Source organism: Amblyomma mixtum, chromosome 7 (assembly GCF_055824585.1).
Source record: "Amblyomma mixtum isolate Tamu chromosome 7, ASM5582458v1, whole genome shotgun sequence".
Taxonomy (NCBI): Eukaryota; Metazoa; Arthropoda; class Arachnida; order Ixodida; family Ixodidae; genus Amblyomma; species Amblyomma mixtum.
In genome coordinates this window covers 23,738,705-23,859,478 of record NC_143018.1, presented here as the reverse complement: position 1 = coordinate 23,859,478, position 120,774 = coordinate 23,738,705, and the positions used below count along the sequence as shown (strand labels likewise).

The 120,774-nt window shown below is 47.4% G+C and overlaps 8 protein-coding genes and 1 pseudogene across 12 annotated transcripts; 5 read left to right on the top strand and 4 right to left on the bottom strand.

Annotated features, from left to right (window-relative positions):
* Positions 1–2,167: 2,167 nt before the first annotated feature.
* On the bottom strand, positions 2,168–8,149 carry LOC149335297 (uncharacterized). Its single transcript, XM_089551975.1, has 2 exons — positions 8,057–8,149; positions 2,168–4,033 (listed from the first exon to the last, which is right to left on the bottom strand). The coding sequence occupies exons 1-2, from the start codon at positions 8,112–8,114 to the stop codon at positions 2,748–2,750; spliced, it is 1,344 nt and encodes a 447-aa protein (XP_089408101.1). The 5' UTR covers positions 8,115–8,149; the 3' UTR covers positions 2,168–2,747.
* A 2,021-nt stretch (positions 8,150–10,170) lies between these two features.
* On the top strand, positions 10,171–11,745 carry LOC149335296 (lupus La protein homolog). The gene has a single exon (XM_089551976.1). The coding sequence runs from the start codon at positions 10,376–10,378 to the stop codon at positions 11,570–11,572; it is 1,197 nt and encodes a 398-aa protein (XP_089408102.1). The 5' UTR covers positions 10,171–10,375; the 3' UTR covers positions 11,573–11,745.
* A 1,268-nt stretch (positions 11,746–13,013) lies between these two features.
* On the bottom strand, positions 13,014–47,937 carry LOC149335294 (uncharacterized). 2 transcript variants are annotated; one of them, XM_089551965.1, is made up of 6 exons: positions 47,034–47,937; positions 21,733–23,115; positions 20,956–21,074; positions 18,959–19,073; positions 16,986–17,140; positions 13,014–13,914 (listed from the first exon to the last, which is right to left on the bottom strand). In XM_089551965.1, the coding sequence occupies exons 1-6, from the start codon at positions 47,055–47,057 to the stop codon at positions 13,788–13,790; spliced, it is 1,923 nt and encodes a 640-aa protein (XP_089408091.1). In that variant the 5' UTR covers positions 47,058–47,937; the 3' UTR covers positions 13,014–13,787. The 2 variants fall into 2 exon arrangements, with proteins under 2 accessions (XP_089408091.1, XP_089408092.1); XM_089551966.1 differs by lacking the exon at positions 47,034–47,937 and adding an exon at positions 23,428–23,560.
* LOC149335295 (uncharacterized) lies at positions 23,810–45,222 on the top strand. Of its 2 annotated transcripts, none has more exons than XM_089551963.1 (3): positions 23,810–24,424; positions 24,515–24,760; positions 37,662–41,690. In XM_089551963.1, the coding sequence occupies exons 1-3, from the start codon at positions 24,391–24,393 to the stop codon at positions 39,761–39,763; spliced, it is 2,382 nt and encodes a 793-aa protein (XP_089408089.1). In that variant the 5' UTR covers positions 23,810–24,390; the 3' UTR covers positions 39,764–41,690. The 2 variants fall into 2 exon arrangements, with proteins under 2 accessions (XP_089408089.1, XP_089408090.1); XM_089551964.1 differs by adding an exon at positions 44,737–45,222 and having other exon boundaries at positions 23,912–24,760; positions 37,662–37,891.
* Positions 47,938–48,077: 140 nt separating the features above from the next.
* Positions 48,078–68,578, bottom strand: LOC149335293 (uncharacterized). Its single transcript, XM_089551967.1, has 3 exons — positions 68,262–68,578; positions 68,016–68,183; positions 48,078–62,471 (listed from the first exon to the last, which is right to left on the bottom strand). Exons 1-3 carry the CDS (start codon positions 68,502–68,504, stop codon positions 62,223–62,225), a joined length of 660 nt encoding a protein of 219 aa, XP_089408093.1. The 5' UTR covers positions 68,505–68,578; the 3' UTR covers positions 48,078–62,222.
* A 138-nt stretch (positions 68,579–68,716) lies between these two features.
* Positions 68,717–75,203, top strand: LOC149335292 (coiled-coil domain-containing protein 25). The gene is made up of 8 exons (XM_089551968.1): positions 68,717–68,850; positions 69,106–69,153; positions 69,265–69,356; positions 70,766–70,841; positions 72,033–72,136; positions 73,159–73,361; positions 74,408–74,453; positions 75,114–75,203. Exons 1-8 carry the CDS (start codon positions 68,826–68,828, stop codon positions 75,144–75,146), a joined length of 627 nt encoding a protein of 208 aa, XP_089408094.1. The 5' UTR covers positions 68,717–68,825; the 3' UTR covers positions 75,147–75,203.
* Positions 75,204–76,046: 843 nt separating this feature from the next.
* On the top strand, positions 76,047–105,974 carry HBS1 (translation elongation factor EF-1alpha (GTPase) HBS1). 3 transcript variants are annotated; one of them, XM_089551960.1, is made up of 18 exons: positions 76,047–76,290; positions 76,959–77,027; positions 78,350–78,505; positions 80,909–81,037; positions 81,506–81,547; positions 86,638–88,065; positions 91,656–91,800; positions 92,571–92,723; positions 94,367–94,501; positions 94,670–94,780; positions 95,381–95,493; positions 96,977–97,093; positions 99,929–100,165; positions 100,553–100,726; positions 101,116–101,201; positions 102,427–102,641; positions 105,203–105,347; positions 105,749–105,974. In XM_089551960.1, exons 1-18 carry the CDS (start codon positions 76,248–76,250, stop codon positions 105,755–105,757), a joined length of 3,507 nt encoding a protein of 1,168 aa, XP_089408086.1. In that variant the 5' UTR covers positions 76,047–76,247; the 3' UTR covers positions 105,758–105,974. The 3 variants fall into 3 exon arrangements, with proteins under 3 accessions (XP_089408086.1, XP_089408088.1, XP_089408087.1); XM_089551962.1 differs by lacking the exon at positions 86,638–88,065; XM_089551961.1 differs by lacking the exon at positions 102,427–102,641.
* A 4,165-nt stretch (positions 105,975–110,139) lies between these two features.
* Positions 110,140–112,029, bottom strand: LOC149335290 (ATP synthase F(1) complex subunit alpha, mitochondrial pseudogene; annotated as a pseudogene).
* Positions 112,030–112,401: 372 nt separating this feature from the next.
* On the top strand, positions 112,402–118,974 carry LOC149335289 (E3 ubiquitin-protein ligase rnf146-like). Its single transcript, XM_089551959.1, has 4 exons — positions 112,402–112,636; positions 114,140–114,309; positions 115,658–115,833; positions 117,501–118,974. The coding sequence occupies exons 1-4, from the start codon at positions 112,597–112,599 to the stop codon at positions 118,039–118,041; spliced, it is 927 nt and encodes a 308-aa protein (XP_089408085.1). The 5' UTR covers positions 112,402–112,596; the 3' UTR covers positions 118,042–118,974.
* Positions 118,975–120,774: the final 1,800 nt, after the last annotated feature.

Below are 120,774 nucleotides of genomic sequence, written 5' to 3'. Positions count from 1 at the left end.
TCCTGGTAGTTCCAGGTGACCGGGGAACCAGATGACTGAGGCTTGGCTGGGTGGATGCTTAGTCAGCAATGCCAACCCTGACCTGTGAATTAATTCATAATTGAAGTTGCGACCGGCGTTCAGGGAATCAGTAAGCACAACGGCGTTGGGGTTAGATGCTACAGCTAATGCAATAGCTGCCTCCTCTGTGTGAGTGGGGTTAGATGTTTTCACCGAGGCGCAGTTCACCATCGACCCTGAAGGCGTTGAGACTACAATAGTCATGACTCCATTCTTTGGTCCTGCTGCGTCCACGTAAAGGGTGTTAGTTTGCTTGTCCCATTTCTGCTGCAGGGCTTCCCCTCTTGCTTTCCTTCTCTCGATGTTATATGCGGGATGCATATTCCGCGGAATGGGGTGCACATTGATGCGTCTTCTCACATCGCGTGGGACCTCTTCCCTTTGGTCAATTGTATAGGGCTGATTAACACGGATCTTCTCGAGCAGTTCTCTGCCGAGTGTTGTAAGTGCGAGCCTATTGAGTTGTGAGAGCCATTGTGCTTCCCACATCTCTTTGAGGGTATTATGTACTCCTAGAGCCATGAGCTTGGCCGTTGGTGTGGAGTTCGGTTGTCCCAGTGCCGTCTTGTAGGCTTTCCTGATGAGTATCTCCAACTTTTCAATTTCCGACCTGGAGAGGTTAAGGAATTCCGTCCCGTACATTATTCGCGAGATCACGAAAGCTTGCACTAAGCGAATGGTGTCCTTTTCCATCATGCCATGGTGTTTATTTCGGATACGATGTACTATCATCCTGAGGATTTGCTCGGTGGATGTTGTAAGCTTCTTCACAGTGGTGGCGTTCTGTCACCCCTGCGGGATATACTGCCCTAGGATCTTGATCTCCGTGGGTTTCTGTACTGGGCGGTTCTCTATATACACCAAGATGTTCTGCGCTAGGGGTGTTCAGGATTAGCAACTCGGACTTTTCCGGCGCACACTGGAGGCCTCTCTCCCTGGCGTACCGGTCCACCGTGTCCGCTGCTGCTTAAAAACGCTCCTTGATCTCGGCGTCACTCCCAGAGTTGCACCAGACAGTGATATCATCCGCATACAATGTGTGTTTGATGCCGGGGATTTCGGAAAGAAGGCCTGGTAGATCTTTCATAGCTAAATTGAACAGGAGGGGTGACAGTACCGCCCCTTGAGGAGTTCCCCTCGGGCTTAGAGTGATCAGATCTGATTTTATTCCACCGAAGTTTATAGTGGCTTGCCTGGCTGATAAGAAGTTTTTGATATAGTTGTAGGTTCTTGCGCCAGGATGGCCCTTGTCTGTGACTTGGGAGGTGTCTCAAGGAGGTCTTTGTACAAGTACAAGAGGGCGTCCTGTGTCGATAGGTGAGGGCGGAAGCCTAATTGAGTGTTGGGTAGGAGGTTGTTATCTTCTAAGTATCTACTCGGTCTCGTGTTGATGACCCTCTCTATGAGCTTCCCCAAACACGAGGTCAGCGATATCGGTCTTAGATTATCCAGTTTAAGGGGTTTGTTCGGCTTCGGAATGAACCGAACCTCGGCTGTCTTCCAGGATATTGGTAACGTTCCTGTAGCCCAATGCTGCTCGTTGAAGCATTCCACCAGCGAGGTGATGGTGTCATCGCTGAGGTTAAATAAGAGCTTCGCTGTTATTTGATCTGGACCTGGAGCTGAATTTTTTGTCATGGTCGCGATTTCTGCTTTGATTTCTTCTGCTAGAAGCTCGCACAAGCCAGTGCTCCTTACAGATAGCTCCACATTGTGACAAGTAAGCGCACACCACGCAGTTACTAATAACCATGTGCATATTACTATAGCTGCCAGACAACAGAACTGGCCACGCTAAAACCAACAGTGGGACTGTAGGATTTCACCTGCAACTTGGAACTTTTTTCATCTGCACTAAGAAGATTAATACTGAAGCTCACTTGGAACCTGGTACAAAATGAAATGACAGAGTAGCTGCTGCAATGACCATAATGAGAAAATGTTTCCACAAAACTGCATCTGTATTTTGACCAGAAAAGAACAAGCAGCACATACAGAAACATATATTAGTTGAATTTGTACAGGAAAACCCCCAGTGTGCAGGCGATTACTCATTAGCACCTACCCATTTGCAGCCATATGGGCACAAAGTAAAGGCATTCACAGCTTTCGCAAAACCTCCACAGTTGAATAAAAATTTATTCTGGTCTTCAGCAGAACCCATGGCCACCACCTGTCCCGGGCAGTCACTCTACCAACTCAGCTAACTAAGATGGTTAGCAGTCCGATGTAGTTAACGTACTACCCACCCTCGTGGCTCAGGCCACAGAGCCAAATCCTAACCATAGGGGCTACATTTCCACTGGAACAAAACAATAAAACGCCATGTGCTATGCAGTGCTAATGCATGTTAAAGAACTGAGAGTCAAAAATCAACCAGGAGCGCCTCCACACCACTGCAGGAGCAGCCTTGGGACTTCAAACCACACATGCCACGCCATACCTTCTTTTAAGTGCTGCACAGCATAAGACACAGCTGTTGAGTTTTTTTTTAACAAAGACCTAGCAGCCAAACTGTTAATGGCTGCATGCAAGCGCACCACTGTACGCTAGCAGAACACACACACCACATCATTATGGAACAGTGGAAATATTCAGTTCGCCACATTTGAGCTGCAGCTCGCACAAAAACTCTACTGAGAAAAAGTCACTTGGAGTTTTTCACTCTTGTGCCTTGCACATGGTGATCAAAGGTGACTTTCTGTTTGAAGGCCATGCGGCACTGACGGCACCAATATGGCTTCTTGCCCACGTAGATGGGAGGGTTCTCTATTAGGCCCTCGATGCAAACCTCTCGCTTCAGTGAATGCACTGGTGTGGCTACTTGCCTGAATGGCTGCAAGATGCCTAATCAAGGTGCTCCTCTTCGTGAAGCTTTTGCTGCAGTGAGTGCACTGGTGAGGCTTCTCACCCCTGTGGATGCGAAGGTGCTCCGTCAGACTTTCACCTGTTGGGAAGCACTTGTTGCAGTGAATGCACTGGCATAGCTTCTTGTCCATGTGGATGCGAAGATGCCTTGTCAGCATGTTCCTCGTTGTGAAGCTTCTGGCACAATGAATGCACTGGTATGGCTTCTCGCCTGTGTGGATGCGAAGATGCTTCTTCAGGCTGTCACTTGTTATGAAGCCCTTGTTGCAATAGCTGCACTGGTACGGCTTCTCGCCCGTGTGGATGCGAAGGTGCCTCGTCAGGATGTTCCTGGTTGTGAACGTTTTGTTGCAATGAATGCACTGGTATGGCTTCTCGCCTGTGTGGATGCGAAGGTGCTTCATCAGGCTGTCGCTTGTTATGAAGCCTTTGCTGCAGTAGGTACATTGGTGCGGCTTGTCGCCTGTGTGAATGCGAAGGTGCTCCGACAGGTTCCCACTCGTTGTGAAGCTCTTGTTGCAGTGAATGCATTGGTAGAGCTTCTCGCCCGTGTGGATGCGAAGGTGCCTAGTCAGGGTGTTCTTTGTTCTGAAGCTTTTGTTGCAATGAATGCACTGGTATGGCTTCTCGCCTGTGTGGATGCGAACATGTTTTGTCAGGCCGTCGCTTGTTATGAAACTCTTGCTGCAATGAATGCACCGATGGGGCTTCTCGCCCGTGTGAACACGAAGGTGTCTTATCAGAATGCTACTGGTTGTGAAGCTCTTGCTACAGTGAATGCACTTGTGCAGCTTCCTGCCCAAGTGAATGGGAGGATGACCTTTTAGGATGTCCCCTTCTGTGAACTCCTTGATGCAATAACTACAATTGGAAGGCCTTTCATCTGTGTGGCCACTGTGATGCTTCGCCAAGATGCTCTTCACTGCAAAGCCTTGGCTATGAAGAATGCTGTGGTACATTTTGCCAGGATGGATGCACAGGTGGTCCTTGTAGTCAGTGTGAATAGCTGCGCCACAGTCACACTCGGCGCACAAGAGCTGTTGCTTTCCTGCTTGAGACTTCGGTTGAGATGCTGAGCAGCACCTCATTAAAGTGGAGACTGAACCTGCACAACAGAAGAAAGTACATGTTTCCAAATATGAGGGATGTGACTCTGTGAAGACAGAAGAGTGGGCCAGCCTATCAATAAATTTAAAGGACTATAGACACCAAATTTGTCTGTATGTTTTTTCTTTCAAATGGTGTCTTAGACATTAATATACATGGAGCACCGCGTGATATTTGCCTATGGGCGCTAAATAATTTATTTAATTTTTTCTTGACGCTGTTTCAGTTTCATCAACTAAACGATGGCTGTAATTAGTTGACCTCTCAAGTTCACGTGAGGCACGAAACAGCAACAATATAATTTGTGTTATTTGTGTACTTCAGCGCTTGAAGCAGTCTAACTTAAGTGTTGCAGTGAATTAGAATTACGTATCAGCATTTACACTGAAGGTATTTTTGTGCCTCACATGACCTAAAGGTCAACTACACATCACAGCCATTGTTCGGTTCAAGAAACCGAAACAGCATGACAGAAGAAATTCGTTTATAAATTGTTCACCAGTCGTAGGCAGATCCCATGCATTCTAATGTCTTAACGAATCATTTGAAGGAAGAAAACACGCAACTAATATCGGGTGAATATAATCCTTTAATGCATAGTGAGGATACTCTTACCGAGGTCTTCTGTTGCTGGTACGTGTGATTCGTGTGTCAGTAGTGTAATGTACTGCCACCAGACTGTACCGCGTATCTTACCTCAAAAGGCATACTGAAGCACCAGCTACCTATTCACAGCACACCAGAAAGAAATGGAGTTGCTGAAAGGTTGAATCAAACACTGCTTGCCATAACGAGGTGCCTACTCATTGAATCGAATGTCACTGGAGTACCCAGGCTGACACCTTTACCACTGTGAGTCGGGCAAGGAACAAGTGCCCATTAGAGGCATGCGGAGGAGAATTGTATGGGGGGCAGTGAAGGCGGACCATCTGAGAGTGTTTGGGTGCAGAGCATAGGGTTCCGATGGAGATGGCACAAGTGAAGAAGACTACCTAAAGGCAAAACAGTGCACACTAGTCCGCTACCCAGAGGGGTTGAAGGGCTACAAACAAAGGTGGTCAATTCTTTACTGGCAGGAAAGTCACATTTGACAAGCCGCACTTCCCGTGCAAGACTACCCAGGTTGCAGGTGCCATTTGTGATCAGTGGCAAATGCTGGAAAAATCATTTTTGATGTTAAGACAGCTCAGATCAGTCTGTCTGTTTGGGCCACCTTGCCCTGTAGCTGGCAAATCACAACAGTAAGCAAAATCAGCTTTTTAATGTCCGACTACATAAAACAAGCCAGGTATGAAAATTCTAGAGCTTATAATTTTTTTAGTGTGCTAACACTTATAGTGGCCATTCCCTGCATTTAGCCGCTGTCTGTTTGTCTGAAGCCAGTTTTGTGGCAGGCTCCTCACAAGTCCACTGGGTGGCGGGCAACCTGGCCAGGTATATATAGTATATATCTATATATATATACCAAGCAACCTGTCTATTGGTAAGAGGCTGGTCGGGAAGAGAAAACTGGGTTGCACCCTAACCCAAGCAACCGAAGTCCCATCTATGGCAGCACCTGGCTTAGAAGGGCAGTGGCACAACTTAACTGCACCAGGAGTGGTAGGAAGACTCCCAGGGATCTTTGAATGGGGAGAACGACCAATTCCACATATATGGGCATTAACCCATTATCGCTATGAACAACTGCCATCCGGGAACACTGGATCTGAAAAACAGCAGAACTGAAGGGAAAACCGAACTGCATTTGGCCTAACTACCCAAATCGACCATCAATCATTATTTTTTTCTAGTGATAAGCTTCTTGTTTAAGTAAAAAGAAAAGTTTTAACAATGGACTACTTTTTTTTTTGTGGAGGAATTCTGTGCAGTGGTCCTGATTGTGGGTGCAGCTTCACTGCAGACTTAAGTCGTATCCAACTATAGCTTTCAGTGTTATTTCCTGGAGCAAAAAAGTAAGCAACGAGGCACCTCACTGACAACTACTGAAGCAGAGAAAGTGGCTACGTGTCAATGGGAAACTTCGTATACTGGAATCCCCACTAGAACCACAGGCTTTGTTGGTTGATAAATTAAGTGCAGTTGTTCTGGCAAAGAAGCAAGTCACCTCCAAAAGAAACAAGTGCATTGATATCAAGCACATTAGAGAAAAAGTTCAAAGATGATGCCACACAATATATTTCAGGAGGCACTTGGCTGTGTTCTGTTCAGTGAGACCTTGTACTCTTGGACACTACAAAATGGCAGCCCGAACAGGTGCGTAGCATTTTTTTTTTTTGGCTACATGACAACAACGTGCAATCCACCTTTCATAGCAGGGTCATGCTGTACTTAGATGTGAAAATCAACTGGATCAAAACTCTGGCAGTCAAAGTTGAAAAATAAACTCAGTCCTGGAAAACAACAAAAAAAATGTTTCAAAGTGAGCACGCCTACTATTAAGAAAGATGGTTGAAATTGAAACTGAGTAAAAAGCTATAAATATAATAAGGTGGAATGCATTTGGCAGGTTCTCTCAGATCATGAATGGCAGTTCACTAATATCCCTCAAGATAAAAGTTTACAACAGCTGTATCTTACTGGCGCTTACCTATGGGGCAGAAAGGTGGAGGCTGACAAAAAGGTTTGGTCTATAGCTTATGGGGGTTTAACGTCCCAAAGCGACTTGGGCTATGAGGGTATGTGGGACGCCTTAGTGAAGGGCTCTGTAAATTTCGACTACCTGTGGTTCTTTAACGCGCGCTGGTATCACACAGTACACGGGCCTCTAGCATTTCGCCTCCATCGAAATGCGACGTCCGCAACCGAGATCAAACCCGTGTCTTTTGGGTCAGCAGTCGAGCGCCATAATTACTGAGCTACCACAGCAGCTTAGCAAAAAGGGTTCAGCTTACATTAAGGACAGCACAGCAGGCTATGGAAAGAAAAATTTTAGGTGTAACATTAAGAGATAGGAAGAAGGCAGTGTGGGTGAGGGAATAAACGCAGGTTAATGACGTCCTAGTCGAAATCAAGAGGAAGAAATTGGCTTGGGCAGGGCAGGTAATGCGGAGGCAAGATAACCGATGATCCTTAAAGGTAACGTAGTGGATTTCAAGAGAAGGCAAGCGTAGCAGGGGGCGGCAGAAAGTTAGTTGGGCAAACAAGATTGGGGATTGGGTGGCTGCAGCTAGCACAGGACAGGATTAACTGGAGAGATGTGGGAGAGGCCTTTGCCCTGCAGTCAGAATAGTCAGGCTCATAATGATGATGATGATGATCATGAAATATTGAGTGCCACAGTGTGACTTCTGCTAAGTGCTGTGCACAAATATGCAGTACACACACTGCCTCACATCTACACTTTGTCGCCAGCTTCATCTGACAAAACCTATCCCAAAACAAGGAAAAACATTTGAGAGAATCAAATTTCCATGTTAGATGCTTACTGCAATTCAACCACTAAGTGCTCCAAAGACATCTATTTTACTTAGACACTATTTCAGACAAGTATGTATAAAGACATTGTTCCACCTAACAAATTACGGGGCTGCAAACATACCAAGAAACACCTACGGCGATTTGGCTAGCGACAGCATTATTATTGCAAATGTTTTTTGATCTGCACGGACACTGGGAATGTGTGATGAATCAAATGTGGTTTTATGTAATATGCATGTAATTTTGTAAACCCAAGCTTGCACAGTAATAAACACGCTAGTTGCCACAAATGTGCTAACAGTAACTGGCAGCAACACAGTAAAAATTGTGTGTGTGTGGGGGGGGGGGGATATGACGGACGCACAAATGCTCACAACTGGTCATTCACAAAGCTTGACGTGACGCTAGGGGTTATTCTTCACACGTCAAACCATGTGCAGATGCTTGCCTTAGCGTACAACTCAAAAGGAGAAGACACATGAAAGCCCATCGGCGATGAAATAAACGCGTTTAGTTATATTCCAATCAGCATCCTTAAAGAGAAAGATAAATTTAACAAGCGTTAATCGTCGATGCATTAACTCATGGAAGCGTGGTATACCTTTGCATTCTTCCTCAGTGCTTGAACCAACACTTCCTCTTGCACTCACAGTTGTCATCAAGGGCGTCCGCAGAATTTTTTGCAGGGGGGGGCCCCGTTGGTGCCCCGGGGGGGGGGGGGGGGGGGGTATGTTCGTAGCAAAAAGGCGCTATTTGCGGAGTAAGTTTATTTATTTATATATAAATAAAAATTAAACAAAATGCACACATGAAAGAAAAATTACAAACAGCAAATTAAAGCGCGGCTAGGAGAGGTACATTGGAGTTTATCAACGAAGAAACAACTAAAATTAATAAAAAATGCAAAAAGATGCTATATCACTTCGTGGAGAAGAGTGCTCAGTCTTCCTGCATACGGGTTCTCGACTCACCCGGATTTATGACCAGCACACAGCACAATATGTTCGCAAACACGCAACTACAGTCACTCAGTCAGTCTTCCTTGAACAGCAACTGTAGGCGCCTCGGATTTTTCTGGGCGAATTGCGTAATTACACGTGTGATAAATTCACTTCTGTGCTTCATTACACGCTCTCGGTGCACACTCATCATACACATTGATTGGAAAAACTGTTGAACGCGTACGTTGAAAACAAAAGATGACTATATATACAACGAAAACTTATTTACAAGATAAATGCACGCTCGCAGCTTCATACACCTCGCTCCATCTTGCTTGCGCGTCCGCACAGTCGAGCAACCCCACACACACTGCTCGCCGCTCGTCGTTTTCTCGTCCGCTGTCTTGGTTGTTCTCAGCTTCGCTGACAACCGGCCACTAAAAACACCCAAGCACAAACACAGAGGCGCGCACACGTGCGAGGGCTTACTTGCCGCAATATCCCCGAATGCGCACTTTGGGGGTGAAAGGAACGCCGCGCAACTTCCGAGGGGAAGGGACACTCGCCACTCCGGTCGGAAAATTTGTTTTTGTGTTTTTATGGGGTTCAGAGCCCCAAAACGACTCAGGCTATGAGGGATGGAGTAGTACAGAGTTCCGGGTAATGTCGACCACCTGGGTCTCTTTACCATGCACTGACACGCACAGTACATGGGCGCTGTTGTGATTTGAGGCCCAGCCAGAGGTGACAGGCGAGCCAGGCAGGCGCCATCGGGCTGCGTTGACCAAAGGCGCTGGTTTTCGCAGAAGACGCAAAGAACGCTGGTGTGGGGGCGCCTCGGGAGACTGCGTCGCCGTGAACAAAAGCAGCTAATCCCCTTTGCCGGAGATTCTGAAAGCGGCGCTTCTACCGAACTGCGCTACCCGTGGATCGGAGGAGACAGCGAGCGGCGGCGGCGCCAACTCATCGCCCGCTTGCCCCTGAGCAGCCCGACAAAGCGGGGGTGGACACGGCTGATTTGTCCTTCCCTCCTTAAGAATTCATCGGTGACCGGCGTAACGATAGGCGAAAACAAGATGCCCCGTGCACTGTCTGCCTCCGTGTCGCTATCTCTCTAGAGATCAAAGAAACAGACACCCATCTCAAGGCGGCTCGAAACACATGCTCGCCGGTGCCGCTGTATGTCTGGAACAGGTCGCCCTTCAGTAGAGCTAACGATGGCGTGGTTTGAAAACGGCGGAACGACGCACGCCCGGACGCGGCATTTCGCAGATGTGACCATGCGGGGCTGCTTTTACCCTTTTGACTGAGCGCACCACCGCCCCTGGCGTGCGGCCATCACTCACGGTTCGAGTGAGTGATTTTCCAGGGGGGTGCAACCGCCCCCCCTTGCCCCCCCCTCCGGACGCCCATGGTTGTCATCGTTGCACTGGCCCCGTGCCGGAGTGGACAACTGGACGCGATGTATGCTTTATTAGAGGTTATTAATAGTCAGAGGAAGCGATGGTACCAATGATACAGTGAAATAAATTATGCCGCCACTGACAAAGTACCATAACACCACGGAAATCAAAAGTGCAACAAAGTCCGCCACTACCATCATCATCATTAACAAAATCCCAATTACATGTACTTTATGTTTCTGTCTGCGTAAATTGGTCATGTATTACTTGCAATCCGTGTTCTTAAAAATTATCACGTAATAATTATTACTTTTTTTTAAATATGTTGATCCATATGGTTCATGCAGATTGAATCGGCTCCAGACGACTGTAGACGACCATATGGTTGGGCCAGCCAGCTAGAACCGGCATAACTGCGACAGCGTGCACGTGCGGCGTTGTTAGCTGTGGCGGTGTCTGACATCGCTTGTTGTTCGTGAGAATTAGCTTGGATAGTGTTACACAGCTTGCAGTTGCCTTGCAGTTCTCTGCATCTGAGCGTTGTTCGTGCCACTGTCTACATTGCGGCATTCAGCGATGACAAATGCGGGCACCGAGAACGCGCCGGCCGACGTGTCGGCGCTGGACGCCAAAATCATCAAGCAAGTCGAGTACTACTTCGGCGACTTCAACTTGCCTCGCGACAAGTTCCTGCAGGGTAAGGTGAAAGAGGATGACGGCTGGGTAACTATCGAGACGCTGCTAACCTTCAACAGGCTCAAGAGTCTTACCACGGAGGAAAACGTGGTCGCCGAGGCACTGAAGAAGTCTGCCAACCAACTGCTGGAGGTCAGTTCCGACGGAAAGAAAATACGCCGCAATCCCTCGAAGCCATTGCCTGATGGCGACAAAGAGCGTCAGAAGTTGGACGAGCTAACCGTGTACGCGAAGGGCTTTCCTCCCACCACCACTATCGACGAGCTGCTCGAATTCTTCGGACAGTTTGGACAGTGCATCAACGTGTTCATGAGGCGCTTTCCCGGCAACCGAAAGTTCAAGGGTTCTGTGTTCGCGACGTTCTCCACCAAGGAAGAAGCCGAGGCCTTCATGGCCAAGGAGGGGCTCAAGTTCAACGAGCTGGAGCTGAAGCGTTCGATGAAGGTGGACTACGTGGCCAGGAAGAAAGAGGAACGTCAGGCAAGACTGGAAGAGAAAGCCAAGAAGAAGGCGGCAAACCAGGGAGGAGGCGGCGACGCTGCCGAAGAAGCGGAAGCGGAGGACGTGGTGCTCGGCTGTCTTCTGCGAGTGACGGGACTGAGTGACAAGACGACCCGCGAGAGCCTCAAACAGGCGGTGGAGCCGCACGCCGCGTTGGCATTCGTCGATTACTCGCGGGGCGATCCGAACGCCATTCTGCGCTTCGTGGAGGAAGGCTCCGCGCAGGCAGTCCTGGCTAAGCTCGAAGCGCAGGGCGAAGGCTTGAAGGTGGACGGTTGTGACGTCACCGCAACGGTGGTGGAAGGGGACGAAGAGCTCGAGTACTGGAAGAAGTTGGCGGCGGCCAAGCGAGACAAAAAGAATCGCTTCAAGCGGGGGCAGCGAGGGAACAGGGGTAATCAGGAGAGGGGTCGGGGCCATGGGGGCAAGCATGGCGGCAAGAAAAGGGATCAGGATGGGCACAACAAAGGACAGAAGCGCCCAGCGGAGGGGGGTGACGCAGCCGGCGGCGACGGTGCAGCTACTGACGAGGCCAAGCGGCCAAAAACGGAGGACAGTGGTGAAGCTGCTGAATGACAAGCACAGCTTGCATGCAGCTCGCGTATGTGTGTGTGGGTGTCCAGACTGCACTCGTTACGGGCAGTACGTTAATGTTCATTTTCGTCGCATGCACCTCAGTGTGAAAACACTGCGATTGTATATGTTGCAGTACATCTTGCATTGCATTAAACTTGCATTATATCGTCTTACTGCGCCTGTAAAAGGTCTCCTTGGTTTGATTGGTATGCAGCTATGAGTTGACCAAGTGCGTGAAATTGGATGTGGACAAAGGGAGACAAATGTGGAGGTGCGCATCTTTTCTTTTGGCTGCATTCCATTTCATTCAACTACTAGCTGTGCTGCTGCTTCAGGAGTTGTTGTCTACCCGAAGTATGATGCTTTCAGCACTGCCATTTCTGCAGTTAAAACACTTGGGTGTATTTAAGAGCCATTGTCACCAAATACATTAGTTTTGGAATCTTTGTGATGTGAGTGCACGTCAAAGAATCCCAGGTGGTAGAAATTTCCAGAGCCCTTCACTACAGCGTCTCTCATAGCCTGGGTCGCTTTGGTACGTTAAACCCCATAAACCAAACCACATATTTCACTCTACTTGCAAAAAACCTTCGCGTTGCCGTGTGTATGGCGAAGACACCTTATGAATACTTATTATGTGTTAATTGTCTTCAAAGCAGTCAGTACCAGCAATACTACAACATTAGAAATACATTTATGAAGGAACCACCTCGTAAATGTAAGCAAAGAACATTTTAGTAGCGAGGGTTTACACAAAGGTGAGCAAAGTAGCAACGAAAAAAGGTCTTATGTTAGCTTCCTCAAAGAGTTTTGCACGCGACGTTGGGGGTACCACATAACACCTGCTCAATATGGCTGCACTCGCCGGACCAGATCCAAGAGAGAGTGGCATGGTCGTCAGCACCATGGCATCGCCACCAAATTGCAGCCAGTTGTGTCAGTGGTTGTCAACAGCCCAAATTGTGTCAAGAAATTTCGTGCAGCAAATTGCAGCACCAGCCCCCGAAACTTGCTTCCTGAACAAAGTTGCAGCTATTGCATGCATCATTTATGATTATACACCGAAATATTGCCTGCAGGGCTGGACTGCTCGTGGTCCACTTCAATCCCACCATCCGTCACAAAACTGCCACCGTTTAATTTTGGCAGCAGTCGTATCTTGGATGCTGCCATCTTGATACCCTTCAGCTGGACTAGACATGCACTTTTGCAAGACAAACTCAGAAGTGCTGACCTCCTTGAATTGGTGCGGCAAGTGTGGCCAAATTGAACGTACTTACACCTTCCAGAACGAAGGCACCTTTGTATGTTATGCCCATCATAAGCCAGCATGACAGCTCCAGTGATACAAGTGTAAGCCATGTACTAAGCACCTTTGTTAAGTGCAACAAAACTGTCAAGCCATCTCCAACAAAATTTTTTATTTGTTCATAGTTTGGGCATCACCCTACAAGTATTTGCAACAGGCCAGTGTTAGTGCCTGATCTGCTAAAAAGAGGTCGATACGCATTCCTGTACAATAGATAAAACTAACAATACAATGCACTACACGCAGAATATATATACTGCAGAAACTGACTTGCGCTCTCTGCGAAAACTAAAAAAATATCCATACATATGCTAAGCTTGTGCTCATTTTACAGCAAGCTTCAAACAGGCAAAAAAAACCTTTCACTGGTACAAACTTGCTTTCATGCCAATACAGTGACATGATAACCAAATTCACAACATCAAGTTGCATCGTTCCCTAAAAAGGCGGGCATGGACAGAATGGATAAAAGACATGTCTAACAAAAACTGTTAGCAAGTGAAACAACATAAAATTGCGAGTCAGTGCTCTTGTCATAGCTAAATATATAAAAAAATCTTGGACAATCATCAGCAGCAAGCATTCAACTTGCCTTGTCTTTTTTAAGCCTTGTACGTAACAAAACGCGACCTTTGTAAAAACTTTGAGGAGGTCAACACTGAAACAACCACACAACTGAGCATACTTCAAGCTCTTGTGACAGACTTAAGTAGCTACTCCCCAACTCTATCAATATGTGGTTGGTGAGCTGAAACACTTGTATTCAATGCAAAAATGTGCGTGGCACAGAACCTTGCTTCGTATAATGACTAGAGAAAACAGCAAATGCTGTGCGAAAAATTGCTGCCCTTTAGCATGAAGAACAAGTAAAACAAACTAGTAATGAAAAGGCCAGCAGAGGAAAATTCACTGGCGGTACACAAGAAAGCGGTCGTTCCGCGTGTACGCTGCGGCGAGCTCACGGCCCATCAAGGTTGGATCCGAGAACGCTATCTCGCGCAGATCGATCGGACAGCCAAAGGAAAAGTTCATCCTGGAAAGCAGTAAGAGCATAAAAAAATGAATATACTGTATTCTGACCAGTGAAATTGGACTGCTTCCTCAAATAAACTAGAAATAGTGCTAACACCCTATTTTTGATCGTTACCGGGAGCGAGTCTAAAGCAGGACATATATCCTCTATGTGGCATCTGAATTTTCATACAAGTCGCTAAGGCTAATGCTGCTGCTGTCACTACTGTGAAGGATTCTAACACAATATTTGGCCTGGAATTCATGAAGAATTCCAGGATTTCAAGGACAAAAAAGGGGCATTAATCAAAGAAGGCAACAACTTTTTTTTTTTTTGGATCATACGATTTCCTGCTCCTTGGCCATCATCCCTACTTCCTTTTCCATGGCCTTTCGGAGGAAATTGTTAGTCTTGACAAGAAGAGCTATGCCACTCTTCATTTCAGCATCCTCAGCGAGACTCCCCAAAAAATTTGTGCATTTTTTTTTTTCAGTTTTGTATTTTTTTTCAGACTAGTTCTCAAATTCCAGCTCCAGTGCCTCCCTTTTCTGACGTGCCCGCAGACTTTGTGCTGCGTGCTCCCAACCACATGCAGGCATTCTGGGCGATTCTTTCCCAGCTCGCATGAAATTTCCAATAGCATAGCTGCTTCTGCAGGCTGCTAACCTGGAGGTACGCTTCGAGCTTGTCAAGTGACCTTTCAGTGCCGATTTCCCCATTGTCGTCTCATCAATAATTTTCTAGCACAACATGAATTTTGCTCTAAGCGGATCGCTCAAATTCGCTCCCACCCACCTGCCATAATCCGTATGTTAGGCAAGGCAGACAAACTTTCTTTTTGTACTTCATAACACAAAGCACAAAGACAAAATGGTGCCCCGACATCAACTGCGATTAATGATTTCAGGGCCAGCGTCACTAGTGTTGAAAAGAGGACAATGCCCTTGAGTGCAAACAGTGGAAGACAGGGAGACAACTGGAAAAACAAGCACCCCCCCCCCCCCCCCCCCCCCCGCCCGAAAGGTTCTCAAGGAAATGATGCACTCATGGTGGGTTCTGCTTCGATACAGTTATTCATGATAGTTTGTTTTAATTTGTGCATACATGAGGACAGTCTAGGGAAACAAGAAAACATATGCAGAAAAAAAAAGGAAAGTGGAGAAGGGAAGCAGAAGACATCTCAAAAACTAGGTTCTTGAGGAGAGGAAAAGAAGGAGAGCACTAACTGTCTCACTTCTCAGTGGACACCTCAGCTGTGCCATGAAGGAAGGGAGGAAGCGAAAGAGAGAAAGAGGTGCCCCAGTGGAAGGCTCCATTTTGATCACTTGGGGATCTTTAACAAACACTGACATCATACAACACACCGAGACCTTTTGCATTTCACCTCCATTGAAACAGGGCCGCCCAAATCAGGATCGCGCCCAGCTGAATAGCCGAGCGCCTAACCACTGCACCAGCGTGGTGCATTGTGGCCTCTTACACAGAGATGGAGATTTTTTACACAGAGATTTATGGCCTCTTACACAGAGACAAAGTGGGCCACTCATGGCCTTGGTCTGGCTGAGTGCTGCATTGTCTCTTTGGGCTTTCCCCATCCTTTCCCTGTCTTCCATTGTTCCCTCTGAGAAACATTCCTAGTCACCATGTAGCCTTACTTCTTAGAAATAAATCAGATCGATCTGACCTTTTCAACTAATTTAAGGAGCGCATCAAAATTTAAGGAGATTCATGGGCCCTTGAAACAGTTTCTAGAAAATCAAGGGTATTCAAAGATTTCAATGTTTTGTGCAAGCCTTGCTACTGCGGGTCTACCTGAAAGAACATATTCTACAACATTACTGAATAATCATTTCCAATGATCAGACAACCAGCAACAAGCACTACACACATAGTACAATGCACGTTATTTGGTATAAATTTACCTGAGAACCCTGTGTCACTGCAAAGGCTTCACGCAGTCGGGTAAATGTAAGCTCAAGTATAGACCTGGCTGAAACCGGCCTTAAGCTTAATACAGCAGCACTTCGCCTATGTTAAAATTCTTCCATTAATCCATGCAATCAAGCATGTCAAAGGACCAGCAAAATATACCAACTTCCAACTAACAGGCAGGCGTATGCATATCACGAAATTTTCACCTACATGCAGCTGTCACTCCTTTTTCCTATGCCAATGCTAAATCTACACACCAGACTATTTTTTCTCATATGGCATCACCAGGATGCTGGCAGTTACATCTTCGTGTCTTTTAAATGTTTTAGCAAGCTGATCCCCAACTCCTCATCACATGCTTCTATTTTCTGACAGACAGACCGAGGCAAGTGCCAACTTAGCTCGTGTATGCCAGTAATTTTGTTTTCCCATCTTCTTAGCATGCATTTGCTCTCTAAGGCTATGTTTCTGCAATCTTTAAATTATATATAAACTGCCAGCAGCAACACTTTAGTGATAAAGAGTCAGCTAACCATTCGCACAATCCGGTCCTCTTATAACTGCTGAACTAGCCAAAAGTCTTGGCTTGAAGCACTGTATGTGTCAGACATTTAGAATCTGTAATAAGGGAGTAATTACTCATTGACATCCACCCAAGTGGAGCCATACGGCTACAAAGGAAAGCTGTACAGCTTTCTCGGAAACTTCGCAGTGAAAGAAAAATCCGTCCTGGTCCAGGGTTCGAACATGGGACCACCGCTTCACAGGAGCAGTCGCTCTACCAACTGAGCTAACTGACGCTCTACCAACTGAGCTTGCTGTCCCGGTTAGCTCAGTTGGTACAGCGACTGCTCCTGTGAAGCGGTGGTCCCATGTTCGAACCCTGGACCAGGACGAATTTTTCTTTCACTGCGAAGTTTCTGAGCAAGCTGTAGAGCTTTCCTTTGTAGCCGTATGACTGCGCTTGGGTGGATGTCAATGAGTAATTACTCCCTTATTACAAATCTACTCCACCTTGGGGGATTCCCCTAAACATTTGACCAACATTTATAATCTGCGTGGGTTTCCCTGGATTCAACTGCCTTCCCTCAGCCGATGTGCCCTCAAATATTTAAAGCGATCGCAGTGGAACCAATGCTCAGGAAGAGAACAGGACCTACCGAAGCCGGTCCAAGAGTCGTGATGCTACCCTCTTCCGCCGGTAGCATGGTGCCGTCCAGATGCGGCTGATTCCGCAGACGGCCTTCACTGGCTCGCACTCGCAGCAGAAGGTGTTCTTCATGCTGCCGCTTTCGTCAGGAATCACCCGGTAGCCCTGCACAACATTGACAGCGAGGTGCAGTGCTGGTGTGGTTGATTTTTCAAAAGTTAAATACAGGTGGTAATGGGGGAAAGGTTACGTGGGAAGGAAACGTACAGCAACCGTCTCACTTGCAGTGGATACCATGAGAAGAGAGATGAAAGTGGAGGGGGAGGGTAAGGGAGAAAGTTGCCATGGTGGAGGCTCCACACAAATTCTGACAAGTTGCGTTCCTTTCATGTGCATGCCACCGCACAGCACATTGGCATTTTTGCATTTCGCTTCCGTCGAAATGTGCCTGCTGCAGCATGGACCCGATATCGTGACCTTGAGCTCAAGAACGAAGCACCACAACTACAAAGTCGCCGCTGAAAATTTTATCATGGCCTTTTCGCTCTAAGTTATGCCCAAGGTACATTTTTTCTGAAAGTTTTGAGAAGGCGGAAGTGCAATTGCGCCAGCTTGCTTTACAGCAGCTTTTGGAAGAGCAAGACGAACTCCAAGGGAATGTATATGCACTATCAGAAAGGTGAGGTAGTGCAGTTGTTATGTTATGTAAGTGCATTTAAATTTGAGAGAGGAAAACGGCAAGCTTTCTTTTCTGCCTCACTTATGTATTTTGAATTCAATGCACCTTCTTCCTGATGCTGCGTTCTTTTCCTTAAGGTTCTATTAGCTCAGTGCATCTTGCACATTTCCCATGAAAACATCGGTTCAGTTGACTTAAAACAAACAGCCATTCTTTGCATCACAATATGTGGTTTCGTTGCAGTGCTTGTGAAAACTCGCATTCCTGAAACTGCAAAAAATGCAATTTTTTTCAAATTTCACAGAAAGTTTGAAAATTGGTGTTCTGTTCCCAGCCAGCAGTTTGCCTAAAATAAGACTCGGCTCCTAGCTCACTGCTATGGCCTTCTCTCTACGCTCAGTGGGGAAGAAGGCAGGGCGGTGATTTGGAACTGACTAGCAGTAGCCAATGCGATGCGTCCATTACTTCGCACTAGTGAAATCTCCAGAAATAGCAGATCTTGTACCCAGTAAGCCAACAATCTACCAAACTGAGAATTATGGTGGAGATACTATACTCCATTTTTGTGGGATACTGCAGTCAGAAGAGTCAGCAATTTTAGACTCCCCGATGATCCTGTCTAGCCTATTTTGAACTGCTGGTGAATTTGAGCACAGCCCAGAGCAAACCCTCGCTGCGTAGACCATGTTTTTTGTTTTTTCTTAAGTCGCTAGCTGCGCAAGGTATGAAGAGAGTTGTGACATATACAAGTGTGATGGTAATCCCAATGTGTGCTGTGTGTATTGCGTCCGAGACCAGCAGTGCTGACGACATCAACAAGCACAAGATCCGCTTCAAGTAAATGTACCATTGCATGTCATGAACAATGCACGGTCGAGGAGATACAAAGTGCTCCAGTAGTGGTTGTGTGTGGGTTTAGGCAAACGAAAAAAGCCATTTCCAAAATGGTCAATGAATGTGCTATATACACTGCATTCTTCGTATGGATCAATGCACAACATTAGGTACACCCAGTATTATTGTCATGCCCTCTTCGAGCGCCCTTGGCGAACCTGTTGCATGATGTTGCCAGGCATGATGTTGCCAGTACACATCAGCAATTCAGTGCAGTGAAGAGAACCTTGGCTTGGACAGTACATTACGCATCATTTGAAGCATATAGCTTGATGGATACAAAGAAATGCAATTCATCAATAAAGTCATTTATGTGTACTTTAACACAACTACCAAACAACATTTGAAATGGAGTAGAACATAATCTGGAAACCAGATTGTGTCTGGAAACCAGACACAAGTACACTCACCTCCTTGATTTCTCGAGCAGAAAGAAATCCAAGCACTCTCTTGCCATGTGACACAAAGACAAAGTACATCTGAGGGCCATGCACAGCCGACTCATCCTCCACAATGCCCAGCTCCCTTTGTTGTTGGATGAGAAGGGAAAGAAATGGGAGAAAATACGACAAGCTATTAATCAAAGATGAGAGAAATCACACGGACACCTAATTCCAATATGTCTTGGGAATGCGAAAGCATCAGCAGCTGTTGATGTCTTTACTGGAAGTGGCATCACTTCCAGTCTGGTGACGCCATTTCCCTCCAGCCAATCACCCAGTGGAAATGTCCTGGTATGATGACGTCACTTCCTGCTAGCCAATTGGCCAATGAGAATACTCTGGTCTGGTGACATCACTTCCTTCCAGACAATGGGAATGATCGGTCGGATGATGTCAGTCCCCTCCAGCCAATCAGCAAATTTAGCTCCTGACCATATATTTTCTTTCCAACAAGGCTTCTAATGTTATGAGACTCAAAAAGGACAAATTGGCTATGTACCACAACCCACCTGGGCCCTAAATACACCGGCCAATCACGAAGAATTCTTGCACTGCCAACAGGTTCTTACAACCTCACACACTCTGCAACAAGTTCTGGTTGAAAATATTTTGTCACTTTGAAAAAGCAGGATGAAACCACACCTGCTGCCATTGCTCACAAAACCCTGAAACCCGTCTATGTAAATTAGGACAAAGACAGCCTAATTTTTGTTGGTTCACGCAAAACAACATGGCATTTCACAATTAATGTGTTAATTGAACCTATCTGTGTTCAACTCTGTTAGGCAGAAAGGTGCAATGAAAAATATCTTTGGCATGTACACTCACAGCCCTAATAATACGGAGCACGCTATAGTGATCAAACTCCTCTTGTACTTTACCTAATGAAAATTCAGTGGAATCTAATATATTTGCATTGAAAATGTTGCTGGTGTGCTCGCACATATAATGAAGAAATTTTCCTATTTCCTATACACAGCATGAGAATAGTCAGAATGCTGAAGTGCAGCCCGTAATAGTCGGGCTACGACTGTAGATGCAAATCAGCCGTGTGAGAACATACGCCTTTGCTTGAACACTGGACGAGGTCAAAATTTCAGGTATCCCAGGGAGATAATAGTGATGACAATTTGTAATCACTAATGGAAAAATAACAACTTGAAAAGATGCTGACATGAGAACACCTGCATTAGTGTAATAGCAAGAAATCTTGTCAAAACAACTCGAAGAGAAAAAAATGCATTCACTGGCTTTCTTGTGAACCTACAGAAACACTGGAATAAGTTTATTGCCTGTGCAAGAGTACTACTTCAACTGTGGTATAGAAGCTATTAGGTCACATGATGAACCTTTACATTTCGTGACCTCAGTCTTGAAACTTAACAAACAACAGTTGCAAATAATTTAAAAACCAGTGCGTTCAAGTACGGATCCCTTGTGAGTGGATATGCGTGAGCCTACATAACTGTCATGATTGTCAAGACATGATCGTCTAGTCCATCTGGCACTGTGGTGCTGTTTTTTTTTTTTAATATTATATGAAACAAACTTTCCTGATCGTCTCTTTTTTGCAGATAGGCACAGTGGCCAAACCTTTTTGTGAAGAGAATTCCACTGCACCAAAGGTCAGTATGTAACCAAACGTAACTGCGACAAGGTTGGTTTCTAGTTACGATGATAAAAATTAAAGATACACATTCTTCTTTTTTTAGGCTACACACATATGTGCAATTTGCGCTCTATGGCCAACCTGCAGTGAACCTTACCTTCACACTCTCAACATGAAGTTATCTGCCAAATTTCCTAATATGTGTGTAAAATTACACTGAACACCAAGAATGACTTTGAAAATAAGAAACACGTTTGAATAGGCTCGATAAAGTTGCTGCAAGGACTCAGCTTGCTCGTTGAAATCCACAACCACTGTAAGGCACGAAGGCCATGGTAGGTGGCAGCTAACATACCGGTCCACCATCTGTTGGATTTCGTTCATCTTGTTCAGCATGCACTTTGGATCGTTGGGCGACACCATGATCACTTTGCCGTCTGGATAGATGCCGACTTCACGCTGGTTCTTCCAGCCCTGCATTAGCAACAACAGCAGCAAACTAAAAATGCCCTATTGTAGCACCCGGGATGCAGCAAAATTTTTCCACAACTTAATATAAAGGTGAAACATTCCCTGTATTAAAAGCTATATAAATAAGTGCAATATTTAGCAAAGGGTAGCACGAAGACGACTATAATGTGAGGATTGCTTTTGCCAGCCCAGAAGAGGAAAGGTCGACTTAATAATTTAGTAACACTGATTCAATTTTAACATAGGGGCTGACTTCTCAGTTCCACTATTGGCAAAGAAACTTGCATTACATTCGAGTGAACAAAAAATAATAGCAACTTCAAATACATCTAATCAGTTGGCACTCTCAACGCTGAACAGTGGGTTATACTGTTCATGCAACAGGATAAAAGCCAGAACTGAATGCAAAGGAAGTATTACCTGTGGAGTTAAGTGGCTGCCGATAATGACAACACAACGGCAGCAGTAATAAATTTAACTAAAACTACAAACCTCAAGCAATGGGAGCATAGCTCATCATGCACACAATGGCCCAGCAAACTTTGCTTGTGCTGCTAACCTTTGTCAACCTTTTAATGCATAATGAACCCCATAAACATTCTAATGGACAAAATACCTTGCACTACTATGAAACAGGCATTATGCAAATAGAAGCTCTCACCGGAAACTTGATAACAGCCAGGAATGAATTATGATGCTTTGCATGCAACTTCTCATCCTCAGCGTCTCCAAGAGTATACACCATGCCACAGGTGGAACATGTCGTGTGTCCAAACTTCTTCTGTCCAGCATCAATAATTAGCTGATTAGGGTCCAAAGACGCCGCCACAAACTTCTTTCTTGGTACCTCGATGGGCGACATGGGTATCTGGCGCAGTTCCGTCCTCGCGTGTTTAGAAGCGGGTGTCGAAAAAATTGGGTAAAGAGTCTTGCTGCGAGGGCTGCCAGACCTGCTCGGAGGTGGAGTGTTGGACTGCTCTAAAGGCTCCTTTTCCCCGTCTCTGCCGTGCAGTACATTAGTGCATAAAGCTTTCAGCAGGAGGGGATGGTCCACACCAAGTCCCTCGTGCAATCCAGAGGTGCAAGCACTGCTGTCACGTGAGGATTCAGTTATCGCAGACTCTACCAGATCTGGTTCCACCCTCTTGGGTTTCGAGGGTGACTGCTTCCGACCCGTGACGACAGCAGTTGGCAAGTTTTCCTTTTCAAAGCGAGTGCTGTCTTCTTTGGTGTCGCTGGCAGGCAATCTACCCCGTCGCTTGCACGCTGCTGAAGCCTGAGTCTCAGACCCCTTCTCAATCCAGACTTCCCACTTTTCACAGGGTTTACTCGCTGTGTGGTCATTTTCGTTTCTGACTCCACTCTGCTTGTCTTTCGCGGACTCCTCTTCTGGCACATCACAAACATCCTGCTCAGACAAAGAGAGGTTGGAGCTTTGAGTGGGTTCACTTCCTGCCCGTGCCTTGAATGGCACAGTCATTGCCAGCTTCCTTTTAATAGCTACTTTTGGTTCCTTCATGGTTGTGACCGCTGGCTTGAACTCAAGTTTGAATTTGCCATTCCATGAGACAGCCGTGGCGGGCATCGCTTTGCTGGCGCTGTATACCGGAGTTCGTAGCCCAGACGAGAAGAACTTGCGCGCTTTTTTCGCTGGAGGCTCCAACTCTGGTTCTACGGAGGTCGCTACGCATAAGCTCGGACTTTTCTCCGACAGCGGGATGACCCATGACTTTTTCTCTGGAAGCGATGCCGCCTTGGACGGGTCTGGTTTCGTTTTGGCCCGTACTTCGGTGAGTTTATTTGACGGGCAGGAGGCATTCCGCTTTCGCTTCTTCTGAGCGACCTCCTTCTTGGCGCCGGCCTGACGTCCCGCCGCAACTTTAGAAGCGTACTTGCTTGGTGTCCGAGCATTTTTATCCTCGACTGGTGCTGGCGACGGATCGTTTCCGATGGCTCGCAAGCGCTTTCGCTCAAGCGGGGTCAGGTATTTGGTGGACGGGTAGAAACCGCTCGGCCTCACGCCCTCAGAAGACATTCGGCAGGCCTGTGTAGAGAACATGGCGTCAGTACCGTTGTAAAAAGCAACATAACGATGAACGTAATGCATTGCGAGCGTGAAAAACGGAGCGCGCTACCGATACGAAAGCGTCACGGTAGGAACAGGAGGAAAAAGTCGCTAAAAGAAGCTTAGTACAGAAACAGTGAAGCAAATGAATACTGACTGCATTAATACAGCTCAATTTTATCTGAAACTGGACGAAGGACACTGTTTACGACTGTGGCTGCGCGCTGAGGTCGCAGGTTCATTCCCTTTTCAGCAATTGTGTCCTCTATTCTGACACTAACAAAAGCTTACCGTTAAGAATCCGAAGATGCGAAGCAATCAGGGAAACACAAGCGCGCTGGCGACAAAGGTTCTCACGGAGAAAGATAGCTTATGCTGGCACAAATATAACAACTCTTCATCATTCTCAGTTGCTCTAAGTACACACTGTACACTATCCTCAGTCACGGCACAGTGCTAGAGCACTGCAGAGGTGGCCGAGGAAACGCCGTTTCAGTAGCGTCAGTTTACGCGCCGAACGAACTTTTTCAGAGTTGTCTGCCAAGGCAGCGGCCAAGGCTAACTCGCTAACTTTATGCGAGCCGACTCACATGAGTAAATGAACTGCCTTCTTTTTTGTTTGTGCGGTTCAACCCATCCGGGTCCTCCCTAGGTTTGACTCCGCCCCTTAGAAATCCCTGTCCCTAGGGGTAATTCTCTTCCCCTGTCTACATTTGTTTGTGTTTTTTGTCTAGCTGAAATAATATTTTTTTTTACTATATTTACAAACAATGCATTTCAGAACAATGCTTATTACTTTTATAGAAGCTTTTTACAGTTTTTTTTTTCATGTAAATTGAATTTGGGCTTTTATTTGTGCATGATCACGTGACTTCATTGTTTTGCACACTTCGATATTCTAACGGTCCTCTCGTGTCCGTTGTGCGAGCGTCTTCGCTGGTCTTTTAGGCTGTGCAATTGCTGTAGGGCTGATTGCACTGTTTTATTACCTCTTTCTGTCGCAGCTCCGTTGAGCTTTCTTTTGGCCGTTGCCATATTCATAGTTCCTAGTTGTTAGCGCAGTTGCGCGTTCTCTGTTTCACGCTGTTTTATAACCGCTTTGTTCAGTAGCAGCTCTGTTGCGCTTTCTTTTGGCCGTTGCCGTATTCTGTGTTGCGCTGGGTGCGCACTTTTCTAATTGTTAGCGCCGTTGCGCATTCTTTATTTGGCAATATAAATTGTGTTTGTGTCTGTCGATGAGGTGCCCTTGTAGGAATGGAGGGACCAAGTGCACCACCCGCCGAGTCACCTGCACCACCCGCCGAACCACCCGCCGAGCCATCTGCACCACCCGCCGAACCACCCGCCGAGCCACCTGCACCACCCGCCGAGTCTGAACCTGCGCCTGATAAGTATCTGTGCCCAGTGTGCCAAGCTGAGTTTGCTTTTGAGAGTTCTCAAAGGAGGCATTTGCGAAAACAGCATCCCGAAGCTATAAGCTCTCTTTGTTTCGCGAAAGGCTCCTATTCTTGTGACCAGTGTACTAATGTAAACTTTGCCCGCCGTGGCGAATTGTTGCAGCACCACGAGCAGAACCATGGGTTCGTGTCGAGACTAAGTACGCTTCAGTTTTCTTCCTATTCAGGTGAGGAAGATGCACGCGTTCTTGGCGTTCTTTTTTTTGTGCATGCACGAATAAATGTTAGCTTGCGTAGACCGCTCGCGTAGTGTTCTGCGGAGGAAAAGGGAGCGAAATTTTGACAGCGCTTCCAGGTACTTACATGAACGACAGAGGTCAGTGCATTGCGAATTGCTGGGTAAAGCAAGGAATAAGCACAGCAAGCGCAGGACGACTCCTGGTTAATGCTATTTGCAGGCACAGCAGAAGCACAGGATGCGTAAAAAAAAAATATCGTGAGAAATGCATACAAATAAGAAGCATTATGCGCCTCATTGCTTCTGCTTATCTGTTGTTTATAGCTCTCTCCTCTGTAATTTTAATGCGCAATGTGGAGCAACAGTTTACCTCTTCTTTCTGTTTCGGCAAACGTGCAGTATTCGAGGGTGAGAACTTGGACACAATGGAGCTACAAGCTTGCACGTTCTTGCTTAGAACTGGCGAAATGATTATCTTTTCTTTCTGTGAACAGTTCACGTAAACTGTATTATTCACTAAGAAGTCATCAGTGCTGTCTCTGTGCTCTCAATAAAGGAGCATGGCTCCTTTCTGCATGATATTTATATTGCATGTGCAGGGTACTAGTGCAAATACAAAACTAATTTTAATGCGCAAACCTTGCTTGCCTCATTGAGCGAAAACTCGTTTGTGTGTGTGTGTTAACATTCAATGGTACCTGTAAAACATGGCATTCTCATGCAACCTGGCAGGTAGCACTTAAATTAATGATTGGCTGCGGGAGCAACCTACGAGGCAGGTGGCCCACCTACGTCACACGACCTTGTGGCGTCCTCAAACCCACCCATTGCAAACTGTCCAGTGGGAAAGGTCCCAGCTAAATGAAAGACTGGTATTTGGGAAGAGCAACGTGGGTCATATAGAGCTGCCGCTGGGGAGCACCTGCCATTGCAGGGCAGAGGCGTATGGCTTATCCGCTGCACCACTGCAACAGGAGGGGTATGAGGACTGTCAGGGATATAAGAATCTAAAATAGATAATGACCTTTTGCATATACGGGAATTAATCCACATGCTATCGCGTCATACCCTTCTGGTGGAGTTTGTTTCCCCTCCGATTTTTTGTACTGTAATTTGAAATGTCTTCGTGTGCAGCCATTGTTAAAATTCCTTATTGTCTACAGTATTGTGACCGTCAACACAGCATTTCCTAGCCTGGGGTAGCCCGCAGTTGTGTCATTGCAATAGTCCCTGACTTCAACACCTGTATTTGTGGGGCTTGCTTCGCTTCCATCAAGTACTGGTTCAACTGCTTGTAAAAAGGGTCTGCACCGGTCATGAACACGGTGTAAAAATAGTTTCGGTGTTGACATTGGCTGTCTGCCACTGCGGAGAGCGCGCATAGATCATGTTTGCCCTCTAGTATATGCGCACACTGGCGCGGGGGCTCAGCGCAGTGGTGGCCATTCACTTGCAGAGTGGCGGACGCAGGTGAACGGTTTGCACGGCTTTCGGTCCCATTTTAGGCTTTGTTTTTCGGTGTTTTGCACTGCAAGAGTGCATCACAAGGTGTGGACGTTTAGGTTCATGCCTTCGATGTTGTCGTAGGCACTGTGCGCGAACAAAGTTTGGTAGAACTAGCTTTTGTGTTGCGGTTTGGGACCAGCTGCAGTGATTGTGCAAACCCACGTGGTGGTGTGGGCTCACACCTTGGACGGCTGTTGCGGCCTATGTACATGGCAGCAGAAGCTGACCATACGTGATTATACTCCAAGTGCAGATCGGACTACCAGAGTTGTCCAGACCAAGTGTCGCTCTTTAAAGCTGCGTTTGAGCCCGATCGCCTAGAACTTTGGTTCTAGGCGAGGATAGGAAATAAATATCCCATCTGCCCTGAACAGGTAGGATAATTCGATCCGGTGACCACATCTGCGCAAAGCATTTTCCCGAGCTTACACTATAAAATCGTACTATGCCAAGTTTAATGGCAAGGCAATTTTAAATGCACCCAAGAAACCGATCCTTTTGGCTGATGCTGTGCCCAGTATTTTTCCCAGATGTCCCAGTCTGACAAAAGAGGCAAGTTCAAGAAAGCCTCCTAGATTGGATTGTTAAAACGTTTATTTGGGGCCTGCAGTAGAGCGCACGCGCGCTTCGGACGGGGCCTATGTCATCCTCTGGGCACCGGCCGCGCGGCCTGGGTCCCCGCTCGCCGTTGCCGGCTCGCTGGGTCCCTGCTGGGCCAGCGCCTCGATGACCTGCTGGACGGCCCAAAGTTGTTCCTCTTGTTTGTCGCTCCCTGCGGCTGCTTCCAGTCGTGGCGGGATCCTCCCAGACTTAGCTTCTTCCTGGTACTTGCTGCAATTCCACAGAATGTGTGCGAAGCCGGCCGTCTCCGTTCGGCAGACTCTGCATTTGTCTGTCGGGTGCGTCTCAGGATACATTCTGTGCAACAGCGACAGGCTGGGGAATGAGCCCGTCTGTAGCTGTCTGAATAAAACGGCTTGCTCTCGACTGAGCCCCAAGCAAGAGGGTGGAAGGGTTCTGCGAGCTAGGCGAAACGCCTTGGTTATTTTGTTGTATTCGGTCATTCGGTCCTTGGTGCTGAACCACAGCGGCCAGTCGACCAAGGTGCGGTCCGTTAGCGCGCGCGCCTCGGCGTGTGCCGTCTCGTTGTGGTTGGCGTTGCGGTCTGACGCCTTGCCCGCGTGCGCCGGGAACCACTTGATTCTCACTTGTTTGCTGCCATCGTCGTTCTTGGTTTCCTGCAGTATGCGCACCGCTTCCTTCGCTATCCTGCCTTTGGCATAATTTCTCACCGCCTGCCTCGAGTCGCATAGCACCGTGTGGCAGTCGCGGTCGGCGATGGCCACCTCCTCCGCTTGCTCTGCCTTGGGGCATCTCGTGCTGGTGGTCGTGCTAACGGTGCCTGTGTCGTCGACGACGACTGTCGTGAAGCCGTGTATCTTGGCGTACTCAGCCGCGTCAACGTAGCGTGCGTGTGTGTCGGCCGCGTGCTGGTCTATCAGCGCCTTGGCTCTCGCTGCTCTCCTCCCTTTATTATACTCCGGGTGCATGTTGTTCGGTACCGAGTCCACTCTGATGTTGCGCCTGATCTCATCGGGGACGGGGAGCTGCGTCTGCTCCCTGCCTTGATATCCAATTCCCAGGTTGTCCAGGATTTTCCGGCCGGCCTTGGTCATAGACAGTCTTTCGAGTTGTGCGGCGCGTTGGGCCTCCGCTATCTCCTCTAGCGTGTTGTGCACCCCCAGCTGCAGGAGGCGTTTGGTGCTCATTGTTTCGAACAGTCCCATTGCCGTCTTGTAAGCTCTATCTTGTTTCTCTCGGTCTTCTTCCACTTGTGGTAGGCCGCCACGTACGCTACGTGACAATGACGAACGAGTAGATCAGTCTGATGAGGCTCTCTCTCGTCATTCCGCTTTTCTTGTTCGTGAGTCGTTTGAGTAGTCTCGTGGCGTTCGCCGCTTTCGCAATGAGTCGGGTGACGGTCTCGCCGTTTCTGCCATGCGTCTCGATCGTCATTCCCAACACTCTGATCTTGTTGACTCTTGGGATCGCGTTTCCCTCTCTGGTCTTGACTTTGATTGCCTCGTACTCTCTCGGGCTGCTCTTTGGTTTGCGGGACCTTTGCCGGGCGGGTCTTGATGGGCGGGTAGATGAGGAGCTCCGGCTTACTCGGCGAGCATCGGAGCCCCGTTCCGTCGAGTTGGTCTTCGATCGCATCAATGGCCACCTGTAGAGTGGATTCGATCTGGGCATCGCTACCTTCTTCCACCCACAGCGTTATGTCGGCGGCGTATATCGTATTTCGGACTTCCTTGATGTTCCTGAGCCTTTCGGCCACTCCTATCATCACGAGATTGAAAAGCACCGGCGAGATGACCGATCCCTGAGGTGTGCCTGTGCTTCCCAGCTTCTTTTCCTGTGCTTGGAGGTCCCCCCGCTCTGAGCTTGGCCGTTCTGTCCGTGAGGAAGTCTTTGATGTAATTGTATGATTTCTCTCCCATGTTGTTTCGAGACTTGGGATAGGATCGCCGAGTGCTTCATCTTGTCGAAGGTGTTCTGCAGGTCGAGTCCCAGTATTGCTTTGTTGTCGCCGGTGTTGCCGTCGATGATCTGGTGCTTGAGTTGTATCATGGCGTCTTGGGTACTTAGATGCTGCCTGAAGCCAATGATTGTTTCCGGGTAGAGATCTTCTTTCTCGAGGTATTCTTGCCACCTGTTGAGCAGGACATGTTCCAACACCTTGCCCACGCAAGATGTGAGCGATATGGGTCGGAGGTTATCCGTGTCGGATAGCTTGCCCGGCTTGGGGATCAGGATGATCTTGGCCTTCTTCCACTGCGTCGGCAGCGTTCCCGTTTTCCAGCATTTGTTGTAATAGCTCGCGAGGCTTTCTCTGGATTTGTCGTCGAGGTTCTTAAGCGCCTTTTTGGTGATGCGGTCCAGCCCGGCCGCCGACCTGCTGTTGAGGTCCTGCAGTGCCGTGCGATCTTCTTCTACGTCTATATCTCTGTCGAGACGGGCCTTGGGCAGCCCCCCGTGGCACTCTGTGGGTGTAGTTGTCAGGTATCTGTCGCTGATGCGTTTCGCCACCTCATCAGCGCCGTGTTTAGTGACTTCTCGATGGATGAGTTTCGCCAGTCGGTCCCTTTGGTGTGACTTAGTCTTGGTTTCGTCGCGCAGATGCTTCAGCAAGTTCCATGTTTTCCTCTTTTGCATCTGGCCATCGGCGGCGTTGCATATCTCGTTCCACTGTTGCGCACATAGCGTGCGACAGTGGTCCTCGATTGCTCTGTTGAGTTCTGAGACTTTCTTTCGTAGCCTACGATTAAGGCGTTGTTTCCATCTGTTGAGAATGGACTGCTTGGCTTCGATGAGGTGGGCCACTCGGCTATCCATTCTGTTCGTTTCGAGGTCTGTTTCTATGTCCTTGGTTGAGTTTCGAACGTCTTGGAGGATCTTGTTGGTCCACGTGTCGATGTTGTCGATTTCGATCTCTTCCGCCTCCTGATTTCTGTTATCTCTGAAAGCGGTCCAATCGATCCACGTATGTTTCCTGACGTTGGTACTGCTCTGCTCCGGTATGACGATTTCCACGATCATGTGGTCGTTGCCGAGGTACACCCCCGTGTTCCTCCACGTGATCGTAATCGGTTCGTTGTTCTTGACAAACGTGAGGTCTGGGCTGGTATCTCGGGACAGAGTTGCCAATTCTCGTTGGGTAAGCCGGGTCGGTTATGAGGGTATAGCCGAGTTCTGCCACGTCTTGGGATAGGTTTCTGCCTTTCGCATTGCTCTTGACGTAGCCCCACGCCGGATCCATCGCATTAAAGTCGCCGCATGCGATCAGCGTGCTCTGGCCGGCCGTCGTGCTTGCCTTGTGAAGAATGGCTTTCAACTTCTGCAGTCTCTGCGATGGGTTACTGTAGATGTTCAAAATGAAGATGCTGTTTTTTCTTTGCTTGGTCGGTATGAGTTCAGTGAGCATGTGTTCGATCCTGACGTTGCTTAGCCGGTGTTCGACGAAGGTGTGTCCCTTCCTGACCAGGGTGCACAGGCCTCTGCCGTCGGGCGGGCCCGCGTGCACCCTGTAGCCGGGGAGGGATGGCTTGTCCGTTAGTGTTTCTTGGAGCAGGAGCACGTCGGGCTTGCGCGCCGCGTGCTCGATGTGTTGCTGGACGACTGCCCTCTTCTTGACGAAGCCGCGGCAGTTCCACTGCCACACTGTTATGCCTGTGGAGTTGGAGGCCATGATTGTCCTGTTCGGAATTCTCCGAGTTGCTGCGCTTGGTTGACTTTGCTGCTGTACTGGCATGAACAATGGGTTGCTTAGTGTTAGTTGCACACTGCTTTCCAGATTGCTGAGTCTATTGACGTTCTCCGTTTGGAAGGCTTCGATGGCTTCCTTCATCGATTTGATCAGATCCTCGAGGCTGTTGAGTTTGGCCTCGACGTTGTTGTTGCTGCTGTCTGTGCTGCAGTTGCTCATGTTGTTCTTGGTCTTGCGCGATTCGACGGCCCTCTTCTTCGTTGGCGGCTCCTTGTCTGCGCCGGCCGTAGTTTCTTCGGCCTTGTTGTTGCCGCTCGGGCTGGATCTTTGCTGTATGACGTTGCGGAGGGCGTTGCGGATCTCCGCGATTTCCTTGGTGAGGTTGTTGATGGTGGCTCGCAGGGTCGCGTTCTCCTTTTTCAGGGCCTCGTTGATCTCTCGTTCCTTGGTTGAAGCGTTGTCTTCTGTTTCGGCGTTGTCGCTCGGATTGGTCTTCATACCTCGTGCGGCGTTGACCGAACAGACTCTCTCGCGTGACGGTGATCTTTGGGTTTTCGTTTTTCGCGCGTCTCTGCTCTGGCTCCTGCAGCTGCTATTTCTCGACTGCGCACGGTTTCTTGATGGCGTTCTTGACTTACGGGCAGCTGGCTTGTCGAGTGACGGGAAAACGCTCTCCGATGGCAGCTGGTGGCTGACCTTTCGGCGCTCCCACTGACGCTTGCGAACGACGTAGGGAACCTTGTACCTGGCTTTACATTCTGTGTCGGCGGTCGGGTGAGCGCCGCCGCAAAGTTTGCATTTGGGGGTACATTTGTGGTCTTCCTTGGGGTTCGCTTGGCCGCAGCCCCTGCAGATCCGGTTGGTTGGCGTCGGGCACACGTCCTTGCGATGCCCGACCCGACCACACTGGTGGCAGACATCGACTTGCTTTCTGTACAGGTGGCATGGTATGAGCGTGACACCATATCGGACAAAGTTTGGTACCTTTGGTCCTCTGAAGGCTACTATGGTCGTGGTCGTGTTGCCACCTAGAAAACGAAATGCCACCTAGCCTCCTAGAAAACGACAGTCTGCGAGACTGTGGTGAAGCCTGCCTGACGCTGGCCGTCCACTGACGTCCCTGATCCCCACTTGTAAATAAACCCGTTCCCGTCGTCACAACTTCGTGACAATATTTTAGGAGTCAGTATAGTTATTATATATGCTCTCAGCATTCGTGTGGATGGATGGGAAAAACTTTGCAGTGAATGCATTTCCTTAACGAGCTCGGAAGGATCGCACGGCATCGTCCTCGCTGCTGCTTCACCCATTCATGCAGTCCCAGCAAGTATAACACGAAGTTGCCCAAAATTATTTGGTGTCAACAGCAGTTTCAATCCTTCGGTGCCTTGCTGCACTTAATAAAGCGCACATACTACATGCCGCGGCACCAAACGATTGCTGAGCACCTGCATTATAGCTGCCGCAGCTCGGCGACTAGACAAGCCTCCATCGTATGGTGCCACCTGCCTGCGTTCGATTGAAGCGCAAGGAGCAGCGAACAAGGTCTGGCCGCTCCGCCGGGCGCAGTGTCAGCACCTTAATATATTCTTACACGTTGGTCACGGAAATCAAGATGTCGGTAGTCATTGGATGACTGACTCAGCAAGCACTTCTAGAGTAGATCCAGTACGGCTGCCAACTTCAATAATGTTAGATTGTTTTCTTCGTTGTCTGTCTAAGGGCATTGTAGTTCAGAAATGGGGGGAAAATCACGTTTCACCCAATCTTTCAGGAGCATATTCGAGGTGTAAATATTTTAATAAGGTAAAGTCCGGTTTCACCCAAACACGAAAAACCCTATGTGTACAGGGTGGCCAGTTTTTCTAGCACCATCTCCCCTCTGACCTTCCCAGCATATATGGACCTGATCATCACCAGCTGATTTCCTCCTTTGCATTGCTCCTGAGGCTTCCTTCACTTCCTCTTTCTTTACTGGCGGGATGTCAGTGCTGTGCACTACTGCCTTTCATTATTGTCCTGATTCCATTGGCTACTATATAGTAGAACTCTGTGCCTACTTTGGAAATGACACTGCCCTCTCTCTCTTAATGAATACATCTGTTTTTTCTCTCTGCCTAGTTTCCTCTTCACCGGTTTTAGGCTATCTCCATTCTTGAGAACTTGCTCGATTCTCTTGTTGTGACATGCTTGTTGATGCAGGGTGCTTTAATACCTGGTGTTGGGCAAGACTGTGGTCTATTGGTGGCCGATGCATGACAGCGTGAGCGCTGCATCGTCGTCTTCCAGCTCAGCCATGTGCCACCTGGCAATACTGTAGTCTAATACAACTCAAGTCTGGAGCGAAGCTTCGCCCACATTCAGGACCTTTGCAAAGAATTCTTCCACCACTAAAAGTAATCTGTTAAAACTTTTCTTCTCACCTAAAGAAAAAGCCGCTTACAAGAGAAACAATTATATGCTCTAGAATTTCGATCCCTGGCTTGTTTGCTGTACTCATATAGTAAAAAGTTCCACTTTTTACTACTGGGATTGGCCAGTAGAGTCGCGGATCGTGGCCCACTGCTAGCAGCTGCTTTTTTTTTTTACATTTTGTCAGACTGTATGTGGCATTATTTCCCCTTCCGAAAAAGAGAAGCATTGTTGTGATGCCGACAGCCTCGCGGTAAACGTAAGTTTAATACCGAAAATAAACGTTGGGGGGGGGGGGGGGGGGTTAGCAGAGCATTCCAGCTGAAGCACGTTACGACTTCCACATGTTTGCCATTACCGTGTATACAGTGATGTGATAGCTGCGCCAATTGCGCCGATGTGCGCCAAAAGGCAAAACCTGCTACATCCTGCTACATTTTTGTTATTCTGCGCCAAAGCTGCGCCAAACGCATATTTTCACATTCAAACGCGTATTCTAGTCATTTTTAAATAAAAGTTCCAGTGAATTCCTTGTTGTCCATTTATAACTGCTGTCCTATAGGGGCTTGGCGGCTATAACACAGGGCTGATCTATACTTGGTCGCATAAAAGATTACATGACACTGAAGTTCTAAAATTAGTTATTTGGGCCAACATATGATGTTTCACAATTGCCTCTAATTTAATTAAATTATTGCCAAAACCACGATCTGATTATGAGGCACGCCGTAGTGGGGGACTCCAGAAATGGACCACCAGGGGTTCTTTAATATGCACCTAAATCTGAGTACACGGGTGTTTTTGCATTTTGCTCGCATCGAAATGCCCGTAACATCCTATTGAACAGCACCTTTTTGTTCCCAAAGGTTTCCTCCTTATTTTACTATTTTACTTCTCACAAAGTCAATTTTTTCACTTGGCAATGAGCCTTGAGCTGCTCCAAAAGCTTCTTTCCCTGCTCCAAAATTCCCTTTTGGCTGCTCCAAAAAGCTGCTCCAAAATGGCTTCAGCCAATCACATCACTGTGTATAGAACGGTTTAAGCCGTACACAACGCGCACAATGTCTGAGCTGTCTGCATCGCAGTTGCACTGCATTGTCTGGAAGCATTTCATAGTCGACATCGTTAACGCACTGTAACATTCTCTAAGGGCCAAAATAGCGGCATAGCAGTTCCTCAGACAAGCCTTGGCAGCTGACAGGAGTCCATGTCGAGATTTGGTCACCGGGTTTGTTGTCAACCTGGCAGTGGCGAAAGTTGCGCTTAAACTTCGCATTACCGCCAATTGCAACCGTCTGTAAATTTTTTGCCAGTGAGTGCCCGGATGTGCGCCCACCGAATTGTGCACACGTGTGCATACACATGCTTAAGCGCCCACATGCATGGACACACGCGCGTGCATGTACACACACACACACACACACCACGGAAATTTTTGAGAAAGGAGACTAAACTGCTAACGCAGTAACGAAACCACCTACAATGCTTTAACCGTAAGTGGGAATCGAGCCAGTGGCGGCGGGTGCAACAGAGAAGCTTCTTTTACTGATGCCGTAGGCTACTCGGCCATCTTCAAAGATTCTTTTTATTGTTGCCGCATGGAATATCGGGAACCTCCCTGACCTTGTCTTGCTTTACTTGATTGGGTCGAATTCCGCGACCTCGGCACACGGCCTCATGCCACTATCACTTCCTTGCTCTGCCCGCACATAAAAATTCCTGAAGGTGCACACGTCAAGAAAGGGCGATCAGTCAGGAGGTTGAACTTTCGCAGCATAAACGTTCGGAGCTAAAATGAGAACTGTTCTGTGAACAGTGACCTCGCCGAAAGTGGCGATTGTGCGTGTTTATCAAGCATAGAGCTTCTTCACACGCTAAGCAGTCTTATTAGCAGGAAATGTTCACACGGAATTCTGGTGTCCTTCATTACTGGCACAAATCTTACAGTGTAAGGCATGACCTCAGTGTCCTTTTTAAGAGACTGCTGAAGTGAGCTATGTCTGAAACGAACATAGCGCCACAAATAATTTCGTTGTTCAATAGTTCCTCCTTGCTTGCAGATGTAGCAATTCACTGATCATGGCACAAACGTCCGCTTGGCTCGATGGCATGTCCTAATACGTAAAGTCGACGTTTGAGGTCTAAGAAAGGTTTTTGGGGCCTATTGAATGTACATCCTCTGAACTTGTCTTACTTAATATAAGGCCGTCAGCAAAGGCTAGGTAAGGCTGCACATAGAGGAAGTAATAACCGATCAGAACCTTTGTCAGCTGCCTTCTGGAGAAGCCGTACAGGTTCTAAGGAAAAGCGAATATTTAGGAAATCGAGTGTGTCAGCACAAAATTCCCTCGCGACTGTACATAAAAGACAGATGAGCATTTAGTCACGTAATAATTATTAGCACAGCTGCCAGGAAGCGGTGGCTTTTTGGGTTTCGAAAAGTAAGTCATGAAACAGGTTAGTGGACAAAAACTGCACGAAAGACTCACCATACTGTATCAAGGTAGCATGAAATTCTGTCCACGCATGGGCTCCCTTTGAAAGCGACCCAGAAAAGTAACAAAGATTCTATTTAACGAATTTACGATCGTCCCCTTGCAATGCACCAATTGCAACATCTTCACAGTGCAACGTCGCATCTAAGACGTTGCAAGTTTGTGTCCGTACAGACACGAAGAGCCCCCAACCAATGCAAGCCTGCTTTTTTATCATATTCTTTTCGTCAGAGCAAGAGACGAAGACGACATCAGCATAGGACAAAATCTTAATTTTACACTGTACTAGCGACAAGCCACGATTAGCTGTGTTTTTGAAGAAACTGAGCTATAGGTGGTCGAGATAATGCGAGTTACAAAGGCGATGTAGAGCAGGTGATGAAAATAAAATATTTTTGGTAAACTCTCAAGATGTATGCTGCAGGTGTGCCAGAGTGGGTGGGGGGGGGGGGGGGGGTTGTGACTGGCAAGCCGCTTTTGGGGTGACAGAAAGATGTCTTGGCTTTATATACCTGCAAATACAAGGCAACTTCCGCTCATAGTGGGCGCATGCAGTGGTCCTGACGGCGCCCGCGTAAGCATTTTGGGCTGGAGAAATTCCCGATTGACACGAGCTTCAAGAGAGACCTATTACTCGCCTGACGGGGACTTCGAAACTGCTGAAACTGAAAGGTTTTGTAGATGAATAATCCATCACCTTTTCTTTTTATGTAACTCATCAGATAGTCTAATATACATAGCTGGTGTACACTAATTCTGAGTTCATTTGATTTCGCGGCTCTTGTGTAAATTTAAGTCTTTTTGCCGCGAACAGTAAAACATCTCGCAGTGAGCAAATTTTGCAGTGTTGTTTTATATGCTGATATCACAAAGAAAAGTAAACAGCAAAACAAGGTTAAATAAAAACCTACGTTCAGAATTTTTTATAGCCTGAACCCGTTTGAACCGGTTCGACGCTATCCGGAGCGGTTCGAACCGGAACGAAATGTCGCTCCGGAGCCGAACCCGGAAGTGAACTGAACCCAAAAAAATTCCGGTTCGGCACCCTGGGCGGAATTATCTGGTGAAGCGCTGCATAGGCTTCCTTCTGTGCTCCTATATTTGGCAGCAACGGCGTGGCTACGACGGTCAACTAGGTTGACTTATAAAATGAAACCAAGAAAGCACGAGGTATACAGGTCTGCAGTCTCAACGTTTGGGGCGATACAGCATACCCGATCGCTAAGTCCAAGAAGAAGGACGGCGGGATGCAAGACTCGAGGCAGCTTTCTCACATGACGAACCTTTGTGATGTGCCTGCTCTTGTCCAGCCACTTCAGTGCGGAGAACGCCGAACACTACTGGACACTGAAGCCATGCAGTTACTTTGAGTCATGCAAATGCTATCTTCACCAGTAATGTGTGAGGAAATGCTTTTTTATTCGCTTGGCTTTAAGAGAGGTGCGCAGGCGAATGGATAGAAGTTTACGTCGAGCTACAACGAAGTTACGTTTGCTCTGCAGAGCTAAATATTTTAAGTCATTGCAGGCCTTATTCTGCTTGATAACTGGTTTTCGGTCCGGTATTAGCTGTTTTCGCCAGGTTCTGATTGACCAGCAATAGTAAAAGTCAGGTAATATGAAAAATAACTGCATGATTTTGCCGATACCTTAGCGACGTTTTATCCCTTTCTAGGATAGGTGGTGAAAAAAATGTACATGTTGAAGCTCGTGGAAGCGAAAAATAGAGAAAAAACTACTCAAACGCTCAAGCGTGGCATACCCAAGGCACACGGTACCGGCTTTTGCCTACACAACGAAAGCCACTGCTGACTCCAGCAACGCCGCATCTCCGTGACGTCACAGCCTGACGCTTGTCTATAGCTTGCATTAGGTTGCTAGCCTTGTGGAATATATGGCAGCCATGCCTCACAAAACTGTATTGAATCGCTTTTAAAGGGCAAGGTAGATTAAAGTAGTAAATATTGGAGCAGTTACAGTGCGTCATCCATGAAGTGTTAGCAGAACTTGGGGCAGGTGGGCCTCATGCACTAAGAGTGATTTACCCTTGAGCGATCACATTTGAGAAGTCTATAGCTAGTCCATGTTGCTCTGATGGCTGCCTTACATCTTGAAACACTTCAGTTAAATTGTTGGAAACATAGCAAAACAAGTTTGACCATTGTGTAATATGTCTCCATTAAATATGTGCATTTGTATTTTTGTTTGTAGATTTTGCAGCATGGAAGGAAATGGAAGAAATGAAGGAGCAAGTCCAATTCACAGCCACTACTGGACCAAAGCGTTTGCCCTCAGGAGCAACGAAGAGGTACCTGTTTTGCCACAGGTCAGGAATGGAGGTGAAAACTGGAAAAGGAAAGCGGCAGCCAAAGTTAGTGGGCAGTGTGAAGTGCAACAAGCACTGCTTTGCAACTATGGCTGTCACGCAAGAAGGTGAGAAAGTAAGTGTTGAGTATCAGGCGGAGCACTACGGCCATGAGAAAAGTGTGAAGCATCAGCGCTTGACATCCACTCAGAAGAATGCCATAGCAGCAAAACTGAGCCTAGGAGTTCCTAGTAAAAGGATTTTGCTAGATGCACATGCAACTGGTGGAGATGAATTGAATGTGCTCCACACTTTGGACAGGCACGATGTTTATAATATAAGGCGAAAGTTCCATATTGGAAATGAGGAGCAGAAAGACTCAGATGAGTTTGTCAGCATGAGTATGTGGATTAATGAGCTCGAAGAAACCTCAGTTTTGCTCTATGCTGATAGAGAGTTGCTTACGGAGCAAGGCATAGGGAAGTTTAAAATGGCTCTCATGAACAGCACTCAGAAGGAATTCCTGCTCGAATATGGTAGGAAGAGTGTTTGTATTGATTCCACCCATGGAACGAATTCGCACGGTCTTCATCTGACAACACTGCTAGTAATTGGCGAAGACTGGTCAGGCATTCCATGCGCGTACCTTCTTTCAAAAAGTACCACAGAAGAAACTATGGCTGCTTTTTTTCAGGCAGTCAAGGAGAGACTTGGTGAGGCACTTTGCACTGAGCTCTTCATGTCAGACGATGCGCCAGCATATTACAATGCTTGGGCAAGGGTAATGGGGAGCCCCCAGAAACGCTTGCTCTGTACTTGGCATGTCAAGCGTAATTGGAACTTGAATATCAGTAAAGTTAGTGGGAGACAAAATCAGAAACTTGTCAAGGAAACTTTGCACACTTTGATGGTTTGCGAAAGCGTAACAGAATTTGAGGGTGTCCTTGAGAAATTTCTGGCGTCAAAGTCTGTGGAGGAGCTCAGAGCCTTCATTGAGTACTTTGAGAGGGTGTATGCAAAGCGGCCAGAGCAGTGGGCACTCTGCTATAGAGAACGCAGCGGTCTCACAACTAATAACCATTTGGAGAGCTTACATAATGAGCTCAAGACGTTCTACATGGACAGGAAGCAGTGCCAGAGGTTAGACAAGCTGTTGATTACTTTGCGGAGGTTGACTAATGAGCGGCTCCTGAAGCAGCTTGCTTCTGAGGTGAGGCCCAGGGCAGACCACCGCACAGCTGATAACTTCAAGAAGCACTGTGCAGGTCTCACGATATCGAAATCCAGCGTTAGCAGAGCACCTCAGGATGGTGGCTGGCTTGTGAAGTCTGAATCTTTGCAGCAACATCAGTACACAGTTTTCAAGGGGAGCGCAACATGCACAGGTTGCAGGAAGAGCTGTCATGAATGCCGAATTTGTATCCACATGTTCCATTGTACATGCGCTGACTTCAGGAACAGCTTGAATTTGTGCAAGCATATTCATGCTGTTGCGCAGTGGGAACTAGAACAAAATTCTGGGTTTCAGTGCCCACCTCATGAAGATGAAGCTCTTCCCTCAACTTCTGCGCAGAGTAGTTCATTCCCACTGGATGAGCCTCAGGCGCTTCTTGCTAGCATTCAGGCCGATTCTAACCCTCAGTCACTAAGTTCGTTAATGGAAGACAGTCGCACTCAGGCTATAGCTCTTGTACAGGACCTCATGAACATAGGGCACGACTTGGCTGATCCATCACTGGCACTAGTAGTCAATAAGAATCTTCATAGTGCTAGGCAAGCTGCAAAGCAAATGTTAGACAAGCAGCCATCACTACTGAAACACACTGCTAGTAAGAAAAACCTGGAGAAGCAGCCAGATTATTGGCCCAGAAAGCCCCGCACCTCTGCATCTGCTGCGTCTACGCGCTTTCCTGCACCTACGGTTTTGCAGCAGCACTACTTAAAACATATGCTTCTGAATGATGCGGAGGTTCCCGTCATTCATACCGATAGCGACCATGAATTTTAGTGTTTGGTGCAGTTATCGCACAGGGTGCAGGAAATGTAGTCCATTGCTTCTCCTCTTGGCTGCCCTTATTAAGTGTACTGTAGAGTGCTGCTTGGAATTGTGCTCAGTGTCAGGTAGTGGTGTGGTATGGTATGGTGTAGCGTAGCATGGATGGTGCGTGAGTGAGAGGGACCTCCATTACTGATCCTGTAGGTTGCCCTTGTTAAGTGTTATGCATAGTGGTGGTCTCCTCTAGATGTCAGTAGTGTGTGTGTGCCTAAACTAGTCATCTCTGATCTGTAGAGTGCTGCTTGGAATAGACCTTTCCACAAATTGCAGTGCCGCGCCATCCCCTAGCGGATCCGTGCAAAGCATGATGGGAGAAAGCAGTGATTGCCTCCCGCGTCGGCTGCTGTCAAGCGTGTTGCTGTGTTGTGCCGGCGTGTTCAGGCGTTGTGCGTCTTCTCGTGCGCATTGTTGGTTGCCTCTTAGCAAAATGTTGCAGCGCACTGCTGCGGTGGTTATTTATTAGTCTGTCTAAGGGAGTGCTTGAAGATAGTATTACAGCAATGAACATCTACCGCGTCAGCATGAAATTTCTCAGGAGTGCGCCGATGAGCCAAGTGCACTCATACTGTTTACATCGTTGCGTACGAACAGCTAGTGTTCGTTTTCATGGCATAAAACGCAACCGGCGCTTTAGTTCTATTAAACAACCTGTTTTCTTTTTTACCGGCCGTGCTTGTTTACGCAGTGCGATAATGTGTGGGAAGCGATGATGTGATCGCACGCCCGAGAAACACTTGACAGCGGACTGTTGACATCGCGCAGGATGGGCGCTTCTCGCTTCTTGTCCCGGCTTTCTCCGACGTGACCAGTACTTTATTTTAAACTACTTCATCCAGAAGTATGTTTGACGACCGTTCTCTTTAATTGAAACGGCCTAACTTGTTATCCACAAGCTAGCGACGGCGACGACTGCTGCTGGCTGTAAAGCACGGCGTGGCAGTTTTGGTCACACCGGCGTTTCCCGTTCATCTTATGCGTGCCCTGCGATGTAAGCAATAGTTGATTTCAGGTCACTGTTGCCAAAACTACACTCAGTGACCATTTTCATTCGCTAAAGCTTGTGATTCGCTCTTAACAACCGCCGCAATCACAGATCCAACCCTGCGGACCCGCTAGGCTTAGTCGTCGCGGAAGAGAGTCGTCCTCGACGGAAATTAATTTGGCAAGCGCTTGTCGCTGGGGGCTGTTAAGGTGTGCACATGTGAAATATAGCCGTTCTTTTCACTCATTTAGAAGCGCGAACATATTCACATCGCCGCCTCATCACTGTGCTTTTGCTCAGCCGCCGACAAGGCTGACCGTCCGCCGATCGGATTCGTCGATGTCGTTGGCCTGGAAAACTTGTCCCACTGCAATCATATCATAGTAAACTAGATATTTCACTATAATAACATGCTGCTGTTGAGCGTGATATATATAGCGTCGTCGGACTAGTGTGACCGTCGTCGTACACTGAAAATGAGCTGAGGCTTTCGAATGAGTTTGGAAAGTGTCATGTAGCACCGCGTGCGTCCGTCGAGTCCGAATGTCATTCCAATTCTCGAATGTAATTCTACTCGGATGTCATTCGAAAGTTCCCGTGTAGCACAGGAGCGCGGCGCTCCGTTTTCCCAGAGTGCCTTGCGCGGCCGCTTGGTGGCGCTGCAGAATTTGTGAAAAGGTCCATTGCGCTCAGTGTCGGGTAGCGGTGTAGCATGGATGGTGCGTGAGTGAGAGGCGCCTCCATGCTGCTCCTGTGTAGGCTGCCCTTGATAAGTGTTCTGCGGCGTAGTCTGTTATGCATAGTGGTGGTCTGCTCTGGATGCTGGTAGTGTGTGCGTGCCTAAACTAGTCATCTCTAGGTCTGTAGAGCCGCTGCTTGGAATTGCGCTCAGTGTCGGGTAGCGGTGTAGCATGGATGGTGCGTGAGTGAGAGGCGCCTCCATGCTGCTCCTGTGTAGGCTGCCCTTGATAAGTGTTCTGCGGCGTAGTCTGTTATGCATAGTGGTGGTCTGCTCTGGATGCTGGTAGTGTGTGCGTGCCTAAACTAGTCATCTCTAGGTCCGTAGAGCCGCTGCTTGGAATTGCGCTCAGTGTCGGGTAGCGGTGTAGCATGGATGGTGCGTGAGTGAGAGGCGCCTCCATGCTGCTCCTGTGTAGGCTGCCCTTGATAAGTGTTCTGCGGCGTAGTCTGTTATGCATAGTGGTGGTCTGCTCTGGATGCTGGTAGTGTGTGCGTGCCTAAACTAGTCATCTCTAGGTCTGTAGAGCCGCTGCTTGGAATTGCGCTCAGTGTCGGGTAGCGGTGTAGCATGGATGGTGCGTGAGTGAGAGGCGCCTCCATGCTGCTCCTGTGTAGGCTGCCCTTGATAAGTGTTCTGCGGCGTAGTCTGTTATGCATAGTGGTGGTCTGCTCTGGATGCTGGTAGTGTGTGCGTGCCTAAACTAGTCATCTCTAGGTCTGTAGAGCCGCTGCTTGGAATTGCGCTCAGTGTCGGGTAGCGGTGTAGCATGGATGGTGCGTGAGTGAGAGGCGCCTCCATGCTGCTCCTGTGTAGGCTGCCCTTGATAAGTGTTCTGCGGCATAGTCTGTTATGCATAGTGGTGGTCTGCTCTGGATGCTGGTAGTGTGTGCGTGCCTAAACTAGTCATCTCTAGGTCTGTAGAGCCGCTGCTTGGAATTGCGCTCAGTGTCGGGTAGCGGTGTAGCATGGATGGTGCGTGAGTGAGAGGCGCCTCCATGCTGCTCCTGTGTAGGCTGCCCTTGATAAGTGTTCTGCGGCGTAGTCTGTTATGCATAGTGGTGGTCTGCTCTGGATGCTGGTAGTGTGTGCGTGCCTAAACTAGTCATCTCTAGGTCTGTAGAGCCGCTGCTTGGAATTGCGCTCAGTGTCGGGTAGCGGTGTAGCATGGATGGTGCGTGAGTGAGAGGCGCCTCCATGCTGCTCCTGTGTAGGCTGCCCTTGATAAGTGTTCTGCGGCGTAGTCTGTTATGCATAGTGGTGGTCTGCTCTGGATGCTGGTAGTGTGTGCGTGCCTAAACTAGTCATCTCTAGGTCCGTAGAGCCGCTGCTTGGAATTGCGCTCAGTGTCGGGTAGCGGTGTAGCATGGATGGTGCGTGAGTGAGAGGCGCCTCCATGCTGCTCCTGTGTAGGCTGCCCTTGATAAGTGTTCTGCGGCGTAGTCTGTTATGCATAGTGGTGGTCTGCTCTGGATGCTGGTAGTGTGTGCGTGCCTAAACTAGTCATCTCTAGGTCTGTAGAGCCGCTGCTTGGAATTGCGCTCAGTGTCGGGTAGCGGTGTAGCATGGATGGTGCGTGAGTGAGAGGCGCCTCCATGCTGCTCCTGTGTAGGCTGCCCTTGATAAGTGTTCTGCGGCATAGTCTGTTATGCATAGTGGTGGTCTGCTCTGGATGCTGGTAGTGTGTGCGTGCCTAAACTAGTCATCTCTAGGTCTGTAGAGCCGCTGCTTGGAATTGCGCTCAGTGTCGGGTAGCGGTGTAGCATGGATGGTGCGTGAGTGAGAGGCGCCTCCATGCTGCTCCTGTGTAGGCTGCCCTTGATAAGTGTTCTGCGGCGTAGTCTGTTATGCATAGTGGTGGTCTGCTCTGGATGCTGGTAGTGTGTGCGTGCCTAAACTAGTCATCTCTAGGTCTGTAGAGCCGCTGCTTGGAATTGCGCTCAGTGTCGGGTAGCGGTGTAGCATGGATGGTGCGTGAGTGAGAGGCGCCTCCATGCTGCTCCTGTGTAGGCTGCCCTTGATAAGTGTTCTGCGGCGTAGTCTGTTATGCATAGTGGTGGTCTGCTCTGGATGCTGGTAGTGTGTGCGTGCCTAAACTAGTCATCTCTAGGTCTGTAGAGCCGCTGCTTGGAATTGCGCTCAGTGTCGGGTAGCGGTGTAGCATGGATGGTGCGTGAGTGAGAGGCGCCTCCATGCTGCTCCTGTGTAGGCTGCCCTTGATAAGTGTTCTGCGGCGTAGTCTGTTATGCATAGTGGTGGTCTGCTCTGGATGCTGGTAGTGTGTGCGTGCCTAAACTAGTCATCTCTAGGTCCGTAGAGCCGCTGCTTGGAATTGCGCTCAGTGTCGGGTAGCGGTGTAGCATGGATGGTGCGTGAGTGAGAGGCGCCTCCATGCTGCTCCTGTGTAGGCTGCCCTTGATAAGTGTTCTGCGGCGTAGTCTGTTATGCATAGTGGTGGTCTGCTCTGGATGCTGGTAGTGTGTGCGTGCCTAAACTAGTCATCTCTAGGTCTGTAGAGCCGCTGCTTGGAATTGCGCTCAGTGTCGGGTAGCGGTGTAGCATGGATGGTGCGTGAGTGAGAGGCGCCTCCATGCTGCTCCCGTGTAGGCTGCCCTTGATAAGTGTTCTGCGGCGTAGTCTGTTATGCATAGTGGTGGTCTGCTCTGGATGCTGGTAGTGTGTGCGTGCCTAAACTAGTCATCTCTAGGTCTGTAGAGCCGCTGCTTGGAATTGCGCTCAGTGTCGGGTAGCGGTGTAGCATGGATGGTGCGTGAGTGAGAGGCGCCTCCATGCTGCTCCTGTGTAGGCTGCCCTTGATAAGTGTTCTGCGGCGTAGTCTGTTCTGCATAGTGGTGGTCTGCTCTGGATGCTGGTAGTGTGTGCGTGCCTAAACTAGTCATCTCTAGGTCTGTAGAGCCGCTGCTTGGAATTGCGCTCAGTGTCGGGTAGCAGTGTAGCATGGATGTATGCTGCTCGAACAGTCGTCTCGAGGTCTTGCTGTGCCATGTACCTGGATAAGTGCTGTGCCTGGCACAACCAGATGCAGCATTTGTGTGCCTTTGATTTCAGCAGGTACTACAAGTATACAAGTATTTTAGAGGCCTTACTGAACGCAAATGAGGTGTGTCCGTACCTTTCTGTGTGGCGGGGTATGATCATTGCTGTTCAGTTATTCTCGAAAGTGATGTGCTTTTTTTATACCAGGAGTCCGGCACACTTCTGAGGGGCGTGCTGTCCACCTGGCTGCAGATAGTAGGACATGCCCAGACATGTATCCTTTGTCCAATGGTGAGTTTGGGAACCAACATCTTATGTAGAACAAAGACTGGTTAAGCCAAACCAGCACACATTTTTCTCTCGGCAGAACCTGCCTGCTAGAGAGCGCGTATCCCAGGTGGCGGATAGGGATGCTCCTATCACAGTCAGGCCCTGCTCCTCTGCAATTTGTCCAGTCACTTGCAAGACGCTGTTAGCAGGAAAAACTGTGAAAAAACTTTGATTCATTATGCCTGCATTAATTCCCCATGACTGGCAGAGGAGCAGTTGAGGCTAGGTGTGGTAAGAGTGGTGCTTGCACCCGCGGACCAACAGGTGTTGATTTCAGCAGGATCCCGCCTACTTACCAAGCATGCACCAGGAGGAATCTGCAAATACATCTATGCAAGACAATAAACTGTTTTCGAACTGCTATGCTAAGTGGCCTTGTGCATCTTTTTTGCCGCAAGGCTGAAAGACAGAGCTATATGTTAAGTTATGAAAGAGCAATGAAGCCAACGAACTTGATTTTGAGATGTTGCTAGGCAAATATATTTCCTATGATACAGTTGTGTATGGCAGTTTGATGCACTGCAGAACAAAATTTTGTGATGCACTTGGAAGGTTCATACCTTGAGTCAGCTAAGATTTTCATAACCATGTCAGTATGTTGGTTCACGCATCAGCAGGGTAGTTGAATTCTGAAAGTTTAGCTGTAAGATTTTCATAACCATGACACTATGTTGGTTCACGCATCAGCAGGGTAGTTGAATTCTGAAAGTTTAGGTCCAGCACCGCAGTTCTATAACCCTTTTAAACAACTTGGAGCAGTTGAATTGCAAATGAGTCGTTGCTACACAGAAACTGAAGTTAAGCACATTCCAAAAAAGTGGTCTGGATGCATTGCAAGCTAAAATTGTCTATGAGGTGGTACAGTACTTTACCCTTGCAGTGGCAAGCTGAAATGCCATGTTTTGGTCCATGTGATGCTTACCTTTGGTCACCTGAACGATGCACAAGCTTGTCCGTCCGGAGAGACTTTGTGACCTTGGATGTCGTCGGTAAATCGCAGAATACCAAGATATTGTCCATTAATTGTTTTCCCTTAGCGTTCCGACAATAATTCTTGCATGCAAGTGAACAATGGAGAAATTGTCTTGCTGTATACCATCATTCTTTATTCAACTTTTACTGCTTTCTCTGTGGAGTTGCACAGCTACTGTAAATATCTTTCAGTACTTTCGCATATGACTCTTCTGCACCTTGGTTCCGCAATGACTTTTGACTGCTTTATAAAGGGGTTGGTTTCGCTGCATCTCTATACCAGCCGGTTGATAGTGCAGACATGATCTATGTATTGTCAAGCAGTGTTGTGCGGTACATGGCTACAAACCGTGGTATCCTACAAGAACGGTTTGCTCAACGTACAGTATGAAAAATATGAGTGGGGAACACAGTTGGAGCATTCATTTATTGATTACTCCGTTATTTGTGACAAGCGCAGTTTTTCTCTCTGTTTAACTGGTTTTCGTCTGCGCCTACAATATCCCAATGTCGTTGCGCAATTTAGTAGAGAAATAACCAAGAAATTTGCAATTTTCTGCTTGAAGTTTGTTCCCTCTCATATATTTCATACCTGTACTCTCTTCACCTTCAAGCCTCGTCTCTCGAGTTCTGGGATGCAACCCGGGCACCACACTGCAAGAGGCAAGTACCTCAATACATTGACAACAGCAGTGCAATATTGGAATGCTCCCATGCAAATCTGGGCTAGCACGACGGGCAGTGAAAGACGCAAAATATCAAGCGCCAAAAACTACTCAATTTATGCAGGCAAAGCAAAAACGGCCACACGATTGCAAAGAACGAGAGAGGTGCCTCCTTTTTTTTGCTGCAATCCATAAACTGCACAAGTTTAGCATTGGGTAGCGGTCAGACCAGATATGTGCAGTGCTTCAACGCTAAACAGACATCGTAAAAAGATTCCTTCGGTGAACCCGCTGTATAGGCGCGACCAAAATACAGAGCACACTTCGACATGCTACTCTTCGCATGCGTTCCGCAGTCTGCTTTCAGCACTCGCGCCAGCTACGGCGGCCGCACGGGTGCTTGAATGAAGATGAATGATAACACGTAAGGAAGTCAAGTTTGAATAACATAAGCAGTTACTAAGAATAAGCAGTGCAAACGCATCGCGAAGTTGTCAGCATGCCGCCCAAGGATTTTTTACGTTCTACATCACTCACGTTAACAGCCGCCACCACCGTCATCACAATCCGATTGCTCGCATTCCGTCCTCTCGGTGCTCTAATCCTGAACCACCAGCTGGGTAACAGTACACAAACTCGCTCAATACTCGCAAAGTCCACGACAGCTTTTGCTCTTAACCAGAGCAGTTAATGCAAATAAAACTCGGCGCCGCTACTGCTCCGCCATATTTGAATTCGTTTACCGGATTTGTGCTAGGCTTGTGGCCAGTCTTGACCCTCGATGGATACAGGCTTGTAAATTCGCAACGCGGAAGTACATTTTTTCTTCAGAGCGATTCCGAAACTGCCTTATTTTATTGAACAGCAAAACTCTGAAGGCGCACTGCAAGGTTTTTTTTGCATTTTCCCACTAAGATACGCTGGTTATTGCCTTTACTACCTTTACCTATGAATGAAAGTGATCCTTGCGAGGCGATATAGAAAAAAAAAAAAAATTTACCCCATATTCTTCCTGAGCGATGCAGCGTTGGCCCGTCAGGTTGATGCCAATTTTACAGGTCTAAATTATCAGCTATAGTAGGATACAACTTAAAAAAAAAACAGCAGTTGCTAACACTGGGCCGCGGCGTCTTGTATTACTACGCTGGTCAACCGCAACTGTAAACAAAATCGGCTTTTTAATGTTTGACTATATCAAATAATTCGCAAATAAAAATTCTAGAGCTCATAATTTTTTCTTGTCATTAACTTCTTAACGTAAAAAGCAGCGTTTAAGCAGCGGACTACTTTTTCGTCGTGGAGGAATTCTGTGCGCGAAGGCTGAATATGGGCGGAGCTTCACTGCAGACTTAAGTTGTATGCGACTATAGTGCTTTTGCGCACCTCGAATTCTGCAATACTGTGGTCCTGCTACCTCCACGTCATTTTGGTAATACGAGTGCCGAAAAACAAAAAGCAGATTTATGCAGCTGGTGCCGTTCATAAAGCTCATTTCCAGAAAATCACTGCTGGTTCCGATGTGACACGCTATGTCGCTGCGTAAAATGAGACTCGCAGTGGCCGGCAAGGAGGGACGAGGTGTAGCCTGCACAGTGTCACTTAGTTTATTAGGTGTAACTGTCCAATGCCAAACGAAACAAACGGCAAAAATGGGAGTCCTCGCGCGTCAATTCTGGTGGTAAGGCAGCAAATTGTTGAAAACACAAGCCATGTGATGGTGGCACATAACACTAATACAACACAGAACGTTTGAAGAAAATGCAAGAGATAGCTTATAGCCATATTTTCGCAGGCTGTGTACACCCCTCATATTATGAGGGTAAAATGAAGAGTTACACACAGGCACTGCACGGTGTAATACTGACTTCAAGGAGGTCAAAGGAACAGCCGGGACTCCATGTCAGACTTGCAGCTAAAACCTCATATACTAGGATATAAGTTAAAAAAAACAGCGGTTCCCAACACTGGGCCGCAGTCCGCGGCGTCCTGTACTACTCAGGTGGCTAATCGCAACAGTAAACAAAATCAGCTTTTTCATGTTCGACTACGTCAAGCAATCCATGTATCAAAATTTTAGAGTCATAATTTTTTTGGTTGTGATGGGCTTGTTTAGAAAAGAAACATATCCAGCGGACTACTTCTTCGTTGTGGAGGAATTCTGTGCACGGAGGCTGAATGTGGGTGGAGCTTCACTGCAGACTTAAGTTGTATCCGACTATAGTTGAAGTTGTCCTCAAATGCCTCCACTGACAACTTCTCCGAAAGTTGTACCTCCACCACCTATCTGCATACGTTTGGACACACCCGTGCTTCTCTTATTTTTTTTTATGCTCCAACATCCCGTTTCAAACGCATCCTTCATCCCTCATTACGTAAACAAACCAATGATGAGTCAACTTGTGTGCTTTACACTTCCATATGCCACCTTAACCATGCCCCTTATTATGATCCCAATTTATCATAGACACTCCATAGGTCTTTATGAGCACTCACACCTGACAAATGCTAAATACGTGATATTTACAATATATCGCAAAAAAAATACAATCGCACATTGCACCACCTTTGTTCCTTTCAGGAAGTGAACAAAATTATGAGCAGGTAGAGAGAATTACCAATTCATTTCGGAAAACAAGACATCTGTAGCCAAACAGGAAAAACTAAAAAATGTTGAAGTTTTCAAGTCTTGTCTTGCAACAAAGTCACTGCAAACACAAAGCATTGTATAAAAATATGCATCTACATGAACAAACACCAACATAAAGTTCACAATTCATGCCACTTGAGAAATTCCACTTCAATAAACTCAATTTCTAAAACGTGCAACATTTCAGTTTACCTCCAACTATAACTATTTGAAAACATGTCAAGCCATCTAAGGTTTGACTAAGCTGACAAAGGCTCGGAACATTTCCTTGATTTATTCGTGAAACACCCCCAAAATTTTGCACATTTTCAAAACAAGTGAACACAGAGCTGTCAGTTTGGACACATCACACAACAATGTGATTGGGAACAAATCATAGCATAAAAATGTGCACACACATGGCAGAACAGCAATATGAAGATAATTCACACTAAGTGACAGGTCGCATTTCTATACACACAAGTTCAAAACCATTTCACATTGGTAGCACCAGGCACACATTTCAGTTTGCTACCATGAATAACCTTTTAAAGAATGTCGAACCATTTAAGTTTTACTAACCTTACACAAGTCACGAACATCTTAACACACCCAACATTTCGCTTTTTTTTTTTTAAACAACCAACGAAGGGAGCACTGCAGTTTGTCCATTTTGGAGACACTATATCTGAAGTGTGAAGTGCAACAAGCACTTGGCAGCTATGGCGGTCACACAAGACGGTGAGAAGGTAACTGTTGAGTACCAGGCGGAGTACCAGTGCAATTCATAACGGCTAGAAGCTAGGCAAGTTGCAAAGCACCTCCCGTTATCTGGCACAGTCGTGCCACAGTCGCAGCAAGTCAAAACGAGTGAACAGTTCGTGAAGCTGAGGGATTGTGATTTCAGTGGTCAATGACTGGACCGGGAGTGCCTTGGTACATTTTGTGAGCGAAATGACGACTATCAGCAACGTGCGTCCGTTGATGGGTCCGGCATAACCGGTGTCAAGCCGTGACCACTTAGTTCCTGTTTCTGGCCAACTGATAGGAGACTCGCAATGTGGTGTTGGTTGCGCTTGTATACATGGCATGCAAGAATGTCCAAGACTTTCGATCTCACCGTCCAGCCCAGGTCACCAGAATAGCGTCCGAGCCAGTCTTTTCATCGCGAATGCACGTTGCCGAGACTGATGCAGCTCAGTGAGCATAAGGTGTGACGCTTTCACGGGTACGAGAATCTGATGACCCCAGTGGAGCAGGCCATCTGCGCTCGACAGCTCCAGCCTTCTGAAAAATTAAGGTTGAAGATGACTGTGGCACTGCAAGAGGTGTTTAAGGCCATCCCTTTTCTACAAAGTGCCGGACAATACTGAGGTCTTCGCCTGCGCTCGTTAGTGCCTGTAAGGCACCAGGCAGATGAGCGGCCAAGGTGCTCTAATGCAAGTGCGTATTCTGGTAAGGTGCCCGAGAGACCAGCATCTGGAGTCGGCACGGGCAAGCGGCTGAGCGCATCTGCGATGGCGTTTTGCTTACCGGATCTATAGCCAATGCGGTACCGACATTGGCTCAGGAACAGAGCCCACCTCTGTATACGTGCTGATGCCATTGGAGGCGCAGGTCTATCTTCCCGTAGCAATCCCATGAGTGGCTGATGGTACGTGACCTCCGGTCCGAGTAGATAGTCTCGAAACCTTGCTACTCCGAACACCAGCGCCAGAGCTTTCTTCTCGAGCTGTGAATAATTCTTTCCAACTGAAGTCAATGTGTGTGAACGAAGAGTAATGGGCTTATCCATTTTGCCCATGCGGTGCGAGATAACAGCACCTAACCCCGACTGTGACGGATCACAGTCCAACTGCACTGGTTGGTTGGAGTTGAAATATGTCAGCACTGGAGAGTCCAGAAGTTTGTTTAGCCTGGTGATATAAATTTTCCTGCTGTGTGTCCCACTATTATATCTGTTCCTTTTTAAGCAGTTGGTATGAGAGTAACAATGTGGACATGTGTGGCAGAAACCAGTGGTAATAAGCCAGAAGACCGAAGGACGAGTGCAGTTTTCTTATATTCGTAGGCTGCGGTGAATCTCGTATAGGAGCTAGATTCTTTTCAAGCGAAGTAAACGACTCAGTCTTTATGGAACTGACATTTATCTGTCTTCAGCTTGACACCATTGTCTTGTAACCGTCGCAAAACATCCCGGAGCACTGATACGTCCCCATCTTCGCTTTCTGCTATCAATACATCGTCCAAGTACACCTGCACACCCAGAAGGCCAGTCAGGGCAGTCCCCATGCATCGCTGAAAAATCGCAGCAGCCGAGGCAATTCCAAAGGGACGAGAGTTATAGCAGAAGAAATGCTTGTGAGTGTTTATGACAACCAAGTTCTTTGCCTTTTCATCCAACAGAAGTTTGTTATATGCATCCTTGAGATCCAGTACAGTGAAAAGGGATCCCCCACGAAGCAATGCGGAAATGTCCATGTCGTCAATGCTTGGCAGTGGGTACCGGTCGGTTGTACAGGCAGCATTTATGGTAGTCTTGAAATCGGCACAAATGCGAAGGGACTAGTCTTTCTTCCTTACCGGTACGATTGCCGCTGCCCACTCAGAATGTGCAATTGGTGATAATATGCCTTCACTGACTAAACGGTTCAGCTCTGTTTCAACTTTGTCACGAAGAGCATATGGTATTGGCCGCACTTTGTGGTACTTAGGTTCTGCGTTTTCTCTCAGGTGGTATTTCACCGGTGGCCCCCTAATGCTTCCAAGCCCCGGTTGAAAAAGGTAAAAAAAAAAAATCGTTCAAGAGGCTGTCCGGAGCTGCTGGAGTGGGTTATACCGTAGCGAGAAAACCAGGCGGCAGAAGCGAGAGCGCTTGGATTATATGCCTTCCGCAAAGGCTACGACCTGAGCATCCCACAACAATCAGGGCAGCAGGAATAGTCTTTCCTGCAAAATGTGCTCAGAGATTCAATTGACCGAGAGTGGACAGCTTGCCAAGGTAGCAGCTAAGCTTTTGTTTGCACTTCAATAACCAGGGCCAGCTTAGGCGATGCTTGGGATACACCTCCTGCAGGATGATACAAAATAGTGATCCCGTGTCAATCACCATACTGAGCGAAACACCACCCCAGCGAATGACCCTGCAGAGTGACTGGGGCAGACTTGGCTTTTCCTGTGCTTCCTGCAGTGTGAATGCGGTTGAAATATCACCTTCCTCCATTTCAGGTGCCCCGCTGTCTGACTGAACAGCGTAAGCACCGCCATAATGCCTGTGACAGGTCCGAACACACGATTGTGAGCAGCATTTTAGGGCGCAATGGCCAGTCGTTCCACTCCGAAAACACTGCTCTCTTTTATATGGACATTCCTTTGCCTGATGATCACGATTTCCGCAGTGTGCGCAATCAATACATCTCCGATTTTTAGCTTTGGTGCTGTTCTGATAGCTGCGTGACTAGCCGGCTAAACTGTGCATCGTTGCCTTGTCATCAGGCTGCGTCGTGGCGCTCATTTCCCGTGCGGCTGCCTCTGCAACCATGGTATTAGTTTCGGAAGAAGACTTATCAAGTTCATGTGCATTAAGACCAACAGACTTCCTCCCAAATTTAAAGTGCACCCAGGTGCAGAAGTGACTGCTGTCCCCGACGCCTTCACAGGCTTTCTGTCTGTGCTGGGCACGCTGGAGGGAATCCCACCGGACCAGACAACTGTCAGTTGAGGGTCGCTGGTTAATTTTCCACTATTATCAAATGGTAGAGTTGCACTATGAAATACATTTATCCTGCTGTCACCGTCCAAAGTTCATGCTGAAAGTGGTGGCTTATAATGTGGGCTACCAAATGCAACATCTCTTGAAGGGGCAATGTAGAGGGCACTGCTCAATTATATGAAAACGGATGCTTGCTGAAATAGAGGGCCTAGTTTCCAGCCTTGAGAGCATCTTCGTTGGTTCCACCCGCTAGCCAGGGTCAAGGCTAGGCCTAGCGGGCAACCCAACACACTAACATGGCCATCTGCACAGCTCTGACTCAAGCGCGCCAGTACGAAGATGCTGATAACGAATGCAGAATTTGCAACTCAGTGGAATCGCTGTGGCTTGCAGTCAGCAGTACACAAATGCATAAAGGGAAGCTGTCGTTGGGTGAAAAGCTTGCCCATCTCTCTTAGTTGTGAGGCCGTACATCGCAGCCGCGTGCGGAGAGTGCCCAACTCGGCGTGCCTTCTGAAACTTCTGTACCAAGAGTGGCCCCTTTGAATTACTATGCATGAAGAAAAAACAAGTGGGTGAGAAGTAAAGGCGAAAACCGTTAGCCAGTATGGTGAAGCCTGGCTGCCGTGAAGGGCCATCACCTGAAAGTAAAGTTATTTGAAGTTCTTGTCAACAAATGCGGCCGTCATTCAATGCCGACTCCTGCACCAAAGTCTCAGTCGTCGCAAGCATATTTCCCGGCATTCCTTTCAAGGTTCACAACCCTTTCATTCGTCCCCTCCGAAAAATATTAGAAAACAAAAGAGAGGGAGTCCGGACCAGCAACATTTTGCTGGGCTTAAAGCCAATTGAAGATAAATGAAAAGGAAATAATGCTCGAAATTAAAAAAGACATTTTGATAGAAAAAGAACGGTGTAGAGGGACAGAGACTTAGACCCCTACAAAACGGAGCGTGACGTAGGTGAAGAGGAGAGGCTCGGAACCAGGTATCAACTGTGTTTCTTCTACTCATCACGTGGCCCCACGTAGCCACCACGAGCGTATGTCATCAGCCGAGGCAGAGCACCACTGCTGATGGTGATACTGCCACTACAGGGCTCCCGAAGAACTCGCCTGCAGCAGTTGCTCAGCACTGAGGACCCTGGTGACCGTCGACCATCTCAGCTCCTCCATCGCATACGACAGCTGCTCGGTGACCGCCCACATGACGTCAACAGCGCCTGCCTCAGAACCTCGTGGTCGTCCTGGCTGCAGTAAGCGACATTAGCTTGTATAAGCTCGTGGAGTTGGCTGACCGTGTCTCGGACTACTCTGGCCCGCGTTCTGTGGCTGCAATTCCTTCTGCCGCGTCATCCACTCTCGTGGACCAGCAGTCAAGCCTCGAGGCTAAAATCAACCACCTTGCGAGCACTGTTGCCGCACTGCGAGCGTCCATTCCTCGTCGCTGCCAGTGTTCCTCTCGCCAACGGTTGCGCCATCGTTCCAGTTCCAGTCATCCAGTCCAGTTCCAGTTCCTGGAGCCAGAGCCCAGCCCAAGACGGGTTCTGCTGGTACCACCACAAGTTCGGTGCTGCTGCTTGCCAGTGCCGGCAGCGTTGCCTATGGTTGGGAAACGCGCCGACGAGTCGCTGATGGCGGCCAGTTACTCTGGCTCTACATCCAGCCGCCTACTATACATCACCGACAGGATCTCGGGATGCCGCTTCCTCGTGGACAGTGGTGCACAGGTTAGCATTGTGCTTGCCTCCCGCCTCGTCCGGCAACGTGCTGTGCAAGGAGCGCCTTTGCAGGCAGTCAACACCCCCAACAGCGCTCAGTCACCCATGGTTTGGGCTTGCACCGCACATTTCGATGGATTTTCATTATCGCGGCCGTGCGGTTTGCAATCCTCGGAGCAGACTTTATCGCCACTTTTGGCCCGGCTGTCGACCTCCGATCTCGCCGACAGGTGGACCACACGACTCACTTGTCTGAACAGCATCCTCGCCCCGGTGGCCACCCCCATCCTCCAAGCCACCCCGCAGCTGCCGTCGTCCGCCTTGTGCTGACATGCGTCTGCGTTCGAGTCACGTGAGAACAGTGACGCCATTGGGCATGTATATATTTGGCTGCAATAAACAGACAGGCGTCTTTCGCTCTGGGCTTGGACACGGACCTCGCTGCTTCTCGATTCATCTCCGTTGTGCTGGAACGCTCACCCCGATAGCAGCCGGATGCCGCTACGACACGCCTTTGCTGCGATTCTGGCCAATTTTCCTGCCATTACGTGACCCAGCAACTTTGAGCTTCCCGTCCGTCACACCTTCACACACCACGTAGTCACTACAGGCCCACCAGTGTTTTGCTGACCGTGCCGACTTGCTGGTGACCGCCTTGCATTGCCCACCTCGAATTCGACTATATGCTGCAATTGGTTATCATTCGGCGCTGCATATGGTGCCAAAACATGACCCCGGCGATTGGCGCCCCTGCGGCAACTATCATGCCCTCAACGCCCACACTGTCCCGGATCGATATCCTCTCCCTCATATTCATCACTTTGAGGCCAACCTGCAAGGCATGACCATATTTTCCAAGATTGACCTGGTGAAGGCCTACCATCAGATCCCGGTGGAGCCTGCAGACATCCCCAAGACTGCCACTGTAACACCGTTTGGCCTCTTCAAGTACACCCATATGCCCTTTTGTCTGCGAAACACTGCTCAAACATTCCAACACTTCATCAACGAAATCACTAGAGGCCTGTGTTTTGTGTTCGCGTATCTCGATCTTGTGTTGCCAGTTCCTCAACAGAAGAACACGCTGAACACCTGTGCCTGCTCTTTTCACGCCTCGAAGAGCACCCTCTTGTCATCAATCCAGCCAAGTGCGTTTTTAGCGTCAGAACCATCGAATTGTTTGGCCATCACGTATAAGCGCAGAGAATTCGCCCTCTGGAGAGCATGGTGCGCGCCATCCGAGACTTTTTTCACCCCAAGTCACTCCGCACGCTTCGCGAGTTCCTCAGCCTCCTAAACTTCCACTGTTTCTTGACCGGAATTGCCCACATTACCCTACCCCTCACCAATCTCTTAAAGTCACAGCATGGTCCTCACACTCCTCTCGAGTGGACGTCAGCTGCCGAAATCGCCTTCAAAGTCGTCAAGAACACACTTGCCGATGCTACTCTGATCATGCACCCACTGGCCAACGCCCCGTTGAGTCTCATCACCGACGCCTCTGGTGCAGCTGTAAGCGTCATCCTGCAACAGCTTCAGGACGACTGCTGGTGCCCGCTGGGTTTCTTCTCCTAGAAGCTGAAGCGTGCAGAAGCGCGTTACTGTACTTTCGGCTGTGAGTTGCTACCTGTCTATCTCGCCATTTCCGTCACATCTTGGAAGGAGCCGTTTCTCATGAGCTCACCGACCACAAGTCCTTAACTTTTGCTTTTCGTGTGAATCAAAGATCATACACTGCATGAGAGAAACAGCACCTGAGTTTTAATTCTCTATTTACGGTGGATATCAGACAGATCGAAGGACCCGTGAAGAGTGCTGCCGATGCGCTCTCCCGTGTCGCTCATCAGACGCGCTCGACTTCGCAGCGCTGCCTGCCACACAGGCGTTAGGCAGTGAGCTTCAAGCCTCCAGGCCAGCCCTAGCTCTCTGAACTTGTCGTCAGTGACCCTGCCGTCCTGCTCAGGCACCATCGTGTGTGATGTTTCCCGTGGTTCTCTACTAACTTTTGTAACCACCGCGTTCCGCCGCCAAATGTTCGAACAGCTGCACAACGAAAGACATCCCAGCATTCGTGCTACGCGTCTGACCTAACGTCAACAGAGACGTGCATCGCTGGGCTCGTGAGTGCTTGCAATGTTAGCGTGCAAAAACAACGCGCCACATGTGGTCACCTCACCACCCTTTCCAGCCCCCCCGACTGTCGTTTCGATCATGTCCACGTCGACATTGTTGGCTCTCTTCCTCCATCACGAGGTTTCAATACATTCTTACGTGTGTTGACCGCTACACACGGTAGCCTGAAGCCTTTCCACTGCCCGATACCATCGCGTGTACAGTGGCGTCCGATACCTGGTTCCCAGCCTGTTCGCTTCGTCTGCACCGCGCTCTGTTTAATTTGTAGGGGACTAAGTCTCTGTCCCTCTGCAGTTCGGTGAACCCAGATGTGATGGACGCGGATAACGCTGCCACGGTTGTGGCACCTGGGCCCCAGGTCCTGGCTCATACATCGCCAGCGTCCACGTTCAGCTGCTGTCATTTTGGCCTTGGAATCCTGCCGTATGGTTCTCGTAAGAGGAGGCTGCGTTCTACCTTTGGCACATCACTTCACAACGCGTGAAGTATCTCCACCTCGTGTCGACTCTCTCTCTCCTGAGGTAATGGATGAGTCTGATGACGTTTTAAAGACGTCTGACCCTTCCTCCCCGTATGAACACTTCAATGCTACAGTCCTGGCCCGGAAGTCCATCTCGGAGTGCAGCCGCTTACTAATGGTGATTGTGCTGCTACAAAGGGGAAAAAAATGAGAAAAATGGAAGTTCATGGCACCAAGGCTTACACCTCCAGGAAAGGTGAGGGAAGTGAATTGGAATGGCCAGGAAATGGTTGGGTTATATCGTCTTGGCTTCGGGAGCCTACAACGCTACTTTGATATATCATGGAAAGCATGTTGAAGAGCAGCTTTATGTATTGGCAGCGCACCCAAGCCACAAGAGTGCACCAGGTTCATAACCAGGTTCATTTGGTCACTACTGATTTCTCTGGCTACTGGTTGGTATCGTGACTGCCCAGGAAGGGAAACTTCCCACAGCAGATGCCCCGGATACTTCAAGGGTAAGAAGGTGTTGTGAACATGATCAATGATGTTATCTTCTTTGGCAAGACACGCACAGAGCATTACTGTCGCCTGAAGGAGGCTTCAGCAGCAGGCTAGCTCGTGCTTCGCATTGAAGAGTATGTCTGCAATCTACATTTCTTCCTTGAGATGGTCCACCAGCTACTACTGGCAATGTTGGGAGCATGGATGTTGACTTGCCACCTTCGCAGATTCAGCTGTTCTGTCTGGAGCTGATGTGCTTCCAGTGCATTGCCGTATGTACCCAGCAAACTGTTAGCCATTCAGGACATGCTGTCATGTGGACTACCGAACGGCCCACTGCCAAGGCAAGCTCATCTTGTTGAGCTGTTTTCTGAAAGGATTCTTTGCACCCTTCCAGATTTTGTCTCCACGTGCCAAGACGAACGTCCCAAAGCTTAACCCAATGATGGCGAGTGCAACCTTCTGCTTGAGTACTGCACCAAAGGTTGGCCCAGGCAGTCGAGACTACTGCTTCAGATTTAAGGAGTACTGGCAAAATCAAGGAAACCTCAGAGTTTTCGAGGGGCTAAGTTACGATTTAAGGTCCAATGTTCGGGTTCCACCAAAGTTGCCCCGCCGTCCAAGAAGTATAAAAGACGCAATCAGTCAACACTTGAAAAAAAGTAAACTGAAGCTTGTACAATCATAACAAGCTCAACACGATTGGTTTACAAAGTGCATGGCACGCCTTTCACTTTTTGCAAGGTTCAAAGCCCTCTCCCTAACAAAATAAAAATGAAAACACATGAAAAGACATCAAAAACACTCCCACGTGTTGCTGCCTTCCTGAACACTCGTGACCCTGACGGCCTCCCCCCATCAGGGCAATTATTAGCTTCTACCAAGTCGCTACCACCGCGAGTAAAAAAAAAAAACAAGCGCTGAACCACGTTCCTACGCCATTCATCTTCACGACGACTGTTGACAGAAGTCCCCCGAAATCCAGGAAGCAGCACAAAACCTGCTGTTGCTGGGTTTGTGCAGGGACATCCCTTTTGTCCAGCTCCATTTTGTTATGCCAGCCCGTTTCATGAACGTCACAATGCCACGGAGCTTGTTAGACGCGTCCTTGCTGACTGTACGTCACACTTGATTGCTCCCAGACAATCTTTGCTATGTCAGGACGAGGGGTGGCCGGAGTATGGCGGCTTCAACGAGGCGACAGCCCACATCATTCTTGGCGCCTCTGGTGCAAAGCAACTCCTTGGAGGACAATTAGCAAACCGTGGGACCCAGCCCACGTCTCCACGCGCAGCTGCATCGTTCCAGCAGACGGCACTTTGGGTGGTTCCAGGAAAACGTGCCCCCGTCCTTCCCTATGTCGCGACTCAACGTCCGCCTGCCTCGTCTTGTGAGCTTCTTGCCGACACACATGACAGGGGTTGCGAGCAGATCGCCACTTCGGGGTGCCAGGGCAGCAACAAAAGGACAGATGGTCCTAACAGCACCGCAGGCATCCACCGATCCCTTACAGGTTACTTCTCAAAGGAGGTCACATTGTTGTGTCGGTGGCTCTTCAGCATTCCATACGGATCTCAATCATGACAAGCATCAAGATATTAACTGAAGCAAAGGCATAGCTCAAGAGTCAGTGTGGTGGCCTACAGTGAACAGTAACACTAAGACTAACTGTGGTAAGCGCGTAGAGCCAACAATGCCTTCTCAGACTCCAAGTCTTCGCTAGGTGGAGGTGGGAGCCGACCTTTTCCAATCTTCCCTGTAGTCACTAGTCAGCACTGTACTACAACAATGGCAGTCATTGCAGCAATCAAGACCGTATCTGCCGGTCATGGCATCTCAGGGGTGGTCCACAATTCTCATCCCACATCATCTTTACCTTCGCATAGCCGTAAGGCTTCAGGCATGTCACCAGCAGCCCAAGATTCCCACAGTCCAAAGCAGAGGTGGACAGGATGGTGTGGACCGTCAAGGACCAGATGCACAAGGTGGACAATGCTTTCTAGGCACTGCTTGTCTACCAGGAAATTCCTAGTGTCAGTGAGGTAAGCCCAGCACAACTTCTCATAGGCAGACACCTGCAAAACCGAGTTCCTAAGACATCAAAACGGCATGAGCCAGGCTGGTCCTCGACTCAGTCTTTTAACCTGAGTGATCAAGCTAATAGAAAAAGGAATACAGGTCAGGTACAGTGGCCACTTAAGACAAGTGGGCAACATCGGGTGCATGACATAAGTAGCCCTGCGATGGTTTTGGGACATCCTCCAGCCGTACGTAGTGGAGGACCTGAAGGAAGTTCTTCAATGCTGCAGGTTATTCCTCATCCCACTGTTCAATGTCCCAAGGTCCGGGGGTCCTACCGAACGTGTTACCGGAGATGAAACTGAGAGGAAGCCATCAAAGCAGTGAGACTAATAATACAGCAGGGACGGAGCTAGTTCTTCCTAGCCCGACCTCATGGCTTCGCCCCGGTCACAACCTTCAAGTTCATCCTTTTTAGTGTCAAGGTTTAGAAAACTGATCCGAAGGGCCAAATGACTGAACTTGTACTTGTGTAGTGCTGAGCATACTGTGCATTTCTCTTCCTCTCTTAAATAAGGGGGAATGTAGTGTGTGTTGCACTAGGTGGCATCACTGCATCCTCAGCTACATATACCATGTGCAACAAAGCTTTGAGGCCTTCTGCCCTTCTAAACAGCACGGTGTGTGGTTCACGCTTGTGGAAGTACATCCCGCTACAGTCTGATGAGAAGGTGCAGAAGAGCGAAAGCACGAGTGCCCCACAGTCATGCAGGAGGCAAAGCAATGAAGCCGAGTCACAGCGTCACTGCATCCAAAAATTCATCCAAACACTCACTCCATCACTGCAGAGGAACTGGGTGTCTGCTTCATTCTTCAGAGAGAAAAAGACGCAGTCAAGCCTTGCTAGAACGAACTGGTTTTGAGCCCCCTTTGAACCAGTCATAGAAATCCACGTATGTGGAACCTATTTTTTATAACGTAAATTCTTCTTACCACTGCACATTGTGTTCAAATGCATTTGTAATACATACGAAACCAGGTGTAGTGGCAATGACGTTTGTGAGACAGTACTGCAAAGTTCTGCAATTGCTACGGCTGCATGAAATGTATTCAGCCTGTACTAACACAGCATTACACAGTTGCGAGGCACTGCTATTCTACATAAACATGAGGCAGCACCAAACATTTCAATGCCAGTTTACCATTCACAGGGACACAGCTTTGAGGTTCCACAGATTCTTCATATATTTACCAACTGTTCTTTCTGACCAAAAGTTCAGGCTTACCATTGCCTCGCATAATGAGGTAGGCCAGCAGGTTAATGGATGTGAATAATGCTTGCCGCGAGGTGATTGCTGCGAAGCTACACATGGGATATAAGTGATGCCAAAGTGGAAAGCTTTCAATTCATTTAGACCACACCAATGGTAAATTCAATGCAGTCTGAATGCAAAAATTTCGAGGGGGCACTTTGGAGATCTAAAGTGTGATGAGGCGAAAGCCTTTCCTGCACCGCTCTCCTAGACAAGGAGAACTGCATATGCGTTGGCAGGAAGTCAGCGCAGGATAGTGGTTAGCACGCTCGGAAAACGCCACAAATGCCAAACGTTTTATGCAACAGACGAATGGACAGAGTCATGGCCACGAATATGAGCCATTAAAGGCTTTCGCCTTAAAAATGCCTCTGAACTGGACAATGTCACTGAACATTAAAGAGCCCCACGTGGTGCTGCGGACTCCACAGAGCAGATACAGCTCAGAAACACATCAGGAACAGGCCTCACTGCCACCAAGTTACTCATCAAGGTGATGTCATTGAACATTAAAGAGGCACACGTGAAGCTGCAGACTCCACAGAGCAGATACAGCTCAGAAACACATCAGGAACAGGTCTCACTGCCACCAAGTTACTCATCAAGGTGATGTCATTGAACATTAAAGAGGCACACGTGAAGCTGCAGACTCCACAGAGCAGATACAGCTCAGAAACACATCAGGAACAGGTCTCACTGCCACCAAGTTACTCATCAAGGTGATGTCATTGAACATTAAAGAGGCACACGTGAAGCTGCAGACTCCACAGAGCAGATACAGCTCAGAAACACATCAGGAACAGGTCTCACTGCCACCAAGTTACTCATCAAGGTGATGTCATTGAACATTAAAGAGGCACACGTGAAGCTGCAGACTCCACAGAGCAGATACAGCTCAGAAACACATCAGGAACAGGTCTCACTGTCACCAAGTTACTGCGGTGGCTGAATGGTTACGGCGCTCGGCTGCTCACCCGAAAGACGCGGGTTCGATCCCGGCTGCGGCGGCTGAATTTCGATGGAGGCGAAATTCTAGAGGCTCGTGTGCTGTGCGATGTCAGTGCGCGTTAAAGAGCCCCAGGTGGTCGGAATTTCCGGAGCCCTTCACTACGGCGTCCCTCATAGCCTGAGTCGCTTTGGGACGTTAAACCCCAGTAAACCAAACTATAAACCAATCACCAAAACCTTAGAAAGATTGCACTGCCCATTGCTGTGAGTACTGCAGGCCGCAGTGCAGGTCCTATGGCCTGCAGTACTCATAGCAGTCCCCAAGCTGGTGGCCCTTGGATCCGCAGTGTTGGCACTGGTGGATGAGGTACCTGGCTGGTGGAGCTGCGAATGGTGCCAGGATGCCCGCTCCGAAGAATTTTGAGAGGCCCCTGGCGAAGACTTCTGCCAGCTCCTCGATGCCTTCGCCAGCCGAGAGATGGTAGCCGTCAGCCGCAAAAAGGTGCCTCTTGGGCACCCGCATTGCATCCAGGAAGCGATGCTGAAAATAAAATGCGCTATGCTGATAAATAAGGCAAATTGAGGAAGACATCCCAACAGCATACAGCTGCAACAAGTATATCGGCTTTCTGGCACACCTAACCAGTAAACAATGCATAAAGAAGGCAGAAAAAATGCATCCACACAAACGCAGTGCTCACTGAAAACCAAATTAAAATGCCTTAAATATACTTACGGCTGGTAACCAAGCACACACACAAGGATAAGAACAGAGACCTGGATTTCCCCGTGTGCTAGGAGTGCTTTTTGGAAAGATAACAGCATATACTGATAACTTCAACGCCTCCTAAGGTGCATTCACACTACATCAAATTTCCAGCAAGCGAAGCGGATTCGCTTCGCCGTAAAAACTGTGACCTGTTTTCATCTGTTGACGCCCGGGCGAGGCCGAAACGCTGAGCCGCTGCTGTTTCTCGCTTTTCCACACACTTCCCGGCCACCACATCACCGCTTGCGGCGTACATAGATATGTTTAGAAAAGAGCATAAATTTACGCTGTCTGCGTCACATAAGTGTAAGCACGCTTACGTAGGCTAAACGCAGACGCATTCCCATTTTTAGTTCAGCGTATGCAAACAGACTAGCAAAGAAAAGCCCACCCTAGTGGCGCCATCTGCTTGTCAGGACTTTAACCATTACTGTCAACCTACCGACGCTCCTCATAAGCCTAGTAGCGGCAGAATCGTCACTCTAAATAAAAAATAAAGCAAATTTAGCACTCATACGTTTACATATAGGTGAGGTGAAGAAAAGGACCGGTGTCCCATTTAAGGCCACTGAATGCGCTGAAAAAGGCAGCAACAACGACGAATTCATTCCAAGGCGAGGCGTCTTGCTTCGAAGGGTGCCGCCATGTTTTTGGGTGCGGAACTTTCCCGGCCGCGGAAATCGGCCCTGAACAGATCGGCCTCGCGTCGCCACTTTTCACTCTTGTCGGCGTCAAAAGCGGCCGAATCTGGCCGAATCCGCTTCGCTCGCCGGATTTTTGGACAAGTATGAAAGCACTTTTAGTCTTCTCAGCTTCTACAGTTTCCAGTTTGTTTGTTTTTTTGAGAATAAGTCTGAATTAAGGAACCCACTGGAGCTATAATGTGCAGCCCTGTCCTACATGGCCAGTTTCATCCTGATAGCATGCCACAAGAGTCTCATTACGACACCCAGTCTAACACACTACCTGCTAGAGAGAGGATTACGACACATCACACTTAGCACGCAGTAAGGGAGCTTAAGGGATGCAGCTTTTAAATGTCAGAAATTGGCCAATACACTTCTATGCCTCCTATAACCTGTCCTTATGTTTCATTGCTGAAATTCATCCAAGTATTATAGAAAAATTGTTTCACAAACCGTAGTGCTTCTACATATAGGGCAAGCGCTCGAACAGTTGGCATTCTCCATTCAGTTTCTTCTGCCTAGTTACTCACGAGCTTGTGCAGCAATTTCTTCTAAACTCTTTCATTTATTTGTACCGTTTGTTTTGCTGTACTTCTAGGACCATACTGCAGACCAAGTATTGTCTTTTGCAAATTCATGAAATTCGTTTCGCGGATGCAGTGCAAAATTGAAGTCCACTTCACCGCAATACAGGGCGCACTGTAGCAGACGACGCGCGAAGCCCCACCTGCAGCTCTGACTGCTCCTGCGCAATAATTTCTATGGCGCCCGCCAGAGGCGCCCCGCGGAGCACCGGCAGCACGGAGCGACATTCTAAGAGTGGACGACCCTGTACATGTACTTCTGGATGTCTTCTCTCTCGTTGCCTTTAATCCCGACATGGCTTGGCACCCAGCAAAGTTTTCAGTTTTGTCCTTGACCTGTGCCTATTTTTATGTCGTGCATAATGTTGCCAAGAAGCACAGAGATTGCATTCTTAAAGAGAAGAGCTATAAGTACACTTAGACAGCCTGCGTAAAAAAAATAAGTCTATGTAAGGTGATTTAATATTTTTTCTACACCTACACAGACGGCATAACACTGAGCACTGAGAATCGATACACACTGTGGAAGTCTTACTATTACTTTCCCATTCCCTTGTACCACTGCGCTTTCAACTGCATAAAAGTCTGCGAACCCATTGTACCTTTCTGAGAGTACAAGAAATTCTTACATAATCTGTTGTTATGGAGTTTACTTCTTACAGAAATGAGTTAGCATGAAGTCGCAGACTGCTAGCAAATTGTACCATGAAGGAAGTGGACCTCATCTTTGAGCAATGTCAGGTAGTGTGTCTAATATGCCGAGGTTTTTGCACGCCTCTTCAAAACGTATTAGGAATGGCCTAGTAGCTTGTGGTTTGTTGTTGAACAGTGTAGCATTGAAGCTATCCCTTCGTTGGTTTGAAGAGGAGGAGAGCTGAGTGTCTCTCTGCGACATGCAGCCCGATCATGTTTTAATGCTTAAAGTGATCAAATTATGATTCTAACATGTTCTTGGATGCTTTGGACAAACATTAGTGCTGTCTTCCCACTCCTTTACGACAATATCAGTCGAAGTACTGCCTGTCGGAGCCGAACCCCTAGAAGCAGCAGCCGTCAGGATGAGGCAGGAGCCGAGCAGTGAGCAGGCATATAATGGCAGTGTGACCACGCCATCAAAGATGGTAGCCCCAATGACTCGGCGCTGTAAAGTCTATAGGCAAGCAAATTTAAATTTAGAGGACATAGTAGTAGCGCTTAAAAAACAAGGACGACAGGGTAGAGAAAGACAGCACAGGCGCTAGACATCAACTGACTTTATTCTCGAGAACAACAACGAATTTATAGGCGACAATCAGGAGCATAAAAAATCAACTTTTGAATCGCATGCGTGATGGCACTTCCCGATACAAGAACCTCAAATCTTTAGTGCACAGATAAACATTCGGTTTGCTCACGCAGGTTTGGGAAGTATTGGAAGCCTTTCTCATTCACTCGGAATGGCAAACCTGCGTGAGCAAACCAAATGTTTATCTGTGCACTAAAGATTTGAGGTTCTTGTATCGGGAAGTGCCATCACGCATGCGATTCAAAAGCTGATTTTTTATGCTCCTGATTGTCGCCTATAAATTCGTTGTTGTTCTCGAGAATAAAGTCAGTTGATGTCTAGCGCCTGTGCTGTCTTTCTCTACCCTGTCGTCCTTGTTTTTTAAGCGCTACTACTATGTCCTCTCAATCTAAACACCAACTAGCCCAGCTGTCTGCCTTAAATTTAAATTAATATGCAATGTGGTTGGCATGTAACTTCGCTGCTCGCCTGTTTTGGTACAAGCTACATAGTTGGCTCTGTCTGCCACTGCATCAGTCATTGCCACTCGGACAATGCGAAGGACAAAAACTAGCCCACTAGCACGTGCGACCCTGCATAACTTCTAGCTCGCTCTTTGCTGTTTGCATCAACAATGTGTACATTTTCCCCTGCGCACACACCACGCTGTTTGGATGCCATTTCTCCTCACACTGTTTGCACAAGTTGTCGCATTCAGAGCCATAGATTTTGCTGTTCATGTGAACTAGTATGATTTTGGTGCTTGAGAAGGTCATTCGCTAACCACTTTTCATTCCTTTGATCATGCTCTTCCTCCTTAAAAAAAAGGTGTCACATTTATCGGGAGCGTGCGCTGATGTTAGAACTTCCAAAAACGTGCCTAGTGCACACCCAAAGCGTTTTTTCTGAAATTAGCGTCAGCTACGGACACACAGGCACACAACGGCTAGCATTTTGTATCCTGCAATAATAACAATAATAATACAAAAACATTTACCCTAGTTGTCACTGTGGCCACTGCCACATAGTGATACTTAGCTTGAATCTGTGGGCTGCCAAGAGATGCCCAAGGCAGCTGACCAGACATTGAAGAATGCGCAGCACATAAACAGTGGCATGTTTGTGCAAGAATGCCTACATGTCTGCACATTACAAATTTTCTACCACGGCCTTTTGGAAGATCTGCCATCATTAACGTACCAGAGACTCACAGGCAACTGGATGCTGCATCCTCAATCATATGCTATGCATGAACTCCTTAGGGCCCTCGCGATAATGTCATGTTCTGCTCCAGGTATCAGTTTCAATATTTGTTTCCCTTGCAATAAACTCCGCATTGTGTTTTGTGCAAGCTGTAAACAAACTGCTTTTAAAAACAAATCTGTTCTAGAATTTGCTTTTTTATTTATTTATACATGTACCTATATTCTTCTGCAGGGGCATTACAGTAAGGGGGTGTAGCAGAAATGAGAATATAAGTTGGACAGCAATGTATGTGGGTGATATGTGAGATATGTGCAACTGGCACATATCGCCGACACACATAGCTGCTAAAAAATCTTGAGCCTTTTTTTTGGAAAAATTTCTTCGTAGAATCCGAAACGCAACATCCATTTCACAATTTTTCTATGGTAAAAGTAGCCGTGTTGGCCCACATTACAATCGGTTACCTTAAAACTACTGTCGCTCAAATTCTGGGTTTGCCAAGAAGTTCACTCATTCATGGCCCAAAAGCAGCTCGCAAGAATCACAGAAGGATTTGAGGATTAGCGAAGGAAGTTTTTTTAGGATGCTTTCAGCCAAGACGCTGCCAGTGCTCGCTTCATCTGAGCTATAGCTCGGTGAAATAGTATAGTGAAAGCTTGGTAGGCATAATGGGGCAAGGTAGGTCATTTTGGCTACCTATTATTAACTATTATGGTTGTGGGAGACTAAAGTCCCTTCTTGCAAATTTTTGCAAGACTCACAGCATCCCTGACAAATGCAATATATTACCAGAAGATTTTTACTGTTGCCATAATTCATGCCGCTTAGTCTTAAAAATGGGGAGCTAGTACAATTACACTTCCCCGATGCCGTGAGGTGACTGGACAAGGCGACGCTTCAAGGGCATGCCAGTGATTGGCAATGGTGTCACGGGACACATCACCAAAGAAGATGACCTCATGCAATTACTGCTTAACAGTTTGACAAGTGTGTATGGTATACTGCAACCCCTCCAGTGTAGCAAGCAATAATTAGAATGCTTGCAATAGTATAGCTGCCATGTTATGAAACGCTCAGAGAGTATGCCAGGCACCTGGAAATTGGCCTTGAAGGAGATAGCTGCATCTGTGGGTGCACATCTCGATTCCCAGAGACGAAGGAAAGTTTGGGCTCTGAGAATAGCAAGGGGACTGTGCCATGCACTGTCTGCTCGCCTTCACTTTTATCAAAACAGTTCGCACATTAACGATCACATGGAGGCGTTAAAGTTTTTTTCCGCGACTGTTTGTTTCCCGATGCAAACATAGCACCACTATATTTGTCTAATCATCCTTGTACAGTCGTCAGCACGCCTGTATAAAGCGCTAGAACGCCACCCTATGACACAAAGAAAGTGAAAGTATGTTATACTGGCGCCAGAACGAAGGCGCGTTGGCGTACTGTCAACTGCGCCGAGCAAACATTTAACTGTTTTGTTCCTCGGCACGCCGCTCCAGCGCTCGGCAGGCTGGCTGACTGCACTTGCCTTTCTGTGAAAGGCGAACAACAATTAAGGCAAGTATGAAGCGGTACTCACGTCTGGGTTTAAGATGCCTACACACGGCATCCGCTTAAGCGCAGCCGTCAACTTGCGGTTAAGCAAGCGACGGCTTGCCTCGGCGTCCGTCGTGGCGAAACATCGAGGCAGCACCTTTGCCACGAAGACGACAGGTGCCACGTCGCGCAGCAGGAGCAGGACAAGGGCCTGTGACGCGAAATATATGTGAATTCCGTACAGAAATGAACCGAAATTGGAAGCGTTCAGGAACCACGTAGTACGTACCTTAATGTTGTCGCAAATCGCTTGCGGAGTGAACCTAGGGCACGTGAGGTCATTCCCTCCGACGTACACCACGACAAACTCGCACCGACTAAAATTGAGTCGGCGCACAGCGCTTGCCAGCCGCACGGCGTCGTAGCCCCCGAAGCTAAATGTGCACGTCTCAACCGACGGCCGTAACCGCAGGCGAGACCTGCACATTCGCTTGAGTTGGCTGTCGCCGACCAAAATGCCTCGAATGGCCATCGCTAAACGCAGAAATACCACCGAGGCGAAGACCCTTTTTGCCTAGGGACTGTCAAGCGTTACGTTCCCTAGGCTTATTAAACTGGCGACCAAAAAGCCCTACTTTTGACGCGCTAGGGACACTAGGGGGGCTGGAGTCCCTAGGTTCATTTTCTCATTTCAGTCGGACCCAACTTTATGCAGCCAAGTTCTCGCCTGTACGAATCGCTGGAAGCGAAAAGCCGAGCCAGCGCAATCCAGTTTTGGCAGTGCCTTCTTTCTGCTGCGAGGTGTACTTCGCTCGAGTATTTACGGCCGTTTTGGCCTGAAAGTACCAGCATCATGGTGATCTATTTCAAAAGCACGGGTGAGAGACTTTCATTTCACGTGTTACCTTACAACTGGCGGTTAAGACAGCGAGGGCGAGTTTGCAGCTGTCTATTGAAAGCAGGTTTGAGGGTCGCTCTTGCTGCAGCGTCTGGTATCACGTATTCAGATCGCGTATTTGTTCAAACCTGAGGGCTTACGTTGCTGCGTTTCTCGCTGTCAGTGCCGATTTTACTCAACGTGCTAATTGAATTTGGGATATTCTGCGAACAGTCGATTTTGTGCACATTTGCAGTGGTTTCGCCACCGGCTGTCATCTTCATGGGAGTGGACAAATTCGAAAGTAAGTTCCTCTGATGCCTCTATTTATTTCTTTACTTTGTTTACCGGCAGTCGCATGCTTTGGCGTTCGCCTCGTGTTGTGACTTTCTGTATCTTGACGCTCTGCTTTCAGACGAAGACCTCATAAAGTGGGGATGGCCCGAAGACGTCTGGTTCCACGTGGATAAAGTGTCTTCGGCGCACGTGTATCTTCGCCTACAACCGGTGAGTGAAGCGTTTGTTTGGCTTTGTCATCTCGCTGCAGCGCTTTGTAACCAGTCGAGACGCTACATCTTTAACTGGGAACTGGGACCAAACCGATTAAACGAGTATTCTTAAAAGCTGGTTTCCTAAACACTGTAGTTTCGCAATGGTGTTTGATTGCGGGGCATAATTCGCATTTGTGGACGTCCACTTGAACGAAGCATGAACCTTTTTCCACGAGTGTTTAAAGCTGTAAGTGTCGGCACACCGCATTGCAGATGAGATCACCTTGTTTTGTTTTCAGAGAAATCTGAAACAACGCCTGCATTCATGTTTGGAATTTAGTTGTGTTGAAACGTCATGTCAACGAGTGGCTTGTGCTGCAGCTTTAATGTGAACGGGCTCGATTAGGTGTGTGCGGTGGCTAAATGCGCAAGATACAATAGCAATCTCACACAGCTCAGGATAGTTCCCTGTTCATTATTCTGCTATAGAGGTTCAGGAAAGTTTCATCTCTTTGCCAGTTGGCAATGTCTGCTTCCAGTAGCCTCCGTAGTTTACAGAAACATGCAAAACAAAAGGCTAAGATGAACATATGTACAGGGAAAGGAATGCACAGCTTGCCAAGCTTAAATTACTGTCGTAACCTTTCTGTGCTAAATGTTGCTTTGAAGTATGCACGTGTCATGCACACAGAAGCCATCTGCAAGTGTGCCAAGCTTTTTAGTGCAACTGGACACACGCAGCAGTTGCTCATGAAGCACTGTTTATGGAAATTCATAAGGATTGAAACCTCTTCATGTTAATTGCCACTTTTTTGTTATGGGTGCCAAAGATATTTGATCTTGCTTTCACATCCACCAGTGTTGGCAATGAAATGCTGTTGATAAAATGGCAAAACAAATACGACCAAATGTGTCCAAAATGACACATCATAGACTATTCCCTGTGTGCTACATGTTGATTTGCTTTTGGCTTTGTGCAGACATGTGGCACAATTCTATTTCTTTTTTTTCGGTCGAGGACGTGCTTTCTATGCTAGTTAGTTTATACACCGTAAGGTTTACATCTTTTTCAAGTGTTTGTGATAGTTACCAAGTGATTTGAAGCTTATGATGCATACTAATATGGGTTGCCCGTAAGCAGCAGTTGGACTTGACAGGTTTTGGCTGTGCTTGTCGCCATTGTCAGCATTCAGTTTCTGGTTTTCAATCAGAAGCCAGCCCACCATAATGTTTTCTCTTAAGTTTACACACTCTCGTTCCACTCCTTTTATTTGTTTCATGTGGCATCATAAACTCAGAATAGCTGCCCAACCAGTGCACCAAGATGTAAGTGTTGGCTGCGGGCAGCAGGAATGATCATGCGAAGCTGTCTATTTATGGTGTAATTTTTTACACTTTGTGGTTCTTTTTTTTGTTGTCTTTCAGAACCAGACGCTGGATGATGTGCCATCTAGTGTGCTTGAGGACTGCGCGCAGCTCGTGAAGGCAAACAGCATTCAAGGTGCTGTGAACCACGTCCCATCACCTACCCTCGCCGCAAGTGGCTGGGGCAGTTTCTATTCAGCCTTTTCTGAGGTTCACTTTGCATTCATGTCTCTCACTAGCTTTTTGTGTTTTGCTTATATTGATCGTGATGAATTGCATGCTAAGGTGAAACAAGTGTGCTCTAGAAAAGCAGCATAGTTAATTTCTGGGTGTTTGTTTTAAACTAAATGGATGATTAAGAGCTTTTCTTTGTTGTCAAGGCTGTTAAACATTTCTGTAAAGTGATTTGCAACAGCCAGCTAAACACCATCTTTTGGCATGCGAAGAAATTTAGCCGCATTGTGTGTGACGTCATTGTGTTGGTGCTATTAAAGCTCCCACACTAGTGTTTCTCGCAGGTAAAGCAGTCTTACTACATAGAGTTCCTGCACAGCAAGTCGCTGTTTTGAAGCCACCTTTCTGTGCCTCCTTTAGCATGACTTCAGTGGCGCCAGTGGTGTTTGGAATTCAAGTTCGGCTTCAAAACCGACTTCTTTAATGTGATAGCATTGAAGCCTCTTTGAGAAAAAAAAAAAAAATGTGTCATTGGTCATAAAATTTGCTGATTGGCTGTGTGGGAGTGACGCCAATTCTGGTCGGGGGCAGTTTTATGGGCCACTCTTGGAGGGGGCGGTCTCATTTGAAGCATGTATTTCTTCAACTGTTTTCTTAAAAAAAAAAAAAAAAAAACATGATGTTCAGCTTAGTTTTGCTGTGTAAAATTTCTCACTTGAAGAAGGTGACCACCCCCTCGATGAATCCGACCCTATTTCCGGTAAAGGCATCAACAGCTTCTGTTGCCATCACATTATTAACATATAGTATAATTAGATGTCCCTCTAAATTTTTGTTTCATGAAGCATGCTCTTTGAGAACTATTCAGTGATGCTTGATATGGATGGTGCAGAAAGGTTCGCTTTTGTTAGGCTTCCTAGGTCAGTGATGACAAAACAAAAGTATTCCTATTTGTGTATTCAGTTTCCAATGTAACAGTGCTCCCTTATCGAGCTCCTGGTTTTATAAAAGTCAATTCATGGCCGAAACCATTTAGTTCGACAAGTTCAGGTACTTGTAAAGCTTATCTTTTGTTCTTCATCAGTACATTGTCCTTGTGGATGAAGCATGTTGCTTGATGTTTTCATTCATGCATACTGTTCCTTTTGTTCAGGTAACAAAATGAACAACCTGGATGTTGTCTACACCATGTGGGCTAATTTGAAGAAGACGCAAGGAATGGAAGTTGGCCAGGTTGGCTTCCACAAACAGAAGGAGGTCAGGAACACCACTTTCTCCATCTTCATTTCATTTTCAATGCACCAGTTGTCTCGTGTGAACTCTGAGCCCTTGGGGCGAGAGGTACTTCCTTTTTTAAATGGAAAATGGTCCTGGACAAAATTATAATTTAGCACCCAAGCTGAACTGAACTGAACTGAAACCAAAACAGCATGACAGAAAAATGCGATTATAAATTATATAGCGGTCATAGGCGAATACCACATGGTGATTCATGCATAGTGGTATCTTCTGCATCATTGTAGAGAAGAAAACATGCCACCAAAATTAGGTGTCTATACTCCTGGACACCTTGCACTTTTCCTGCTGACACATATACACTAAAAATCTCATTAATTTGGACATCAAGGGAGTGGGGAGTGGGAAAAGTCCGAATTATCCAATTGTTGAATTAATGAATAGCCCCCATAAGCTGCGGGAAACCATTCGCATGAAGATGGAATTTATTTGATGAAAACGTGGGCAATGGTCACGTCCTTTTAAGGCTAAAGCTCCATGACAACTCGGTGACAGCCCAAATTTCCGAATTAACAGGGATTGGATTAACGAGATTTTGATGAAGTTGGAAGCCTGTATTGTTAGTGGCTTTGGCATTTGGCTGCTTATCCCGAGGTCACAGGTTCGGTCTCAGCTGTTGTAGCTGTTTTCTACAGAGGCGAAATGCAAAGGATACCATTGTGCTGTTCAATATCAGTGCATGTTAAAGAACCCAAGGTGTTCGAAATTAATCCTGAGCCCTCCTCTACGATGTCCCTCATAACCGGTGTGCCACTTTGGGACGCTGAACCGCACAGTGTACAATTCACTTGTAGATTGAGGTTAGATGTAAGTAGGTTGGGCTGGTCTTCATAGTGCACTGCCCGTGGCCGAAAATATTTGCAGAGGATTTTCAGCGGATTGGCATGGCTGTGCACATGACAAGCACAGTGAATGCAGCTGGAGATATACGTGCAGTATCGAAGGTACGCTTCAGTATCTCTCTTCCCCCTTGTTCCGATTAGGTGCGGACGATCAGGGTGGAGAAGCGCATCAACGAGATTGTGAACCGGCTCATGAAGACCAAGGAGGAGCGGCAGCCCGACCTGCGGGCCGAGCGGGAGGAGCGAGACCAGAGGGAGCGCGAGGACAAGAAGCAGATCCTGCGCGAGCAGAAGGAGCGCGAGAAGCAGGAGCAGAAGGAGAAGGAGGAGCAGGCCAAGCTCAAGTGAGGGGCTTTGCTGCCACTACTGTGGATTCACCCGGAGTAGTGAGAGAGGGAGAGAGATGTGCTCTCAAAGTCTCGATCGCTCTCAGCCTCCTGTTATCGCATGTGCCGTGCAAATGTGGTTGAGGCGTCACCACATTATTCTCCTCGGTCATGTAGTGCCAGAGCTCCTGTAGGCATACTTGTCGCGCTTTTCTCTCGTTTCTTTCAGCGCTGTGTTATCTTTTGCTGCACTAGCAGAATGGCTTGTACTGCAGTGCTTGAAGGCACTGTGAAGCCCTTTTTCATTGATCACGAGAAAGGCCTCAGAACTGGATCTGTGATCCGGAAATGTCAACTGAGTGGACATGTTCACCTTGGTGTGCACCAGTCGGTTGGTGATAATAGCTGACAGCTGCATGACGACCACATATCTGTTCTTCCGGTGATGTCCTCATGCTAGAAATCGCATTTACCATTGTATCAATAACTACTGTAGTGCTGAAACATATATTGTAAAACCTGCTCAACAAATGCTCCTGATTTATATAAAAGCAAGAGCATTGGCAGTGGCGTTTGGTGTTTTTTGGAGCAAGAGAACACCCCTAGTTTAAGTCATGCCCATTTGGTCATGTTCACTGTGTGGACATTTCCAGAATATGGCCCAGTGTAGTGCTCCCTGTATGTGAGGCTACTCTAAGAGAATTAAATTTTTGCTGTACATAAGCATTATTCTGCACAGTGACAAAAAGGGAGAGCGGGTCAAGTTTTGGATGCTCCTACTTTTGATGGGAAGACTGTTAAGAACTACGACAGCCTACATTAGCACGATAAACTTCAGAGGACAGAATAAACGACGTTGTGGTTATCAGCCTTGCGCATCACTGCCAAATGTATATGTGACGAATTGCAGAACTTTCAACTTTACATTTTGTTTATGCAATGGAATATTTATGACCTAGATTATTTCTCTTGGAGTATATGTCTAGTGACATAAAATTCATGGGTGTGAAACTTTAGGGAAGTTTCATAAACTCTGGAACTCATTTAAAATTTTGCTTCTTCAGGAGCTACGACACACTGATGAAAGGGGAGAACATGAAGTCAAACAAGGTATGTCATTTAGTGAAGTTCAGTCTTGCTGTAAATACAGTGGTGAGCAGCCTTGTCTAGAGTGCTTGAGCAGTGCGCACTTGGTAACAAAAACCGAAATTAGAGAGCAGCCCCTCATTACAGGGCAAAGTTTTCGTGCCTGCTTTGTTTACGAGGCCATCTGGCGCTACTTCCGTGCAAGCATTGCAGCTGGACCCTAGAGGCTGCCACAAAATCTGGATTTGTTTGCAAGGAAGTGCATCACCCGAGCGCTCTAGACAAGGCTGCTCACCATTGTACATCATTTAATCTGGCAAGCGTCTGATCTAATCCCATAACTTGCAGCTTCTCATAATTGAGGTGTTCATTGTCTTGCTTTATGTTTTTGAAGGACTGTAGTATCTTTCTGCATTGCTTTGCTTTATATTGTATTGCAAAAATATATGTTTATGTGTTGTTAAACTGCATTTGAATAAATTTCAAAGTAGATGCAAATTACTACCGCGAACTGAAATCCGGGCTAATTTGTGAAAGCACAGTGCTGTTGAGCTGTCTCTCTTTTGTTAAATTGAGATGCGTACATGATTTTGTTTTTCTTACTCAGTTTTCAGCTCTGTAAGATATTTTAAGAAGCTAGTGTTTGTTTATGTATTGTGGTTCCTCTTTCTTCTTTCTTTACAGGAGGACGGCTACGACTCTGATGACTTCATGTGATGTCTTCCAGCATCGGACTATGTAATAAATGTACTATAAATATTCATTTTTACCAGCTGGCTGCTGTTTTGTTGTAAACAGTTTAGGAAAACTTGGCAGATAGATAAATACTTCATTGAACACCCAGGTCCAGATTACTGTTCTATTCTATGTTGGCAGATTGAGACCAGAGTTTAGTGCGCTACCATGTTTGTCCAACACAGCTGAAGTGTGTCACCAGGAGTGGCTCTTTTGAGCACCGAGCTAGCTGTCTCAGGAATAAAGGACGAGGTATTTGCTTAAGTTGGACAAAGTATAAACAATAACTGGCCAGAGAAATGTGTGATAATGTACCTTGGAGCAGTCTTCTCGGTGATACTGATGTGAGCATCTGTTGTCTGTCCGTTTTTCTGGTTATGCTTCAGACATTTGCTCAAGTTTTATCAGGTTAAACTCTGAGCCACCATGCCTGTCACTGAAGCGAGCGTGTTCTAATTTTACATACGATTTTGGAGACTTTCTCTCACTAACCTCCGGTTACTTTCTTGAAACAAAGAACAATACTGCTGCGGGGACTAAGCAGAAAATGATGCTCTGTACCTCTGTGCGAGGTTTAGCGAGGTTATGGGTTCGATTCCGATGGAGGCAAAATTAAGAACGTTGTACATTCATGCTGAAGTTTTGGCACACGCCAAAGAACTCCAGCTGTTTGTTCAGAATTAATCTGGATCGTTCCACTTCGGCGTGCGTAACAGGCGCATCTCCAGTTTAAATGAAAATAAACCTCTACCACCTAAACGCCAGTTAATACAGACAACGTTAACCGTAGGGTTCGTTTTTAAGCACACGCTGCGCATGTCGGAGATCGGAGCTACTCGGAGCGCAAATTGTCGTTGTCAAGCAACTATGTGCCCTCTCGCCATTTTTGGTGTTGCCGAGCGTGGCTGCTTGTGCGCGTTTCGTGCGTGTTTTTGGGTTCGGTGAGGCATGTCACGGTGGTTGTTTGACACGATGTTCGAAATCGCCGAAGCGTCAGCCACTAGGGAACGTGACACCGCGTGTACAAAGAAGCGTCACCTCTAGCAAACTGCCCCGCGAAGAGGGGGGGAGGTGTGCTACAAGATGTCTCGGCACCGCAATGTTCGGACTATGAATTACGATGACGGTAAGTATACCTGCCGCCCTTCTGCGATCTTAGAGCGAACTTTGCGGTGTCACGCCAGTGTTCAGCATCGTACTAACGAGCACGGGATTTCGGACCCGTTGGACCCTGTTTCTGTCGCTGCGTGCTCGGCGCAACAGGTCCTCTCGTCACTCAATACCGGCCTTCGAACGTGACGGTTTCACTTCGATCACTCGCGAATTGGCTTCTAACCGGCGATCAGTAATTTTATCGAGCACGTTAGATTACAGATGAGCCTGAAGGCCTTAAAAGTTCTCTTCGTGGACCTTCCATGAGGCGAAGTTTGAAACGAATGACTTCTACAGCATAGCGTCGGCATTTTTGCGGACTGAAACCACGATATCACTAGCTGTTCCATCTTGTCATTTTGCTTGTTTACTGGACAAGGTATTACCCCGAGAACTAACGGCAATCGTTGTAACCTTCTGTAATTACGAAGTTTCTCTAACGGCGATCGATCGCGCTTGGTTATTTGCGTAATAGCCCTATGTGGACTTCGTCGGGGTGCTACTCTGTGCGAATTGCTTTTGTTTACGTCGCTTTGATAGCTTGCTCTCGCAGACATTTAAAAACTAACAGCGTAATGACCTCTGTATAAATAAATGGACATATTCCAAGCCACGCGCAATGCTGGAACTGTTTTCTTGCAGATTACGAAGGATACTATGATGTCTACGGCAGATCGCAAGAGGAGGACTCCTGCATTTCCCCGACTACAGGTGACTACATTTTAACGCGCTTTCTAGAGTGCATTCCCCGCTGTACCTGAATCGTCCCTTGTGCCAGACTTGCACAGCCCAGGAGACAGCTTTTTCTGTCAGGCGGAGATAACCGTTGTCGCAGTTTTTGTCTGGCCGCTCTCATCTCGTAAATTACTGAGTAATAGTTCTGGAAACTAGATTACGCACCAGTTCTTCGGTGCTAGAAAGAAAAAAAAAACGATAAAAAGTACGTGGAATTCAACCTGTGCAATGTGTTGCTCGTGCTGCCGTTTAGCCATGCACATAAGAAAATGTTTCGGTAGCAGGCAGCCTAATCAAGTGCTGCTGATATCGCATGACTGGCCACATTGTAGATGTATATAGCCTAGAAAATATTCTTTATTTTCTATTTTTTATCAACCTAAGAGTAAGTAATGAGGCCAGTCTTTCATGCTTGGGCAGCATGGAGCTAAGTCTGGAGGGAGGGACTGTGAAAGGTAAATTTATGACCTGGCTTCTGCAGCTGTGCTATTCTAACAATCAGGCACCTAGCAGAATTGACCTTTTTCCTTTTAAGCCTTGGTGTCACTGTGGGACCACAATTCCTTTTTCGGGCTGTTGTGGTGCCTTCCGACACACTGATTTGAAACATGCAGCACTGGGACAGTGTGTCAGTTCAGGCTGAAATAATATCTGAGTGGAATTGAAAAAGTGAAGCTGGCAAGCCATGGTTCAACAGCAGTAATGTATGCAGGTCTCTCTGAAATCCACTAAAGTTGTTGCAAACAAAGCTACACAAGCTCTGCCACGGGGAGCAGTGCACGTGTGTTGCGCCAATTTTTCTATGATAACTCAAGAGGCAGTGCCCTACTTTTTGAAGCTAGATCAGGGTGTCTTAGAACGCGCAGCTACAAAAAGAAATTTAACGAAGAAGATGACACATGTGCAGTGTGTGGTAGATCTGTGGAAACAATTGAACACCTCATAATCAAATGTGATGGTATCCATCCGGATGTCGATGCAGGCACAGTCACTCTTTCTGAGGCCCTAGGGTTTAAAGATGACAATGGTCATGTAAATAAATCTGCAGTGGAAGTGAGCAAAAAGCGATTGGAGGATTGGTGGCTGAAAAGCAAAGATGTGGCATAAGGTTAGAATAGTAGGAAACCGTAGGTAAAGGTGATGGCGAATCTTAATGAGAATTGCCAACACAGTAAACAAAAAAATAATAAAGAAAAGCTGAGCAGGGTGGCAATTGCCACCACCCTGTTTCAAAGGGGGCGCTCCTATCTATCCATCCATCCATCCAGCCAATGCCGCCACTTGTTTGTTGTGTGCAGAGGAGCAGTTTCTGTACAACAGGGACAAGCTGCATTCCATGTCGTCGTTCCTGTCCCCTCAAGTCCTCCAAGAAGAGAACGAAGAGGAGGACGACGAAGAGGAAGCCGCCCAGAAATCTGGGCCCCTGGAGCCTCAGCTCAGTCCTGTGGACGAAGGTGTGTGTGCATACTTTGCTTTTCAACCATCGTTAGTGGAAGAAGAAGAAAAAAAATTCGTGAATGTGGTTGCAGCCATTTCTGCAATTTTCTGGTGCAATACAGGCTTAGGGGTTGCCATTGCTGTGCTTGCAATGCCTGTCTGTGCAGCTTGATTTCAGCTTGGGATTTTTTTTTTGCCTTCAGGCAGCGTTGCAGGAGAAGAATTCGCATAATGTTTTGTCGGTATGTAGCTTCACTGAAGTAATAGCTGCCCTTGTGCTATTAAAATGATCATCATCATCATCATTCATTGAGGTAATCACTTTGGGGAAACTTCTTGCATGCTTATAAGCATGCAAGCAGTGACAAGATCAAAGCTTTGATTTTGGTTTGATTTCGTTTTATGGGAAAAACCTGTTCGATAAATGCAGAGTTATGCTAGAGAGAAGAAATGCAGTTTTCCTAGTTTGGTTTCTTTTCTAGTTGTTAAAAAAAAATGAAAGTATTGCTCAGCTTGTGTTTCTTACAGAGGGGGTTGGAGGATGGTCATTAAATTTTTGCAACTTCTGAATTCCATAATCAACACTGACATCTTGGGGGTTTGTGTTATGTTGTCTTTTGCTTTCTGTGTGGCTGCCATAATAGGCTAATTACCCCCCCCCCCCCCCCCCCCCCCTCCCCTTCATCTATTTTTTCATAGTTTTTAGGTGTGGGAGGAATCAGAATGCTGGAAAACGTTAAGGAGGCTTTCACTGCACAGCAAGCATTAATCAGTCTTCCTTTAAAGTCAGTTTTATGTCATTGTCACAGTTGTGGGGTGATGGCTCAATAGGTTGGAGCAGCAGGTTCCTGCTCCAAAGGTCGTGGGTTCAAATCCCACTAGTTTGCATGCTAATGAGGAAGTATTTTCTTCTGTTTCCATTGTATGCTAAAGCACAGAAAACGGTGCTCTGGATGCAAAAAACGTGTTCAGAGCATTGGTAGCCTGTGCAAAATAATCGTCTGTCCCATACCAAGGGCTGGTCACTGGTACCTCATAGTGGCCTGCCCGTGGCGGGGCAGAGACATGCTCTTTTTCTTTTTTTTTCTTTATTTATCTATTTTTAATGCGCGCTGTGGAAGGTGCAGTAACACCTCAGGTGTTGTGTCCAATTTCTTTTTTGCGGTGTATAAGTGCCCCGAGGTGTTGTTCAGCCCACGCTTCTCAAAGACCAAACTTTTTAAAACCAGAGCAAAGTTTGCTTCAAAACTTTCTTTCCCGCTGTTTTCTCAAGGCTGCTCTAAAAAAAAAAAATGATAAGGCTTTAATTTGTAGGAATGACATAGCCTGTGGCCTGTGTAGTGGAAAATTTGCTAGTTGTATGGTTAGGCTTAGCATAACGCGGATGCACCAGCTTTGAAAGAAGTGTGACGTCAGCCATCTACACTTTTGTGTGGCTTCCGTTTTGCAAAAAGCTTCCCACTGCCATGCATTTCATGCTTGTCCCTGCCTTCACTGGCAGTATAGGCTGTAATTTGTTGTTTAATCGAATGTGAATATAGTGTTCTGCAAATGTTGTAGTGCTGCACTTTACCGAACCCGGACCAGCAACACTGGTGTTGATTTTGCAGCGGGCTTGACACTTTTGAATGCGTTACTCTTGCAAAAAAAGAAGTGAAGCACTTTGCTTTGATGTGAACCATGTTGTGGTGTTCACGTAGATTGATCATCTCTTGCAACTTAAGCCAGGGTTTGAAAATATGCTGGTGCACATTAGAAGGATGCAACTTCAGCCACGCTGTCGGCCGTTTTGTACAAAGTCAGACAATTTTTTCTATGCTGTCCAGTTAAGTAACTGAATTGAAATAATTAAATTTTCAGCTAAAGCACTTGACGCAAACATTTCACCATAAAATGTTAAAGCGTTCCAAAAAGGCGCTTAAATCATCAGTTTTCACTTTGATGTATCATATGGATTCAATTTTATTGCGCTGAAAGGACAGCCTGCAAAAAAAAAAAAGAAAAAAAGGAAAAAAAATGCTCACTGTGTTGCTGCGAAAGGTACAGGGCAATGACAGTGGGGGAGGCACTAGTGACTCTGCAGCGCAAACGACAAGTACAAACAGGAAAACAGTTCATGGAAAGTACAACGATTTTTAAACAATTTTGCTAATTAAAACTTACGCCATTCACCGGCATGCTTGCAGTGCACAAAACACAGGCTGTTTACAGTATACAGTAGGGATCTAAGGGCCGAAACATGAACTGCCATTTGGTGGGCGTCATCCAGCATGTTGGCACCGCAGGAGGCAGATCAGCAATGTGAGGAGTAGAGTGACACTTAGAGTGGCAGAGGTGCCGCAGGCTCTCGAGATGTGTGCCACGCTGCTGCAAGTCACGCATTTTAAATATTTGGACATTGTTTGTGTTTTTACTTTTAGTGAGGCTGTATGAGTGCCTGGAGAAGATGCAGAATGTGGTGGGCGACTCAATACCCGAGGCCACGCTTCGTCGGGTGGCCCTCGAGGGAGACTTCAACGCGGAAGTGGCTCTCGATCGACTTCTACAAGGTTAGTGGGCCACTGTGGGGCTTAAAACAGGGTTGTGTGCTGAGATTAGAGGAGGCAGTAGGTGTCTTGAGTGTGAATGTCATTAACTAGGGAGTTCGCAGACCGATTTATTAGATTAGTGTTAGTTGCACTGAACATGTAGATTTTGTTAGCTGGAAAAGGAATTTTAAAAAAAAAGGACATACGGGCATCGCCTCCAGAAGCCGTTGTCGCAAGCACACTGCGATGCTGCCAATGCTTTTTCGTGCTGTGGGTCTCTGAGGTTGGGCCGCACTGCCATTCACCAGAGTGAATGTTGGGGATCATGGAGTCCTTTCCGTCATTGACAGAAGCTTGGTTCTAATGAAAAGCAAAAAAAAAAAAAGTTCTTTTTTTGAGAATGAATATTGGTAGAGTTGTCTACCTTTAACGCATTAGTATACCGACAAATACTGACTTTCAAAAACTGTTTGCCTTCTTCTTGAACAGAAGCGGACAAGCCGAAGCCACAACGGGAGCAGCGGAGAAGAGGTAGGCAGCTGTGTGAGCGTATGGCAGCTTGCGTTGCTGCACCCCTTTGAGTGCCTCACAAGGTGCCATTCCTTGCATTCCATTTTTCTTTGCAACATTTTTGCTGCTGAAATTTGTGTGTTCTTAGCCGTTGTAGTAGTAGTTATAGTACTGTGGAATCTTGATGACACGGGCACGGTTGATATACGAATTTTGGAATGATATGAATTTGTAAAATAATGTGGCCAGAGTGCACCGTCTACTATGTGCAGAACTTCGGGTGATCCGAACACTCTCCCGCACTACTGCGGATGGTATGAACGCATGAGCTGTGACCGTATTCAGCACTAGTACCCTCACATCGGCATTCATGTAGCGACGCATGCCCCAGATATCGCCGAAGCTGTAATCTCCAGTCATGTGGTACGTGGACCATACACCACAGTTGGATTCCCTCTTGATCTCGTAGAGGGAAATTTAGTTAATGATGATTGTTGCAGGATTCTTGACGTCTTGCAGATTCGTTTTGCTCAATCACATTGCAAGAGGACACTTTAGGAGAGGTTAACTTTTATAACAATTAAAAGCACAAAGGAGGATACAAGCAAGGAGAAAACATATTTACACTTGACTGGCTCGCAGTTCTAGGTGACGAAACCAGCCCTCGGTCCTGCCGAAGCAGCGGGTTTTAAATCCTCTGTCCCCGCCTTCGGTGGGAGAATAACCAATCAAGTACTATACAAACATCCACCCAATAACTTATTGGGGAAAGGAAAATACCACCAATCAGCAATTGGGGAAAGAATAACACAACCAATGAATGATTGGGGAAAGAAGATAACTCATCGCGACACTGTACACATATGCACACTTTCCACCATCACGATTTCGGATAATTATGCTTTCCCGCTGCGAGCTTCGCGAACACTCGCTTTCCCAAAGTCCGGTTGCCGCCAAGTTCGAGGAACGCCATTTCAACTCATCTGTTTCTCGTCGTCGCTACTCATGCCTGCAGCTAGCTTGACAATATGTCAAAGCATGCCGCTGCAGACATGGTACAAAGAGCCACGCACTGTGACGCGGGTCAGCGTCGCCGTACACACGTGTACACAGGATGCCGCCTAACGACTCAGTCCATGAGGGGAGTTTGACGTCTCCTGTAATCCCCCGCCATTCGGCGCCTCCCTTCTCCCGCTGGGTTCACTGACCCCTTTCTGTGCGGTTGTGCGGAGGGTCTAAGAAAAAGGACTTAATGGGCATTCCCATAAAGCGACAGGATGCAGCAAACAAAATACGGCACCGCGAACTTCACTCCTCCCAACCAAGAATGTCACACAGACACTTGTTGTCAGTGGGACATTAAAGTTCAGCCACGGTGTCCAACAACAAAAGTACATACGCACGCACACACACGTACGTCGGCTGTCCAGTCAGTCCACCAACACGCACACATGCGCCGGCTGTCCGGTCAGTACGCCAGCACGCACACAGCGGATATTTCAACCCGCACACACAAGGCCGGAAACCAATCTGCACATTCCAGAATTCACCATGTCAGATCGGTGCCCCAAACGGGCAGAAATTACTTCTATCCGCCTACATCTCGAAACAGAACATCAAGTTTCTGTTGAGCTTTGTCCACAAGATTGGACCAAAATTTACAATTATTCGGCACAGAGCCGGTTGTAAAGGCTGCCGCCGCCGTCGGATCAATAGAGCTCACCTGCTCCCCGCGGGCTATGAAGATTGCTGCTGCCCTCGCGTCTGCATTCTCCCCTTCTTTGAGTTTCACAGTAGGGTCAGGCCTCTCATCGGCTACTTCGCATGCAGTTTTGCATCGAGATTCAAGTAGCGCTAGCTCTTCGTACAACCGCCCACCGATGTACGCTTGAAAGAAAATCGTTCCTTCGAGCCTTCTTTTCTCACAATGTGCTCCATCAGCTTGCTTGCGCACTTCTGGCAATGAAACACACTGTCTCTCCTCCACGCTGATACCCACAGGGACAGATGCATTATCCCAATCCTGCAGTTCCTTATCAGCTTCGAAAACCATTGCAGTGATCAAACGCGCGTTCCTTCCTTCCTCGGCATCAAATGCAGCCTCATCGCTCGTTGTTAACTCACAATGTGCTGCCAAAACTTCTGCAGCTATCGGACTGGCCTCAAGCTCTACCAGCGTTTTAGGTTCGTCTCGAATTTTGAAATGCTCTTCAAAATCAGCTCGCTCTGTTTCTTCATGCAGCCGCTCTTTTTCTGGCTGCTCTAGCAGCGAGTGCGTCTCAGGTGTTACCAGCTTCTCTACACCTTCCGCTACATGGGCTGTCAGTGCGCAGGGTGTCAGCTCCGGCTGGCTACCCACCTCATCTTTGAGAGCTAGCTTCCCGCCGCCTGCAAAGAGCGTTCCCGCTTTTGGTGCCTGCTCTACCTCTTCGCCGAGCGTTACTGCGGCCTCGGAGTTAGCGCCAACCTGCTCTGGCACAATGCTTAACTCTTTTTCACGAGCAATACACTCATGTGCCTCTTGGGTCTGCTCTGAGAGGCAGTGCTTCACAGGGTTGACTAACGCCCCTATGCCCTCAGCCATCTCTCCTGGCACGGCACACACGGTTGGGCCCTGCTGCCTAACCGCTGCAGCTTTCACACCTATAGCCATTGGCCCACAGGTAATTCTCAATACGGGAACATGCTGTTCTCGCTTCGATTTCGGACAGTCAATCATTAGATGCCCAAATTCCATGCAGTCAAAACATTGAACTGCTGCAAATAACATCCCGCTATCGGCTTTCGTTCCCTGCCCTACTTTCAACTGCATCTGTGCAAGCTTTGTTTTTTCTTGCTCAATTAGAAGTTTCAACTTCTCAATCTCCAAACGTCGCTTCATGCCTTCCTGATCGTACCGTACGGCAGCCATCTCCGTTTTCCGTGCTATCGTTTACAGCATGAAAACACTACACCGACATGGTGAATTCGGAGAAAGCAAAAAGGTCTCCTACCTTGTCACTAGTTGCTCTCCTCTGCCGCGGTGATCTCGTCACCCTGAGTGACGACAGCGGGCTCCTCGATGCGATGAGTTGAGCCCCGGCTCGCGCAGCAGCTCGCTGACTTGAACCTCCTGCCTCGTTTGACTCGCTGGTCGCCTGGTTCTTCTCTTGAACCTCAACGGGGACGCTTGGTTCCTCAGCTCACGGATTAGGCACCTCCACGACACGTCGGTCGCCTGGCTCCTTCAGCTCCTCGTCGACTTGAGCCTCCTACGTCCCGTTGACAAAGACCAGCAGTCTCTGAAGCTTTCAACGTCGCTCTATGACGCTGACGTTCCTCCTTTAGGACGTACCGCTCTGCAGCTTGTCCACCGACTTGGTCCTCCGCCCCTCCGTCAGATACCTCGAGCAGGAAGACGTAGCAAATCCTGTCGAACTGCGTCAGTTGATATCCTGACTGGAGACGTTACCTCTCTTAGGTTACACAAAGGATGATCATAGCAAGGAGGAAAAATATTTACACTTGACTGGCTCGCAGTTCTAGGTGATGAAACCAGCCCTCGGTCCTGCCGAAGCAGCGGGTTTTAAATCCTCTGTCCCCGCCTTCGGTGGGAGAATAACCAATCAAGTACTATACAAACATCCACCCAATAACTTATTGGGGAAAGGAAAATACCACCAATCAGCAATTGGGGAAAGAATAACACAACCAATGAATGATTGGGGAAAGAAGATAACTCATCGCGACACTGTACACATATGCACACTTTCCACCATCACGATTTCGGATAATTATGCTTTCCCGCTGCAAGCTTCGCGAACACTCGCTTTCCCAAAGTCCGGTTGCCGCCAAGTTCGAGGAACGCCATTTCAACTCATCTGTTTCTCGTCGTCGCTACTCATGCCTGCAGCTAGCGTGACAATATGTCAAAGCATGCCGCTGCAGACATGGTACAAAGAGCCACGCACTGTGACGCGGGTCAGCGTCGCCGTACACACGTGTACACAGGATGCCGCCTAACGATTCAGTCCATGAGGGGAGTTTGACGTCTCCTGTAATCCCCCGCCATTCGGCGCCTCCCTTCTCCCGCTGGGTTCACTGACCCCTTTCTGTGCGGTTGTGCGGAGGGTCTAAGAAAAAGGACTTAATGGGCATTCCCATAAAGCGACAGGATGCAGCAAACAAAATACGGCACCGCGAACTTCACTACCACTGACATCGCGATTGCCAATCATGTGGTACTCATGTGAGCAGTAAACAGTAGTGTATGGCCTTCATTAAATTCCGTCTGCCGGAAACAGATCTGTGCAAATATATCTCCCGTTCTTCTGCATGTGGATGTTGTTTGTTTTGGAGTGTGTGAATTTCGGATGATACGAACGTATTTGCGACTCCATGGGATTCGTGTCATCAAGATTCTACTGTAGTAGCGAGGAATGGTTCTTCTGGCCCCTGAATGGCACCTTGGTGGGGCCAAGACCATTCTTTTCTTTTTCTGTTCTTTTCGTTCGTTCCCCCCCCCCCCCCCCCCCACCTTTTTTTTTTGAGAAAACCACTTTCAGGTGCTCTAAATAAAAAACTGGGTGCTGTTTCCTATCTGTCTATCTGGAACACTTGAGCCTGCCTTGAATGCGCATTGGCTGTTTGTGGCCCTGAACACTCTCATTCATGAGCTATCGTGCCAACTCTCTCAGCATTTCAAGAGATGAGGAATCAGTAATGTATGCATGTGTATGCACATATTTTTCTGATAGCAGATGGCAAAGCAAGTGTGGAGAAGGTAAATCGTGCAAGGAGGCTTGGCAGCAGTAACTTCCGCCTAATGTGCACTGAGCTGACAAAAAGCCTGAGATCTTGCAGCCATCACTGCTTTTGTGTCTTGCAGCATTCGGAACCTAACTCTAGGCTTTCCTTCCTCTTTTTTTTCCCTCTCTTTTTCTCTCCCTCCCTTTTTCTCTGCTGTCTGGCATTGCCTTTGCCCTCCCCCTTCTCTCCCCCTTCTCTGTCCTGTTTGCTTTTTTGTTTTTTTGCATAAACGTGGCTGGCATGCGCCCTCTCGTCATCACTGCACCTCTTCACCGTGCTCACCCACCATTCTCATCATTTCGACGTGCCGCCCGCAAGGTAAGAATCGGATGGCGACGATAACTGTGCCGTTTCGCCATCCGCCGTGGAGCGCGACGGTGTTGGTGGGGTTGGGAGCGGTGGTGGTGGTCGTTGTGGAGCGGTCGTCATGGTTCCGCCATGCTCAAGGACTACTGTCGCACACTTTGATGCACCCTCGAAGCGTCAAAGACATGATGCGCGAACTTCGGGTGGTGGGGAATGCTCAAGTGCCACTGGTGAGGCGGTGTCGGCGTGTGCAGAGACAAACTCACTGGCATCGTCGCAGGTTGTACTGCCTTTGCTGACTTCTGTGTGTGCAGCTGAATCGTCGGGTTGTGAATTAAGACTAGACACGGTGCTCAAACTGAGTGGGGAATCAGAAAGGACGAGTGGTTTGTCGGAAGAGGCGCGCTGTTCTAGTGGTTGTGACAGCAAACCTGGCTGTGAGACAGGGTCTGTGTACTTAAGTCACTCTGTGCATGGGACGCAGCGTAGCAGCCCAGTGCAGAAAGTGCATAAAACAGACTATGACGATGACTTTCTCGAAATGCTGCTTTGTGGCGGAAATGTGGTGGCGAACACGACCAAATCCGATTCTCAGAAATGCTTATCAGTTGCGGAGGAGCCCGATGAGCTTGACGTGCTTTTGGGCATGGTTTCGAGTTCCAGCCCCTCGCGTCCCGCAAGCTCTGCTGAGGCCGAGAAGGAAAGCGACCCTACTACGTCTACTAAGATGGACAATGAGCCCCATGTAGCGAAACCCGTTACAGATGCTGTTGAAGACGGCTTAGATGCCTTGTTGGGAATCACCGCAGACCGTACCTCTTCTCAAAAACAGGGACAAGACAGTGGGGGTGTGGAGTTTGATGACTTTCTCATGTCCCTGAAGAGCGACGCTCCTGGCGGAAGCAGCTTGAGGGCACAGGATGACGGCTCAACAGTCCTGCCCCTTTTGGACATTCTGTCCGGCACTTCCAATGTCGAAAAGGGCCCGAAGAAATTACCAAAAGATTCCAGCACGAAGAGCAACCAGCCGGCTTTACTTAACCTTGGCGAGATTCTGGGCCTCGGTCAGAACCGTACCTCCAGTCCGTGCCCAGAAAGTGGGGCCCTGAAGCTCGATGACATTCTGAAAGGGACGGACGGCTCGCCTATGGGCAATCAGGAGAACCACTTGGACGGCGACAACGAGGAGAGTTTTGAGCTGAGCCTCTTTCAGAGCACGGCAACAGTGGTCGTAAAGGAAGCGTCTCTTTTTGGCAAAGTGCTGGTTTTCTTTCCATTTTCAAGGCAGCGAGCAACTCTGTTTGACCTGAGGGAGTGCCTGAAGAGACTTGGCCTCCTGGAACCAAGGGTGGGAGCGAAGGCGAAAACAGTTCGGTTCGATTTCAGCACGCCATCGCCCGACGACATTGTGCTTGCATGTCGCAAGCGAACTGTGGATGCGTCAGGTAGACACTATGGTGCTGTTATAGTAAATGTTGTTGTGTTTGCAGATGTAAAACATTTACATGGCACCTGGAGGCATGCACGAATTTGTGAAAGTTTGTGTTAATAGAATTCCAGTCATGAAAGGTGCCTTTATAGGCTGCTGCTACTGTTCTGGCTTAAGAGGGCTATTGCAAATGGGCTTAGGTTGCAGAGCTAATATATGGCTGAATCGTGCGTTTTGCATTTTAGGATTGGTTACACATTCTGGGCAGTGAATAACTTCCTGTGCTTTCATGTTGTGGATGTCCACGGCTAACGGTAAAAGAATTCCAGGAATCATGTATATGTTTGTAATGTAGACCCCCATTTTGTATTTGTAGCGGTGTAGTTAGGCCTCTGGTAGGGGAGCAACTTCTTCACTGCCCAACAGTAAATCGCTTAGGAGTAAATTAAACAGGAACAGTGCAGCTGCTGCGAGTGCAAAATCCAGGCCTGCATTTTTTTTTCACTAACGAAGTGACAGAAGAAATTTTACTTCCTGGTGAATGTACGCTCTTCCCTTTTATCACGTTTTTTTTTTTACCTGAGCACTGCCAACAAAGCATTAGGTGCCAACAAAGCAGTAGTTTTTGATGGTCCAACGCTGTCATTGTCTGGCCCTGAAAAAGTAACAGGTTTGAAATCTTCCATTGTAGCCAGAGTGATGATCAGTATCATTCCTGGTATTTCTGTACAGCTGTTGCGGTGCCATATTGCAGCTGGTTGTACCATTATGCCGAAACACAAAGTGCGCTGCAGTTCAGGAGCTGTGCATGAAATGCTTTTGAGGCAGCGCTCTTCGTGTTTAAAGGAATGAATGTGATGAAACTGAAGAGAAACTTTTGAGCAAGGCTCTAAACCAGTCTGTCTAGTGGGCACCAAGAGTTATGTTCGGAAAGGTTTCGCCTTTGGGTGAAACGCTGCAGCTTTGATCAGAGTGCAGCAAAGAGATCGAATGTTGGTCAGATGAGTTCCTTTGCATGGCACCAGATGGCAGTGAGAGACCTAAGCCAACTCAGGAGGCAGCGCCCTACTCTTTGAAGCAAGATCTGGGTGTCTTAGAACGTGAAGGTACAAAAAGAAATTTAACGATGATGACACATGTGCAGCAGTGTACAATAAGTCCATAGAAATAATGAACATATTTTACTAGAATGTGGCAGTATCTATCCAGATGTTGATACAGGTGCAGTCACACTCCTGAGGCCCTGGGATTCAGAGATAACAAGTAATATGAATGAATCAGCCGTTGACGTTAGCAAAAGACAGTTGAAAAGTTGGTAGCTCAGAAGCATTGCAGTGGCATTCAAGGATTAAAAATTGGTCGAACCTAAAAGCCAGGAGAACTTGTTTGCAAAGAAAAGTGGCGAATTAATATATAGCACCGGTAACCATTTAAGGCACTTCGTGCACAGTTGTGTAGACAGCAAACTCGCAACTTTTTCAGAGAGTTTGTTGCACCTAACGGTGATTTCATTCTCAAATTTAGTATCCTTCTTGTAGCAAATAACTGTTTTTTTGTGACACGGTGAACGCAGTAAATAATATTTCACAGAACATTGAGCTGAGTAGCACGTCGTCTGCCATTTTTATGCAGATTTTGCCGCAAGCGATAAAATGTGGGATCTTTTTTCTCAATTTCTTGCTTAATGTGCATGTTCAAAGCACTGAGCGATTCCACGATCCCTCGGGTGCATATTTGACAAATCTGGGCTTTTCAATGTCACTGTTTCTAACCAATCTGACACTTGTGGGATTTACCAGCACCCAGTGACGGTGTGTTAATTAGGTAGCACTTCGCCCACATATCGCGGGTTCGGGCCAGAGCAAGCTGAGGGCACTGCCAGCGTTTGGTGCCCGCCTGTGCTCTCGCTCCAAAGGAAGAAAGGTGCAGTCGTTCGGAAGCACAAGTGTTTATTACACAGTAAGCTAGCTGCATTACATAACACTGCACTAATCCCCAGACCTCGGTACAACCTATAGCAGAGCTGCAGCACCCGAAAGCAAGCCAGCAGAGCAGCGCGCGCAAAGCAAATGCTACATACGCGCGGGACGGCCCAGCTAAGGGCGATTGCATGTCGCGCGGCCAACGCAACACGAGGGAGGATGGGGTATACGCGGAGCACATCTTGACGACGCAGGTTGCACATCGATGGCTCATCGCGCGTCGTCGCCGGCAATGGCCGGCGATGACTGAGAACCAGCCAAAATAGGCCCTCCCAAATCTGGAGCACGTTGGCGCCGCACAGGCGGGCTACACGACTCCGGAGGTTTGGGCCTGGACTCAAGCATACATACTAGGTGTGCACGTTAAAGCACCCGCGCTCTTGGTCCCCCGGCAAAGGCTGCGGCACCCGGGAGCCAAACTCTACGCACCTTTCTGCTATCCGAGTCGGTGGCGATCTCCTCGTTCATTTCCCGCTCGGGGCCTCTCGCTGAAACAACGCCCCACAACTGTCACTCGGAGTGACTCAATGGGGACGCGAGGTCGAAGTGGGAAGAACGGAAGGGAGGGTGATTTACTGCAGTTCTCGAAAGAGCTTCCCTTGCAAGGGAGGACAAACAGCGCGGCTGCCCGCATTCCGCTCGCGGACACCCCACGGGGGGTCTCTCTGACGAACGAAACGGCAGAAGCAGGGGCACACTCGGGCAACCCAAGAAGCTCAATCCCCACACACTTTATACATGGAATTTTGCACGTCCTTATAAAAACTTACCTGCTGCTCTTTCACCCTGGAAAACTAACAAGTTTCCGTTTGGTGAGGCCTGAATGTAATATTTAGACGGAAAGATAATTGGTTTTGATCAAAGCAAAAAATGGTGCCTGAAAGGGTTAAGTCTGACGGATTGGTTTAGAGAAATGCAAAGAAAAAGAAATGCCGAGCATATTGGCATGTGCCAACGCCCCATTTCAAAGAGGACGCTCCTAGCATCTGTCCGTCCAAGTCATAATGCCAGACCGCAGTGAGCCGTGGTCTGCCACTCATTTTATCATTTCATGCTTATCGTACTTGCTCTTGGGGCTGGGATGGGCTGGCTGTTTTAACCCTTTAACCAGCAACTCCGAGCTGTGCTCGTTATGGGGAGATTGTACCAATATTGCCCATGATGAGCCACACTCGTCTGTCCTGATGTTGCGCTATTCCCAGCACCAAAGACTAGCTATGGTTGGCAATTGTATCTGTTGCAATTTTCAACACTAGAGGGCGGTAGTTGTCCTTGAAACACGTTTTGTACCCTTAGCATGTGTTTTAAACCTGATAGCAGTCATTTTGTCCAGAGATTGCCTAAAAATATAGCAATTTTGATGTACTTTTCGGAAATTAACTTGGTGGTTAAAGGGTTAATTAGGGAAAGTTAATTACTTACAGCCTAGCAAGTGGCGACTGCATTCAAACAAGGCCTAGGAAGAGGTGCAAGTCTGTGCAGTGTCTGGTGCATCTTGGCTGTATTGCAGATTGGCTATCATGCTCAGGCATGTCTCAATGCCAAACGCATTCATGTGTCCCTCCCTCCTTGTCCCTCCCTGTTCTTTTTTTTTTTTCCTTCTTTTGTTGCTTGCTGCTTGCAGAGCGGAAACCACTCACACCTCTTGGGCAAGCGGGTTCAAACGCCAGAGCTGCCGTTAAGGAGGTGCTGCCTGCCGTGGATCGAGCACTAAGGCAGTCCTTTCCCAGGCAGCCTTCCGCACCGGAGGTTGACGAGAAGCCTGGGAAGTGAGTGCCAAGTTCCACTGTCTTTGAATAGTCTTCCGCGTTATGTTGATTTAAGCAAAAGAATTCCAGAAAGAGCACTCGAGTTGTTAATTATTGAGACCAGCATTCAGTAGCAGCGACTTTTCTTTTTAAGCATTCAGTTTTCTGTAAGCAGGCAAATACTTGTTGTTGGAGGTTGGGGGGGGGTGTTAAGGGCTGTTGTTTCTTTTGACAATAGTGCCCTGTTATTCTGGACTCCCGTAGAGTTGTGTGGACTTATTACCATATTGGAATGTAATTTTCCTAGTTGTTCCTCTTTTGTGGAGTTACCATTGTTTTGCCTGGTTGGCATAGTTTTGCATAGTTGGCATGTTAACTTCGTTATGCCAAGGTCAACCGCTGCAGTGCATTCGTTACATGGAGTTCGCAAGTACACACATTTCAAAGGGGGTGGCGTTGGGGAATCGAGGAACTTCATAGTATCGAGGAATTCGCTACGTGGAGGTTCGTTACATAGAGGTTTAACTGTAGGAACAATTGTACTGTACGATAAAGGTAGCAGAACTAAAAAAAACTAGGAGAACTTGTGGTGCACACGAGACTTCACGCTTAATTACATTTCACACGTCTGCTAGCTACTTTGTGGTCTGTTAACCTGTTCGGTGTGTGACTTCTTTTTATTCACAGCAGCCACCCCAACAATTCTTGCCGTGCACTTCACAGTGAGCAGCATGTGTTTGTGCGGCCTGACTATTCTTCATTTGTGTGCACTGTTGTTCTGTAATCTGAAGGGTGGCGTCAGCGCCGTTGGACGGTCTCAAAGTGCCAAGTGCTACGAGCTCCAACCGGAGTTCCCCAGACCTGGACCGAAAGGAGCTGACTCCGGAGGCTGCTGGGGACACGCCGGCGTCGACAGCTGAGGGCACCACTCCCAAGACACCCAGGTAGATGGTGTGTGCAGTGTTGTGCACTGTTGCTGCATGCTTTTGGCGTTATTTATTTCTGCATGGTACTCTCATGGGGTGGACAGAGAGTCAACGAAGTACATTGAAAGGCACTGTCAGCTGCAAAAGCTTGCGGGATCTGCAATGCGTGGAGGAGCGAAGCAAAACTACATTACTGCGCCATCTCTTGTTACAAAGAATGATGTCGAGGCTAATGGCACGTCTGGCATGACAGCGGCGTGAGTGAGCCCCGACGCCATGCTCCTTGACGGTAGATGCAGTATTGTAGTTTTGCTTCGCTCCGCCACGCATTGCAGATCCTGCAAAGTTTTGCGGTTGACAGTACAGTGTTAATATAAAGTGGACACATTTGGACGTCTCGTCAACATGTTGTGGATGTGTATAAGCAAAGGTAGTAGGTGGATGTTAAAAAAAAAGATGTGAAGGGCTGTGCATTTTAGAGCACTCCGAATTCTGCACGAAAGAAGAAAATGAAAACGTTCTTGGATGGTAGAGGCCTTATGAGAGACGCTTGTCCGGGGTCATTGCCCCCTGTTGCTCTTAGGCTTGGTGCAGTTACTACGTTTTTTTTTTATGCTTGACTGAAATTAGCTGGTGCGCTAAAGTTGTGCAGAGAATAATTTATCTGTAGTGTCTGATGGGGAAGGAAGGGGCTTTCGATTGCTTAGTATATGTGGGAAGTCACACAGTGTTGTACATCATTAGTAAAACCTCCAGTTTTTTTGCGATTTCATGAAAAATTGCGGATTTTAGCTTTTTCATGGACTTGTGTGTTAGCAGCACCATTCTTTTTCTTTGATGACATTATTGTGCGAAATCGGTGTTGTGGACATTGGGAGGAATGATATAATAATGAGAATCTCATGAAATGTCTGACATTCTCTTGAAAGGTAGTATCTGGTACCAAGAGTTCCACTGATGCCTTGACATGCTTGCTCCCCTATCTGCTGAACAAATTAGCATGTCAAGTGCTGTGGCTCTGGTAGCAACATGCTTGCACGCTTTCATACTGGTGGCTGTTGGAAGCGATATAGCTAAACCTCAATTAACGAACTTCAGTATAACGAAATCCTCGACGTAACGATCTGTTCCAGTTTTCGTAACTTCACGTCCATAAACACCATATATTTTTTGCTTCGGCATAACGAAGTAGATTTTGCTCCACTTTCGACATAGCAAAATTTCATGGCTGGCTCCAAGAACCCAAGGAAAAAAATTTGTTTATTTATTTATTTAATTTATTGATTACTACCTCAAAGGCTCCATTGAAGGGGTATTACATGAGGGAATGGGTTACCAAACATAGCACTGCTTCAGTTGACGATTTGAATAGTGATGGGTCAGTATTTAGCACGACCAGGCCAGGCAAGTCATTCCAGTCTTTCGCAGTGCATACAAAAAATGAAGGCAGATGTGCGGATGTGTAGGCAGGCGGAGAATAGGTGGTCTTTTCATGGTTCGTGCGGCCAGAGGAAAAAAATGGAGGCCAGTGTGGTTTTCTAATGGAGGCTTTCTTTCTTGAGGAAAGTGATGAGACCCTAAACCTGTGAGATGTTGGACATCATACTGCATCGGTGGCACTTTGAGCGATGTTGACACTGGTATGCGTGCCGCTTATGCAGGACCAAGTCATCTTCCAAAGATGCGGTGGCGGAGTATGCCAAGGAGAGGGGCACCACTAAGGCCCTTCTCAACTTGGTCGTCATTGGACATGTGGACGCCGGCAAGAGCACACTCATGGGGCATTTACTCTACAGGTGTGTGAACTAAACGTCATCCCTGTTGTAGCTTTTTTTAATCTTGTTTCCTTTTTCTGATGGTGCGTTTGATGGTGCGATTGCCATTTTGGGTGCACTGAAAAGAGGATAGCGTACAAACCTGATCTGAGCTCACAGAGGGTTGCATGTTTTCGCTTCATCGTTCAGGCTTGGCTGTGTACAGAAAAAGCAGATGCACAAGTACGAGCAGGAGTCCAAGAAACTGGGCAAGGCCTCGTTTATGTACGCCTGGGTCCTAGACGAAACATCCGAAGAGAGGTAAGCAGCTGACGCCAGTGCATCATGTGCAGTACTTATGCGATTTCATGTGTGGCAGCCTGGGGTCAGATTGACGGCACCTTCACTTTCAGTTATACTGTCACCTTTGCATGGGGCAACAGCTTGAGAATGTGCCCCGCTGTGCTGAAGGGCATACATGAGTGCACCATCATTATTCTGCTAGCATGCTGTGTTAGGCTATTCTCACTATTTGCCACATTTTAGTGTGAAACTTTTGCACTGAACTGATGCACAAGGACAGTGCGTGTGTTTGCACTTCGTGCAGTGCAGTTTTGCTAACATTGCTGCACTTAATTTGCTTGACAACTTATGCAGGCGCACTTCAGGATTTTGGATGTTGGGGGTAAATCAGTCTTCGTGGAACTCATTGAGGGTGCAAAAGTTATGAAGCAAGCAGCATTATATGGATTGGAGGCAATGTGCCCGATCTGTGCCTTGTATTTCTGCAAAAGAGTACCTTACACTATGCACGAAGCCATCAGAAAACAACATATTGTATGCGCCTTGTACCTGTTGCCGCTCTTCAGAGAATCCGGTGCATGCCCAGTGACTTCTCGTTCCTCGCACGATTTGTTCCAGAAACCGCGGGATCACCATGGACGTGGCTCAGGCAAAATTCGAGACTCCCAACAGAAGCATCGTTCTCCTAGACGCACCTGGCCATCGAGACTTTATCCCCAACATGATCACGGGTACTTCTGAAGCCTAAAATTTTTATTGCCAACATTTCGTGGGTTTTTGAATACAAACGAAATGAAACAGTGCCCAACTTGTCAGCAAAGGACCTAATTCAAGTTTCTTAGTAGTTTCAAGACTCAGGCTACTTCGCAGAGTAGAAGCTCAGCATGTTATATGATGGAGGCATTGCAAAGCAAATATATGGTTGTTCAGACAGGAGCCTAGTGGTGGTGTGACACCATGAGTAGGGTTCCTAGTTTTCCATGATTCCACGAAAAATCTTGGCTTGAAAAGCTTTTGTTAGCAGCCATGTTCTCTTTTTCTGGTGTCATCATTGCAGACAAAGTAGGAATGACAGAATGATGAGAATGTGGTTGTGTCGAGGATTATGTGGTGTGTCCACTGATGGCGAGCTAGACGACACCGACACTTCTCCAAACTATTCCACTTAAGGACCGTCATTGTACAGGAATTTTCTCTGCACAGGAAAGCGGACTGTTCACCTGTACAGTGTGGAGAGCGTTTCAGCCGAGTGTAGTGTTTGCCGAACTCACTATGAGGCGATTACTTTTGCAGCCAACAGCGGTGAAGTTAGTCGTGTCATACTGTGCAAATGACTCTAAACATGAGTGTCACTCTTTAAAAATGACAGTTTGGCCATGTGACAGGAGTGTTACAATTTGGCAGGAGTGTTACATTCTCGTCAAAATTCAAGAGCTTCTGCAATTAATTTTTATTGCATAGAAGTTCAATTAAGCTACAAATTGTGAGCTTTGAAGACACTGCAAATCACTGTGCATTAGTTCAGTTAGGCATGTGCAAGGAGTTTTGAGGGATTTCTTTAGCATTGTAACTATCAGACCGTGGCGTCAGTCTTAGGCAAAACATAATTTGGAAGATATTACAGGTATGTAAAAAAAAAAAAAACAGGTACTGGAAATAAAACCTTCTATATTAATTCACCGTTCGAAAAAAATGAATTTTTTTTGTATTCATACGACTATCAAGATCATTACTCCTTGCCAAGTAAGCACCGTCACACAAAGGGGGGAAGCAACATAGTTAAGCACATATGATATGCAGTGCTATTATATTTCTCTCCACAGTCTGACATAGCAGATATATTTCTCATATTCTTTTCTCTTAATTTTTACGTGTTAGAAACGGTGAGCTTACGCTGGAGAACACTTGGCTGAACTCAAACGTTACTAGGCTGACACTGGCGTACCTTTATCTTTACCGGGTAATATTTGTGGTTACATTTAAGCACTAAGCTTATGCGTAACCTTATAAGTAAGCTTACTCTTGAGTTATCATGTGTGGTGTCAGGTGGCATTGGACTGCCGCCTGCACCCATGTTTGTTTGCGTGGGCCACTAGGTGCAGGGTGTCTTCTGTCATGTTTCTTCTTTTTTGGTTCAGTATTAGCTGGTGAGGCCGCTCTCCAGTGTTTGGTGTTGCTTTGCAAAAGAACTTTCCTCTGCTCCCGACCGCACAGGTGCCGCACAAGCAGATGTTGCCATTCTGGTAGTTGACGCCACGCGTGGTGAATTCGAGACTGGCTTTGAAACTGGAGGCCAGACAAGGGAGCACACCTTGCTTGTGCGATCACTGGGTAAGCAGCTGGACTTGCATGTCTGTGTACTTATTTAAAAGCGTTAGCTCATACTTATCACGCTTAGAGATTTCGTGGGGTCTGCTACCCCCCTGAGATCACAGCGCCATCTGTGGCAGCAACTAGAAGACAGCACATCCCGCATTGAGACTTGCAGCTCCATCTACAATAGCATTGTAGAATCAACCGCCTGCCGTGTGACAATGATGACGTCACGGTCCAATAACGCTCGTTACTTTGTCTTTCAGATGGTGGCGGCCTTTTTCTTATTACTGTGCCAAATCTCGGTCCATCTAACACCCGCATGTCGCATGCGTGCTGGTTTTGTTTGCTCCAAAACACTCTTAAAGGGACACTGAGGAGAAATTGAAGTTGGCTTGTATCGACAGAATACCAGCTGCTGATTACAAAAACGCCACTCATACTGGCAACAAAGCTCTTGTAACGTAGAAAAGAGCAAGAACCAAAATACAGGTATCGCCGCCACAGGCCAAACTCGCAAGTACAAGCGTGATGACGTCATAGGACAAAACAGTGTTGCTAGAACCAACGGTTCTAGCGTTGTTCTAGCAACACTAGGGCACGAGAAGGCACGAATCACTGAGGCGCAGCCAATGCATGCGCAAATCTCCTTGACGTCGCCAGATGGCGCCACGTACCCGACATCTATGCGCGCGCCTGCAGCATCGGGACCAATCAGCGTCTGCTCACCGGCGGGAGGCGGGCTCCTGGTATTCCGCTAACGGTAACAAGGTACACGGTATGCTAAAGGTGTCTATTTGCGAGAACTTCATTGGCGACTTCGAGAACGGGATCCATCGTAACACTGGCAAAACGCCGGTGCCAGCGTAAGCGAAGCGACGGTAGTGACGGCCGCAATAGCTGATAGATGCCTTCAACATGCGGCCGGCGGTAGCTTTCATTTCGGCTGCTGCTAGGCCGCTCTGCTGGCCGTCAGAAATCACGGAGTCTGCGTTACGTCATGTACACGTCATGTTTCACGTCACTTAGTCCTGTGTCGTCATAAGAGAATCCCAGGTTTGAATCTGAGCGGCGGGAAAAACTTTTCAACTTCGAATCACAATTTCTTAGAAATAAATGCATCTTTCGCTGCCGGCCAAGTGGCAACAAAGCCATGAAATGCCGAACTATCGGATTTTGCTATAAAAAGAATATTAATAGAGCTCTCCTCACTGTCCCTTTAAGGCAAAGCACTCTTAAGGCTGGTTCACATGCAAGTGAATGAGTGATTGAGCGGCGCGTTGTAACAAAAATTTCCAACTTGTTGGGACCTTGCCGCTCACCGCCGCAGCCACTCAAAAACAGCTTTTTGCTCCGGGGTGGCAGGATTCACTAGTGTTTTCGCTTGCATGTGAAACAGGCTTTAGAGCATATGGGGGTAGCTGTCCTGGCCTTTCAGGAGATGCCCTCGACTCAGCACAGCAGGCTCATTCGGAATCTATCTACTGAGTTAGTGACAAAGGGGAATGGTCGTTTAGTGTTCAGCTTTTACCGGTCGCAAGGCAGAGAATGTGTCGCAGTCGGAGGTCCACAAATAAAAACTTGCTTTATGCAGCAAAGAGTCGATACAGAAGAATTACAAACCGCTCATAAGAACACAAACAAGGTGATCTTCAAAACAGTGCAACACATTCAGAGCAATACTATGCAAAGGCTGCAATACAGAGAAAAATCTTGCAACAAGAGTGCACTAATACTTGAGAGAGGCAAGCAAAAAAACAATTCATGCATCGAGCACTGCTCATTCGCCTACATATAACTTTCTGGCGCCCCCTGCTACGCTTGCCTTCTCTTGGAATCCACTCTGTTACCCTTAGGGACCAGCGGTTATCTTGCCTTCGCATTACATGCCCTGCCCAATAAGCCCACTTCTTCCTCTTGTTTTCAACTAGGATGTCATTAACCGGCGTTTGTTCCCTTACCCACTGTGTCCGCTTTTGGTCTCTTAACGTTACACCTATCAATTTCCTTTCTTCCCGATATATTTTACCTTACTTATTGATTTGCTTGCCTATCCATAGAGGTGGCAGGAATAAGCTTGCAGTCAGTACAACAACGTGATTTTATAATGCTGTTGCTTGATTCTAGCATGTGATCTGTCTAGTTCCGGGCTTCTCAAACTGGGTTTCGTGGAACGCCGGGGTTTCTTGAAGTGCTTAAGGGGATTTTCCGAGCACCTAAATGCATGCATGCCTCAAAGGAACCCTCACCTCACCACTTTATTTTGGGACTAATTGCGTAGTAATTGTTTACAGGCTGCCTCACTGCATGGTTATTCAATGCGAATTGAATTTGGGAATTTCTTGCACTGCTGTTTGTCTGCATTCTTCTTTTTGCATACATATTGGAGAGGTAGAGATGGAAGCCAAGACACGCAGGTAGGTTAGTAAATTGTAGCAAAGGATAACCTGACGTTGTGAACATCTCTTGTGTCACTGAGGGTGAAAGATCTGCTCCAATCGCCAGTTTCATTGGGTGAAATACAATTGCGACCAGTTTCATTGCATGAAAGTATGCTGTTATGGCAAGAGGAGGATAGCTTGGGAGTTGGAGAAATGGTGGCTTATGTGGAAGGTGACTGAAATAAAACGATTCTTGGATACATTCAGGTAGATTGACTTCAATCTGCGTCAGTTCATTTTTTCTGGTTGATGATGTTTTATTTCTTCATGTACGATGTGAGCCAGATGGATTTCCACCAAAACTCTTGAACTCTATGAAGCACGTTCTGGGGGCTCCTTTCAATGAATTTCAGTTGCCTGAAATATGCAAAGCATTGCTTAGGCAGCTGACTTTTCCCACGATGCCCTGCAGGAGTGTCGCAGCTTGCCGTTGCCATCAACAAGCTGGACAACGTGTCGTGGGACGAAGGGCGCTACAACGAAATCACTGCCAAGCTGCGCAGCTTCTTGCGACAGGCTGGCTACCGGGAATCCGACTTCACCTTCGTGCCTTGCAGTGGCCTGACGGGCGAGAACCTGACCGCGAAGCCGGCACCCGATTCACCGCTCACCAAGTGGTACAATGGACCCTGCCTGGTTGACGTCATCGGTACGTTCTGTGGTGCTGCTCTGACTGCCTAGAGGCAGCACTCTGCGGGTTTCGGTTACCAAAATGTGTCAACATTAAAGCTGAGTTGGGTGCCAGAGATTGACAGTGGTTTGAAGAAAGTAGGTTTGTAGCATAATATGGGAAGTCTGAAGAGCACGTGCATAGTGAATACACTAGCTTTTCTTGATGTGAGAATGCTACTTTTTGTTAACATACATGCTACCACGAATAATGCTTGCACTTTCCCTCCAGTTTTTTGGAACAATTTTTTTTAGAATGAAAATTTGGTGTGCTAACAAATACGATATCTGTTCAGTGCTTCCAGAAAGTAAGCTAAAGCTCTTGTGCGTCTGTTTGACTGGCTTGTATCCTGTGTCATTCTTGCAGATGGCTTCAAGCCCCCCGAACGGCCCATTTCAAAGCCATTCCGACTCTGTGTGAGCGACGTCTTCAAAGGCACGGGTTCTGGCTTCTGTGTGTCTGGTCGGATAGATGCCGGCTGTGTGGCCAATGGGGACAAGATCCTCGTGATGCCAGCAGCCGAGCAGGGATCCATCAAAGGCAAGTTGCAAGGGGACTTAGTGGTGAATTTTTCTGGTAGGCTTAGAGCAGGCGTCCTTCTTTTCTTTTGTGGCAGAGAATTTGTTCTCTTTTGGTTGTTCTTGTAGGGATTAAAAGAGGTTTTATTTGAGGTGCTCGGTTTGTAATTACAGGTTTGATAGGTGTGATGTGGGGTAGAGGGCTTTGTTTTTGAATGGAATTTAAATTTGGGAAAGTGCGGAAAAATTTGGGAGATCAGTGATCGCTGCTTTGTCCTGAGAGTCGTGAAATCATGGCATGGCATCTGTTGGATATGTATGCAAACAACGGCAGGGTCTTTTCCTACTTGTTCTGCATTTCGTATGCATTGTTTGTTTTTCGATTGGCTCACTCTCAGTGAAACTGTGCAGGAATCACCATTGATGAAGTGCCGGTCCCTCAAGCTTTTGCTGGAGACCAGGTGGCACTGACTCTGGCTGGTGTCGACATGATCAAGGTGGGTCAAAGTTTATCCGAAATTGGTTGTTGTACGGGCTGATTGAATGATTGTTGCAGGATTGATCGGTTTTATGGAAAGTAATGCAAATTGCACTGAGTGCCTGATAGAGGTCATGAATTGCATCTTGTGAATGCATCTTTGTCAGTGAAATCAAGCATATATATGCAGTTAACTTTAGAAAAATGTCATGATTTTTTTTGTGTGTGAGAATGTATTTATTTGTGGCACCATTACCTTTATTTGCTAATGCAGTACTTGCCCACTCGAATTTCTGTGGCACTTGAAGTTGTTCGTCAAGATGTATGGGAGATGGGCTCTTTTTTTAGTGTGGTTTTCATAAACTGTTGCTGATTATTAGAGTTTGAGCCCACTTACGATGGCACCACTTGTAATGTACACCTGCTTAGTGTGAGTGTGCATTATGACTATGGCATTGAGTCCCAGATAAAATGGATGTCTGTGGGTATGGACACAGACCTCACCATGGGAACGTGCATCGAAACCTTCACTACTTTCAGTTTTCGTGGAAATTGGGAGAAGGCCATGAAGGATCTATTGTGCCACAACTGAACCTTGCCGGGTAGCATCATTGTCTCATCGATGCTAGAGCCTGTCAGCACTTGTCTTTCATACAGTTTGTCCCGGAATTTCCAAATGCTGTCTCAAATTTGTATGTGCTTTTATTTTTCGGTGCACATACTTCGGTCTTTGTGCTTTTGTACCTTCGTCATCATCAAAAGCGCTCTGTAATTTTTATTATAGTGCCTTACACTTGAGTATTTTTATGCGCAAGTTTACCTTGCAGTTAGCACTTCTGTAGCCTGTTGCTCTCTAATATACAGGTGGCCTATTTTTTAGCAAGACCATGCTGTAGTCAGACAAACTGCTGTATATTCCACCCTGTGACAAAGCAGAGTGATGCAGCAGGCTGTAAACAGTGTGCACTTTGTATGCACGCATATATTCTTGCCCGTTTCACTGCTTCACTTTCTCAAAGGCCACTGTACAGCCATGCGTTCAGCATCGTATTGAAAGACTGACCTGCTGCACTCTGTAATTTGAGGTTAAAATAGAGGAAATGCAAAGGAAATTCTCGAGAGTGCTAATGTGGTGAAGTGTGGTTATTGGGCTTAGTGATTCTTAAGAGTGGCGCTCGACTCTGGTGCGCGACCCCGCCTTGCCACGCTTCAGCCGTCTTGCTCTGTGTCGGTCTGTGCTGCAGGTCACCACGGGCAGCTTTGTGTGCGACCCGGCTGTTCCGATCCGGGTGTCGACGCGCTTCCAGGCGCGTCTAGTGGTGTTCAACATCGAGGTGCCCCTGACGAGGGGCTTCCCGGTCGTGCTCCACTACCAGAGCACCACCGAGCAGGCTTCCATCCACCGCATCATCTCCCAGCTCAACAAGGGCACCGGCGAAGTGATGCGCAACAAGCCCAGGTGCATGACTGCTGTCACTTCTCGGTGGGCGAGGAGGAATGGAGGAAGGAGTGAAAGAAGGAAGAGAGAAAGAGACACCATAATGCAAGGCTGTCGAATAATTTCGACCACCTGGGACTTTGTCCACTGACCTTCTATGAACAAACAAATTAACCCTCGGCCCTTAGTCCCTAGCGGCTGTGAAGCAACTGACCAAGGCGGCTTTCAGACCTGTGACGCGGCGGGGGGTGCTAAGAATCACTGGCTCTGGACAGGCCGCCATTGGAAACTGAACCTGGCAACGTTTAATGCTAGAACCTTATCCAGTGAGGCTAGCTTAACAGTGCTGTTGGAGGAATTAGCAGGTATTAAGGCTATTAGGGCTTGGGCAGGGCACGTAATGCGAAGTCAAGATAACCACTGGTCCTTAAGGGTAATGGAGTGGATTCCGAGAGAAGGCAAGCGTAGCAGGGGGCGGCAGAGGAGGAGGAAGAACATTTATTTCCGCCGAATATGGCGCGGCAGCCACCTCCGGGTCCGCACGCAGGCGTCCGGGGAGGCACCGCGGCCAGAGGACATCTGACCCCGTCTAGGAGAAGAGGTCTAAAGTTAGGTGGGCAGATGAGATCAAGAAGTTTGAGGGGATACAGTGGCGGCAACTGACAAAGGACAGGGCTAATTGGAGAGACATGGGAGAGGCCTTTGCTCTGCAGTGGGCATAGTCAGGCTGCTGCTGATGATGATGATATCGCACGGCGCTTGAGTGCCTTTTCGCCTTTGCCAAAAAGCAGCTGCCTTGTCCCACATTGAACGCTCAGGCTCGGCCTTGGAAGCCGAGTGCCCTGATCACTGAGTCATCGCAACAGGTTGTCACTGCTGATTGTGAGTTCCGGTTTATAGTCATTGTTAGTGAACTGGTAATGAAACAAGTGCAAGCAAAGACCGCTTTACATGGGAGCAACAAGTAAGTTTACTTAATAAGAAAGATGTAAGATATTCTGGGCAGTGCCACCCTGCAGTAGCAGTCAACCACTTAGTTGTCACGGGTGCTTTAGCCTTTCTGCAGCATCTGCTCCTTTGTCACACGGGAAGGCATCTGCTGAATGTTTGTGGAAGGCTGCTCGCAACAGTAGTCCTGTCTGCGGTGCATACAATACCACTGCACTGCAGCCCTTCGAACCACTGCCGCTGCCTCATACAAGACGTATGAGCAGTCACCTCTTGTTAGTAAGGGAACTTATGCATGCATTGCCTGCCCCTTGGAAGTGCCTGCCATGTTCAGGTGTACGGTGTGCTGTAGCGTCACGAACCCAGGTGGAGGTGACCCCGCCTCCTTCCACTTCCATTCCTTCATAATGCAGTTGAGGTGTCCACTGGGGGTGAGATGGTTTCAGTGCCTTCCATCTCCTTATTATTGTGCTCTGAAAGATCATACTCTGCCTAATTACAAGTCATACTCCTGGCCCCCAACAGCACATCATTGTTCTTACCATGGCAGAAGAATTCCTACCCAGACAAACCTGTTCAGTTAAGCTTTTATTGCACTGTAAGGGTTTTGTGTTAACCAGCGGGCACTAGTGTAAGGGTTCGTTTCAACCAGCTATGTTTTCATTGTGCCTATTGGAAACAAAACAACTCCTTCCCAAGTTGCCCATGGTAGTGAGCACTTCATGTTAACACAGTCACTCCAAAATATAGGAGTTGGCAGGAGGTCTGTTGAGAGCTGCAGTAATGGTACCCATTGTCGCTTCTACTTAGTTTTATTATTTGCAGTGGTACCATAGATTCTCTATTATGCGATCATGACCAATGCAAATTTGTAGGTGATATACAGGGTGTCCCAGCTAACTTGGACGAAGATTTAAAAAAGACCTAAGCGTTCTTCAGAACTGAAATCACGTAGATGTTGTTAGGGTTTATGTAAAGTTACAGTACCGTTTTTTTCGCTCGTCCTATTTAATTAGTCAAGATAAATAACTTAACTTTTTAAATATAGCTTGAAACGTTCAGCCGTCTGTAGGAAAGTTGTGGAGCTCCACAAATATTGTCCAACCCAGGCACTTCCAACGAGAAAGACTTAGCATGGCCGTTTTTATTCGGGATAAACGAAAGCCCGCGGAGTTTAAAAAAGACCGCGTGACAGCGCGCTCCGTGCGCCCGAATGCACCACGATTACAGCGCTCTTAACCGTGCTTTGTAAAAAGCATCATTCGCTTCCCGCCTTTCGTGCTGCCCAAGACAGGGCTTCGCGTTGTGCTTGGTTCTAAGATAAGCGCCAGTGGGTTTGGTCGGCAGTTGAAAGAAAGCGCGGCTGCTGTTTCTGCGGTGATAATTGCGCTCTCACGTTAGCAGAATGCATGCGGAAGAACGATGACAATCTCATGAGTTCGAATTTGGGAGCAAGATCCCAAAAAGCAAAGATGAATATAACAAGCTTGATAATGTCGTGTGAATTACGATGTGAATGTGAATTACGAGTTCGCGGAGGCCCCATAAGTGCCAAGCACTCAGAACACCTTTGAGGTGTGAAAGAAAGAGACAGCCAGTTTTTTGTTAATGGAGTTCTGTCTGTTCATGCGCAGGTGTTTGGTGAAGAACACGAGTGGCCTGGTGGAAATCAAGGTGTGCCGTCCGATGTGTGTGGAGCTGTACAAGGAGTTCAAGGAGCTCGGCCGGATCACACTCCGTTCAGGCGGGAGTACGGTGGCCGCAGGTGTGATTACGGAGGCAAGTAGTCACCGTTTCACGGAGAATGTCTCGTGGCCGATATTTAATACTCTGAAACAAGCAGCACAATTTGAGCAGATGTGAGTAAAGGTGAAGTTCAGTATTCGTGGGGAAGCAGTTTTGCGGAAGATACTGTGCTGGTTTGTAGCAAAAGTGCTGCTCGTGTTGCACTAACCTTCAGCCGTTAACAGGACCCTTTTGCGCGCCTTTCTGCACCTTCAAACGATTACGAACTTTGAAAGGCTTTGTTGTCTCTTGAATGTCTTGTGCTGCCATGCATGCTGCTAGTGAGTAGAAAAATAGAAAAGGTTACATAGTGCTAATATTTCATCGTGCTGTAGTCTACACCCTGATCTTGTGTGGAATTTTGGGCAGCATGTGAAAATACGTATTTGTTGCAGGTTCTTTGAAGAAAATGGGGCTCTCTCTGGTAGCCCTGTGATGGCTGAAACAAATGGACTTCTACACGTTTACAAGCATGGCTGGTGTGCATGATCTCTTTTGATGAATGGAATGAGAACTGGGCAATGACTTGTGGACCCCACTGATGCAAACTTTTGCTGAGTTTTTTGTTTGCATTTTTTTTGTCAGTCTTATGGCAATAAAAAATATATATAAAGGCTCGAACTGCTGTTTCTCTTGTGTTTTCTGTTAGTTAAAATGTCCCCTCTACGGCTGCGCCAGTTGAAATCCTCTCTTAAGATCTCGTAGAGGGAAATTGGGTTGATGATAATTGTTGTAGGATTCTTGACGTCTTGCAGATTCGAATTGCTCAATCACATTGCAAGAGGAAACTTCTGGAGAAGTTAACTTTTTATAACAATTAAAAGCACAAAGGAAGATACAAGTAAGGTGAAAACATGTTTACACTTGACTGACTCGATGTGACGAAACCAGCCCCCGGTCCTGCCGAAACAGCTGGTTTTAAACCCTATGTCCCCGCCCTCGGTGGGGAGAATAACCAATCAGGTACTGCACAAACATCCACCCAATAACTTATTGGGGAACGGAAAACACCACCAATCAGCAATTTGGCAAGGATAATACAACCAATCAATGGTTGGGGAAAGAAGGTAGCTCATCGTGACACCGTACACATATGTACGCTTTCTACCATCACGATTTCGGATAATTGTGCTTTCCTGCTGTGAGCTTCACGAACACTCACTTTCCCAACGTCCGGTTGACCCAAGTTCCAGGAAAGCCACTTCAACCCATCTGTTAAGCATCGTCGCTCCTCATGCCTGCAGCTAGCGTGGCCATATCCTGTTGACCGCGCTTCAAAAGCACGCCGCTGCAGACATGGTACAAAAAGCCACGCACTGTGATGCGGGTTCGCCCCGCCGTAAACACGTGCACACAGGATGCGACCTAACGACTCCGTCCATGAGGGGAGTTTGACCTCTCCCTTAATCCCCCGCCATCCGGCGCCCCCCATATCCCGCTGGGTTGAGCTCACCCCTTCTGTGCGGTAGTGCAGAGGGCCCAAGAGAAAGAACGTAATGGGCATTCCACTACGCGACTGGATGCGGCAAACAAAATACAGCACCGCGAACTTCACTCTGTTGATGATACAGAGGTACACAATTTGTCTTTGTGCCGAGGGTTTGATCAAAGCTTCTCAAAATGGATTCTTCAAAACCCTTCAGTTTGTTAGAGTGCTTTTTGGGTTCCTTGAGCACCTTAATCCATGCATGCCTCAACTCACGTTTTATTTTTTTACACGCAGTAATTTGGGACTGATGACATACTGCAACTGCTCATAGTAGATTGTTTCCAGTCATTATTAATAGTATCTGAATTTGGCGTTTTCTGGAGGGGCCATGCATTTTTTTTAGGCATGTGCGTACGGTGGTTTTTTGGTTCGAACAAATAGTAATTTTCTAAGAATAATTTTAAAGCGAATATTTCGAATATTCTGGCACACAGAAAAGGTTGAATGACTCAGTGGGCAGTTTCAAAATTGCATTTTTTACCACACATGGCCATTACATGAAAAAAAGAGGAGAATGCATTGAAGCTTTGTCACACTCATTGAAGCTGTGTCAACTTTCTGCAAAAATGGCCATCGAAAATTGGAGAAGTCAACGTACATGCAATGCCTTCGTATCTGTGGGGTGCGAGAACTATATTTGGGGCCTCCGACTGCTGTTGTTAATTGCAACTGCGTCGACGCGCAGCTGTTGCATTTAAGCAGTGGCCCTACGACACCTTGCATCGGGTGTCAGAAAGGGGCATCCATCCCCATGGCGAATTTCGATGGAGGCGAAATTCTAGAGGCCTATGTACTGTGCGATGTCAGTGCACGTTACAGAACCCCAGGTGGTCGAAATTTCCGGAGCCCTCCACTACGGCGTCCGTCATAGCCCGAGTCGCTTTGGGACGTTAAACCTTGGGGTCTTTCGTTGCGCGTGCACCGTAGTGCCATCCCAGAGGAGGTACGCTGAACCGAAACCGCACGCAGCAAGAGTTTCAGAAACATTATTCACTGAAGACGAGTTCTTTGAAATTCCAAATACCAAACATTCGGATGGAATCGAATATCAAATACTTTACTATTCGACCGTATATTTGAAATTATCGAATATTCGCGCATGCTTAGTCTTTTTGCATACAAGTCGAGCAGGATGGGACGGAAGCTCAGACATGTTGAGTTCCTCAGCTTTTGAAAGCCAAACGATCTTGCATCACATTCTGTACATTTTTTAGATAGGTCGAACCTTGTAATTTAAGTAAAAATGTGCAACTTGAAGCGCTGGAATTGTAGTCGCTCTTGGCTTTCTTAGTGTTGCATTAAGGTGCAAGTATTTTTGCATGCACTTCTCACTTATAGCAAAGGGCCCATGAACGATGTCACTACATCACTATCTTTGTCGAGGCAAGTGCTGCTCATGATATCAAGGCAATGTTAAACTCTGACTTTTCTTCACTGAGACCTACTGCCAGTCACTCGTTGTGCCTATACTCTGTTGTCTTTGTATTGGTGCCTTAGTTCCCCTCTCTCCTAAATTTTGCGGAGGAGTTATGCAATACGGCAGTGGCATAAGGTGCTTGTGATCACATGTCAGTATTTCTGAGACGAGCTGCAAGCATCCCGATTTAATGTTCCCGAAATGTTATCAGACTTACTGCCAACTCAAAAACTGCTTCAGTTAGTCGAGAAAAATATGTCATGTAAGCAACAGCCTGCCAGGTGACTGCTGCTGAGCACAGTTACCAGCGCGAATCCAAAAGTTAAGTTTCCTGGGCATCACTGTCATCATAAGCCCGACTACGCCCACTGCAGGGTAAAGGGCCTCTCCCATGTCTCTCCAATTAACCCTGTCCTTTGCCAGTTGCGGCCACCATACCCCCACAAACTTCTTAATCTCAACCGCCTACCTAATTTTCAGCCGCCCCCTGCTACGTTTGCCTTCTCTCGGAATCCACTCCGTTACCCTTGAGGACCACCTGTTATCTTGCCTCCGCATTACATGCCCTGCTCAAGCCCATTTCTTTCTTTTAATTTCGACTAAGATGTTATTAACCCGCGTTTGTTCCCTCACCCACTCCGCCCGCTTCCGATTACATCTATCATTTTTCTCTTCATAGCTCACTGCGTTGTCCTTAACTTAAGCTGAATTCTCTTTGTAGCCTCCACGTTTCTGCATCATGGACGTGAACTAAAACAGCTGGTCTGCTGATGCTTCGGTGCACTTTGTGAAACCACAGTGGCCAAAATTAAGCTGAAGCCATCTAGGGTGTCAGTTTATGTGAAAATCTTTTAACGGCCTTCTAGAGTTAAAATATGCTAGCCAGAGCCAAATGAAGTGCAACACCCGACGTATAGCAGCCTAGGAAGCCTTTATATTCACTTTACAATTATCAAGGCTGCCTAGGCAAGTGTGCGCAAGATATTTTCACTACATGATCAAATGTGGCTTGTTTCCAGGTTTAGCACTATGCAAGGCTACCAGTCACTTCATTTTTTGAAGTGCAATGAGAGCATGCACATAATTTTGAAGGCTGCATTACTAATTAAGCAAACTGTATCATCATGGCGTGATCCAAAGTAAAACCTGCAACACCAGGCATACTCCGCTGTTAAATTCCTCGTAAGCAACAACTTGCATTGGCTACGTTCAAACAGAACTGAACCAAACCAAACCAAACAGAACTGTAGTGAACTGTGGCAGTGCTCCTAACTCCATGTTTTGCCGGAATTTTAGAGACTTAAGAGAGATACCAGTACATGCAACATCAAGACACGACCACAGGGCTGCATTCCCCATGATTATCCCACAACTGCTAAGTACATGTACGGCACTTGCTTCAGAACTCTTGCACCACTGTCAAAACAGCTGCCTTGTTTAAGGCTGGAAGTGTGGCAAAAGCCTGCACTTTTTGCTACTCCTTATAGCCACCTGCTCCATGACAGCTATGCTTAGTGCTCCATCATGGCCACTGTAATGTCATGCACAACCTAGCTATAGCAGACTTGCCATTCCAAGCAAGGCAAGGCCTAGCACAAAGTTGTGGGATTGAATCCTAGCCATGGCAGCCGCGTTGTATTGTGCAAAACAGTTTTTGTGTAGCATGAGGGCACTGTGCATTAAAGAACATTTGGTGGTCGTAATTAACCTGGTTCCCTTCCCAACGGTGGACATCTCTCTACCTCTCCCATGGCATGGTTTAGGTGTCCACCATGAGCGAAGCAGTTACTGTGCCCTTCCTTGTAATGACCCCACTATGACCTTCACCACCTAGCCAGGCCATTGAGAACCAGTACAACTGGCATGACTGCCAAGCGCTGTAACTGTATAAGGAAAACTATTTATTCACAAGACTTCCAAGGAAGCCAACAGTGGCTTCTGTTCCCTCTGTGAACCCCGCCCCCCTAGAGTCTATTGCAGGGGAGGCACCCTGGAATGGCTGGGCACGGTTCCTTGCCACCTCCTCTTCACTGCTGGAATGATGCCATGAAGTCTGTGACTACCTTCTTCAGCTTGGCATCTGTATCGTCGCTGATCTTTCCTTCCTTGGCAATTGTTGCCAAAAGGTCCTTCTGAGTGGACCTGATGTGCTGCAGGAACTCGAGTTCGAAGCGGTTGATCTGGGTTGGGTCCATCTTGTCGAGGTATCCACGCACACCCGTGTAGATGACTGCCACCTGTTCTTCAATGGCCATCGGTGTGTACTGGCCCTGCTTCAGGAGTTCCGTGAGGCGGACACCCCTGTTCAAGAGCTGCTGTGTTGCAGCGTCAAGGTCGGAGCCAAACTGGGCAAATGCGGCCACCTCTCTGTACTGTGCAAGCTCCAGCTTCATGGATCCTGCAACCTGTTTCATAGCCCTTGTCTGAGCAGCTGATCCGACACGGCTGACAGACAGACCGACGTTGATGGCTGGCCGGATACCCTTGTAAAAGAGCTCAGTCTCCAGGAAAATCTGCCCGTCAGTGATGGAGATGACGTTTGTGGGGATGTACGCCGACACATCTCCGGCCTGCGTCTCGATGACCGGAAGGGCGGTGAGGGAGCCAGCGCCGAAGGCGTCGTTCATCTTGGCCGCACGTTCCAGAAGACGGGAGTGGAGGTAGAAGACGTCTCCCGGGTAGGCCTCACGGCCAGGGGGTCGTCGCAGCAGCAGTGACATCTGGCGGTAGGCCACAGCCTGCTTGGACAAGTCGTCGTAGATGATGAGACCGTGCATGCCGTTGTCGCGGAAGTACTCGCCCATGGCGCACCCGGAGTAGGGCGCCAGGTACTGCAGCGGAGCGGCGTCCGAGGCCGTGGCACTCACGATGATGGTGTACTTCATAGCATCGGCGCTCGTTAGCCGCTTGACGATCTGGGCCACGGTACTCCTCTTTTGACCAATGGCGACGTAGATGCAGTAGAGCTTCTTCTTCTCGTCCGTGCCCTCGTTGAAACGCTTCTGGTTGATGATGGCGTCGATAGCGATGGCAGTCTTGCCGGTCTGACGGTCGCCGATGATCAGCTCACGCTGGCCACGACCGATGGGGACCAGGCTGTCCACGGCCTTGATTCCCGTCAGCATAGGCTCCTTGACGGAGATTCGGGGAATGATGCCGGGCGCCTTGACGCCGACCCGAGCCCTGCCCTTGCAGGCCACGGGACCCTTGCCATCGATGGGGTTGCCCAGGGCGTCCACGACGCGACCCAGAAGTTCGGGTCCGACTGGCACGTCGACGATAGCACCTGTTCGCTTGACAATGTCACCTTCCTTGATGAGCTTGTCGTTACCGAACACGACGATACCAACGTTGTCCGGCTCCAAGTTCAAGGCCATGCCCTTGAGGCCGCTCGAGAACTCCACCATCTCCTCGGCCTGGATGTTCTTGAGACCGTAGACGCGGGCGATACCGTCTCCGATGGACAGAACGCGGCCGGTCTCCTCCAGGTTGGCCGTGGTCGCCTGACCCAGGACGCGTTCCTCCAAGATGGAGGACACCTCTGCGGAACCGGCGCCGGCAGACATGCATTTCGAGGTGGAAAAGTGCCGTGCAACGTACGAACTCACGCCGGTGCAGCGGGCGGGGTACCTGGCAACGCCCCGCACCACCTGTTTGGCGAAGGCGCCGGTCAAACGGGCAGATACGAAAGCCATTTTCGAACTACAAGGTGCAATGTGGACTGGTGAATGGCGGCGACGGCTGCCGAGAGAACTCTCGACCCCAGCGCTCCCCGTGGTTGTTCCAATTTTGTTAAATAAGCAAAAAAAATCGTATAAAGCGCTAACACAATTACTGTCAACTTAAAAATTTATATAAAAAACGAGAAAGTGATAAATTATTCAAAATTGTGAACAACTTTAGATTTTGTTACGCACAAAAGTCCGGTTATTTCGACGGCTCGAAAGCGAAACTGAACCATATGCACAATTTATAGCATGCTGGTAGCTGGAAGTATTTTGCGTCACTTTGAATGCAGTACAGTTTTATTTAAGATATCTAAATCAGCAGAATGATTTTTATATGCATAGACACGATTGAGAGACGCCAGCAGATCACCTTTCTTACGCCGACGTCCTATCAGCACGTCTTTCCAGCAAAATAGCGCTCGTGGTGTTCTGTTTGTTTCGTGCGTTTCGTTTTGTGCTGGTTCGTTTGCGCTCATCGCAGTTCTACCCACAGTTTTGCCTCTAAATTGTATCCTGTAAACGGTTGCCGTGTGGTACCGACAAAATGATTCGCGTTCAGCCGGATTAAAAATCTTTAGTGGCCGTGGCAGCCTCTCGGAACACGGAAGCATGTGCGAAAGGCGAGAGCTGACGGAAACATCCTTGCCTGGTGCGTTTTGGACATTGGCTGCGCACGTCCACTAACCCGTCAATTCTGCCTCAGCATTGCTGGTGGATGTTGCGCGTTGTGTGCCTGCATGCTTTCCACTGGCATGAACTTCGGCGATAGGCGTCAATTCGTTGGTCCCATGGGCTGGATCTCGTTTCTATCGTAGCGGTTTGTCTAGAAGTTGTCGGACGGGAAATTGCTTTGTTAGATGTAGAACCTTGCTGTTTAGTGCTGGTAAACCTGACTAAGAGATGAATTGACGAGGTGGTTGTGACAATGTTAATAACGGCAAACTGTCAAAAGTGGCGCATTGCACTGCTCTCTGACGTTTCTCAGTGTAACCTGCATTTTCGCTGCCTGCACGTAATTGATTGCAAGGGTGTTTACTATGCATATAGCTGACTGATAGTTTCACGTTTTTCACCTTGATGAGTTTGGCTAGGTTAGGTAGGTGGCCACTGAACCACGCCATAAGAGGAAGGGTGAAAAGGGTTATAAGGATAGAGGGGTGTGAGAACATCACGAGCGCTATTTCGGTTTTATTCTTTTTGTTTACTGCTCTCTTCCCCAGCAATCATATTATTGTCTTCCGTGAAAAGTCCATCTGAAAAACTCTCTGTGGACAACAGTTCTTGACCGATCCCCCTGTGTGGGCATTTGCCATTGTAGAGGATAACAGCAGCAGCAACAACTTCAGCTTGAATCGAATCACAGTTGTTTGCGTGGTCTTTGAGTTAATACACCGTGCATAACTGCGCATGCCGGTTCACCCACCTTTTTCCAAACTTCATTGGGAGTGCATATTATATACAGCAAATATAAACCTGTTCACATGTGCGGTCATCGAGATTTTTTTGTTTGTTTTGTTTTCCCATGCACTTTTTTTTCCCCATTTTGTGAAGCGAGTACAAGGTATCTGTGCGCACTCAAAGAAACTCTTCAAGCCCTCCAAATGTCTTACTTAACTTTTTAAGCAATGTTTTATGTTCAGTTAAGTGTTGTTGGGGTGAGTTGATGGTGACACGGCTTATGACTATAATTGGAAGCAATATTAGCAAGTTTTGGTATCATTTTTTTTGACTGATAATTTATGAAAGAATTCTCTCATATTCATCTGCTGCCACTACCGGCTACAGCAAAATTGCAAATCACATGTTCCAAATTCCGCAGCAGTGTTACTAGGATATTGATCGTAGTGAAAGGTGAATCTAAGTATTGTTCTTCAGTTGAGGCCCAGGGGATTTGAAAAAAATCGAGTATTTGTGAAACACCAACCACATTTCTCTTACCTTTGCAATACTGAAGATCCACTTGTTGAAATTGAAGAAGGGGCGACGCTTCAGCAAACTGCAGGCTTGATATTTTGCAGCATGCATTGGAGTTGTGTTCACATGTTTGTAATGCGATGAATAGTTGCAGTGTACTCTTGAATGCATGCATCAGGGCTGGATAATTGACAGGCGTGCCTTAGTAACCTCACGTGTGATCATTTCCCACTGTTAGCCCCAAAAACCTGTAGTGTTGAAGAGGAACCAGTCACCCCGAAGCTCGAGTGTGCCATCTGTCTCCAAAAGTGCATCCACCCGGCCAAACTTCCCTGTGGCCACATCTTCTGCTTCCTGTGCGTCAAGGGCATAGCAAATCAGAGCAAGCGATGCGCCATGTGCCGGCAGGTGAGCGTGACAACCTTGCTAGCTTAGAGAAGCAGCTTGCTCTGAATGCTTCTGAATGAGAAGAGAGGACACACAGCGCTCGTGAACGTCTTACGTGTCCTCTCTTTTGTCCCTCGTCCGTTTTTTGCGCTGACTTCTTCACAGCATGATGTGTTAGATATTAGAATACATGGATCACCGTGTGGTATTCACCAACGACTGCTAAATAATTTATAATTTCTTCTTTCATGCTGTTCCGGTTTTGGTTTCATCAACCGATTGACGTCTGTGACGTGTTGTTGATTGTTAAGTCATGTGAGGCGCGCAAAAACCTGCAATATAAATGCTTATACATAGCTTTAATTCGCTATAACACTTAAACCAGCTTGCTTGAAGTGCTGGGAAGCCAGAATGATGTATCAGCAGTTATATTGTCGCTTTTTTGGGCCTCACGTGACCTAAAGCCCAACTACAAGTCACAGCCGTGAATCGGTTGATGAAGCTGAAACAGCTTCAAAAAGAGATTCAATTATAAATTATTTAGCCATCATAGGTGAATATCATGCGGTGATCCATGTATATTATTGTTTAATGAATCATTTGAAACAAGAAAATACGTAAGCATAAATTTGATGTCTTTAGTCCTTCAAGGTATTGTCTGCATTCTAGTTTCTGCTTTTTCTTTTTAAAGCCCAACAGCTACCAGAATGTGAAGTTCAAGGTAGCAGTAGAGTGCAGCTTGTACATTGATATGGCATTGCACTTGCATCTGTTATACTGTTGCAGCATTGTGTAGGTTCTTTGAAAAATGCACTAAAGGGTTGAGCGTTTCTGGCCTACCAACAGTGAACGTAAGCAAGAGTTATTGCGGAACTTGGGCAACTTGCTTTTGACAGGAGGAGCTGGAGATTCCGACGTATGAAGTGCTTCTCTCGTAACTGAGACGGAAGTGTTGAGCTGTGCAGGTTCCTGCAAAGCTTCCTATGTGGTGCTGACCATGCATGTGTACAAAGAGGCCACTGTTCTCTCAGCGTAGCTGTCTACTTACACCTAGTCATGCATCATGCATTGTTCATGCATTTGGGGAGGATTGCCTTCAGGAGAACTAAAGTTGCTGCTGAGTAGTGTTGCTGCAATGTCTTTTGCAAAGGGGAGTGTTCACCATGAACACATGAAAATTGGAAAAGAGCTGAGCATATTATACTCATGCTCATCAGAGTTGCCTGCAGAAGCAGCCTACTGTGCACTGCCTCGCTGCGCAGATCTGAAGGAGCTGAGACAGGCTTGGAGCTTACTTTATTAGCCCTCCACAACAAGGGCTACACAAAGTAGACGTGGTCATGGATTTCCTTCTGCCTCTTTCTTTCAGGAAATTCCAGCAGACTTCACGGAGAAGCCAGAGCTCATTCCAGATCCAGAGTCAGATCAAGAATTTCCTACTGAAGAGAGTTACCGGTGGTTCTATGAGGGTCGCAACGGCTGGTGGCAGTACGACGAGAGAACCAGTGCAGAGTTGGAAGCGGCATGTGCCAAGCAGGAGCGGAGGTGCGTGTTCATACGCTATGAAACATAAATTGGCATACTGTGCTCCTCTTTTATATGTTGTACTGGTTATGCATTCTGCCGTAAATGTTAAAGGAGTATAGACACCAAATTTTTGGTTGCGTGTTTTCTTCTCTGGAACAGTGCATAAGACCTTAGTATGCATGGAATGCCGGATGTAATTGGCATACGCCCGGTAAATAATCTAAAACTGAGTTTCTTCTCTCAAGCTGTTTTAGTTAGGTTTCAATAGCTGGACAATGACTATGATGTGCTAGTGTACTCGAGATTATGCGAGGCGTACAAAACTGCGATATAATCACTGCTTTGTCATTCTCATTTACTCCGAACCCTATGCCGACCAGTCCCCAAAGCCAGGATAAGAGCCGATGAACAACTGTAATATTGCTTTTTTTTTTATGCTTTGCGGGACTGCAGATTCATTTACGTGTCATAGCCACTGTTCAGCTGATGAAACCGAAATCAAAGCATCATAAAAAAAGAAATTCAGTTATAAATTGTCTGCCAGGTGTGGGCAAATTTCACGTGGTGATATTTGTTTTGTAATGTCGTGTGTACCACCTCAACAAACTCACAACCGAACTTTGGTGTGTGTACTGCTGTAGGTTATTTGCTTAGCATTAAATGTTGTAAATTAGGCCATGTTGTGTGTATGCCAATGGGTCCCTTATAGCTGCAGCTGATCTTTGCATGCCAGGTGTCATTTTTAAATAAAAATTTTCTGTGCATTTTAGCAGTTGTAGAAATTTTTGTAGTTCACTCCTGCAGAGTGTTTATGTAGGATATGGATGTTCCTGCTGGAAAAAGTTCACATGTTGTAGGATAGTTGAAAACAAGTGCAGGGGAATCTTAACCTTGGCCGCTTTTCTTTGCATAAAAAAAAAAAATGCTCTTAGTTATTAGGATACATCGTTGAGCATAGCAACTTGCATTTTAGCATTCACTCTTTAGGTTGGCTCGTCTGTGCTTAATTTAGTTCCTAGTAGTTGCTGTGTAACTTCAAATGCAGATCAAATATGTAGGCAGAAGTTGACTGAAGAGGATATCCGTGGTTTAAATTTACCATCATAGCTGAGCAGATGCCTTGAATTGGGATGTTCACCTGAGTGCAGGTGTGTTGTGTTGTCTGTTCTGTTCTGGGCCTCGTGAAGGTCGCAGAGAAGGTCACGCTGTTTATGCTCGAGATTAAATCTGACGTCCACACTGAAGTGCAACATATGAAGTGCGCGAAGGGAAGTAATTAAGAAAAAAAATGCCTTGGGTGTAGAGTGAAGGGGTGGCCATACTTGCTTTGGCAAGAATAACATTGCATGTAGTACTTCCTTGAATCCATACACTTTCTTTAAGCCTTAATTAGAAACGGCTTATCTCAAAGAGTATTTGCTTGAGCTTCGATTCCAGGTGGAGGAAGCTTTTTCTAGTCCAATTTGTTTGCTGGCAGAGATAACGATGGTATTTCTGCTGTTAAAATGAGAGAATCTAGTGCCGGCTGTCATCAGAATTGACTACATACATTCTGGTAGTACCTGCATTCAAAGGACATTATCTGTAGAGCTGTGCAAAAGGTAAGGAAGTGGGGGCTGTAATCACAGATGTGTTTTACCGTTCGGATTCTGCGTTTATGTAAGCATCACAATGCATCTTCGCAGGTGTGAAGTCCTCATCGCAGGCTTCCTCTACATTGTCGACTTCGAGCACATGATCCAGGTGCGCAGGAATGATATCTCTCGGCGGCGGCGGGTCAAACGCGACCTAGCCAGCATCCCCAAGAAAGGTATCGCCGGCATCAGGCTCGAGGAACCGGCCCGAGAAGGCACAGTGAGCGGTGTTGTTCCAGCATGTGCAACAGTGCTGCAGTGCAATGCCTCGGAAGAAACGCATGGACGTGCTTCACAGAGTGATGTTGGCGAGGACACAGGCGACGGGAATACTGAACGGCACGAGGAAATCTACAGCGAATCATCTGTCGAGCGCGTTGCTGAACTTCCCAACTCTTCTGATGGTGGTGGTGACCGTAGTTTGTTGATATCCGAGGAGGAGCTCTCTGCAATGACTGCCATTCTTGAGGGGACTGCCATTGACGCATTGCACTTGGACAGTGACGAAGTGGGAAGCGGAGATTCCTCGATGGAACCATCATACCGTATGAGCCGTTTTGGCCGCAGGAGGTACTACGAAGACAACTTGTGACCAAGTGCTATAGGGAAGGGGATACTGTGCTTCTGTGTAAGGCTGTTCTTTCCAAAATGCATTTAACACAGATTCAGGTAGTAGAATGAATCAAGATTCCAGTCCTCCATAGCGTGCATTGCTCAACTCCGTGGCTTGCACCACGTAAGAGCAAGAACGTGCGATTGAGGTCTGAAAACTACGGCTGCATTTTGGTCAGTTGTGTGGACCCATTTTAAGTGATAAATAGGACTTAGGCAGTAAGGAGTGGTTTAGAGTGAGTTGTGCAAACTGTGAGCAGTTGCGGGGGACGAAGTATGACCTTACAAGATTTTGATACTCTGCTAGTACCTACCAATGAAAATTGCTGAACTGTATTTTAGGCTGCGCCTCTCAAGTGTTTTTACCAAAGTTGAAAACTCACACCGGTGTGTCGTTCTGCTCACTTTTAACCCTCTTGGTGCTGGTATTCTTGAAGCCAGTTAGGTTGTGCATTTAGTGTACTGATTTGTCCATACGACTGGGCATTCATATCGGTGCTATGACTTGTGCCTAGATCTGACCTTCCGGATGTGTTCGTGTGTAAACTTCTTTTCCCGTGCGTGTGAATGCTGCTGTTTATGTGTTTGATTGTGTTCATTAAGCCACCTTAGTTTCCTGTAAGCAGTTGTTTGGAGTGTGTAATGGATTTTCACAACTGTCATGTCTGAACAAGCTGCTGGCAGTGGTCTGGTCGTTGTTGAATTGCCATTCGGGCAGAAAGGAGCACAAACTGTAGTGCAGTAAAATCTATCGAATTTCGATAGAGCAAATAGTGCTTGGTAGTTTTTTTTAGAGTTTCACCGAGGTTTTACACCTTGCAGTGCACTGTCAAGAGGGTGCATCTTTGCACGTAATGCAGGTGTGGCATCTGTTTTCATTTTGCAGTGGGGAATAAAATGGGTGTTATACGACCGTTGCGGCACCTTGTCATTCGGGCAACTGTTTCTACCCCACAAATATGATTGTGTACACTGTTGAGTATGCTATGCAAGGGCACACTTTGGCACTGCTGCTGTAAAAATGGGGCTCAAGAACTTGAGGGAAGCCATATTGTGGCAGGCACGAATATCGCTTAAGCAAACTGGCCTGCCGGCCACTGGGTGACAGCTTTCTAACTGCCGTCAATGGCCATAACAGGTGGAAAGCATGGCTTGCAAGGTGGTTGAGTGCATCACAGTTGATAGGTGAAACTGGCATTAAAGGACAACACAGAAGAAGCGGACAGGATGTTGCTTGACTTGTAACTATAGTCTTTGACAAAATTCCACATTAACAAGCACACACTTGTGCCAAAACCAATTCAACCCCAACTTATCAAATACAGCTGGTACGTGCATGGCCTAGCACAACAAAAACGAGTTCTTTATCTGTGAGAAGAACAGGCTGCTCACTAATGCTGTTAATGCTTTTCCTGATCTTGCAGGCTTCCAGTAATTCATGTTTAAGCTTCATTCTTGTGTGAGGTACACCCAAGACGTAATATGAGAATGCAGACATGAATCTTACAATGGCCATGTCAGAGGAGAAAGCACATCAGCCATGTTATTGCAGAAGTCATGATAGCACTCAAAATTTTGTTGTTGCCGTGGTGGTTGCTCTCAGAAGAATGAAGCTGGAACATGAATTGCTGGAAGCCTGCGAGATTAGTGAAAGCTTTAAATGTGTTGTCCATTTTTCTCACAGGTGAATAATTCTTGGCAGCAATATTTGAAATGCATTTTGTAGGGATTAGGTTGGTCCTGGCACATGCACATGCTTGTCTCGGTGAAATTTTGTCTACATATAAACTTGGCTGAACTCTGGCACCACCCTGTCTGCTTCTTATTTTGCGTTGTGTCCTTTCACGCTGTCTTCGCCAATCGAGGGGAGATGGACTGGATAGCAGCGATAGTCGCGAAGAGAGCAAATTCATAATGCAGGTAGAGTAAAATTTTGCACCACATAACCACAAGCTCCGAATTAATATCCACCAAAAGTACTGGTATATGGAAAAACAATGGATGTGATAGTTCGCATCTACGGAAACCTAACTGTGTTGTGTTGAGTAGATCTAAGCAGTTGTTTTGCGTAGGTCCCTCGAGCAGGCGCAGATACCAGACGCGCAGTGAACGCAGAAAATCACAGCCTACTGTACACAAAATGGAGCCTATTGGCTGCATACTTTATGCTCTTGTCTGTTAAATGTGTTCGAGCGGTGGTGCACATCAATACTTCATAATTGCGTAGTAATCGTGGCTCTACAACTCGCACCGATCGTGCCGCTTCAGCGCGGCTCTCCCAGATTGACCATCGCTCAGGCCATCGCACTGTGCATCGCAGCCCAAGGGGGATAAAAATGAACATAGCGAGTCCGTCAAGGGGCGGTTTCAGCAAAGATATCGTCTGTGCTGATAAACTGGAGGCACAAATAAGCAGCAGCTAAGGGAAACGCCGGAGCTCGAACAAAATTCGCAAAGTTTGCCGAATAATTGGGCCGAATCAATTCCATTTTTGAATTTCCCGCCCTGCTCTATTGGCTGCAGCGAGGCTGCGCTCTAGGCTTCAGCCAGACTGTGCGCGGCGCAACTTTAGCCAATGATGAAGGGCGGGAAATTCATAAAGGCCGTGGAATCACTGATCTCCACTAGGTGGCTGGATGCCGCATTCCCGCTTTCCGAGACGAGCGCGAGTGAAGCCACCGGAAGTTGGACGGCTTGTCCCGGAAGTCGGGTG

Coding starts and splice junctions, on each gene's coding strand:
- LOC149335296 (XM_089551976.1), top strand. CDS start 10,376: ATGACAAATGCGGGCACCGAGAACGCGCCGGCCGACGTGTCGGCGCTG.
- LOC149335295 (XM_089551963.1), top strand. CDS start 24,391: ATGGAGGGACCAAGTGCACCACCCGCCGAGTCAC. Junction 24,425..24,514: donor TGCACCACCCGCCGAGTCAC/CTGCACCACCCG, acceptor CCGAGTCTGAAC/CTGCGCCTGATAAGTATCTG. Junction 24,761..37,661: donor TCAGTTTTCTTCCTATTCAG/GTGAGGAAGATG, acceptor TTTTGTTTGTAG/ATTTTGCAGCATGGAAGGAA.
- HBS1 (XM_089551960.1), top strand. CDS start 76,248: ATGTCTCGGCACCGCAATGTTCGGACTATGAATTACGATGACG. Junction 81,038..81,505: donor TCTCGATCGACTTCTACAAG/GTTAGTGGGCCA, acceptor CTTCTTGAACAG/AAGCGGACAAGCCGAAGCCA. Junction 94,502..94,669: donor ATGGGGCATTTACTCTACAG/GTGTGTGAACTA, acceptor TTCATCGTTCAG/GCTTGGCTGTGTACAGAAAA.
- LOC149335289 (XM_089551959.1), top strand. CDS start 112,597: ATGTGCGAAAGGCGAGAGCTGACGGAAACATCCTTGCCTG. Junction 112,637..114,139: donor GACGGAAACATCCTTGCCTG/GTGCGTTTTGGA, acceptor TCCCACTGTTAG/CCCCAAAAACCTGTAGTGTT. Junction 115,834..117,500: donor TGTGCCAAGCAGGAGCGGAG/GTGCGTGTTCAT, acceptor GCATCTTCGCAG/GTGTGAAGTCCTCATCGCAG.
- LOC149335292 (XM_089551968.1), top strand. CDS start 68,826: ATGGTGATCTATTTCAAAAGCACGG. Junction 69,154..69,264: donor GGGAGTGGACAAATTCGAAA/GTAAGTTCCTCT, acceptor CTCTGCTTTCAG/ACGAAGACCTCATAAAGTGG. Junction 69,357..70,765: donor TGTATCTTCGCCTACAACCG/GTGAGTGAAGCG, acceptor GTTGTCTTTCAG/AACCAGACGCTGGATGATGT.
- LOC149335294 (XM_089551965.1), bottom strand. CDS start 47,057: ATGACGGTGGTGGCGGCTGTTAAC. Junction 17,141..18,958: donor CTGCTCGAGAAATCAAGGAG/GTGAGTGTACTT, acceptor AATGTTGTGCAG/GGCTACCGGGTGATTCCTGA. Junction 13,915..16,985: donor CGACTCTTGGACCGGCTTCG/GTAGGTCCTGTT, acceptor ACTGCTTTCCAG/GATGAACTTTTCCTTTGGCT.
- LOC149335293 (XM_089551967.1), bottom strand. CDS start 68,504: ATGGCCATTCGAGGCATTTTGGTCGGCGACAGCCAACTCAAGCGAATG. Junction 68,184..68,261: donor CGATTTGCGACAACATTAAG/GTACGTACTACG, acceptor TTCGCGTCACAG/GCCCTTGTCCTGCTCCTGCT. Junction 62,472..68,015: donor TAGGCATCTTAAACCCAGAC/GTGAGTACCGCT, acceptor TTTTATTTTCAG/CATCGCTTCCTGGATGCAAT.
- LOC149335297 (XM_089551975.1), bottom strand. CDS start 8,114: ATGACAACTGTGAGTGCAAGAGGAAGTGTTGGTTCAAGCACTGAGGAA. Junction 4,034..8,056: donor CACTGAGGAAGAATGCAAAG/GTATACCACGCT, acceptor TCTGTTGTGCAG/GTTCAGTCTCCACTTTAATG.